The sequence below is a fragment of the Ranitomeya imitator genome, chromosome 2 (assembly GCF_032444005.1).
Source record: "Ranitomeya imitator isolate aRanImi1 chromosome 2, aRanImi1.pri, whole genome shotgun sequence".
Lineage (NCBI taxonomy): Eukaryota > Metazoa > Chordata > Amphibia > Anura > Dendrobatidae > Ranitomeya > Ranitomeya imitator.
The window spans coordinates 325002680-325146858 of record NC_091283.1 but is presented as its reverse complement, the minus strand read 5'-3'; the positions used below and the strand labels follow the sequence as shown (position 1 = coordinate 325146858).

Genomic DNA, 144179 nt, shown 5'->3' with positions numbered 1-144179 from the left:
CTGGAGAGCAGCCATCTGTCTCTTCACCACCTGCCAAATTGGCCAGGCAGTCAGAGAGCCCAGGACAGGAGCCGTCTCTACTTCTGTTCTCTGAATCTCTTGGCTTGGAAACAGGGGGCCAGCCAAGCAGCATTGGAGAAATGGAAGAAGAGGCAGTGTGCAGTGATGCCCAACAGCTTTGTCTCTCTGACTCTGAAGAGGCGGGTGGGCCAGTGCCTGCGGTGACCACAGCGCAGTACGCATCTGATGATGAAACTCAGGTGCCGCTTTCTGGTGCGTACTGTGCTGCCGAGACTACCCAGGAGGAGCAGTTGGTGGCAGAGGGTAGTGGAGATGATGAGGTCCTTGACCCATCGTGGCGTGAGGAACAGGAAGGTGGTGGGAGCAGCTCAGAGGAAGAGATTCCCCTTACGGGCCAAAGAGGGAGAGGGAGGGGGAAGACTGCGGAGCCTGTAGCCTCCATTTTTGCGCCCGTTAGGAGCCTGTCTCTTTCCAAAGCCAAAAAGGGCGCTCCCAAGACTTGCAGTGCCTGGTCCTTTTTTGACACAGTTGCAGATGACATTTGTTTTGTCAAATGCAAGCTGTGTCATCAGAAAGTCAAAAGAGGTAAAAGTGTCAGCAACCTCAATACCACAAATATGTGGAAACATGTGCGGACCAGGCACGCGGTGGAGTTACAGAAACACAGTGAAGACGTAGGCCAACCAACAGCGGCAGCTACCACCTCTTCAGCTCGTGTTGCCTCTTCCTCCACTGTTGTCCAGACACCTCGTGTAATTCCACCCACAGCACCACCTTCCCAGTCATCCTCACACTCCCAGTCTACTCTACAGCCATCGGTAGTACAGGCATGGGAGAAAAGGCGGGCATTCTCGGCCAACCACCCCCGAGCACAGGCTCTGAATGCAGGCATTGCCAAACTGTTGTCCCTGGAAATGCTCTCATTCAGGCTGGTGGAGACTGACAGCTTCCGTGACTTGATGGCATTGGCAGTCCCACAGTACAAGGTGCCCAGCCGCTTTTACTTCAGCAGGCAAGCTGTCCCTGCCCTGCACAGGCATGTTGAGGGAAACATAAAACATGCGCTACTGAACGCCGTCAGTAGCAAGGTCCACCTCACCACCGATGCGTGGACCAGTCAGCATGGACAGGGGCGATACGTTTCCCTCACTGCCCATTGGGTTAATGTTGTTGAGCCAGGTACAGATCGTGCGAGTGGCGCAGGACGTGTCCTGCCCACTCCAAGGATTGCAGGAATCCAGTCTGTACGCATTGACTCCTCCTCATACACAAGTTCCTCAGAATCATCTCTGCAGGAGCCGTCACAGTCCACCTCCCGTGAACGTTTACCTATGACCGACATGAGCACAGCCGTGGCCAAACGTCAGCAGGCCGTCTTGAAACTAGTTTCATTGGGGAATCGAAGCCACACAGCGCAGGAGCTCTGGAATGCCATCAAGAAGGAGAGCGATGTGTGGTTACTGCCAGCGAATCTCCAGCCAGGCATGGTAGTGTGTGACAATGGCCGAAATCTGGTGGCAGCTTTGGCCCTTGGCAACCTCACTCACATCCCATGTCTGGCACATGTGCTCAATTTGGTTGTGCAGAGTTTTCTGAGGGACTATCCGGATCTTGATGCACTGCTGCACAAGGTCCGCCTAGAGTGTGCTCACTTGCGGCGTTCCAGCTTGGCAAGATCCCGCATTGCTGCTCTGCAGCGCCGATTCTGCCTTCCGGAACACCGCATCATATGTGACCTACCTACCAGGTGGAATTCCACGTTACATATGTTGGAGCGGTTGTGTGAGCAGCAGCAAGCAGTTATGGAGTACCAGCTGCATCAGGCGCAAAAAAGTCGCAGTCAGCGCCGATCACACTTCACAACCACAGAGTGGGCCACTATGAAGGACGTCTGCCTGGTTTTGCGTCCTTTTGATTATTCCACGCGGATGGCAAGTGCAGATGATGCACTAGTCAGCATGACTGTCCCCCTTATCTGCCTGCTTCAGCAAACTTTGCAAGGGTTAGGGGATGATGTTGTGGAAGAGGTGGAGGATGAGGAGTCACCTTTTCCATCAGCTTCTGGACAGTCAGCGCCACGTGGTTCCTCACAAAGGGGTACGCAGGGGCCACTTTGTGAGGAGGATGAGGAGGAGTCAATGGAGGAGGAAGAGCTCCGTCCAGAGGAGGGAGCGACACAATTGTCCAGTGGTCAGTGTGTACAGCGAGGGTGGGGTGATGACGAGCGGACAGAGATCATGTCTCAAGCAGGGGACAGCGTTTCTGGGCCAGTTGGCAGTCTGCAGCACATGGTGGATTTCATGCTGCAGTGCCTGAGAAACGACCGCCGCATCGACCACATTCTCAACATGCCTGATTATTGGGTGTTCACCCTCCTCGATCCTCGCTACCGGGACAACGTCCAAAATCTCATCCCAGCGTTGACCCGGGAGCGTAAAATGGGGGAGTACCACGACACACTGGTGAATTCCATCATCTTCTCCAGTCCAACTGAGAGGAGTGCTGCTAGTGCTTTACAAAGCAGCTCAGTGCGTCGAGGCAGTGGGGGAGGCTCTGCCCAAAGAGGGAGCAGAAGCAGTGCCTCTGCCCAAGGCAAGCCCAGTATGGCACAACTGTGGCAAACTTCTGTGTGCCCGCCCCAAATGTCTACACCATCACCGGCGGCTCCAGTCAGCAGGAGGCAACGGTTCCGTCAGATGGTGACAGACTACATGGCTTGCCCTCTTACTGTACTCCCAGACGGCTCTTCCCCGTTCAAGTTTTGGGTCTCTAAGCTGGATACATGGCCAGAGCTAAGCCAGTATGCATTGGAGGTGCTGGCTTGCCCTGCGGCTAGTGTCTTATCGGAACGTGTCTTTAGTGCCGCAGGTGGTGTACTAACAGACTGTCGCATGCGACTATCCTCCGATAACGTTGACCGGCTTACTTTCCTGAAAATGAACCAGGCCTGGATCTCGCAGGAATTTGACACTCCTCTGCCTGATTAAGTAATTGGGTGTCATCCAGGTCTCCTGCTGTGTTCATCTTTCTACCACCTGAACTGCTATTCCTGGGCTCCAACACCGCCAGTTGCGGCTCAGAAGTGCAGGCTGCACAGTAAAAACATATGACCCAGTGTTATTGGGTTTCAGTAACGTCAGCTGATCCCCAGCTGTGTAGCCGGCAATGTGTCCTGCAACCGCCACGCTGGCACAACATCCTAAATGGAAAGGAACCTGTACCCCCCCCCCCCCCCCCCGTCATTTGTTACTGAAAGAGCCACCTTGTGCAGCAGTAATGCTGCACAAGGAAAAGGTAGCTCTTTTAGTTTAGCTCCTTGCACACGCAGAACTTAACACTTATAAAATGTGTTCACTGATACCGTTATACTGTCCCGGAGCTGGGACTTTCCTTCGTAATGTGACGCAGCACAGCCGTCATTCCTACCCCCTTGCTGCCATGTGCTGCCTCCTCAACGTTGTTTTAAGCTGTCACGGAGGCTGCACTGTTCTGTTATCCCTTGGCCATGCCCTATTTGCGCTGCCTGTCTTCTGACATAATTTGGTGTCAGGCTGGCTGCGCCTGTGTGGCTGCGCTGCCCGAGATCCCGCCTCGCAGTGTCTTCTGATTGAATCACACTGCGGGCCTGGGATCCATGGGCATGCGCAGTGCATATCTTCCCCTCGGGCTCTCGCTCATCTCCCTCCGCCTTCTTTAGACTGTGCGCTGTCAGCTGATCCCTAATAGCATGCCACGGCCGTGACACCGCACAGTCTGAAGAAGAGGGAAAGAGGGGAGTGAGAGTCGAGGATATGCACTGTGCATGCCCATGGATCCAAGGCCCGCAGTGGGATTACGTTAGATGACACTGCGAGGTGGGATCTGGAGCAGCGTGGACGCACAGGCACTGACAGCCTGACACCAAATTATGTCAGAAGACAGGCAGCGCTAATTGGGCATGGCCAAGGGATAACAGAACAGCGCAGGCTCCGTGACAGCTTAAAACAACGCTGAGGAGGCAGCGCACGGCACCAAGGGGATAGGAATCACAGCTGTGCTGCGCCCCATTACGAAGGAAATTCGCACCTCCGGGACGGTTTAACGGTATAAGGGGACACATTTTTAGTGTTTGCTTCTGTGTTTGCAAGGAGCATAATTAAAAGAGCAACCTTTTCCTTTTGCATCTTGCTGCACAAGATGGCTCTTTCAGCTACAAACGTCTTGGGGGGGGGGGTTAAAGGTTCCCTTTCAACTTGCTCCAATCAGGCTTCGGCCTACACTCTGTTCCTCTGCTCCTCCTGCTGTCCCTGGGCTCTAACACCGCCAGTTGGTGCCTGGAAGTGCTGTCTGCACAGTCAACAGTCGCTCCTCTGTTATTGGGGTTCAGTAACGTCAGCTGATCCCCAGCTGTGTGTGCAGCAATACCTCCAATCTGCTCCTCATGCTGTCCCTGGGCTCTAACACCGCCAGTTGGTGCCTGGAAGTGCTGTCTGCACAGTCAACAGTCCCTCCTCTGTTATTGGGGTTCAGTAACGTCAGCTGATCCCCAGCTGTGTGTGCGGCAATACCTCCAATCTGCTCCTCCTGCTGTCCCTGGGCTCTAACACCGCCAGTTGGTGCCTGGAAGTGCTGTCTGCACAGTCAACAGTCCCTCCTCTGTTATTGGGGTTCAGTAACGTCAGCTGATCCCCAGCTGTGTGTGCGGCAATACCTCCAATCTGCTCCTCCTGCTGTCCCTGGGCTCTAACACCGCCAGTTGGTGCCTGGAAGTGCTGTCTGCACAGTCAACAGTCGCTCCTCTGTTATTGGGGTTCAGTAACGTCAGCTGTTCCCCAGCTGTGTATCCGGCAACGTGTCATGCGACCGCCACGCTGGCACAACTAAAATGTAAGGGGACCTGTCCCCCCCCTTTCCTAGGCGTTTGTTACTGAAAGAGCCACCTTGTGCAGCACTAATACTGCACAAAGAAAAGGTCGCTCTTGAAAGTATGCTCCTTGCAAACGCTGAAGTACACACTCATGTAATGTGTCCCCTCACACCGTCCAACCGTCCTGGAGGTGGGACTTTCCTTTGTAATGTGACGCAGCACAGACGTCATTGCTACCCCCTTGGCACCGTGCGCTGGCTCCTTAGCGTTGTTTGATTCCGTCATGGACCCTGCGCTGTTATGTTATCCCTTGGCCATGCACAGTTTGCGCTGCCCGTCCTCTGACATCATTTGTTGTCGTCCTGGCTGCGCCTGTGCGTCCACGCTGCCCGAAATCCCACCTCGCAGTGTTGTCTAATGTGATCCCACAGTGGGCCTGGTATCCATGGCCATGCGCAGTGCATATACTAGCCTCTCACTCCCCTTCTTCACGCTTCTTCAGACTAGGCGGCGTCAGCTGATCCCTTATAGCATGCCACGGCCGTGACGCCGCACAGTCTGAAGAAGCAGGAAGGAGGTGAGTGAGAGGCGATGATATGCACTGCGCATGCCCATGGAACCCTGGCCCGCAGTGGGATTACATTAGATTACACTGCAAGGTTGGATCTCGGGCAGCTTGGACGCACAGGCACTGCCAGCCTGACACCTAAATGATGTCCGAAGATGGGCACCGCTAACTGTGCATGTCCAAGGGATAACATTACAGCGCGGGCTCCGTGACAGAACCAAACAACGTTGAGGAGGTGGCGCACGGCACCAAGGGGGTTGGAATGACGGCTGTGCTGTGTCACATTACAAAGGAAAGTCCCACTTCCGGGACGGTTTGACAGTATGAGGGGACACATTATATGAGTGTGTACTTCAGCGTTTGCAAGGAGCATAATTTTAGGAGCCACCATTTTCCATGTGCAGTATTACTGCTGTACAAGATGGCTCTTTCAGCAACAAATGCCTGGGGGGGGGTTAAAGGTTCCCTTTCAACTTGCTCCACTGCAGGCTTCGGCCTACACTCTGCTCCTCTTTGATTCCCTGGGTTTCAACACTGTCAGTTGCCACCTGGAAGTGTTGTCTACACAGAAAAAACACTAGCTGATGTGTCAGTGGGGTTCAGCACCGCCAGCTGTTCCCCTGCTGTGTAGTCGGCAACGTGTCCAGCACAAGCCACGCTGGCACAACAGACCAAAAGCTGCCACCAGTGCAGGCTTCGGCCTACACTCTGCTCCTCTCCTCCTCCTGCTGACCCTGGGCTATAACACCGCCAGTTGTAGCCTGGAAGTGCTAGCTGCACAGAGAAAGACAACCGCCAATGTGTCAGTGGGGTTCAGCACCGCCAGCTGTTCCCCTGCTGTGTAGCCGGCAACGTGACCTGCAAACGCCACGCAGGCACCTGAACTGAAATTGAAGGAAGCCTGCCCCCCACTCCCAGGTGTTTCTATGTATAACAGCCACCTTGTACAGCAGTACTGCTGCATTTGTACAAGGTGGCTGACTTTTTCTCCTTGCCCACGTGGAACTCAACACGTACAAAATGTGTCTCAGTAGAGACCATTACATTGTCCCTGAGGTGTGACTTTCCTTTTCAATGACACGCAGCACCCCCCTTGGTAGCGCTGCCCGTCTTCTGACATCATTGGTTGGCTGGCTGTGCCTGTGCGTACGCCCTGCCAAACACAACGCCCCTCGTTGTCTCATTTATTTTGACAGCGAGGGTGTGCTTGATGGGCATGTGCACTGCATATGTTCGCCTGTCTTAACTCATCTCCTTCCGCCTTCTTCAGACTGTGCGGCCTCATGGCCGCAGCATGCAACAAAGGGATCAGCTGAGGCCGCACAGTCTGAGGCAGGTGTAAGGACATGAGTGAGCGGCGAACATATTTACTGATATGCAAAAAAGAAAGAAAAGAAATAGACCATAGAAGGGGATCACCTCAGACATGAATCAAGTGAAAAATATGTAATTTTTATTCCATACAAATATGCAAAAATTAGACACAAAGAAACCACAGAACACAAACATTAAAAACAATTAAAATTGGTCATCCAAGTGACCTACAAACATTTCACTTAGGCCTATAATAGGGCCAAAACCCCCGAATACCCACTCCCCAGTAAATACAGTATCACATATAGAAAACATACACAACTGCATGTGTGATATAGCAGTAATAAATGTGATGTCTATGTGAACAGTACACTGCACCTAGAGAGAAAATAGGATAATTCCTAAGAAATCACAAAAAAGATAGCTGCACTAGTGAATCTGAGAGACCATGGAGTCATACATTAAGCATCCTAAAATAGTAAATAATCATGCCAACAAGCAAGGGCCGATGAGATGGTAAAGTGAAAACATATAACAATTTCAGTAGTAGGTAACTGAAGTAATGGGGCACGTGCCCTCAAAACCCCCTCACCCCAAGAAAGGGTATATGGTAATCCCCTATAGAACGCTTGCTGGCATCAAATAACACCTATTAATACAATATCATGGCCATCAGACCTCACTAGTCATGTAGAAAGCAGTGAACACATGGTAACAACCAAGGCTGCAGAGCGCACACAGAGCCACCTGGGGAGTGGGAGACAGGAGGTAAGCTGACCCGACGCGTGTCGCCACACACAGTGGCTTCGTCAGGGGTGTCTCCTGATGGTAACTAGCGTCCTTTTATATAAAGCAATTAAATGTAAAGAAGCCGCAGCTGGGCTGCTTACCGAAAGAGGCATGGAGGAAGTTGGCGCTGAGTTATCCTTCCTGGCGTCTGATGAAAACTGACAGCGCATGCGCATGGGGGCGTCCCCCCTGCGCTGCATCCTGGCCAGGTTACTATGGGTGTTTAGCAACACACCGCCCACTAAATGTCGTCATAGCTGACGCCGGGTTGTTATAGAAACACAGACGCTTATCTCGCCTGTATTGCCGCTCGCACACTAAAGTGCTGCGTCCTGGCTAAGTAGCCAGGGGCGTGTAGCAATACCCTACTTTGAATCGACCTTATCGGGGCCGAATTGTTATGGAAATGCAAGCACTAATCCAGTCTGCATTACCGTTCAGGTACAAAAATACACAGATACAAGCGCTCATAGGCGCACCATATTTTGAGCACACAAATCCGCGGCGTATTTCACATAAATATGTGCCTTCACTGAGTTACTAAGGTTCCAGACTGATGCTCTATCCACTACACCAAATGTCAGTGTTAAGCGGAGGGTTAATAAATGCAAAAGCGCGTGAGGGTATAACCACTGCGCTACGTCATAGCCAGATTGTAATGCATAGGCCACTCGCCATGATCATGGCTAGCGTAGGATTGTTGTGAACCCACCATATCTACGTTACCACCCACACATATAAACACTGAGTGTTCGCAAGCACATCATATTTTAAATACAAGGGCACTTCACATATATAAACATTCTCCCAGCGCACTTGCGAGCGCAGACGGGTCATCTACCCGCTAAAAAGAGTTAAACAGAATATCAGTAGGCACACAGTGGGCATACAGATCATTAAAAAGACAAGTCACGCCTCCACTACAGTTCAACTGTATACTGGGCTAAATTGTGTACGTCTTTCATTCTGCGTGTGCAATGAGCAAAATGTAAAGAGCAACCTTTCACTTGTGGAGCATTACTGTTGCACAAGATGTGGCTCTTCAACATTTAAACACCTGAGGGTGGGTTAAAGGTGACCTTTGAAATTGGTTCAATTAGGCTGCGGCCTACACTCTGCTCCTCTCCTCCTCCTGCTGACCCTGGGCTCTAACACCGCCAGTTGGGGCCCGGACGTGCTAGCTGCACAGAGAAAAACACCAGCCAATGTGTTAGTGGGGTTCAGCACCGCCAGCTGTTCCCCTGCTGTTCAGCCGGCATTGTGTCCAGCACAAGCCACGCTGGCACAACCGACTAAAAGCTGCCACCAGTGCAGGCTTCGGCCTACACTCTGCTCCTCTCCTCCTCCTCCTCATGCTGACCCTGGGCTCAAACACCGCTAGTTTTTGCCCGGAAGTGCTAGCTGCACAGAGAAAGACACCCGCCAATGTGTCAGTGGGGTTCAGCACCGCCAGCTGTTCCCCTGCTGTGCAGCGGGCATCGTGTCCAGCACAAGCCACGCTGGCACAACCGACCAAAAGCTGCCACCAGTGCAGGCTTCGGCCTACACTCTGCTCCTCTCCTCCTCCTCCTGCTGACCCTGGGCTCAAACACCGCTAGTTTTTGCCCGGAAGTGCTAGCTGCACAGAGAAAGACAACCGCCAATGTGTCAGTGGGGTTCAGCACCGCCAGCTGTTCCCCTGCTGTGTAGCCGGCAACGTGACCTGCAAACGCCACGCAGGCACCTGAACTGAAATTGAAGGAAGCTTGCCCCCCACCCCCAGGTGTTTCTATGTATAACAGCCACCTTGTACAGCAGTACTGCTGCATTTGTACAAGGTGGCTGACTTTTTCTCCATGCCCACGTGGAACTCAACACGTACAAAATGTGTCTCAGTAGAGACCATTACATTGTCCCTGAGGTGTGACTTTCCTTTTCAATGACACGCAGCACCCCCCTTGGTAGCGCTGCCCGTCTTCTGACATCATTGGTTGGCTGGCTGTGCCTGTGCGTACGCCCTGCCCAACACAACGCCCCTCGTTGTCTCATTTATTTTGACAGCGAGGGTGTGCTTGATGGGCACAAGCAGTGCATATATTCGCCTGTCTTCACTCCTCTCCTTCCGCCTTCTTCAGACTATGCGGCCTCATGGCCGCGGCATGCGATAAGGGATCAGCTGAGGCCGCACAGTCTGAGGCAGGTGTAAGGACATGAGTGAGCGGTGAACATATTTACTGCACAAGGCCATGAATTCTAGACCCGCAGTGTGAATTTTAGAAATCACACTGTGGCTCTGGGATTCATGGCCATCGCTAACCGCACCGGCCAACATGAAATGAGGTCAGAAGACGGGCAGCGCTCACAGGGCATTGCCAAGGGATAACACAAGAGCGCAGACTCCTGTACAGCAAATAACAACGCTCAGGAAGCAGCGCCCAGCACAAAGGCGTTATTTTTCGACACCTGTGCTGCGTGTCATTAAAAAGACCAGTCACGCCTCCACTACAGTTCAACTGTATACTGGGCTAAATTGTGTACGTCTTTCATTCTGCGTGTGCAATGAGCAAAATGTAAAGAGCAACCTTTCACTGGTGTAGCATTACTGTTGCACAAAATGTGGCTCTTCTACATTTAAACACCTGAGGGTGGGTTAAAGGTGACCTTTGAAATTGGTTCAATTAGGCTGCGGCCTACACTCTGCTCCTCTCCTCCTCCTGCTGACCCTGGGCTCTAACACCGCCAGTTGGGGCCCGGACGTGCTAGCTGCACAGAGAAAAACACCAGCCAATGTGTTAGTGGGGTTCAGCACCGCCAGCTGTTCCCCTGCTGTGCAGCCGGCATCGTGTCCAGCACAAGCCACGCTGGCACAACCGACCAAAAGCTGCCACCAGTGCAGGCTTCGGCCTACACTCTGCTCCTCTCCTCCTCCTGCTGACCCTGGGCTCTAACACCGCCAGTTTTTGCCCGGACATGCTAGCTGCGCAGAGAAAAACACCAGCCAATGTGTTAGTGGGGTTCAGCACCGCCAGCTGTTCCCCTGCTGTGTAGCCGGCAACGTGACCTGCAAACGCCACGCAGGCACCTGAACTGAAATTGAAGGAAGCCTGCCCCCCACCCCCAGGTGTTTCTATGTATAACAGCCACCTTGTACAGCAGTACTGCTGCATTTGTACAAGGTGGCTGACTTTTTCTCCTTGCCCACGTGGAACTCAACACGTACAAAATGTGTCTCAGTAGAGACCATTACATTGTCCCTGAGGTGTGACTTTCCTTTTCAATGACACGCAGCACCCCCCTTGGTAGCGCTGCCCGTCTTCTGACATCATTGGTTGGCTGGCTGTGCCTGTGCGTACGCCCTGCCCAACACAACGCCCCTCGTTGTCTCATTTATTTTGACAGCGAGGGTGTGCTTGATGGGCACAAGCAGTGCATATATTCGCCTGTCTTCACTCCCCTCCTTCCGCCTTCTTCAGACTATGCAGCCTCATGGCCGCGGCATGCGATAAGGGATCGGCTGAGGCCGCACAGTCTGAGGCAGGTGTAAGGACATGAGTGAGCGGCGAACATATTTACTGCACAAGGCCATGAATTCTAGACCCGCAGTGTGAATTTTAGAAATCACACTGTGGCTCTGGGATTCATGGCCATCGCTAACCGCACCGGCCAACATGAAATGAGGTCAGAAGACGGGCAGCGCTCACAGGGCATTGCCAAGGGATAACACAAGAGCGCAGACTCCTGTACAGCAAATAACAACGCTCAGGAAGCAGCGCCCAGCACAAAGGCGTTATTTTTCGACACCTGTGCTGCGTGTCATTAAAAAGACCAGTCACGCCTCCACTACAGTTCAACTGTATACTGGGCTAAATTGTGTACGTCTTTCATTCTGCGTGTGCAATGAGCAAAATGTAAAGAGCAACCTTTCACTTGTGGAGCATTACTGTTGCACAAGATGTGGCTCTTCTAAAGTTAAACACCTGAGGGTGGGTTAAAGGTGACCTTTGAAATTGGTTCAATTAGGCTGCGGCCTACACTCTGTTCCTCTCCTTCTCCTGCTGACCCTGGGCTCTAACACCGCCAGTTGGGGCCCGGACGTGCTAGCTGCACAGAGAAAAACACCAGCCAATGTGTCAGTGGGGTTCAGCTACGCCAGCTGTTCCCCCGCTGTGTAGCCAGCAACGTGTCCTGCAAACGCAACGCAGACACAAAGCTGCCTCCAGTGCAGGCTTCGGCCTACACTCTGCTCCCCCTGCTTACCCTTTGCTCCAGCACCGCTAGTTGTGGCTTTAGGAAGACAATCTTGAATAGGCAACGCATCCGGGTTCCAGCACCGTCTGCTGGTTCTCGCCAGTGTCTTTGTCACGGGTACTCCCTCCTGCCCAGCCTGGTTCCAGCACCGTCCGCTGTTTCTGGGTTGTGTCAAGCTCACTGAGACGCCTATGCGTTGCCCCGTCGTGGTGCGGTCGGGTTAGCCAACTCCAGGGTGCCTCCAGTTTAGGAGCTTCCTATGTGGGCTACGTGAACTGGTAGTCAAGGCTGGTTCTGTAGTGCCAGTAGGCCCAGCTCCCCCTGTAGGACTGTTGGGGTTCGGTAACTGCGGCTGCCTCGCGGCCTAGCTGTTCTCTCCTCTCCTGTGGGCCATGGGGTCCACCACCTGGTTCCAGCACCGTCAGCTGGTTCCGGGCCGAGCCTTTGGCTTAGGTGCCTCCTCCTGGGTATCCGAGTTCCGCCATCGCCAGGCGGTCCTTGGTAGTGCTTTTAAGCGCGGGCACCTACAGCTTAGTAACCGGGTTCCAGCACCGTCAGCTGGTCTTCGGTGCCATTGGCTCTTGCACACTGGGGCAGCGCATCTGGGTTCCAGCACCGCCAGCTGGTTCTCGGCAGTGTTCTTGTCACAGGTACTCCCTCGTGCCAAGCCTGGTTTCAGCACCGTCAGCTGTTTCCGGGTTGTGTCAAGCTCACTGAGACGCCTATGCGTTGCCCCGTCGTGGTGCGGTCGGGTTAGCCAACTCCAGGGTGCCTCCAGTTTAGGAGCTTCCTATGTGGGCTGCGTGAACTGGTAGTCAAGGCTGGTTCTGTAGTGCCAGTAGTCCCAGCTCCCCCTGTAGGACTGTTGGGGTTCGGTAACTGCGGCTGCCTCGCGGCCTAGCTGTTCTCTCCTCTCCTGTGGGCCATGGGGTCCACCACCTGGTTCCAGCACCGTCAGCTGGTTCCGGGCCGAGCCTTTGGCTTAGGTGCCTCCTCCTGGGTATCCGAGTTCCGCCATCGCCAGGCGGTCCTTGGTAGTGCTTTTAAGCGCGGGCACCTACAGCTTAGTAACCGGGTTCCAGCACCGTCAGCTGGTCTTCGGTGCCATTGGCTCTTGCACACTGGGGCAGCGCATCTGGGTTCCAGCACCGCCAGCTGGTTCTCGGCAGTGTTCTTGTCACAGGTACTCCCTCGTGCCAAGCCTGGTTTCAGCACCGTCAGCTGTTTCTGGGTTGTGTCAAGCTCACTGAGACGCCTATGCGTTGCCCCGTCGTGGTGCGGTCGGGTTAGCCAACTCCAGGGTGCCTCCAGTTTAGGAGCTTCCTATGTGGGCTGCGTGAACTGGTAGTCAAGGCTGGTTCTGTAGTGCCAGTAGGCCCAGCTCCCCCTGTAGGACTGTTGGGGTTCGGTAACTGCGGCTGCCTCGCGGCCTAGCTGTTCTCTCCTCTCCTGTGGGCCATGGGGTCCACCACCTGGTTCCAGCACCGTCAGCTGGTTCCGGGCCGAGCCTTTGGCTTAGGTGCCTCCTCCTGGGTATCCGAGTTCCGCCATCACCAGGCGGTCCTTGGTAGTGCTTTTAAGCGTGGGCACCTACAGCTAAGTAACCGGGTTCCAGCACCGTCAGCTGGTCTTCGGTGCCATTGGCTCTTGCACACTGGGGCAGCGCATCTGGGTTCCAGCACCGCCAGCTGGTTCTCGGCAGTGTTCTTGTCACAGGTACTCCCTCGTGCCAAGCCTGGTTTCAGCACCGTCAGCTGTTTCCGGGTTGTGTCAAGCTCACTGAGACGCCTATGCGTTGCCCGGTCGTGGTGCGGTCGGGTTAGCCAACTCCAGGGTGCCTCCAGTTTAGGAGCTTCCTATGTGGGATGCGTGAACTGGTAGTCAAGGCTGGTTCTGTAGTGCCAGTAGGCCCAGCTCCCCCTGTAGGACTGTTGGGGTTCGGTAACTGCGGCTGCCTCGCGGCCTAGCTGTTCTCTCCTCTCCTGTGGGCCATGGGGTCCACCACCTGGTTCCAGCACCGTCAGCTGGTTCCGGGCCGAGCCTTTGGCTTAGGTGCCTCCTCCTGGGTATCCGAGTTCCGCCATCGCCAGGCGGTCCTTGGTAGTGCTTTTAAGCGCGGGCACCTACAGCTTAGTAACCGGGTTCCAGCACCGTCAGCTGGTCTTCGGTGCCATTGGCTCTTGCACACTGGGGCAGCGCATCTGGGTTCCAGCACCGCCAGCTGGTTCTCGGCAGTGTTCTTGTCACAGGTACTCCCTCGTGCCAAGCCTGGTTTCAGCACCGTCAGCTGTTTCCGGGTTGTGTCAAGCTCACTGAGACGCCTATGCGTTGCCCGGTCGTGGTGCGGTCGGGTTAGCCAACTCCAGGGTGCCTCCAGTTTAGGAGCTTCCTATGTGGGATGCGTGAACTGGTAGTCAAGGCTGGTTCTGTAGTGCCAGTAGGCCCAGCTCCCCCTGTAGGACTGTTGGGGTTCGGTAACTGCGGCTGCCTCGCGGCCTAGCTGTTCTCTCCTCTCCTGTGGGCCATGGGGTCCACCACCTGGTTCCAGCACCGTCAGCTGGTTCCGGGCCGAGCCTTTGGCTTAGGTGCCTCCTCCTGGGTATCCGAGTTCCGCCATCGCCAGGCGGTCCTTGGTAGTGCTTTTAAGCGCGGGCACCTACAGCTTAGTAACCGGGTTCCAGCACCGTCAGCTGGTCCTCGGTCGTGCCATTGGCTCTTGCACACTGGGGCAACGCATCTGGGTTCCAGCACCGCCAGCTGGTTCTCGGCAGTGTTCTTGTCACAGGTACTCCCTCGTGCCAAGCCTGGTTTCAGCACCGTCAGCTGTTTCCGGGTTGTGTCAAGCTCACTGAGACGCCTATGCGTTGCCCCGTCGTGGTGCGGTCGGGTTAGCCAACTCCAGGGTGCCTCCAGTTTAGGAGCTTCCTATGTGGGCTGCGTGAACTGGTAGTCAAGGCTGGTTCTGTAGTGCCAGTAGGCCCAGCTCCCCCTGTAGGACTGTTGGGGTTCGGTAACTGCGGCTGCCTCGCGGCCTAGCTGTTCTCTCCTGTGGACCTTCGGGTCCACCACCTGGTTCCAGCACCGTCAGCTGGTTCTTGGCAGTGTCTTTTGCTCTTGTACCTTCTGCTCCCCATCCTGGTTCCAGTACCGTCAGCTGGTTCCGGGCAGAGCCTTTGGCTTAGGTGCCTCCTTCTGGGTATCCGAGTTCCACCAACGTCAGGTGGTCCTTGGTAGTGCTTTCAGGCACGGGTACCTCCTGCTTAGTAACCGGGTTCCAGTATCGTCAGCTGGACCTCGGTAGTTCCATTGGCTCTTGGACCTTCGGCTACCCATCCGGGTTCCAGTACCGTCAGCTGGTTCTCGGCAGTGTCTTTTGCTCTTGTACCTTCTGCTCCCCATCCTGGTTCCAGTAACGTCAGCTGGTTCCGGGCAGAGCCTTTGGCTTAGGTGCCTCCTTCTGGGTATCCGAGTTCCGCCAACGTCAGGCGGTCCTTGGTAATGCTTTTTAGCACGGGTACCTCCTGCTTAGTAACTGGGTTCCAGTAACGTCAGCTGGTCCTCAGTAGTTCCATTGGCTCTTGGACCTTCGGGTAGCCAGCCGAGTTCCAGTTCCATCAGCTGGTTCTCGGCATTTTCTCAGCCTTCTTGTACCTTCTGCTACGTTTTCACGTTGAAGACCCTAAAGACGACATCACGGAAGACCACCCCTAAGATGACGACGACGACCCTGGAGATGACGACCCTGAAGACCACCCCGATGACGACGACGGCGGAGACGACGACGGCGGAGACGACGACGGCGGAGACGACGACGACGGCGGAGACGACGACGGCGGAGATGACGACCCTGGAGACGACGACATGGAAGACCGAGAAGCAGAAGAACAAGAGGCTGCAGAACAAAGAGCAGAAGAACATTAAGCATAACACTTAATATCAGAGCAAAAGATATGTAAATTATATGCAGAAGAAGACTAAGCAGTGTATGGGGGTGAGTCCGTTCCTCCTCGTGGTGCCCCTGGATAAAGCCTGATGCTGCAGGCCAAACTGAACGCGGACAAATGTAACTTTTGTGACTGGCAGAACGGAAGGTGTAATCTTCAAACTTTTATAGATAACAACTACGGGAATGCCTGTCACAAATGTGTATATGATGTAAAAGTAAAATAGGAAGAATAATATTAGTTGGATAAAATGAATATGAAGAATGTAATTAAAAAAAAAGATTTAGAAGAAGATGAATAAGGTGAAGAAGTTGATGTCAAAGATGCTGATGATGATGAAGATGAAAGTGTGGGAAAATTTAAAAAAAAAAAAAAAGGGGAAGGGCGTGGAATAGTGAAACATCAATATTTAAAATAAAAATACATAGTCAATATCTTTGTCAATCCTAACATCTTTAAAAAAATAAAAAATCATGTTATTCTATTTGATTGGGCTACGCCTCTATGACTTTAATGTCTCCGCCACCTCCCCAAATACATCCTGCATTATTCTTAGTTGTTCACCTTCATGTAGAATAAACTTACAAGGAAAGAAAGGCTATATTTTAATTCCGATATTTTGGTCCCATTGACTTGCATTGGGATCGGATATCGGTATCGGCGATATCCGATATTTTTTGAATATCGGCCGATCCAATCCGATACCGATACTTTCCGATATCGGAAGGTATCGCTCAACACTAGTCGTAGGTATAATTTCTTTTTGAACACATAGATGTCAGTGTGTCTTTTATGTAACAAGTGCTGATATTTATTATTAAAACTTTATTAATTTATGTTCAGTAGACCAATAATATGTAAGTATGTATAGCCATGAACCAAAATAAGAATATATATGAATAAATGAATGAATGAGTGAAAGAATTGTTGTATTTAACTCAGGATTGAAACATTTCTTATATAATGAATCCATATGATCACTATATTTGATAAAGCAATATGCTTGTAGACATTACTTTATTAAATATTGATTTTTTTCTAGAGATGAAAAATAAAAATTAAGAATAAAAATTAAGAAAAAATTAAAAATGAAAAATTAAAATTAAAATAAAAATTAAAATAAGGCCTTTATATGTTGATGAAAAATGCTGAGGTTATGTCTCAGTAACACATTCCCTTAATACTTCCTCATGTAGATGTTGTCTTGACCTTGGATTACCAAAATATTGAAATTATGCAACTTTGCATATAATACCCTTCATTAGAGAAAAAAAACTGACATTTATAATATTTATTGTTATTGTACCCAATAATACCTTATTAATATTTCTTCTTTATTAAAATGTGTGAAGAAGAGGTATTGATGAAATGTGATGATGTGATCAGGATCAAAAACACATTTCCCCCTTAATATCAAAAAATATTATTTTATGAAAAAATTAATTTGTAAAAACCCAAGTGAAAAATCATTATTTTTATAACTGTCATATCAGCTTTATGACTTATATTTGTTTGAAGATGTGTACTCATCTATGTAACCATAAAAAAACACTGAATATCATAAAATTATCATTTGGGAAAATGTTCTAAATGTAGGTTTTCTAGAAAAATCATATTGATGTATTATTGTACTTATTAAATAATAATCACTCAAGAAATATATGTTGAATAATAATATTTAAATATATCTTAATATTCTAATAATTTAACTGAATCCTATTATTTTTTTAAACACACAGTTGTTGTTTTTTTTTTTTCAACATACCATGAATCATAAGGCCTCTGTCAAACTGTGCATACACATTCCACATTCCACATACCACGCTCTGGTCACTCTTACATTACACACTTAGCAGCTGCCCATACACTTCTGTCATCTGTCACATGTGACACACATATAGACGTTCAAACTACATATTTCACATACAAAGAATACACATATATTAACCCAAAATATTGTATCCTAATTATTAATCAATGCGCATTGTAATCTATTAAATTTAGTATTCTAATATTCCTTTGAATATTCCCCAAATATTATCTAACACTATGTTTTAACCTATAGAAAGGACTCCTCCATTTACAAGAAACCCGAGTTGAATGTTCCAACGCTATTTCGGTACAGGAATCCATTTGCATGTAAAGCTGAGGAAAATTCCTAAAACTAAAAAACAAGGCTATATGATATCCCTTAACTCACATATGTCACACCATGCAGTGGGAGGAAAAAAAAACACGTTTTAGATTATTACAGAAAGAAAATTTGCATGTAGTACACACATTTTTAGGTTATTAGATATATTATTTATTTTAAGTGTTAAATATATAAAAATCATGCAGTTAATATAACTTCCTGTGTGAATAAGACATAAATTCATGAAACAGGTATTTTTTTTCAATCCTTGCTTTGAAAGTGAAATTCTAAGGGAAAATGAAAGATAAAGGTTAATTTCATATTTATTTAAAAACAAAATAATTTAGATATCTTATACATATGTATATATTTAATAAATGTATTTAATTGTAATTCTAAATATTTTTTACTGGAGTAAATTTTAATTATTTCACTATATATATAAAAATGCAGTTAATATAATCTCTACTTATACAAATATGCTACAGTATTTACTGTATATTATATTAATATATTTAACTGCAGAATTATATTGAATAAAATAATTACATTAATAAATAATACATTGTATAACTCATCATATAATATAATTACATTTTTAGCCAATTCGTATCCCAAAATTTAGCTCATTGTCGATAATCTGTTGGAATGCTTTATTTAGTAAGGTCAGTTTTAACCCTATGGACTCTTTGAAGAGCTGCTGTGATAATGGAGTGTTCAGCTGAGCTCCCCCTGGGATACTCACCTGCTTCCATCTGTCAATTTCCGCCATCTTTACAGACAGATCGGAGCCTTCAGATTTTAAATCTTTCAGAGGAACTTTTTTGATAGACCCCTGAATCTTTTCATAGGGTTTATAGCAAATATGTAATTTTCTTCGTACTTCATAGATTTGATTTTGGATCAGTTTTGGAGATTTTGATTTTGGCTTTTGATAAGATTGAATTCTGCCTGGTTTCAAAAACTTAGCTTGATTTATTTTCCTTTCAAGATTCTCGTGTTTTCTAGAAAAATCAAGGGATTTTGCGCATTCGTATAAAGAATCTTTCTGTGAAGCAATTGCACGAGATACAGGATTTAAGAATTTAAACTTGTTTACAAAACAATTTATCATGGATTGTTGATTCAAATTCGTACAGACCAATTTATAAATCCTTTCAAAAATGGCCCTAAAAGTAAACGTACATTCTTCCCGGCCAATCTTCAATTTTAGAAGAATATCAAGATCTGGATAATTTTCTTTTAATCCACAGAAAATCAAAATTCTTAATCTTTCTACATCAGTAATCTCTTCATGGAACTCATCATTCTGCATTTCTAATGAAAATCTTCTCATAAAATTTCCCGGAATCCAAATTTCAAACAATTGATTTCTCTGCACATTAGTCAAATCAAACTTATCAGCAAAACTCTCAAATATCTCTGAATTTCTGCACACATGGATTTTGTCATCATATGCAGGAATGGTTTTGCATAATTTTAGCAAGATTTTTCTAGAATTAGGTTGGAGTTTTTGGGACTCTGAGTTGTCTTCTATTTTTAGTGGCCCTTGTACATCTGTCCCTCGTAGATCATCTTTGTCAATTGTCATGACTCCTACACTTCCTCCATCTTGTTTTTCATCCTTGTCACAAAGTCAATGTCACTTTGGGTGGTCATCGTCATCACAGATACGTGTGTCACATCTTCCTCACTCTTCCCATTACAGTCAATCTTGGGTACATCATTAGTTTCCTTAGAAATTCTTTCTACACTGTCTTTTTTGGACTTCTCTGTTACAAACTCATTAAATACATACACCATATGTAAAATATTTTTCAGTTGCTCTTTTTCTTTTTTCCTAGATATTAGCTTAGAATCTAATTTCAAATTCGCTATTCTGCATTCTGCAAATAAAGAGACCCAAAATATTTCTAAGCTAGATCCGTACAAACTTACAAATTTTATCTGACTTGATTTAGCATATGAATTAATCAAATCCATTTGTCTTACCTTGAAATCTCAGCTTGTAATCCCTTTGCTGTACAACGCTGGGCTCCGGACTTCAGCACGGCTATTTTTAGCACGTCTATCTTCAACACTACCAGTGCTTGCTGTCAATCCGTCTGACACCTGTTAAAGTCTCCGTAATTCGTAGGTTCTTGTATGAGTTCTTTGTGACTTGAAGTTTTGAAGTGGAATTCCTGAATACTTGCACAATCTAGCGGAACTCTTCTGTCTTCCCCCGTGTGCAAGAAGAAGGAAATTCACACAAAAATAGCACAAAAAATCAAAACTGGCTGGCTTGACCAATGTTAAAAATCGTTATTGCGCAAAAATATCTAATCAAGACTTAACCAGGTGCGTTAGTCTTAAAAGACAAATGTCATGATATCCTGATGAAAGAATAGTGGTTTATTGAATTATCCACCATTGCAGCAAAAACATAAAAAGTAGATTAAACAGTTACGAACAGAGTGTCCATGTGTAAACATCAGTGCTTGTCTTGTTACTCATCTTTCCCAAGGTCCTGAATGGTAAAAGTCATCTGTCTGTGTGAAGTTTGAAGATCATCATGGCATGGAGTAGCTAACAGCTGTTGTTCCTCGTGTCTTGTCTCATGTCCATGGAGAATGATGGTGAAGGCAGGGAGGTGACCGTCCCACGTGACAAAAAGCCCCCACACCCTCCTAAGAGACGTTTATATATGTTCAACACAGATCACGTGTCTTCTGTATATGGAGTTAACTTATACTCTGAGCTACATACACAGAAATAGCTTTTGATAGTGTCAGCAAGAAACCATGTGCTCGGTACAGAATAAAAATAAGAATAATTAATATTTAACACTGTTCCCCTGTGACGGGTGCTGAAGACGGCTCTCATCGTTCTCCCCTGCTCTGCCAGCGATCGTCAGGAGCAGAATAGAATGATGAGTTATATTAAAGTATCAACGATGACAGCAGGTGGGGGCTTTAGGGACTATTACTCCCATCATCCGACACTTGCTGCCGCTTGTAACGGGGTCTACCAAGCTAGGGTACCTCTTTCAGTACCACCCCGTGTTTCAGGAAGTCCACTCTGCTTTCAATGTAGATTCTGAATGAAGGACGCTGGCAGGAATTTCTTGATTACATGAGAGCATATAAAAGCTGACTGCTTCTCCACCTTTATTTACAGCACACAGAATATATAACACAGATACACAGGGCAGGCCAATAGGAACACAGCAGGCCAGACCTACATTACAATAGCTGCAGGGGGCCGGAGCCTGCCAATATTTACTGTGGGAATTACAAAGGTGGGGGGAGGTCAGAAAGAGAATATCTTGTCCAGGGGCGCAGCCTGTGGACTGATGCATTTCACATGGAACCTATTATACATACATATACTGCATAACATTCTTGTTGCTGGGGGGTTCTGTAACACGGCTCCCCTTTTCAGCGACGTGATCGGCATACACAGTCTGATCCTTAACGGATCGATTTGGGTATGACCGAAGTTTATGGGGTTGGTACGAGTTCCGTTTGTCGACTTAGTCCATCGGCATTACCGTTTTGTTTGCCGGGTCTGTAGTGGATGGTGAAGTCCAGAGGTTGTAGGGCTAAACTCCACCGCAGTAATCTGGCGTTGTCTCCGGAGACCCGACTAAGCCAGACTAGGGGATTATGGTCCATTAGGAGGGATAACTGTCGTCCATACAAATATGGTTGTAACTTTTTGATTGCCCATACTATTGCCAGGCACTCCTTCTCGATGGCCGCATAGCTCACTTCACGGGGCAGTAGTTTCCGACTCAGGTAAGCTACCGGGTGTTCTTGGCCGTCCGGCCCGACTTGGCTTAATACTGCCCCCAATGCAAACATAGAATCGTCTGTGTGAACAAGGAAACGTTTAGTTGGATCGGGTGCGGCCAATACAGGGGTATTGGTGAGGGCGTCCTTTAGCTGGTGGAAGGCTTCCTCACACACTGGGGTCCAGGTTACCTGGCGGGGTTGGTTCTTACGGGTCAGATCAGTGAGGGGCTTGGCCACGCTGCTGTAATTGGGAACGAATTTCCTGTAATACCCCGCTGTCTCTAGAAACGCCATGACCTGGGTTTTAGTGCGTGGGGTGGGCCATTTGGCTATGGCCTCAATCTTGGCTGGTTCTGGTCTCTGTTTCCCACTTCCCACCCAATGCCCTAAATACTGAACCTCTGCTTTGCCCACGTGACACTTGTTTGGGTTCAGGGTGATTCCAGCCTTATGGATCCTGTCTAATACTGTCTCTAGGTGATTTAGATGCTCTTCCCATGTCGCGCTGTAGATGGCGATGTCATCCAGTTAGGCACACGCATAGTCCTGGAGACCATCCAGAAGCCGGTCAGCCAGCCTCTGGAAGGTCACCGGGGCAGTCTTCATCCCGAATGGCATAACTCAAAACTGGAATAAGCCAAACGGGGTGACAAATGCCGACTTGGGAATAGCATCAGGACTAAGGGGAATCTGCCAGTAGCCTTTGCATAGATCGATGGTGGTCAAGTACTTTGCCCCTGCCAGCCAGTCTAACAAGTCATCCACACGCGGCATGGGATATGCATCCGTCACTGTTTTCTCATTGAGCTTACGATAGTCTACACAAAACCGTGTAGTCCCATCCTTCTTGGGCACTTACACTACGGGGATGCCCAGGGACTATCTGACTCTTCAATGACCCCTAAACGCAACATCTCTGGTATCTCTTGCCGCATCCATTCTCGTACAGACTCAGGGACGCGGAAGGGGGGTTGTCGCAGGGGGGTCTGATCCTGGGTCTCAACCTTGTGTTGTGCCAGGTGAGTGTACCCAGGTTTCCCAGAAAACATCCTCTGTCGCTGCCTCAACAACTCCTCTGCCTGCTGTCTCTCCCGGGGACCTAAGTCTTCACCCCAGTGTACCAGGTCCCATGTTTTAGACTGAGTCCTCTCCCCTAAGACATCAGGTAAGGGAAGTCCGGCTAAATCCTCTGCTTCAGGTGCACAGATGGCCACTATCTCTTCAGGGCGCTCCCGATAGGGCTTCAGCATATTCACGTGGAACATGCGGATAACCCGGGGGTCGTCACAATCGGCGACATTGTAGGTGGTGTCGGCTATTTTCCCCACTACCTGGTAGGGCCCCTGCCATGCAGGTTGGAACTTGTTCTGCCTAGTGGGCTCTAACACTAGGACCTTTTGTCCTATTTCCAAGGTGCGCTCTCTGGCCCTCCGATCGTACCATACGCGCTGGCGCCGCTGGGTCGCCTGCATGTTCTCACGTACAGCCTGGGTCAGCTCCTGTAGGTGGTCCCGGAATTCCAGCACATAGGGTACAATAGGTACCCCTTCTATGGTGCCCTCCCCTTACCAGTGTTCTAGCACTAAGTCTAGGGGTCCCCTTACCCGTCTCCCGTATACCAGTTCGAATGGGGAGAACCCCGTGGATTCTTGGGGTACCTCCCGATAGGCAAACAGGAGGTGAGGCAAGAATTTCTCCCAGTCCCTGTAGGTCCTGGTAAAAGTCCCAATGAGTTGTTTTAAGGTCCCGTTAAAGCGTTCACACAACTCATTGGTTTGCGGGTGGTACAGGGTGCTTCTAATGGACTTTACGCCGCACAGCTTCCACAGTTGGTTGGTCACCTCTGCTGTAAACTGGGTACCCTGGTCTGAGATAATCTCCCGGGGAAATCCAACCCGTGAGAAAACCTGGAGCAGGGCAGCCGCCACCATCTCTGCCAGTATGTTAGGTAACGCAACCGCCTCTGGATACCGTGTGGCATAATCTATCACTGTCAATATATACCTTTTCCCTGACGGACTGGGTTTGGCTAACGGCCCTATCAGATCGACCGCTACTCGGCTAAATGGTTCCTCCACAATGGGGAGGGGGCGTAATTTGGCCTTGCATCGATCTCTCCTCTTGCCAATGCGCTGGCAACTGTCACAGGTCTGGCAGTATTGACGAACATCATAGGTTACCCCCGGCCAAAAGAAGTTTTGTGTCAGCCGATGCCTGGTGCGACTGATGCCGAAGTGCCCGACCAAGGGTATGTCATGAGAGATTCGCAGTAACTCCTGCCTATACTTTTTGGGAACTACCAGCTGTCGTTTTATAGTGGGGCTCGTCCCTGTGTGGTGCTGCTCTGTGATCCGGTAGAGGAGTCCCTGCTTCCATATAAACTGTTCCCCTTCCAGTACCCCTCTCCCCTCCTGTGCCTTCCCACGATATCCCTCCAATGAAGGATCCTCAAGTAACTCCCTCTTAAATTCATCTGGGGTGGCCCAAGAAATGTGTCTGGCTATGGGAATATGTGTAGGGCTGGGATGTCTTACCTGGGCCTCCTCTGAGTGTGATTCCGCCTCCGCAGCTCGAGCTTGTCTCCGGGTGGTCACAGGATATGTCTCAGCCAGAGGGGCAACCGAGAAGGCAGACAACATGGGCCCCAAGTCATTTCCCAGCAAAACGTCTGCAGGCAAATCCTCCATCAAGCCGACCTCAACAAGGCCATCCCCAACTCCCCAGTTCAGGTGAATCCTGGCAGTGGGCAGTCGATGTATGGCTCCCCCTGCTACACGGACTGCCACTGTCCGGTCCGTCTTCTCTTGGTCCCGGACGAGATGAGGCTTCACAAGGGTCAAAGTTGCTCCGGAATCTCTTAGTCCCTGCATGCGTTTCCCATTAACCCACATGACCTGTCGATGCTGTTGTCGATTATCTGCCCGGGCTGCCTGCACGGGGTCTACTTCATGCAGCACTTCCTCCATGTCTTCCACCCCTTGGTTAGTTGTAGCCCCCAATGCCGGGTCAGCTTCGCCTTGGTAGCAGTGTACAGTGGCCCGGCGGAAGGTAGCTTTTCCCGCCTTTGACCACTGGGTATGCTGAGTCCAGTTGGGACATTGTCTTTCCAGGTGGCCCAGCTGACGGCAGGTGTGGCATCGCGCCCCAGGGGAACTGTGGTAGGCCGGGTTTCTAGCTGGTCCCCCTACAATCTTCGGTGGTCTGGGGCCCTCCAGGTCCATGGGCGGACCCCTAGTGACCATCTTTGATCCGGACAACTGAGGCCTCCTGGCGTCATGATGTTCATCGGCCTGACGAGCGGCTTCCTCAAGAGTCCTTGGCCGCCTGTCCCGAAGCCATTCCTGTGTCTCGGGGTTTAGTCCATTAAAGAATCGTTCTAACAAGAAGAGCTGGAGGACGTCCTCCTTAGTGGTTGCTTGGCTCCCTTGTACCCACTGTAGCAGTGACCGCCGTAATTTACAGGCCCATTCAGCGTGGGTATCGGTTACTCGTTTTATAAGTCCGCGGAACTTTTGGCGGTATGCCTCTGGTGTCAGTGCATACTTCTTTGATCTGCTCATAGTCCATACAGTCCTCATCGGGTACCGTGCGATAGGCGTCCGCTGCCCGGCCTGTCAGCTTGCTGGCCAGAATCTGAACCCGTTCCTCCGGCTTCACTTGATGAAGGGCACACTGCCGCTCAAAGTCCTGCAGAAAGCCATCAATGTCTTCCTCTGCCTCCCCCAACTGTCGGAAGGCATTATACTGGATCTTTTTGTGGCTTACTGTTAAAGGTACCTGGGCGGAGGCCAGAGCTCCTCTTGCTTGCTGACTCTCCTCTCTCCGCTCTGCCATCTCCATCTTGGCCAGCTCCACTTTGGTCCGCTCTGCCATCTCCATCTTGGTTAGCTCTATCAGTCTGTTCTTTACCTCCCTCTGGAATTCAGTGTCCTCCACGTTCACATTGGGGGCGCTGCACTGTCGTGTTCCATGATGGCTGCTATCAAATCCGCTTTTGTTTTGTTGCTAGCGATTAACCCTCGGGCTTCCACCAGATCTTTTAATGTAGTCCTCTTTAACTTCTGGTAGTTGTCTTCCATTCATTCCTTTCCTCCTGTAGAAGGGATATCACATCCCCCTTTCTGCCACCAGTGTAACGGGGTCTACCAAGCTGGGGTACCTCTTTCAGTACCACCCCATGTTTCAGGAAGTCCACTCTGCTTTTAGTGTAGATTCTGAATGAAGGACGCTGGCAGGAATTTCTTGATTACATGAGAGCATATAAAAGCTGACTGCTTCTCCACGTATTTCCAGTCTAAGAACAACTTTTATTTACAGCACACAGAATATATAACACAGATACACAGGGCAGGCCAATAGGAACACAGCAGGCCAGACCTACATTACAATAGCCGCAGGGGGCCGGAGCCTGCCAATATTTGCTGTTAGAATTACAAAGGTGGGGAGAGGTCAGAAAGAGAATATCTTGTCCAGGGGCGCAGCCTGTGGACTGATGCATTTCACATGGAAACTATTATACATACATATACTGCATAACATTCTTGGTGCTGGGGGGTTGTTGAAAACTAATTATCCCCCAGACATGGATTACGGCGTGGGACAGAACAATGTCCTACTACTATTTGCACTACTAAAGCAGGATGGCACCATTGAAGCTCTAAAAAAACTATAGGGAGAAAAATACTTTATCTAAAAAACTAATTAAAGCTGCCAAAAAGGAAACAGAGAAGCACATTGCTAAGGAGAGTAAAACTAATCCCAAACTGTTCTTCAACTATATCAATAGTAAAAGAATAAAAACTGAAAATGTAGGCCCCTTAAAAAATAGTGAGGAAAGAATGGTTGTAGATGACGAGGAAAAAGCTAACATATTAAACACCTTCTTCTCCACGGTATTCACGGTGGAAAATGAAATGCTAGGTGAAATCCCAAGAAACAATGAAAACCCTATATTAAGGGTCACCAATCTAACCCAAGAAGAGGTGCAAAACCGGCTAAATAAGATTAAAATAGATAAATCTCCGGGTCCGGATGGCATACACCTACGAGTACTAAGAGAACTAAGTAATGTAATAGATAAACCATTATTTCTTATTTTTAGGGACTCTATAGCGACAGGGTCTGTTCCGCAGGATTGGCGCATAGCAAATGTGGTGCCAATATTCAAAAAGGGCTCTAAAAGTGAACCTGGAAATTATAGGCCAGTAAGTCTAACCTCTATTGTTGGTAAAATATTTGAAGGGTTTCTGAGGGATGTTATTCTGGATTATCTCAATGAGAATAATTGTTTAACTCCATATCAGCATGGGTTTATGAGAAATCGCTCCTGTCAAACCAATCTAATCAGTTTTTATGAAGAGGTAAGCTATAGGCTGGACCACGGTGAGTCATTGGACGTGGTATATCTCGATTTTTCCAAAGCGTTTGATACCGTGCCGCACAAGAGGTTGGTACACAAAATGAGAATGCTTGGTCTGGGGGAAATTGTGTGTAAATGGGTTAGTAACTGGCTTAGTGATAGAAAGCAGAGGGTGGTTATAAATGGTATAGTCTCTAACTGGGTCGCTGTGACCAGTGGGGTACCGCAGGGGTCAGTATTGGGACCTGTTCTCTTCAACATATTCATTAATGATCTGGTAGAAGGTTTACACAGTAAAATATCGATATTTGCAGATGATACAAAACTATGTAAAGCAGTTAATACAAGAGAAGATAGTATTCTGCTACAGATGGATCTGGATAAGTTGGAAACTTGGGCTGAAAGGTGGCAGATGAGGTTTAACAATGATAAATGTAAGGTTATACACATGGGAAGAAGGAATCAATGTCACCATTACATTGCATATTCCAGGTGCCTTCTGGGAGAAGCGAAGTCTCCCTAAGCTAGAAGATCGTTGGCTACAGCCGGGACCAGCTGCTTCGAAAGCATCACCAAACCAGGGATTCAAGCTTCAGGAGGCTAATTTGCATATTCCAGGTGCCTTCTGGGAGAAGTGAAGTCTCCCTAAGCTAGAAGATCGTTGGGTACAGCCGGGACCAGCTGCTTCGAAAGCATCACCAAACCAGGGATTCAAGCTTCAGGAGGCTAATTTGCATATTCCAGGTGCCTTCTGGGAGAAGCGAAGTCTCCCTAAGCTAGAAGATCGTTGGCTACAGCCGGGACCAGCTGCTTCGAAAGCATCACCAAACCAGGGATTCAAGCTTCAGGAGGCTAATTTGCATATTCCAGGTGCCTTCTGGGAGAAGCGAAGTCTCCCTAAGCTAGAAGATCGTTGGGTACAGCCGGGACCAGCTGCTTCGAAAGCATCACCAAACCAGGGATTCAAGCTTCAGGAGGCTAATTTGCATATTCCAGGTGCCTTCTGGGAGAAGCGAAGTCTCCCTAAGCTAGAAGATCGTTGGCTACAGCCGGGACCAGCTGCTTCGAAAGCATCACCAAACCAGGGATTCAAGCTTCAGGAGGCTAATTTGCATATTCCAGGTGCCTTCTGGGAGAAGCGAAGTCTCCCTAAGCTAGAAGATCGTTGGCTACAGCCGGGACCAGCTGCTTCGAAAGCATCACCAAACCAGGGATTCAAGCTTCAGGAGGCTAATTTGCATATTCCAGGTGCCTTCTGGGAGAAGCGAAGTCTCCCTAAGCTAGAAGATCGTTGGGTACAGCCGGGACCAGCTGCTTCGAAAGCATCACCAAACCAGGGATTCAAGCTTCAGGAGGCTAATTTGCATATTCCAGGTGCCTTCTGGGAGAAGCGAAGTCTCCCTAAGCTAGAAGATCGTTGGGTACAGCCGGGACCAGCTGCTTCGAAAGCATCACCAAACCAGGGATTCAAGCTTCAGGAGGCTAATTTGCATATTCCAGGTGCCTTCTGGGAGAAGTGAAGTCTCCCTAAGCTAGAAGATCGTTGGGTACAGCCGGGACCAGCTGCTTCGAAAGCATCACCAAACCAGGGATTCAAGCTTCAGGAGGCTAATTTGCATATTCCAGGTGCCTTCTGGGAGAAGCGAAGTCTCCCTAAGCTAGAAGATCGTTGGGTACAGCCGGGACCAGCTGCTTCGAAAGCATCACCAAACCAGGGATTCAAGCTTCAGGAGGCTAATTTGCATATTCCAGGTGCCTTCTGGGAGAAGTGAAGTCTCCCTAAGCTAGAAGATCGTTGGGTACAGCCGGGACCAGCTGCTTCGAAAGCATCACCAAACCAGGGATTCAAGCTTCAGGAGGCTAATTTGCATATTCCAGGTGCCTTCTGGGAGAAGCGAAGTCTCCCTAAGCTAGAAGATCGTTGGGTACAGCCGGGACCAGCTGCTTCGAAAGCATCACCAAACCAGGGATTCAAGCTTCAGGAGGCTAATTTGCATATTCCAGGTGCCTTCTGGGAGAAGCGAAGTCTCCCTAAGCTAGAAGATCGTTGGGTACAGCCGGGACCAGCTGCTTCGAAAGCATCACCAAACCAGGGATTCAAGCTTCAGGAGGCTAATTTGCATATTCCAGGTGCCTTCTGGGAGAAGTGAAGTCTCCCTAAGCTAGAAGATCGTTGGGTACAGCCGGGACCAGCTGCTTCGAAAGCATCACCAAACCAGGGATTCAAGCTTCAGGAGGCTAATTTGCATATTCCAGGTGCCTTCTGGGAGAAGCGAAGTCTCCCTAAGCTAGAAGATCGTTGGGTACAGCCGGGACCAGCTGCTTCGAAAGCATCACCAAACCAGGGATTCAAGCTTCAGGAGGCTAATTTGCATATTCCAGGTGCCTTCTGGGAGAAGTGAAGTCTCCCTAAGCTAGAAGATCGTTGGGTACAGCCGGGACCAGCTGCTTCGAAAGCATCACCAAACCAGGGATTCAAGCTTCAGGAGGCTAATTTGCATATTCCAGGTGCCTTCTGGGAGAAGCGAAGTCTCCCTAAGCTAGAAGATCGTTGGGTACAGCCGGGACCAGCTGCTTCGAAAGCATCACCAAACCGCGCGCCTTACGGCGCGCGAATTTTTGCTTGTAGGACATTATTGCAAGAGAGCTTGGCTGAGTAGATTACACAAGAAGGAAAACACACAGCAAGTCAGCAGGATCTAGGAGCAACATGGCAGATGTGACAACCTACATGGTGAGCTGCAGCATGTGCTACATGTTCACAGATCGACCAGAAGAAGAATCCAATTTCACCTGTCAGAAGTGTAGACTAGTGGCCCTTTTAGAAGAAAAGGTGCGGGGTCTGGAAGAAAGAATAGCAACTTTGAAACTCATCAAAGAGAATGAAGACTTTCTAGACAGAACAGAAGCATCTCTACTGGTCACAGAAGGTGCAAAAAGTGTCAGAGAACCTCCAAAAGCAGATGAGTGGAAGCATGTGACCAAAAGAAGCAAGAAGACCATGGAGAAATCACCAACCACACAACTGAAGAACCAATATCAAATCTTTGTAGAGGATGAAGATGGCACACCTAAGAATGAAGCAATACCAGCAAGCAAAAAAGAAAAGGGCACACAGCAACAAGTGACAGCAAAAAGTACAGCCAAGAAGCAACGAAGAGTGGTGGTGGTGGGAGACTCACTACTGAGAGGCACAGAAGCAGCCATCTGCAGACCGGACATAACTGCAAGAGAAGTATGCTGCCTTCCAGGTGCGATGATCAAGGATGTGACCGATAGGATACCAAAGCTCTTCAACTCCAAGGACGTCCACCCATTTCTTCTGATACATGTTGGCACCAATGACACGGCAAGGAAGGACCTACCGACAATCTGCAAAGACTTTGAAGAGTTGGGGAAGAAAGTAAAGGAACTGGATGCACAGGTAGTTTTTTCTTCTATCCTTCCAGTAGACGGGCATGGCACCAGGAGATGGAACAGGATCCTTGATGCAAACAACTGGCTAAGACGATGGTGCAGACAACAAGGATTTGGATTCCTGGACCACGGTGTGAATTATTGGTATGATGGACTCCTCGCCAGAGACGGACTACACCTCAACAAACCTGGGAAACACACATTCGCCAGAAGACTCGCTACACTCATCAGGAGGGCGTTAAACTAGAAGAAGAGGGGACGGGAAGAAAAACATTAGACTCGAACAAAGACGACCCAGGAAAACATACTCAGAAGGGAGGTAAGAACATTTCTAAAATAATCCACAGTGAGGAGATTGGAACAAAACAAAATCCTCTAAACTGCATGCTCGCAAACGCCAGAAGCCTGACAAACAAGATGGAAGAACTAGAAGCAGAAATATCTACAGGTAACTTTGACATAGTGGGAATAACCGAGACATGGTTAGATGAAAGCTATGACTGGGCAGTTAACTTACAGGGTTACAGTCTGTTTAGAAAGGATCGTAAAAATCGGAGAGGAGGAGGGGTTTGTCTCTATGTAAAGTCTTGTCTAAAGTCCACTTTAAGGGAGGATATTAGCGAAGGAAATGAGGATGTCGAGTCCATATGGGTTGAAATTTATGGAGGGAAAAATGGTAACAAAATTCTCATTGGGGTCTGTTACAAACCCCCAAATATAACAGAAAGCATGGAAAGTCTACTTCTAAAGCAGATAGATGAAGCTGCAACCCATAATGAGGTCTTGGTTATGGGGGACTTTAACTACCCGGATATTAACTGGGAAACAGAAACCTGTGAAACCCATAAAGGCAACAGGTTTCTGCTAATAACCAAGAAAAATTATCTTTCACAATTGGTGCAGAATCCAACCAGAGGAGCAGCACTTTTAGACCTAATACTATCTAATAGACCTGACAGAATAACAAATCTGCAGGTGGTCGGGCATCTAGGAAATAGCGACCACAATATTGTGCAGTTTCACCTGTCTTTCACTAGGGGGACTTGTCAGGGAGTCACAAAAACACTGAACTTTAGGAAGGCAAAGTTTGACCAGCTTAGAGATGCCCTTAATCTGGTAGACTGGGACAATATCCTCAGAAATAAGAATACAGATAATAAATGGGAAATGTTTAAGAACATCCTAAATAGGCAGTGTAAGCGGTTTATACCTTGTGGGAATAAAAGGACTAGAAATAGGAAAAACCCAATGTGGCTAAACAAAGAAGTAAGACAGGCAATTAACAGTAAAAAGAAAGCATTTGCACTACTAAAGCAGGATGGCACCATTGAAGCTCTAAAAAACTATAGGGAGAAAAATACTTTATCTAAAAAACTAATTAAAGCTGCCAAAAAGGAAACAGAGAAGCACATTGCTAAGGAGAGTAAAACTAATCCCAAACTGTTCTTCAACTATATCAATAGTAAAAGAATAAAAACTGAAAATGTAGGCCCCTTAAAAAATAGTGAGGAAAGAATGGTTGTAGATGACGAGGAAAAAGCTAACATATTAAACACCTTCTTCTCCACGGTATTCACGGTGGAAAATGAAATGCTAGGTGAAATCCCAAGAAACAATGAAAACCCTATATTAAGGGTCACCAATCTAACCCAAGAAGAGGTGCGAAACCGGCTAAATAAGATTAAAATAGATAAATCTCCGGGTCCGGATGGCATACACCCACGAGTACTAAGAGAACTAAGTAATGTAATAGATAAACCATTATTTCTTATTTTTAGGGACTCTATAGCGACAGGGTCTGTTCCGCAGGATTGGCGCATAGCAAATGTGGTGCCAATATTCAAAAAGGGCTCTAAAAGTGAACCTGGAAATTATAGGCCAGTAAGTCTAACCTCTATTGTTGGTAAAATATTTGAAGGGTTTCTGAGGGATGTTATTCTGGATTATCTCAATGAGAATAACTGTTTAACTCCATATCAGCATGGGTTTATGAGAAATCGCTCCTGTCAAACCAATCTAATCAGTTTTTATGAAGAGGTAAGCTATAGACTGGACCACGGTGAGTCATTGGACGTGGTATATCTCGATTTTTCCAAAGCGTTTGATACCGTGCCGCACAAGAGGTTGGTACACAAAATGAGAATGCTTGGTCTGGGGGAAATTGTGTGTAAATGGGTTAGTAACTGGCTTAGTGATAGAAAGCAGAGGGTGGTTATAAATGGTATAGTCTCTAACTGGGTCGCTGTGACCAGTGGGGTACCGCAGGGGTCAGTATTGGGACCTGTTCTCTTCAACATATTCATTAATGATCTGGTAGAAGGTTTACACAGTAAAATATCGATATTTGCAGATGATACAAAACTATGTAAAGCAGTTAATACAAGAGAAGATAGTATTCTGCTACAGATGGATCTGGATAAGTTGGAAACTTGGGCTGAAAGGTGGCAGATGAGGTTTAACAATGATAAATGTAAGGTTATACACATGGGAAGAGGGAATCAATATCACCATTACACACTGAACGGGAAACCACTGGGTAAATCTGACAGGGAGAAGGACTTGGGGATCCTAGTTAATGATAAACTTACCTGGAGCAGCCAGTGCCAGGCAGCAGCTGCCAAGGCAAACAGGATCATGGGGTGCATTAAAAGAGGTCTGGATACACATGATGAGAGCATTATACTGCCTCTGTACAAATCCCTAGTTAGACCGCACATGGAGTACTGTGTCCAGTTTTGGGCACCGGTGCTCAGGAAGGATATAATGGAACTAGAGAGAGTACAAAGGAGGGCAACAAAATTAATAAAGGGGATGGGAGAACTACAATACCCAGATAGATTAGCGAAATTAGGATTATTTAGTCTAGAAAAAAGACGAATGAGGGGCGATCTAATAACCATGTATAAGTATATAAGGGGACAATACAAATATCTCGCTGAGGATCTGTTTATACCAAGGAAGGTGACGGGCACAAGGGGGCATTCTTTGCGTCTGGAGGAGAGAAGGTTTTTCCACCAACATAGAAGAGGATTCTTTACTGTTAGGGCAGTGAGAATCTGGAATTGCTTGCCTGAGGAGGTGGTGATGGCGAACTCAGTCGAGGGGTTCAAGAGAGGCCTGGATGTCTTCCTGGACCAGAACAATATTGTATCATACAATTATTAGGTTCTGTAAAAGGACGTAGATCTGGATATTTATTATGATGGAATATAGGCTGAACTGGATGGACAAATGTCTTTTTTCGGCCTTACTAACTATGTTACTATGTTACTATGTTACTATGTTACTATGTTACTATTACACACTGAATGGGAAACCACTGGGTAAATCTGACAGGGAGAAGGACTTGGGGATCCTAGTTAATGATAAACTTACCTGGAGCAGCCAGTGCCAGGCAGCAGCTGCCAAGGCAAACAGGATCATGGGGTGCATTAAAAGAGGTCTGGATACACATGATGAGAGCATTATACTGCCTCTGTACAAATCCCTAGTTAGACCGCACATGGAGTACTGTGTCCAGTTTTGGGCACCGGTGCTCAGGAAGGATATAATGGAACTAGAGAGAGTACAAAGGAGGGCAACAAAATTAATAAAGGGGATGGGAGAACTACAATACCCAGATAGATTAGCGAAATTAGGATTATTTAGTCTAGAAAAAAGACGACTGAGGGGCGATCTAATAACCATGTATAAGTATATAAGGGGACAATACAAATATCTCGCTGAGGATCTGTTTATACCAAGGAAGGTGACGGGCACAAGGGGGCATTCTTTGCGTCTGGAGGAGAGAAGGTTTTTCCACCAACATAGAAGAGGATTCTTTACTGTTAGGGCAGTGAGAATCTGGAATTGCTTGCCTGAGGAGGTGGTGATGGCGAACTCAGTCGAGGGGTTCAAGAGAGGCCTGGATGTCTTCCTGGAGCAGAACAATATTGTATCATACAATTAGGTTCTGTAGAAGGACGTAGATCTGGGGATTTATTATGATGGAATATAGGCTGAACTGGATGGACAAATGTCTTTTTTCGGCCTTACTAACTATGTTACTATGTTACTATGTACTGGTGAGGTGAGGGATATTGTTGTTTTATTATTTTTGGTTTATTACAGGAGATCGAGGGCTTCGGTGGAATTAGGCAAGGTCATAAGTATGGTTTAATTGAGAATATTAAATTGAGAATATTAAAGGAGTCTGTCATTTTTTTTCCCAATTAAAAGACTTAATTCTTTGCTGTGTCTTTAATTACCATATAACTATAGGATTAGTAATGGATACGTGTCTAACTCTCCATTAATGAGTCGTGGGCTTGATGTCACATGACAATACAAAAGATGAAATCAACCCCACAAATATTAACCCCTCTTGCCACCGCTACAGGGCAAGTGGGAAGAGGCGGGCAAAGCGCCAGAATTGGTGCATCTAATAAATGTGCCTATTCTGGGCAGCTGCAGGCTGCTGTTCTTAGGTTGGGGGGCAATATCCATGGCCCCTTACCAGCCTGAGAAAAAGGCTCGAGCCACCTGTTATACGAGTTAGTGTCCTACCTACAAGGGGGAAAGAGAGATCACGTGAGGACCTTGTGAGAACCTTAAGGCAGCAAGGGACTACACCACTGCGCTAGAAGGAAGGCTTCTAACTCCACCTGGTAAAAGGGAATCCCAACTCGCTTCCAAGCCAGCCGGATCCTACCTGTACCTGTGATTTGGTGCCATGAACTGTGGCTGCCTGAATTCATCAGTAAACCAGGTAAAGAGACTGCAAACTTGTGTCCTCCGTTTCCTTGCTACACCACGCACCGTCTTTATCTATACACCGGAAGCCCTGGGGACCCAGCTTCATCTGTGGGAAGCCATACCATCACTGCTGCCACAACATCTCCCCAGAGGACCCCTTTAAGCAGCGTCAGTCACCCTGACCGAATACCACAGGTGGCATCACGAGCACAAACTTTATTCAATGACCCTTTAAGGACATTCCCTTTGACTTAGGCGCCCAGGACCACGGACCGGGTTGCTGCCATTGTGACATCCCCTTTAAGTAGCAGATCCAGTACCGAGTACCCCACACAGAGGTAGGAAAAATAGGAACACTGTCTCTTTAAATCCTCATTGGTTTATTGTAAGGCAGCATAAACCAACTTGTGGGGAAAACAAACTTAGAATTTTTGGCTAAAACTGGAGCAAAATAACAAAAGAAAAAAAAACTGCAGCACAGTCCGTATGTTGCGGGTGGCACCCCGCTCTGGAGGAGCACAGTCCATATGTTGTGGGTGGCACCCCGCCCTGGAGCAGGACAGGTTCAGTCTGTGCATGACGAGCCACAAAGCCTCTGGAGTCCTCTCTCCAGGCTAGCTGAGCCCAGACTGTAGAGCTCTGTTATTTCAACCCAAGCCTGTAACTTCCCCATCATGTGATTGATCACATGATCATGTCCTCACGCAGGTCCTGGCGGGTCTAAAAGGGGAGATAAAGTGGACCTTCTCCCACCCGCTCTGTGAAGGTCCACATAAAACCAGCCCTGTTTATACAACTTAACCCTCACAACACGTAGTGTGCTGGAGAAAAAATGCTCTGGTTTCACACCACTGACGCCGTTAAGAGCAGTGACACATATCTCCCCTCTATCACCTTACCAGTGACTGTGTCACAACGTGTAGATGGCTGTGAACGTCTTGTGTTCAGTGTTCCTTTATCCACCAGTATTATATGTTTTATACTTGTGTAATGAGAACGGTGGAGATGGCAGGATTAGAGCTGATCATAGATGGGACTTCTCCATCTGTCGGTGACTTTTACAATATTTGTTTCAGGGTGAAGATCTGACCCATATTAATACTACAGAGACATATGTGAGGGAGGATGAGTGGTGTAAAGAGGAGATTCCCACATATGGCTACCCAGGTGAGTAGTAACCACTAAATGCAGAGAAGTCACAGATTCTTCTCATCACCGGCTGTGGCTGCTTTATCGGTGGTGTAGTCCAGGAGTATAACCATGATCACCATTTTGCCTCTAGACCACAACATTCTCCTCCACCCAAAACTGTTCTAATGACTTTAGGCATTGAAAGCCCTTTTCTATAGAACTTTCACCCTGGAAGATCCACCTCCCCCCTTAGATTAGAAGACTCTGACCGTTACCTGCCCAGATCTGTAAACTACAAAGCCAAATGACAGCGTACGTAGAATGTGCTGACAAGATAGATATATATTATGATGAGAAAACAGAGGGTAATGATGCTGTTGGCTTCCAAAATCCCTGATAAGAGAAGAAGGAAAAAATCAGGGCTTTGAAAAGCGCTGCCAAGTGCTGAGCCAGAAAGTTGGGTATCAAAACAAATGAACATAAAAAAAACAACAAACTTTTCATTTTAACATTCTACTCATTTCCGATGTGAACCAGCTCCTTCCTCAGGCATATACAAATGATACGTTTTGAGATCCTCTCACAGTGATCAAAATAAAAAAAATAGTAAGCAACCCCCCCCTTTATCACCCCCTTAGTTAGGAAAAAATGATAAAATAAAAAAGTATGTATTTCTATTTTCCAATTAGGGTTAGGGTTGGGGCTAAAGTTAGGGTTAGAGTTGGGATTAGGGTTTGGATTAGGGTTGGTATTAGGGATAAGGTTGGCATTAGGTTTACGTTTGGGATTAGGATTAGGTTTGAGGTTAGGGTTGAGATTATGATTAGGGGTGTGTTGGGTTTAGGGATTTGATTACGGTTAGGGTTGGGATTAGGGTTAGGGGTGTTTTGGGGTTAGGCGTTTGATTAGGGTTTTGGATTGGGTTGGGATTAGCGTTAGGGGTGTGTTGGGGTTATGGTTGGAGTTAGAATTGGGGGGTTTCCACTGTTTAGGTACATCAGGGGGTCTCCAAACGCGACAGTCAATTTTGCGTTCAAAAAGTGAATTGGTGCTCCCTCCCTTCTGAGCTCTGCCGTGTGCCCAAACAGTAGTTTACCCCCCATATGGTGTATCAGCGTACTCTGGAATGATTGGACAACAACTTTTGGGGTCCAGTTTCTCCTGTTACTCTTGCGAAAAAAAAAATATTGGGGGCTAAAACATCATTTTTGTGGGAAAAAAATGTTTTTTTATTTTCATGGCTCTGCGTCAAACTTCTGTTAAGCACTTGGGCATTCAAAATGATCACTACATATCTAGATAAGTTCCTTTGGGGGTCTAGTTTCCAAAATGGGTTCACTTGTGGGGGGATTCTACTGTTTAGGTACATCAGGGGCTCTGAAAATGCAATATGACACCCGCAGACCATTCCATCAAAGGCGACATAGTATCACTCTACACAGTAAAAGGACCACCCCCCCATTTAAAACAGTATCCTCAAAAAATAAAATAAATACATCACTGCAGTAATAATATCCTGTAATTCGCCCCTATGGTAATAATATCCCCCATCCTGGGCGCTGTGTGTCTCATTCCTGGCTTCAGCCATATGTTCTCCCATCCTGCCCTCATGAGTATCCATTCTGCCCCATATGATCTCCCCATCCTGCCCCATCTGTCTCCATCATATTCATCCTGCCCCATGATCCAATCCTGCCCCATGTCTTTCATTCTGCCCCGTGTCTCCAATCATGCCCCGTATCTCCATTCTTGCCCCACCTGCCTCCAGTCCTGCCCCCAGTGTGTCCAGCATTCTGCCCCCAGTGTGTCCAGCATTTTGCCCCAGTGTGACCAGCATTCTGCCCAAGTGTTTCCAGCATTCTGCCCCCAGTGTGTCCAGCATTCTGCCCCCAGTGTGTCCTGCATTCTGCCCCCATTGTGTCCAGCATTCTGCCCCAGTGTGTCCAGCATTCTGCCCCCAGTGTGTCCAGCATTCTGCCCCCAGTGTGTCCAGCATTCTGCCCCAGTGTGTCCAGCATTCTGCCCCCAGTGTGTCCAGAATTCTGCCCCCAGTGTGTCCAGCATTCTGCCCCCACTGTGTCCAGCATTCTGCCCCCAGTGTGTCCACCAGCATTCTGCCCCAGTGTGTCCACCAGCATTCTGCCCCAGTGTGTCCAGCATTCTGCCCCCAGTGTGTCCAGCATTCTGCCCCCAGTGTGTCCAGCATTCTGCCCCAGTGTGTCCAGCATTTTGCCCCAGTGAGTCCAGCATTCTGCCCCCAGTGTGTCCAGCACTCTGCCCCCAGTGTGTCAGCATTCTGCCCCCACTGTGTCCAGCATTCTGCCCCAGTGTGTCCAGCATTCTGCCCCAGTGTGTCCAGCATTCTGCCCCCAGTGTGTCTAGCATTCAGCCCCGGGCCCCCTGAATCGCTGCTCTCAATATAAAAAAAAAAAAGTTCTTACCTGACCGCGCTCCTGCGGCGAAAGGGAAGCTCCCTCCACTCAGCTGAAGCGCGAACTGACGTCAGCCGTCATTTTTTCCTTCCACATTGTTTCAGTTGCTGTGAAGCACGTCAAGGGTTAATAAACTTCTTGAATGTGGTTTTGAGCACGTTGGGGGGTGTAGCTTTTAGAATGGTGTCAAGTTTGCGTATTTTCAGCCATATAGACCCCTCAAAGTGACTTTAAATGTGGGATGGTCCCTAAAAAATTTTGTTGTAAAAATGAGAAATCGCTGGTGAACTTTTAACCCTTTTAACTTCCTAACCAAAAAAAAAAATTGTTTCCAAAATTGTGCTGCTGTAAAGTAGACATGTGGGAAATGTTATTTATTAACTATTTTTCGTGACATATCTGCAAAATTTTAAAAATTTTCGCCATATTTCCGTTTTTTTCATAAATAATCGCAAGTAATATCGAAGAAATGTTATGACTAACATGAAGTACAATATGTCACGAAAAAACAGTCTCAGAATCAGCGGGATTCGTTAAGGCGTTCCAGAATTATAACCTCATAAAGGGATAGTGGTCAGAATTTTAAAAATTGGCCCGGTCATTAAGTACCAAAGTGGCTCTGTCACTAAGGGGTTAAACTGGTGGGATCTCGTTCATATTCTAAAGCGAAATGCCTAAACAGACAGATTACACCTTTCCTAATATTATGTCTCTGGCTGTTCATCCTATTATGGATCGCTTGGGTCATTTTTAGATCCCTGATATCGGATGAATCTCCCTTCTCTCCCTTCTGTGCTGCTGAATGTGATCATATGGTCCCTACAAGACCAGGTCCCGTCTTTCTGGCCAAACTTCACTTTTATGATGGACAACATTAAATGTGCAGTGAGGCCAAGTGTGAATTTCTGGACAATAACAGCAGAGTTTCCCTTTATCCTGAACATCGCCTCTATGTAGCAGAGCCGATCGGGTTGTGGCAGCTTCTAGTCTCTTATGAAGACTGCATGCCAAATTATGATGCATGCCAAAAGTAAAACAAAAAAGTTTTTAAATATATAAAAATAAAAAATATAACAATTCAAATCACCCCCCTTTCGCCCCATTCAAAATAAAACAATAAAAATAAAATCAAACCTACACATATTTGATATCGCCGCATTGAGAATCGCCCGATCTATCAATAAAAAAAGAAGGATTAACCTGATTGCTAAACGGAATAGCGAGAAAAAAGTAAAATTGACAGAATTACTTGTTTTGGTCGCCGCAACATTGCATAAAAATGCAATAATGGGCGATCAAGAGATTGTATCTGCAGCAACATGATGTTATTAAAAAACGACAGCTCGGCGCACAAAAAATAAGCCCTCCCCCGACCCGATATCGCGAAAAATGAGACGCTACGGGTATCGGAAAATGGCGCAAATTTCCTTTTTTTTTTTTTTTTTTTTAACAAAGGTTTTTTGTTTTTTTTTCACCACACAGATGAAAAAGAACCTAGATATGTTTGGTGTCTATAAACTCATAATGACCCGGAGAATCAAAAAACAAGTGTGGGATTGCACTTTTTTTTTTAAATTTCACCACACTTGGAATTTTTCCCCATTTTCTAGTACACGACATGGTAAAATCAATGGTGTCATTCAAAAGTACAACTCGTCCCGCAAACAAGTCCTCACATGGCCATATTGGTGGAAAAATAAAAAAGTTATCTCTCTGAGAAGAAGGGGAGTGAAAAACGAAAACGCTAAACTGAAAAAGGCTTCACAGCTGAACACAGCTGGCCTCCAATGAAGGAATAGGACCATCTCAAGGAGGATCACAAGGAAATGGACAGCGTGTGACTTAAATATGAGTGTCTGAGCAAAGGGTCTGCATACTTATGACCATGTGATATTTCCGTTTTTCTTTTTTATTAAATTTGCTAAAATTTCTACGTTTCTGATTTTTTTCAGTCAAGATGGGGTGCAGCGTGTACATTTAATGAGAGAAAAATGAACTTTTTTAAATTTACCAAATGGCTGCAATGAAACAAAGAGTGAAAAATGTAAAGGGGTCTGAATACTTTCTGTACCCACCATACATTTATTCCCGCCTGCTGGAGATGTGTTGGCTCCAGCCCTGGTTTCATGGATTCACTCCACCTCATAAATTACATTGTTTTTCATCCTAAGAAATTCAGATTACTGCACAATCTCTCCTGTAATGTGGAGCAATATTATTTTCTGTAATCTTCGGGTCAGGATTCATAGTAGCTCCAATGGTCCACCATAAATGAGTGCAACACCGGATTAGGCCGGTTTCACACGTCAGTGGCTCCGGTACGTGAGGTGACAGTTTCCTCTGACAGTGACAGCCACTGACACACGTAGACACATTAAAATCAATGCATCTGTGCAGATGTCATTGATTTTTTGCGGACCGTGTCTGCGTGTGCCAAACACGGAGACATGTCAGTGTTCGTGGGAGCGCATGGATTACACGGACCCATTAAAGTCAATGGGTCCATGTAAAACACGTACCGCACACGGACGTTGTCCGTGTGCAGTCCGTGTGCCATGCAAGAGGCAGTGCTACAGTAAGCGCTGTCCCCCCCACTGGTGCTGAAGCCCCATTCATATCTTCCCTGCAGCAGCGTTTGCTGTAGAGAAGATATGAATAATCCTTTTTTTTTTTTGTTTCTCGTGTTTAAAATAAAACTCCATCTCCCCAACCCCCTCCCACCCCCTGTGCGCCCCCCGCTGTTCTTAAAATACTCACCCGGCTCGCTCCTTCGCTGGCGCTGCTTCCTGTCCTGGCACCACCTTCTACTGTATGAGCGGTCACGTGGGGCCGCCGATTACAGTCATGAATATGCGGCTCCAACCCCCCATAGGGGTGGAGCCGCATATTCATTACTGTAAATGAGCGGCCCCACGTGACCGCTCATACAGTAGAAGGTGTGGCCAGGACAGGAAGCAGCCCCAGCGAGGGAGCCGGGTGAGTATTTTAATAACAGTGGGCGGGCGCACAGGGGGTGGGAGGGGGGTGGGGACATGGATCTTTATTTTAAACACGAGAAACAAAAAAAAAGGATTATTTTTTTAGTTATTTGTTTATACTATTTTCTCACTTGCTTATCACGGTATATTTATATATATTGAAAATTTCTTTCACTTGTATATATTAAGTAATCTGGAATTTCTCCACTGCTCCATGACATATCCCATTATTTTTTCTCAAATCTAGTATAGTCTGCCATATGCTTGCTCCCATTTAATATAAAGTTTAGCACTGTCCCCTGCATCTGGTGCTGAAGCCACGATTCATATCTTCCCTGCAGCAGCGTTTGCTGTAGAGAAGATATGAATAATTGTGTTTAAAATAAATATCCATGTGCCAAACCCCCTCCCACCCCCTGTGCTCCCCCCCGCTGTTGTTAAAATACTCACCCGGCTCCCTCGCTGGCTGGCGCTGCTTCCTGTCCTGGCCGCACCTTCTACTGTATGAGCAGTCACGTGGGGCCACTCATTTACAGTAATGAATATGCGGCTCCACCCCTATGGGAGGTGGAGCCGCATATTCATGACTGTAATCGGCGGCCCGCTCATACAATAGAAGATATTTATTTTAAACACGATTATTCCCATCTTCTCTACAGCAAACGCTGCTGCAGGGAACATATGAATCGCGGCTTCAGCACCAGTGGGGGGACAGCACTTACAGTAGCGCTGTCTCCTGCACGGCACACGGACTGCACACGGACAACGTCCATGTGCGGTACGTGTTTTACATGGACCCATTAACTTTAATGGGTCCGTGTAATCCATGCGCTCCCACGAACACTGACATGTCTCCGTGTTTGGCACACGGAGACACGGTCCGCAAAAAATCAATGACATCTGCACAGATAAATTGATTTCACTGTGTGTACGTGTGTCAGTGGCTCGGTACGTGAGGAAACTGTCACCTCACGTACTGGAGCCACTGACATGTGAAACCGGCCTCAGGCAGACATATTGCATATGCTTTGGCATTGTCCCAGATTGTCCTCATTGGAGTGATGTATGGGTACGTTATCCCTAGGGATCCGTTGATATGTATATTAGGGTAAATATTAACTGACAATACGACTAAAATTGTAACTGCAAGATTATAGTTTGCTGCAAGGAAACTGATTGCAAAATATTGGGTTAGAGAGGCACCTCCGTCCAGACGTGAATTCATTGCTCAAACGAACCACATAACTGAGCTTGAGAAAAGCATTTACACCAGGAGGGACGAGCTAGATTTCTTCCATAAATTATGGCAGCCGTGGTTGGATAGGATTAATGTTCTACCAGTATATAGTATTATAGAGTACAACTTATGGTAAACTGGAACTCTGTTTGATATTGTCAACTATGGATGAATTATTGTTTGCTCCTGATAAGGCCTCCATGGGGGGTTAATTTACTGTAAAGCATAAAATGAGTATAAACATGTGAACTGATGTAAATCTTGTTATCGTTAATACACATTTATCTGATTAAAAAAATGGTGCTTTCCAAATGGCTAAAACAGGGAGCAGATTACTGCAGCTGATAGCACACACACCTATACTGCCATACTGGATGGTACTACAGATGCCAGGCACCCTAGTCTTAGTGGGTGGGAGGAGCCTGCACCGCCAAGAGCTTCTGGTTCCAACCCCACGTCTGTTACCAGCATTGCCTTCAGAATGAGTAAGCCGCGTCTGGTGTCCAAAGCAGACATTGCAGGAGCAGATACCAGAGGAGAGAGGGCACACCATTTGCAGAATTCCTAATATGACAAAATTGCAGAAAACCAGAGCAGATGAAATCCCTATAACCCCTTTCTGACCTCGGATGGGATAGTATATCCGAGGTTAGAACACCCGCTTTGATGTGGCCTCCGGCGGTGAGCCCGCATCAAAGCCTGTTCAAAACAGCTGACATGTGCTCGCAACAGCGGGGGGGGGGGGTGGATTCACGATCCACCCGGGGTGGATTCACGATCCACCCAACACTATTAACTAGTTAAATGCTACTGTCAAACGCTGACAGCAGCATTTAACTAGCGCTTCCGGCCATCAGGTCTAAAATGCGTGCATTGCTGACCCCCGTTACGTGATCGGGGGTCAGCGATGCATCGGCATGACAACCAGACGTCTATTGAAGACCTCTATGGCTGTTGATGCCTGATTGCTGTGAGCGCCACCCTGTGGTCAGCACTCATAGCAATGCAGTAAATCTACTACATAGGAGCAATCTGAGCATCGCTCCTATGTAGCAGAGCCGATCAGGCTATGCTAGCTTCTAGCCTCCCATGGAGACTATTGAAGCTTGGCAAAAGTAAAAAAAATGTTTTAAAAAATATGAAAAAAATATAGAAGTTTTAAATCACCCCCCTTTCGCCCCATTCAAAATAAAACAAACAAAAAAAATCAAATATACACATATTTCATATCGCCGCGCTCAGAATTGCCCGATCTTTCAATAAAAAAAATTAACCCGATTGCTAAACGGCGTAGCGAGAAAAAATTGAAACGTCAAAATTACAATTTTTTTGGGTCACCGCGACATTGCATTAAAATGCAATAACGGGTGATCAAAAGAATGTATCTGCACCAAAATGGTAGCATTAAAAATGTCAGCACAGCACACAAAAAATAAGCCATCACCCAACCCTAGATCACGAAAAATGGAGATGCTACAGGTATCGGAAAAGTGCGCAATTCTTTTTTTTAGCAAAGTTTGGAATTTTTTTTACCACTTAGATAAATAATAACCTAGACATGTTTGGTGTCTATGAACTCGTACTGACCTGAAAAATCATAATGGCAGGTCAGTTTTAGCATTTAGTGAACCTAGCAAAAAAGCCAAACAAAAAACAAGTGTGGGATTGCACTTTTTTGCAATTTCACCACACTTGGAATTTTTTTTCCCGTTTTCTAGTACACAACATGCCAAAACCAATAATGTCGTTCAAAAGTGCAACTCGTCCTGCAAAAGAATAAGCCCTCACATGGCCATATTGACGGTAAAATAAAAAAAGGTATGGCTCTGGGAAGGAGGAGAGCGAAAAACGAAAACGCAAACCCAAAAAAAGCTGGGGTCATGAAGGGGTTAAAATGACTCCATTTTGTAAATTATAACCCTCCATAAATTATAGGAATAGTGACTATTTTGACTCCACTTGCAGTTTCCAGATATTAGCACGCGCAGTGAATGTTGGAAAGTGAAAATTGCAAATATCCCAAGTTATTGCCCAACACATAGTGCCCAGATTGTGCTCCAGGAGATACACATGCCATACAATAAGCGATTTCTTCTCACTATAGTAATGCCAAAAGCATCGATGCTTAATGTGGTTTGAGCACAGTCTAGTAAACTGTAAATCGTCATTGTCTTGGTGAATAATTCAATAATTTTGCATAACTTGCCATTTTTACAGACCATTTAAGTAGAAATGGTCAAAAATATAGAATTCAAGGATATTTTATTCTAAAATAATAATTGGTTTTATTCTTGGCAGATGACCATACCAGAAGATCAGCAGGACAGCTGACATCTTCAATGTTTAAATCAGATAATCTTGAGATCCCACAGGATACAATTGAAGTGAATGCCATAACTCCAAATATACCATCATCCCTTCACAGCAAAGATCCATCATCTGATCCTGTGTAACAGATCCTGTCTTCTGATTCATTACCGACTACTAAGGAAAATCAAAGTCACAAAATAAGCATTAAAAAACGAACTGCTCCTAAAGCAATGAAGACATTTTCATTTTCAGAATATGAAAATAGTTTTCCCCTAGAAAAGTCCTTTCTCAAACAGCAAAACCTTCACAAAGCAGACAATAACATTTCTTGTTCCAAGTGTGGGAGATGTTTTAACCAGAAATCAGATTTTGTCAGTCACCAGTGAATTCACACAGAGAAGAAGCCCTTTTCATGTTCAGAATGTGGAAATTGTTTTATTCGGAAAGCGCAGCTTGTTACCCACCAAAGAACTCACACAGGAGAGAAGCCTTTTTCTTGTTCAGAATGTGGGAAATGTTTTACAGATAAAAAAGTTCTTATCAGACATCATATGTCTCACACAGGGGAGAAACCTTTTTCTTGTTCAGAATGTGGGAAATGTTTTAACCAGAAAGCGCATCTTGTTAGCCACCAGAAAACCCACACAGGAGAGAAGCCTTTTTCTTGTTCAGAATGTGGGAAATGTTTTACAGATAATAATGTTCTTATCAGACATCATAGATCTCACACAGGGGAGAAGCCTTTTTCCTGTTCAGAATGTGGAACACGTTTTAACCACAAAGCGAATCTTGTTATCCACCAGAAAACCAACACAGGGGAGAAGCCTTTTTCCTGCTCAGAATGTCGGAAATGTTTTAACCACAAATCGAGTCTTGTTAGCCACCAGAAAACCCACACAGGAGAGAAGCCTTTGTCCTGCTCAGAATGTGTGAAAGTTTTAACCACAAATCAAATCTTGTTAGCCACCAGAAAACCCACACAGGGGAGAAGCCTTTTTCATGTTCAGAATGTGGGAAATGTTTTAACCACAAATCGAGTCTTGTTAGCCACCAGAAAACCCACACAGGGGAGAAGCCGTTTTCATGTTCAGAATGTGGGAAATGTTTCAACAACAAAGCAAATCTTGCTAGCCACCAGAAAACCCACACAGGGGAGAAGCCTTTTTCCTGCTCAGAATGTGGGAAATGTTTTAACAGGAAGACGAATCTTGATAGCCACCAGAAAACCCACACAGGGGAGAAGCCTTTTTCATGTTCAGAATGTGGGAAATGTTTTAACAGGAAGACGAATCTTGATAGCCACCAGAAAACTCACACAGGGGAGAAGCCTTTTTCCAGCTCAGAATGTGGGAAATGTTTTAACCACAAATCAAGTCTTGTTAGCCACCAGAAAACCCACACAGGGGAGAAGCCTTTTTCATGTTCAGAATGTGGGAAATGTTTTAACAGGAAGACAAATCTTGATAGCCACCAGAAAACTCACACAGGGGAGAAGCCTTTTTCCTGTTCAGAATGTGGGAAATGTTTTAACCAGAAAACGCATCTTGTTACCCACCAAAAAACACACACAGGGGTGAAGCCATTTTCATGTTCATATTGTGGAAAATGTTTTGTGAAGAAACCATCTCTTTCTAGCCACCAAAGAATTCACACAGGGGAGAAGCTTTTTTTATGTTCTTAATTGTGTTTACATAGTCACATACAAGTGCTTCTCACTAAGTTAGAATATTATCAAAAAGTTAATTTATTCCAGTTCTTAAATGCAAAAAGTGAAACTCTTATATTATATAGAGTCATTATAGAGTGATATATCTCAAGTGTTTATTTCTGTTGATGACTAGATCCTACAGCCAATGAAACCCAAAAGTCATTATGTCAGTAAATTAGAATAAAAACACCTGGAACGGCTTCCTAAACATTTTAAAAAGGTCCCTTGGTCTGTTTCAGTAGGCTCCACAATCATGAGGAAGACTGCTCACTGGACAGATGTCTAGAAGGCAGTCATTGACACACTCCAGAAGGAGGGTAAGCCACTGTAAAATATTAGTATTTCAATAATAATTAAAAAATATAGTTTACTTAACATATGCAGGTTCTAACTAGCAAATAGATACTCTGGATAGTGAGGGACTGAGTTATTCTGAGGATTGTGGCCGATACATTTGTTCTCTGTTTGTCAGAACTATAGGGCTTTTGTCAGAACTGTGGCTATTTGGAGATAATAAATGGTTCTTAAAGGTCACAGGCTATATGCTTAAGCATTTCAAAATGAGGTAATGTACAAAAAAATGATATTCATATTCCGCAAGTTACTAGTGTTCTTCTAATATGGTAGAGGCTGTGAACATAGCGGCAGATCACCATATGTGGTTATGAGACAGGAAAATTAGATCCAATGTAAGTCTATGGGTCAAAATAGTATATAAGCTGACCTAACTCCTGTTCCTACTCCACACTGATGAGGGGCAAATACCCCGAAACAGCTGTCTGTGGATGGACACCATGTTTTGGCATAGGTGGTTTTCCTTTTTGGATGCTGCCCTTCCCGTGGTTGTTCCTTCCCAGTGAAAGACCTGGCTATTTATTGCTTGCGTTGAGAAACACGTGATGGTGTCTCCGTGGCTGTTCTACATGCACTAACTCCTGTTCAGACAGATCTCTCATACTTTGAGAATCTACAACCCAGACCACATCATACTTCAAAACCATATGTAAGAACCAATGAATGCTTGTTTTCTATAATCTAATACTTACTACGTGCTATGAACTTACTTTTCTTCATTTTTGTCATCACTTTTTGAATGAACGTTAAACAAGATTTGTTTTATCCACACAATTCAATATTGCTTTCCTTTCTATCTTCACTGTGCTCCTACTTAAAAAGTAAGAAACTGTTATTTTCTCTAAAATTTTCTCGAGGGCCCTGCCAAATCTGATTTTTGTGCTATTTTAGTGAAATCCTTTCCCTTGCACACGGAGGTGGAGAGCTCTGCTAAACACCTGTTGTTCAAGGCACAGGAATTCTGCTATTTCACGTCACAAGGATCAGACAGAGCCTACAGACAGTGAGGATTCGTGTCTCCAACCATAAAGAGCTGGATGTGTCCCATGACGGAGGTCTGAGGATTTCAGTAGAGACACAGAGGACCATCCATTGACGGTTGGATCAATCCAGGAGAGGAAAAGATATTCCACAGGTGAGAAAATGGATTTCATTCATGATTGTTTTAAGAAAAGTAATATAGAGTTTAAGTTTGTTCATAGCCATACAGATTCACAATTATGGTCTAGTTTTTATAGCCAATGTGAAGCAGAGAATCTTAAGATTGATCAGAGGTTTTTCAGTAAAAAAAAGTTACAGAGAAAGCTTCAAAATGTCATGTACATGGTCTGAGTGTACAATAATTTAGTCTTTGAGAAAACTGAAACACAAACACATAAAGCATGTACTATCACACAAGAGATTGGTCATACTGACACATAAGGTGACACACAAGAGTCTGACGGGGATTACTTTGATTGTCCAAATGGTTTTGTATTTGTCAGAACATAATGAAAAATTGGAAGATCAAATCGATGCTCGAACAGAATTATTGTCCAAATTGCACCAAGATATAAAAAAGGCTTCTGTTCTTACAAGATCAAACAAACATGAAGACAATGCCGCCACATCATTTGTACCAGACACACAAAATCCACATGTTTCAGTAGAAGATTTACAAGCAGATGAACTACAATGGAAGAAATTACATGACAGAGCAGCACAAATTGAAAATACACGATCAGTTAATGAAAATTGTAAAAGACATTCCAAACTACAATGACAAGATGGATGCCTTTTATAATGCGGGAAAGATATATATCTTGGTACTATGTTAGCCAGTATATAGAAAAATATTTAGAATTGAGAAGGGAAAATGGACTCATGCCAAAATCATCCACCAAACCTTCCGCACCTCCATGACATTCTTCTGCACTCACTCACACTGACAACAGACAAACGTAGTCACCGTATGCACCATTAATCAGACAGATCAGAGCGATGACAATGAAGGAAACTGAGTCCAGGAATAGAATTCCAAGTGTTTTTAAAAAGGACATTGGTCTGCTCCCATCTCCTCCATCTTTCTGACAATCACAGACAATTCCTACACCTCATCCATTGGAATTTGTGACTTGTTACATTGGATGACTGTGGAAGACCATTTGTCAAGGTAAATCTAGCAGGACAGAATGTTGTATTTCTTATTGATACAGGAGCCCAATTAAGTGTTAAAAATCTTGATTTGAAGCTACAACCAGATTCACCAGTTTGTACTATTGTTGGTTTTAGTGGACAAGGTGGAACTAAAGCAACCTTAGTTACCAATGTGACGTTGGAAACACCTATCAAAACAGGAATTGACATTTGGTATTGTCGTGATTCTGAAAATATACTTGGCACAGATTTTATGCAGAAATTTGGATGGGTAGTCAATCTAGGAAATCAAGTTATCTGGAAAGATTCTAATGGTTGTAGACCTGTAGTCATTGATCCTAGTGATTATAGCCATGTTGGAAGTATTTGCTTAAATGATGTGGTGTCAACAGATCATTTGTGGCCTGAAACTGGTGGTGATGAGATATTGACAGAAATTGTACAGCTTTTTCCTTCTCTTTGGGCTCAGTTCAGGAATGAAGTTGGTGCAATGAAGGATGTTGTTGTAAATGTGGAAGGGCGAGATCCTCCTCCTCAGCGTCAGTATAAATTGCCTCCAGAATCAATTGATTCTATGTCAAAGATCATACAGGAATTGTTAAATGAAGGCGTCATCTGAAAGGCTAATTCTGTAAGTAACAATCCTTTGTGGTGTGTCCTGAAATATGATGGTTCTTATCGAATGATATTGGATTTGCGGATGTTTAACAAACATACTCCCAATGTAGCACCCATTGTTGCATATACTCATGACATGATGGCAAGGCTGAATGCGAAGGCAAAATACTTGTCACGATTGGACTGGCGAGTAAACTGGGACCAGGGGCTAGTGTATAGCACAGCCCACGAAGTATATTGCGCAGCCCACGAAGTACATTGCGCAGCCCACGCAGTACATTGCGCAGCCCATGCAGTACATTGCGCAGCCCACGCAGTACATTGCGCAGCCCACGTAGTACATTGCGCAGCCTACGTAGTATATTGCGCAGCCCACGTTGTATATTGCGCAGCCCATGTAGTACATTGCGCAGCCCACGCAGTACATTACGCAGCCCATGTAGTACATTGCGCAGCCCACGTAGTACATTGGTACATTGCGCAGCCCACGTACTACATTGCGCAGCCCACGTAGTATATTGCGCAGCCCACGTTGTATATTGCGCAGCCCACGTTGTATATTGCGCAGCCCACGTAGTATATTGCACAGCCCACGTAGTATATTGCACAGCCCACGTTATATATCACGCTGCCCACGTAGTATATCGCGCAGCCCACGTTGTATATCGCGCAGCCCATGTTGTATATCGCGCAGCCCATGTTGTATATCACACAGCCCATGTTGTATATCGTGCAGCCCATGTTGTATATCGCGCAGGCCATGTTGTATATTGCGCAGCCCATGTAGTATATTGCGCAGCCCACGTTATATATTACGCAGCCCACGTAGTATATTGCGCAGCCCACGTTGTATATCGCACAGCCCACGTTGTATATCGCGCAGCCCACGTTGTATATCGCGCAGCCCACGTTGTATATTGCGCAGCCCACGTAGTATATTGCACAGCCCACGTAGTATATTGCACAGCCCGCGTTATATATCACGCTGCCCATGAAGTATATCGCACAGCCCACGTTGTATATCGCGCAGCCCACGTTGTATATTGTGCAGCCCACGTAGTATATTGCGCAGCCCACGTTGTATATTGCGCAGCCCACATATATAGCAATGTGGGCATGATATCCCTGTTAACAAAAAAAGAATTAAAATAAAAAATATTTATATACTCACCTTCTGTTGGCGCCTGGATCCAGGAAGCGGTTACCGAGCCTTGGGATCCACCGAAGCTCCGCTGAGCCGCTGGCGCCGGCCGCCTTCTTCCTTTCCCAGGATGCATTGCGAAATTACCCAGATGGTGGCCAGCGCGAGTGGCTCGGCGTTCTACAGAGGGTTTGTATAGCAGGTTTTTTGTTTTTTTATTATTTTTAACTTTACATTTTTTTACTATTGATGCCGCATAAGCTGCATCAATAGTAAAAAATTGGGGACACGCAGGGTTAATAGCAGTGGTTACGGAGTGCGTTACCCGCAGCATAACGTGGTCCATACCGCCGGCATTAACCCTGTGTGAGCGGTGACCGAACAGCGTATGCGGGCTCCGGGCAGTGAGTGCGGGGAGTAAGGAGCGGCCATTTTCTTCCGGACTGTGCGCGTCGCTGATTGGTCATGACAATGGTCGTGGGCATTTTGCCAAGACCAATCAGCGACTTGGATTCCATGACAGACAGAGGCCGCGACCAATGAATATCCGTGACAGAAAGAAAGACAGAAGGACAGACAGACGGAAGTGACCCTTAGACAATTATATAGTAGAGATATATATATACATACACATATAGAGGCCAGTGTTGGATGGCAGGTCAGTCCAGTGAATGGGAGAAATGGAGACACGAGCACTACGCGGTATCCACCGCAAGTAGAGTCATACCGCGTAGTGCTCGTGTCTCCCTTTCTCCCATTCACTGGACTGACCTGCCATCCAACACTGGCCTATATATATATATATATATATATATATATATATATATATATACAGCCCTTGCTTAACTCACTACAGTTTTGATGCAAATTAATTAATCTCTACTGGGGTTCCGTCATTTATACCATTTTCGCTACTTTTCTGGCACACTGACGAAGGTCCATTGCAGACCGAAACGTTTGTGACTATTGTATGTATATTAAACAAACCCCCCTTTGGATCACAACTATTGGAGTGTGCTGGTTAATATTTCACGTATTAAGGTTTGGGAACCTATCTCTATGCACCTCCCCCCGTGAGGCTGTGCTGAACATTTTCTATGAGACATGTGCAAGACACCTGGTAGGTGTATACTTTGCAGTCAAAGCAACTGAACACATTGTTGGGTTCAACAAAATCACTTTGCAAACTCCTCATTCTAGACTAACACTTCTCTTTGAGAATAATATCCCAGGCGTGTCACATCAGAGATTTGCTCATGGGTTATTGTCATTGTCTCCCAAACAAATTAAGGTAGATTATAAGGCCAAATATGTTCTTCCTCAGTTGATGCAATATGAAGGACAGTCTTTTCAGGATCCTAGTCTATCGCTTTTCAGAAGGAAGGCAGAGGCAACAGATGAACCAATTTTTGTAGATGGTTCCAGATTTTATGCAGATGGACATTACTATTCAGGATATGCCATTTTTTTATCCTAAAAAAGGACAGGTTGTAAAACACAAATTACCAAGTCATTTTTCAGCTCAAAGGGCAGAGCTAGAAGCAGTAAAAATGGCACTACAGCTGAACGAAGCTGATGATCAGTGTCCCATTGTAATCTACAGTGATAGCTCCTATGTTGTTATATCACTGACAGATTATTTGCCAGTTTGGGGAAAAGAGGCTATGTAGATTCTTCTAATAAGACTCTTGTACATAGTGACACACTGAAAACAATTTTTAAAATAGCATCAAAAAACCCTAATTGTTTTGCTATTGTCAAAGTCCCTGCCCATAAAAAATCTGATGATGAATTATCTGTTGGAAATGCCACAGCAGATAGGTCAGCCAAAGAGGCAGCCCTGACAGGAGAAGAAGTGTTTCAATCCGAACCTCTCGAGGTTAGAGCAGTTCAAAGAACAGACCTGCATATCCCTTCTTTTGCGGAAGAACAAGAAAAAGACACATCTCTTGTTGCTTCCCGGGTTGATCCAAAACCTCCCTTTGTTTGTTAAAACGGGGTTTTGTGTCATGACTTAAACGGGGAGTTACGTCCTGTTGTACCAAAACATCTACAGGCCGAGTTCACAAAATGTAATCATGAAAGTTTGGGTCATTTGGGCCAACAGAAATTGTTAGACATTCTCAGAGAGAAAATGTACTGGGAAAAGATGGAAGAGACAGTACAAGGTGTTGTCCAATCATGTCTCATTTGTGCCCAAATTAATCCAAGACCAAAAGGACAGAAACAGCCACTACTTCGAACCGCACCTGCAGATGGTCCATGGTCTACATCACAAATCGACTACATTGGTCCGTTACCATCAGGTAAAAATGGTCTCAGGTATGCATTGGTGGTAGTAGATGTTTTTTCTAAATGGGTTGAAATTTTACCTGTCAGGAAAGATAACCCCAATAAAGGCCTAAGTAAGAGGCACTTCCATATGTGCATAATACATCAGAGAAGAACAACGGAAGCTTTTTGCCAATAAAAACCAATTACATTTTATTAATCACAAAAAGATAAAAGCTAGTAACAGTCAGTGTAGATACATATGACAGAATATACTGTCTGCATAAGGAAATACACCACAAAAATCCTATGAATAATCAAATGATCCAAAAATGCCTAAATAAGCTCAGAAAATATATATAGCAATGTATCTGTAAATCACTTACATGATGTTAAATCGCATATCAAATAGAGCCCAACCTAATGAGATATATAGTGCACACTCAAAATATGCATCCACAGTGGACAGTAAAGGAGTATATGTTATAAGAAAAGAACTATGGTATCTAAAGACAAGGGGGCAATAGATTATTAATGTGCCTAGAGTATGATATAAGCAGCAATATATATGAGCTGTAACCCAAAGTGAAAAAGGTCCAAATAATAATAAAGTATATGGCAAAAAATGCCTAAGGTACTCAGTAAGATCCTAATAATCCTATGGGCAACAGCTCACACACTGCCCAGCACCTAGAAGGTGCATATAAAGCAGAGCATAAGGAGAGGCATGGGTGTATTTACCTAAGAATGCAGACCAGTAGAAGGACCCCAACGCGCGTTTCGCGTGATGCTTCGTCCAGGAGGATAGTCACAACAAACAGTGGCTATGAGATAGTTTACATAGTGGATGTATACAGTGGTGGCAACGGTTTGTAATGGCGCTCACTTCAACACGCCGGCTCAGACGTCACTGCCGGAGAGCGTCACATGAATCCAACCATCCAACACAAGAGACGCTCTCACAAGTCACATAACCATCTGCTCACTCTTTCTATCCTCCTCCTAGTCACTGGAAACATCTCTCCCAACCCCGGCCCCCCATGTTATAGCCAGTCAAACCTCCCAACTGCTACACTCAGAAACCCCTCTAACCTTATTAATATTCCATGCATGCCTTCTGTCTTTTTCAATTGTGCCCTTTGGAATTCTCGCTCTGTGTGTAATAAACTCTCTTTCATCCATGACTTCTTCCTTTCTAATTCTCTTAATCTCCTAGCTCTTACTGAAACCTGGATCCAGCAAGCAGACACCACCGCTGCTGCTGCTCTTTCATATGGTAGACTACACTTCTCATAGCCCATGATCGGACAACAGAGCAGGCGGAGGCATTAGTCTGCTCCTTTCACCCAAATGTACCTTCCAAGTTATCCCCCAAGTGCCCTCACTTGTCTTCCCTTCCTTTGAGGTCCATGCCATCAGACTCTATATCCCCTTATCCATGCGAGTGGCAGTGGTGTATCGTCCTCCCGGCCCCTCTCATCAGTTCCTGGATCACTTTGCCACCTGGCTTCCATACTTTCTCTCCTGTGAAACCCCCACCCTCATCATGGGTGATTTCAACATCCACATTGCTTTTCCCCTCTCCCCATCTGCTTCTCATCTTTTATCTCTAACCTCCTCTTTCGGCCTCTCGCAGCATACTAACTCTCCAACGCATGAAGATGGAAACTCCCTCGACTTAGTCTTCTCCCGGCTTTGCTCAGTGGATGATTTCACAAACTCCCCTCTCCCACTCTCTGACCACAACCTTCTTTCATTCTCTATCAAGAACTGCCATCCCGCTCAGGTCACCCCCACTTTCCACACTTATAGAAACATGCAGGCCATTAACACCCAGAAACTTATGAAGAACTTGCAGTCACCATTGGCCCCTATCTCCGCCATCTCATGTCCTGATTCTGCTCTCAAGCATTACAATGAAACCCTGCAAAGTGCCCTAGATGAAGCTGCACCTCCTATACATAAAACAACTCAGCACAGACGGCGACAACCATGGCACACGCTGCAAACACGTTTCCTACAGCGGTGTTCCAGGTGCGCCGAACGTCTGTGGAGAAAATCTAATCTACCCGAAGATTTCATCCATTATAAGTTCATGCTAAAAACATACAACTCTGCCCTTCACCTCTCCAAACAAACCTATTTCAACACCCTCATCACCTCACTGTGAAATAACTCTAAACGTCACTTTGACACTTTCCAGTCCCTACTCAACCCAAGAGTGCAGGCCCCAACCACGGATCTCCGCACTAACAATCTGGCCAATTACTTCAAAGAAAAAATTGACCACATTCGACAGGAAATCATCTCCCAATCTCTTCATACCATGCACTGTCCTCCCTCCCCCACTGCATCTAGTTCACTCTCTGACTTTGAACCAGTTACAGAAGAAGTAATCAGTCTCCTTGCATCTTCTCGCCCAACCACTTGCACCAGTGACCCCATTCCATCACATCTCCTCCAGTCGCTTTCCCCGGCTGTCACCTCTCACCTAACAAAAATATTCAACCTTTCTCTCACTTCCGGTATTTTTTGTTCCTCATTAAAGCATGCCATCATACATCCATTACTTAAAAAACCGTGCCGCTAATTATAGACCTGTCTCTAATCTTCCCTTCATCTCTAAACTCCTCGAACGCCTGGTCCACTCCCGTCTTACCCGCTATCTCTCAGATAACTCTCTTCTCGACCCTCTTCAATCTGGTTTCCGCTCTTTACACTCTACTGAAACTGCCCTCACTAAAGTCTCTAATGACCTACTAACAGCTAAATCTAATGGTCACTACTCCATGCTAATTCTCTTGGATCTCTCCGCAGCATTCGACACGGTGGATCATCAGCTCCTCCTCACTATGCTCCGCTCCATCGGCCTCAAGAACACCGTTCTCTCCTGGTTCTCCTCCTATCTCTCTAACTGCTCCTTCACTGTATCTTTTGCTGGTTCCTCCTCCTCTCACCTTCCCCTTACTGTTGGGGTTCCTCAAGGATCAGTCCGAGGCCCCCTCCTTTTCTCTGCTGGTTGTCCTCATATGAACTCGAGCCTGGGAGCTTTCCAGGAAAGCTCCCACGCTCGAGGGACATCCAGCAGAGGGCGCATCACCGCGACTGAAGTTAACTACAGGTCATTGACCTACATTACCTTAATTCCCCGGGGTTTTGCAGGCAGGAGCACAGCTGCATTATAGCAGAGCTCCTGCCTGTAAAATATTTTAACCCCTTAAGATGGATTTACATCGTGGGACGTTACAGATCAACGGAAGGTATGTATATTGTTGGTTTATTATTTTTCCTTTGTTACAGAGCGAGGGTCTTCAGGTGGATTGAGAGAACAATAAAATATTAAAACAACCTGTGTGTTTATTTCATTAAAATAATTTTTAATAATGTGTGTGTTTCTTTTAACCATTTCATGCTATTGGATTAACCCCTTTATCCCCAAGGGTGGTTTGCACGTTAATGACCGGGCCAATTTTTACAATTCTGACCACTGTCCCTTTATGAGGTTATAACTCTGGAACGCTTCAACGGATCCCAGTGATTCTGACATTGTTTTCTCATGACATATTGTACTTTATGATAGTGGTAAAAATTCTTTGATAGTACCTGCGTTTATTTGTGAAAAAAATGGAAATTTGGCGAAAATTATGAAAATTTCGCAATTTTCCACCTTTGAATTTTTATGCAATTAAATCACAGAGATATGTCACACAAAATACTTAATAAGTAACATTTCCCACATGTTTACTTTACATCAGCACAATTTTGGAACCCAAATTTTTTTTGTTAGGGAGTTATAAGAGTTAAAAGTTGACCAGCAATTTCTCATTTTTACAACACCATTTTTTTTAGGGACCACTGTTGTGAATTCTGTTGTTGAACTCCCTCCTGTGGTCGTGAATGGTACTTCGGCGAGTTCTGTCCATGGACTCCCTCTGGTGGCTGTGAGTGAAGCTGTTGCTTCTGAGGTTCCTTACACAGGTGACGTGGTTTATCCTTTGGTTGGCTGCTCTATTTAACTCCACTCAGATCGTTACTCCAGGCCAGCTGTCAATGTTCCTGTGCTGGTTCAGTTTGCTCTTGGATCTTCTGGAGACCTGTCTCTTCCTGCAAGAAGCTAAGTCCCCGTTTGTTATTTTCTGTTCATGGTTTTCTAGTCCAGCTTGCTTTCATGACTTTGTCTTGCTAGCTGGAAGCTCTGGGATGCAGGGTGGCGCCTCCTCACCGTGAGTTGGTGCGGGGGTCTTTTTGCACACTCTGCGTGGTCTTTTGTAGTTTTGTGCTGACCGCAAAGATACCTTTCCTATCCTCTGTCTATTTAGTTAGTCTGGCCTCCATTTGCTAAACCTGTTTAATTTCTGTGTTTGTGACTTTCATCTTAACTCACAGTTAATATTTGTGGGGGGCTGCCTTTTCCTTTGGGGAAATTTCTCTGAGGCAAGGTAGGCTTTATTTTCGATCTCTAGGGCTAGCTAGTTCTTAGGCTGTGTCCGAGGCGTCTAGGCCTGTTAGGTACGCTCCACGGCTATTTCTAGTGTGTGTGATAGGATTAGGTATTGCGGTCAGCAAAGTTCCCACTTCCCAGAGCTTGTCCTGTGAGTTTAACCATCAGGTCATTCCTGGTGCTCCTAACCACCAGGTCATAACAGTACAGCTGGCCCAAAGTATTAATGCATCTCAATAGAGGGATAAGAGAAGCTCTCAGACCATTTTTTTTTTCTTTGCACTGTGTTTTGTCTTTCTTTTCCCCTAGAATTTTGGGTGGTTCAGGACACAGGTGTAGAGATGGACATTCAAGGTCTGTCCTCTTGTGTGGATCATCTCACTGCAAGGGTACAAAACATTCAAGATTTTGTGGTTCAGAATCCTATGTTAGATCCTAGAATTCCTATTCCTGATTTATTTTCTGGGAATAGATCTAAGTTTCTGAATTTCAAAAATAATTGTAAACTGTTTCTAGCTTTGAAACCCCGCTCCTCTGGTGACCCCGTTCAACAAGTAAAAATCATTATTTCTTTCTTGCGTGGTGACCCTCAAGACTGGGCATTTTCCCTTGCGCCAGGAGATCCTGCATTGCGTGATGTTGATGCATTTTTTCTGGTGCTTGGATTGCTTTATGATGAACCAAATTCAGTGGATCAGGCAGAGAAAATCTTGCTGGCTTTGTGTCAGGGTCAGGATGAAGCGGAGGTGTACTGTCAGAGGTTTAGAAAGTGGTCTGTGCATACTCAGTGGAATGAGTGTGCCCTGGCGGCAATTTTCAGAAAGGGTCTTTCTGAAGCCCTTAAGGATGTCATGGTGGGATTTCCCACGCCTGCTGGTCTGAATGAGTCTATGTCCTTGGCCATTCAGATCGATCGGCGCTTGCGTGAGCACAAAGCTGTGCACCATCTGGCGGTATTCTCTGAGCATAGGCCTGAGCCTATGCAGTGTGATAGGACTTTGACCAGAGCTGAACGGCAAGAACACAGACGTCGGAATGGGCTGTGTTTTTACTGTGGTGAATCCACTCATGCTATCTCCGATTGTCCTAAGCGCACTAAGCGGTTCGCTAGGTCTGCCACCATTGGTACTGTACAGTCTAAATTTCTTTTGTCCGTTACTCTGATTTGCTCTCTGTCGTCCTATTCTGTTATGGCATTTGTGGATTCAGGCGCTGCCCTGAACTTGATGGACTTGGAGTTTGCCAGGCGCTGTGGTTTTCTCTTGGAGCCCTTGCAGTATCCTATTCCATTGAGAGGAATTGATGCTACGCCTTTGGCCAAGAATAAGCCTCAGTACTGGACTCATTTGACCATGTGCATGGCTCCTGCACATCAGGAGGATATTCGCTTTTTGGTGTTGCATAATCTGCATGATGTGGTCGTTTTGGGGTTACCATGGCTACAGGTCCACAACCCAGTATTGGATTGGAAATCAATGTCTGTGTCCAGCTGGGGTTGTCAAGGGGTACATGGTGATGTTCCATTGCTGTCAATTTCGTCTTCCACTCCTTCTGAAGTCCCTGAGTTTTTGTCGGATTACCGGGATGTATTTGATGAGCCCAAATCCGGTGCCCTACCTCCTCATAGGGATTGTGATTGTGCTATTGATTTGATTCCTGGTAGTAAGTTTCCTAAGGGTCGACTATTCAATTTATCAGTGCCAGAACACGCCGCTATGCGAGTTATATAAAGGAGTCCTTGGAGAAGGGTCATATTCGCCCATCGTCTTCACCATTGGGAGCAGGGTTCTTTTTTGTGGCCAAGAAGGATGGCTCTTTGAGACCTTGTATTGATTACCGCCTTCTTAATAAGATCACAGTCAAATTTCAGTATCCTTTGCCGCTGCTTACTGATTTGTTTGCTCGGATTAAGGGGGCTAGTTGGTTCACCAAGATAGATCTTCGAGGGGCGTATAATCTTGTGCGAATTAAACAGGGCGATGAATGGAAAACAGCATTTAATACGCCCGAGGGCCATTTTGAGAACCTGGTTATGCCATTCGGGCTTTCTAATGCTCCATCTGTGTTTCAGTCCTTTATGCATGACATCTTTCGAGAGTACCTGGATAGATTCATGATTGTATATTTGGATGACATTTTGGTCTTTTCGGATGATTGGGAGTCTCATGTGAAGCAGGTCAGAATGGTGTTCCAGGTCCTTTGTGCGAATTCCTTGTTTGTGAAGGGGTCAAAGTGTCTCTTTGGAGTTCAGAAGGTTTCATTTTTGGGTTTCATTTTTCCCCTTCTACTATCGAGATGGACCCTGGTAAAGTTCAGGCCATTTATGATTGGACTCAGCCGACATCTGTGAAGAGCCTGCAGAAGTTCCTAGGCTTTGCTAATTTTTACCGTCGCTTCATCGCTAATTTTTCTAGTATTGCTAAACCGTTGACTGATTTGACCAAGAAAGGTGCTGATGTGGTCAATTGGTCCTCTGCGGCTGTAGAGGCTTTTCAGGAGTTCAAGCGTCGTTTTTTCTCTGCCCCTGTGTTGTGCCAGCCAGATGTTTCTCTCCCGTTTCAGGTCGAGGTTGATGCTTCTGAGATTGGAGCAGGGGCTGTTTTGTCGCAAAGAAGTTCTGATGGCTCGGTGATGAAACCATGTGCCTTCTTTTCTAGAAAATTCTCGTCTGCTGAGCGCAATTATGATGTTGGCAATCGAGAGTTGTTGGCCATGAAGTGGGCATTTGAGGAGTGGCGACATTGGCTTGAAGGAGCTAAACATCGCGTGGTGGTCTTGACGGATCACAAGAATTTGATTTATCTCAAGTCTGCCAAACGGTTGAATCCTAGACAGGCTCGATGGTCGCTCTTTTTCTCCCGTTTTGATTTTGTGGTTTCATACCTTCCGGGATCTAAGAATGTGAAGGCTGATGCCCTGTCAAGGAGTTTTGTGCCTGACTCTCTGGGTGTTCCGGAGCCGGCGGGTATTCTTAAAGAGGGGGTAATTTTGTCTGCCATCTCCCCTGATTTGCGGCGCGTGCTGCAGAAGTTTCAGGCTGATAGACCTGACCGTTGTCCAGCGGAGAGACTGTTTGTCCCTGATAGATGGACTAGTAGAGTTATCTCTGAGGTTCATTGTTCGGTGTTGGCTGGTCAACCTGGAATCTTTGGTACCAGAGATTTGGTGGCTAGATCCTTTTGGTGGCCTTCTTTGTCACGGGATGTGCATTCTTTTGTGCAGTCCTGTGGGACTTGTGCTCGGGCTAAGCCCTGCTGTTCTCGGGCCAGTGGGTTGCTTTTGCCCTTGCCGCTCCCGAAGAGGCCCTGGACGCATATTTCCATGGATTTTATTTCTGATCTCCCTGTTTCTCAAAGGATGTCGGTCATTTGGGTGGTTTGTGATCGCTTCTCTAAGATGGTCCATTTGGTACCCTTGTCTAAATTGCCTTCCTCCTCTGATTTGGTGCCACTGTTTTTCCAGCATGTGGTTCGTTTGCATAGCATTCCGGAGAACATCGTCTCGGACAGAGGTTCCCAGTTTGTTTCGAGGTTTTGGCGGTCCTTTTGTGCTAAGATGGGCATTGATTTGTCTTTTTCTTCGGTTTTCCATCCTCAGACTAATGGCCAAACCGAACGAACTAATCAGACTTTGGAAACATATCTGAGATGCTTTGTTTCTGCTGATCAGGATGATTGGGTGTCCTTCTTGCCTTTGGCTGAGTTCGCCCTTAATAATCGGGCCAGCTCGGCTACTTTAGTTTCTCCTTTTTTCTGTAATTCTGGTTTCCATCCTCGTTTCTCTTCAGGGCAGGTTGAGCCTTCGGACTGTCCTCGTGTGGATACGGTGGTGGACAGGTTGCAGCAGATTTGGACTCATGTGGTGGACAATTTGACATTGTCCCAGGAGAAGGCTCAACGTTTTGCTAACCGCCGGCGCTGTGTTGGACCCCGACTTCGTGTTGGGGATTTGGTTTGGTTGTCATCTCGTCATGTTCCTATGAAGGTTTCCTCTCCTAAGTTTAAGCCTCGTTTTATTGGGCCATATAAGATTTCTGAAGTTCTTAATCCTGTGTCATTTCGTTTGGACCTTCCAGCTTCTTTTGCCATCCATAATGTGTTCCATAGGTCGTTGTTGCGGAGATACGTGGCACCTATGGTTCCCTCCGTTGATCCTCCTGCGCCGGTGTTGGTCGAGGGGGAGTTGGAGTATGTGGTGGAGAAGATTTTGGATTCTCGTGTTTCGAGACGGAAACTCCAGTACCTGATCAAGTGGAAGGGTTATGGTCAGGAAGATAATTCCTGGGTTTTTGCCTCTGATGTTCATGCTGCCGATCTGGTTCGTGCCTTTCATTTGGCTCATCCTGATTGGCCTGGGGGCTCTGGTGAGGGTTCGGTGACCCCTCCTCAAGGGGGAGGTACTGTTGTGAATTCTGTTGTTGAACTCCCTCCTGTGGTCGTGAATGGTACTTCGGCGAGTTCTGTCCATGGACTCCCTCTGGTGGCTGTGAGTGAAGCTGCTGCTTCTGAGGTTCCTTACACAGGTGACGTGGTTTATCCTTTGGTTGGCTGCTCTATTTAACTCCACTCAGATCGTCACTCCAGGCCAGCTGTCAATGTTCCTGTGCTGGTTCAGTTTGCACTTGGATCTTCTGGAGACCTGTCTCTTCCTGCAAGAAGCTAAGTCCCCGTTTGTTATTTTCTGTTCATGGTTTTCTAGTCCAGCTTGCTTTCATGATTTTGTCTTGCTAGCTGGAAGCTCTGGGATGCAGGGTGGCGCCTCCGCACCGTGAGTCGGTGCGGGGGTCTTTTTGCACACTCTGCGTGGTCTTTTGTAGTTTTGTGCTGACCGCAAAGATTCCTTTCCTCTGTCTATTTAGTTAGTCTGGCCTCCATTTGCTAAACCTGTTTCATTTCTGTGTTTGTGACTTTCATCTTAACTCACAGTTAATATTTGTGGGGGGCTGCCTTTTCCTTTGGGGAAATTTCTCTGAGGCAAGGTAGGCTTTATTTTCGATCTCTAGGGCTAGCTAGTTCTTAGGCTGTGTCCGAGGCATCTAGGCCTGTTAGGTACGCTCCACGGCTATTTCTAGTGTGTGTGATTAGGGATTGCGGTCAGCAAAGTTCCCACTTCCCAGAGCTTGTCCTGTGAGTTTAACCATCAGGTCATTCCTGGTGCTCCTAACCACCAGGTCATAACAGACCACATCTCATTTGAAGTCATTTTGAGGGGTCTATATGATAGAAAATACCCAAGTGTGCCATCATTCTAAAAACTGCACCCCTCAAGGTGCTCAAAACCATATTCAAGAAGTTTATTAACCCTTCTGGTGCTTCACAGGAATTTTTGGAATGTTTAAATAAAAATGAACATTTAACTTTTTTTCACAAAAAATTTACTTCAGCTCCAATTTGTTTTATTTTACCAAGCATAACAGGAGAAAATGGACCCCAAAAGTTGTTGTACAATTTGTCCTGAGTACACCGATACCCCATATGTGGGGGTAAACCACTGTTTGGGCGCATGACAGCTCGGAAGCGAAGGAGCTCCATTTGACTTTTCAATGCAAAATTGACTGGAATCGAGATGGGACACCACGTTGCGTTTGGAGAGCCCCTGATGTGCCTAAACATTGAAACCCCCCACAAGTGACACCATTTTGGAAAGTAGACCCCCTAAGGAACTTATCTAGAGGTGTGGTGAGCACTTTGACCCACCAAGTGCTTCACAGAAGTTTATAATGCAGAACCGTAAAAATAAAAAATCATATTTTTTCACAAAAATTATCTTTTCGCCCTCAATTTTTGATTTTCCCAAGGGTAAGAGAAGAAATTGGACCCCAAAAGTTGTTGTACAATTTGTCCTGAGTACGCTGATACTCCATATGTGGGGGTAAACCACTGTTTGGGCGCATGGGAGAGCTCGGAAGGGAAGGAGCGCCGTTTGACTTTTCAATGCAAAATTGGCAGGAATTGAGATGGGACGCCATGTTGCGTTTGGAGAGCCACTGATGTGCCTATACATTGAAACCCCCCACAAGTGACACCATTTTGGAAAGTAGACCCCCTAAGGAACTTATCTAGAGGTGTTTTGAGCTCTTTGACCCACCAAGGGCTTCACAGAAGTTTATAATGCAGAGCTGTAAAAATAAAATAAAAATTTCCCACAAAAATTATTTTTTAGCCCCCAGTTTTGTATTTTCCCGAGGGTAACAGGAGAAATTGGACCCCAAAATTAGTTGCCCAATTTGTCCTGAGTGCGATGTTATACCACATGTGGGGGGAACCACTGTTTGGGCGCATGGGAGAACTCGGAAGGGAAGGAGCGCCATTTGGAATGCAGACTTAGATGGAATGGTCTGCAGGTGTCATATTGCGTTTGCAGAGCCCCTAATGTACCTAAACAGTAGAAACCACCCACAATTGACACCATTTTGGAAAGTAGACCCCCTAAAGAACTTATCTAGATGTGTGGTGAGCGCTTTGACCCACCAACGGCTTCACAGAAGTTTATAATGCAGAGCCGTAAAAATAAAACAAAAATTTTTTGCCACAAAAATTATTTTTTAGCCCCCAGTTTTGTATTTTCCCGAGGGTAACAGGAGAAATTGGACCCCAAAATTTGTTGTCCAATTTGTCCTGAGTGCGCTGATACCCCATATGTGGGGGGGGAACCACTGTTTGGGCGCATGGGAGGGCTCGGAAGGGAAGGAGCTCCATTTGGAATGCAGACTTAGATGGAATGGTCTGCAGGTGTCACATTGCGTTTGCAGAGCTCCTAATGTACCTAAACAGTAGAAACCCCCCACAAGTGACACCATTTTGGAAACTAGACCCCCTAAGGAACTCATCTAGATGTGTTGTGAGAGCTTTGAACCCCCAAGTGTTTTACTACAGTTTGTAACGCAGAGCCATGAAAATAATAAAAAAAAAATCCCTAAAAAATTATTTTTTAGCCCCCAGTTTTGTATTTTCCCGAGGGTAAGAAGAGAAATTCGACCTCAAAAGTTGTTGTCCAATTTGTCCTGAGTACGCTGATACCCCATATGTGGGGGGTAACCACCGTTTGGGCGCATGGGAGGGCTCGGAAGGGAAGGAGTGCCATTTGGAATGCAGACTTAGATGGAATGGTCTGCAGGCGTCACATTGCGTTTGCAGAGCCCCTAATGTACCTAAACAGTAGAAACCCCCCACAAGTGACCCCATATTGGAAAGTAGACCCCCCAGGGAACTCATCTAGATGTGTTGTGAGAACTTTGAACCCCCAAGTGCTTCACTACAGTTTATAACGCAGAGCCGTGAAAATAAAAAATCTTTTTTTTTCCCACAAAAAATATTTTTTAGCTCCCAGTTTTGTATTTTCCCAAGGGTAACAGGAGAAATTGGACCTAAAAGTTGTTGTCCTATTTATCCTGAGTACGCTGATACCCAATATGTTGGGGTAAACCCCTGTTTGGGCACACGGGAGAGCTCGGAAGGGAAGGAGCACTGTTTTACTTTTTCAACGCAGAATTGGCTGGAATTGAGATCGGACGCCATGTCGCGTTTGGAGAGCCCCTGATGTGCCTAAACAGTGGAAACCCCCCAATTATAACTGAAACCCTAATCCAAACACACCCCTAACCCTAATCCCAACAGTAACCCTAACCACACCTCTAACCCTGACACACCACTAACCCTAATCCCCTAACCCTAGCTCTAACCCTAACCCTAGCCCTAATGGGAAAATGGAAATAAATACATTTTTTTAATTTTTCCCTAACTAAGGGGGTGATGAAGGGGGGTTTGATTTACTTTTATAGCGTTTTTTTTAGTGAATTTTTATGATTGGCAGCCGTCACACACTAAAAGACACTTTTTATTGCAAAAAATATTTTTTGCGTTACCACATTTTGAGAGCTATAATTTTCCATATTTTGGTCCACAGAGACATGTGAGGTCTTGTTTTTTGTGGGATGAGTTGACGTTTTTATTGGTAACATTTTCGGGCACGTGACATTTTTTGATCGCTTTTTATTCCGATTTTTGTGAGGCAGAATGACCAAAAACCAGCTATTCATGAATTTCTTTTGGGGAGGCGTTTATACCGTTCCGCATTTGGTAAAATTGATAAAGCACTTTTATTCTTCGGGTCAGTATGATTACAGCGATACCTCATTTATATCATTTTTTTATGTTTTGGCGCTTTTATACGATAAAAACTACTTTATAGAAAAAATAATTATTTTGTTATCGCTTTATTCTCAGGACTATAACTTTTTTATTTTTTTGCTGATGATGCTGTATTGTGGCTCGTTTTTTGCGGGACAAGATGACGCTTTCAGCGGTACCATGGTTATTTATATCTGTCTTTTTGATCGCGTGTTACTCCACTTTTTGTTCGGCGGTATGATAATAAAGCGTTGTTTTTTCCCTCGTTTTTTTTTTTCTTACGGTGTTTACTGAAGGGGTTAACTAGTGGACCAGTTTTATAGGTGGGGTCGTTACGGACGCGGCGATACTAAATATGTGTACTTTAATTTTTTTTTTATTATTTAGATAAAGAAATGTATTTATGGGAATAATATTTTTTTATTATTATTATTTAGGAATATTTTTTTAAAATTTTTTTTACACAGCACTCTGTCAGATCACCGATCTGTCTCAGAGCACTGCAGGCTTCACAGTGCCTGCTCTGAGCAGGCTCTGTGAAGCCACCTCCCTCCCTGCAGGACCCGGATGCCGCGGCCATCTTGGATCCGGGCCTGGAGCAGGGAGGGAGGTAGGGAGACCCTCGCAGCAACGCGATCACATCGCGTTGCTGTGAGGGGGCTCAGGGAAGCCCGCAGGGAGCCCCCTCCCTGCGCGATGCTTCCCTGTACCGCCGGCACATTGCGATCATGTTTGATCGCGGTGTGCCGGGGGTTAATGTGCCGGGGGCGGTCCGTGACCGCTCCTGGCACATAGTGCCGGATGTCAGCTGCGATAGGCAGCTGACAGCCGGCCGCGATCGGCAGCACTCCCCCCGTGAGCGCTGCCTATCGCATATGACGTACTATCCCGTCGGTGGTCATAGGGGCCCACCCCACCTCGACGAGATAGTACGTCTAATGTCAGAAAGGGGTTAATAATGGATAGATGTCAGAATTGACACATCTTCATTATTAATCTGGCTTAATGTCACCTTACAATAGCAAGGTGACATTAACCCTTCATTACCCCATATCCCACCGCTACACGGGAATGGAAAGAGAGTGGCCAAGTGCCAGAATAGGCGCATCTTCCAGATGTGTGCCTTTTCTGGGGTGGCTGGGGGCAGATGTTTTTAGCCGGGGGGGGGGCAATAACCGTGGACCCTCTCCAGACTCTTAATATCTGCCCTCAGTCACTGGCTTTACTACTCTGGTGGAGAAAATTGCGCTGGAGCCCACGCCAATTTTTTCCGCCATTTAACCCTTTAATTTAATAGCTAGAGTGCCCAAAGTTTTTGCACATACACACTACTAACATTAGCAGTGTGGAATATGCAAAAAAAATGGGGATATGAGATGGTTTACTGTATGTAAACCAACCCACACTCTGCACTCCCCTCTATCCATGTGCATTATTCCTATCCTCCTATGCTCCCTTGCAATCCACATTCACCGCCCAATCCCCCCTCCATCACGACTCATATACATCAGCTCCTCTCTCCTTCCCTCTCCCATGTACAGCTCCCATGCACTTCTCACCTTCCTGAAAAACCTCAGTCCATCTTACCCAAACAGACTGCATAAAAAAACCTCTTACAATCCCAAAAGCTACTTGCTTTTTATCTTCCTACTCCTGCTGATATCAGGAGACATCTCCCCAAACCCCGGTCCACCATCCACCAACCTCAACCCATACCCTACCTCACATCGAAACCTTAATAATCTTACTAATATTAATTGCACTCCTTCATCCCCTCCTTCTTTTAATTGTGCCCTTTGGAATCCACGGTCTGTATGTAACAAGCTTCCTTTCCTACACAATTACTTTCTGAAAAACTCTCTGAATCTGCTGGCCCTCACGGAAACCTGGATTCAGGATTCTGACACTGTCTCTCCTGCTGCCATTACCCATGGTGGCTTACAATTCTCACATTCCCCGAGACCCACAAACAGACCTGGTGGTGGAGTTGGCATACTCCTGTCCCCACAATGCACTTTCCAGGTCATCCCCTCAGTTCCATCACTCTCATTCCCTTCCTTTGAGGTCCACACCATCAGGCTCTTTCGCCCCCTCTCCCTCAGAGTAGCGGTCATATACCGGCCCCCAGGCTCACCCACCCGCTTCCTGGACCATTTCTCTGCCTGGCTGCCGCACTTCATGTCCTCAGAACTACCAACCCTTATCCTGGGAGACTTCAACATCCCCATTAACAGCCCCACTTCCACATCTGCATCCCAGCTTCTGTCACTAACCACTTCTCTCGGCCTCTCACAGCTCTCAACCTCTGAGACACACAAGGACGGTAACACCCTGGACCTGGTTTTTGCCCGGCTCTGCTCAATCTCCTTCCTAGATAACTCACCGCTTCCCCTCTCTGACCACAACATTCTCTCCTTCACACTCACATATCCTCGCTCACCCCAGCACCCTCCTACACACCATTCAGTCAGAAATCTACAAGCCATTAACCCTCTTACACTTTCAGACTCCCTACGCTCATCATTGTCCACAATATCTTCCTTTTCCTGTCCTGATCTGGCGGTACATCACTTCAATGACACTCTTAGAAGCACCCTTGACCAAGTAGCTCCCCTCACCCTCAGGACCTCCAAACACAGAATAAAACAGCCCTGGCTCACATCGCAAACCCGATTTCTCCAGCGATCCTCTAGGTGTACTGAACGCTTATGGAGGAAAACACGCACACCAGAAGACTTCATACACTTCAAATTTATGTTAAGGACCTATAACTTTGCCCTTCACTTCGCTAAACAGACCTACTTTACTACTCTGATCTCCTCACTATCCAACAATCCCAAGAAACTTTTTGACACCTTTCACTCCCTCCTCAGGCCAAAAGCACAAGCCCCTATCACAGATATTTGTGCTGGTGACCTGGCCTCCCACTTTATAGAGAAAATAGACAATATCCGTCAGGAAATCCGCTCCCAACAACTAAGTTCAGTGACTCCCATCCCTCCCCTCATTGCCCCTGGCTCACTCTCCACATTTGATCCCATCACAGAAGAAGAAGTCTCCAGGCTCCTCTCCTCTTCTCGTCCGACTACATGCACTACCGACCCCATTCCCTCACATCTCCTCCAGTCTCTCTCTCCAGTTGTCACAAGTCACCTAACTACAATCTTTAATCTCTCCCTCTCCTCTGGCATTTTCCCCTCCTCATTCAAACACTCAATCATTACTCCATTACTAAAGAAACCCACCCTCGACCCATCCTGCACAAACAACTACAGACTGGTCTCCAATCTCCCCTTCATCTCTAAACTCTTGGAGCGCCTGATATACTCCCGCCTTACCCGTTACCTCTCCACTCAGTCCCTGCTAGACCCTTCACAGTCCGGTTTCCGCCCCCTACATTCGACAGAAACTGCACTCATCAAAGTGACCAATGACCTTCTGACAGCAAAACGTAATGGTGACCACTCTCTGCTCATTCTTCTCGACCTTTCTGCAGCTTTTGACACTGTTGACCACCCTCTCCTGCTCTCTAGGCTCCAGTCACTAGGCATTAAGGACACTGCTCTCTCCTGGTTCTCCTCCTATCTTTCTGACCGCTCCTTCAGTGTTCTGTTCTCTGGCTCCACTTCATCTCCTCTTCCTCTCACTGTTGGGGTACCTCAGGGCTCAGTCCTTGGCCCCCTTCTTCTCTCTCTACACGGCCCCAATTGGACAGACCATCAGCAGATTTGGCTTTCAGTACCATCTTTATGCCGACGACACACAACTATATACGTCATCCCCTGACCTTACCCCCGCTGTACTACAGAACGCCACTGACTGTCTGTCCGCAGTCTCCAACATCATGTCCGCTCTCTATCTGAAACTCAACCTCTCCAAAACTGAACTTCTTCTGCTCCCACCATCTACTAACCTCCCTAAATCTGACATTTCCCTCTCCGTGGGTGGCACCATAATAACACCCCGGCAGCAGGCGCGCTGTCTGGGTGTTATGTTTGACTCCGATCTCTCCTTCACCTCCCATATACAATCTCTTGCCCGCTCGTGCCGCTTACACCTAAAGAACATCTCTAGAATCCGTCCTTTTCTCACCATGGAGACAGCTAAAACCCTCACGGTCGCCCTGATCCACTCTCGCCTGGACTACTGTAACGCTCTATTAATTGGCCTCCCCCTCACTCGACTTTCCCCTCTCCAGTCCATCCTTAATGCAGCAGCCAGGGTCGTCCATCTGGCTAATCGTTACTCGGACGCGTCCACTCTTCGCCAGTCGTTACACTGGCTGCCCATTCATTACAGGATACAATTCAAAGTACTTGTTCTCACCCACAAAGCTCTCCACAGTGTGGCACCCCCTTACATCTCCTCCCTCATTTCTGTCTATCAGCCTAACAGACCACTGCGCTCTGCAAATGACTTTCGGCTAACCTCTGCACTAATCCGTACCTCCCACTCCCGACTCCAAGACTTCTCCCGTGCTGCGCCAATCCTCTGGAATGCTCTACCCCAAGATATTAGGACCATCCATAATTTGCATAGTTTTAGGCGCTCGCTCAAAACACATTTGTTCAGAGCGGCCTATCACGTTCACTAATCAAAGTTATGTTATGTTTGTGTGTGTGTGTAGCCCATTCACTATCCCCATCTATTCCCCAACCCCTGAAGATGGCTGGACCATGATTGTAAATACATCATTGTAAATACACACCTGTACTTTGTATCTCCCCCACCTCATTGTAGATTGTAAGCTCTCACGAGCAGGGTCGTCTTATTTTGCTCTAATTATTGTATTGTTAACGTTGTTACTTATGACTTTTGTGTTTGAAACTGTTAAACTGTAAAGCGCTGCGGAATATATTGGCGCTATATAAATAAAGATTATTATTATTATTATGTCTCATATCATGGCGGGTTTAGGAAGGAGATAGTAAAAGCCGGCAATTGAATTACCGGCTTTAAAGCTATCTAGCGCTGGATGAAATATTAATATATATACATGTATGTGTCTCAATGACATCTATAATAAAACGCTGGGAGCGTCACTCTGTCCGAAGCCTTTATAGACTGCGCAAGCACCGGCGCAGTCTGGACCCCACAGAGTGACGCTCTCAGGAGATCGCGGTATGCGTAAACACTGAACGCACACCGCGATCTCCAATGGAGAGGCAGGGACCGCCAGGAGGGTAAGTACCGGTATATTCACCTGTCCCCCGTTCCAGCGCTGCGTGCGGCTCTCTTCCGGGTCCTCTGCCTGTGACGTTCACAGTTCAGAGGGCGCGATGACGCGCTTAATGCGCGCCGCCCCCTGACTGAACAGTCAGAGCCAGAGGACCCGGAAGAAGCGGCAAGCAGCGCTGGATCACGGCCAGGTGAATATAGCAAGTGTCGGGGGCCTGAACTAGTGGCGACTCCAGCACCTGACCCCCACAGCGCGACGGTGTCCCCGCCTGCTCAGGCCCTCCAGCACTCGGCGCCCAGCGACGATAGGTGAGTATGGTATTTTTTTTTTTTATATATTATTATTATTATTATTTATTGTTATAGCGCCATTTATTCCATGGCGCTTTACATGTGGGAGGGGTATACATAATAAAAACAAGTACAATAATCTTAAACAATACAAGTCACAACTGGTACAGGAGGAATGAGGACCCTGCCCGCGAAGGCTCACAATCTACAAGATCGCAGCAGCATACGGGGCATATACAATGGAGCATCTTATGGGGGCCATAAACCATAATGGAGCATCTTATGGGGGCCATAAACCATAATGGAGCCGTGTACGGGGGCATATACCATGGAGCATCTTATGGGGGCCATAAACCTTTATGGAACAGCGTACGGGGCATATACTATGGAGCATCTTATGGGGGCCATACACCATAATGGAGCAGTGTACGGGGCATATACTATGGAGCATCTTATGGGGGCCATAAACCATAATGGAGCAGTGTATGGGGGCATATACCATGGAGCATCTTATGGGGGCCATAAACCATAATGGAGCAGTGTACGGGGCATATACTATGGAGCATCTTATGGGGGCCATAAACCTTTATGGAACAGCGTACGGGGCATATACTATGGAGCATCTTATGGGGGCCATAAACCATAATGGAGCAGTGTACGGGGCATATACTATGGAGCATCTTGTGGGGGCCATAAACCATAATGGAGCAGTGTACGGGGGCATATACCATGGAGCATCTTATGTGGGCCATAAACCTTTATGGAACAGCGTACGGGGCATACACTATGGAGCATCTTATGGGGGCCATAAACCTTTATGGAGCAGTGTACGGGGGAATATACTATGGAGCATCTTATGGGGGCCATAAACCTTTATGGAGCAGTGTACGGGGGCATATACTATGGAGCATCTTATGGGGGCCATAAACCTTTATGGAGCAGCATATGGGGCATATGGATGGGAGCACCAAATTAAAGAACAGTGGCGCAGGATGGGAGCAGCATATGACAGAACGGGGGCGCAGGATGGGAGCAGCACATGACAGAATAGGGCAGCACATGACAGAATGGGGGCGCAGGATGGGAGCAGCACATGACAGAACGGGGGCGCAGGATGGGAGCAGCACATGACAGAACGGGGGCGCAGGATGGCAGCAGCACATGACAGAACGGGGCGCAGGATGGGAGCAGCACATGACAGGATGGGGGCGCAGGATGAGAGCAGCAAATGACAGAATGGAGGCGCAGGATGGGTGCAGCACATGTCAGAATGGAGGCGCAGGATGGGTGCAGCACATGTCAGAATGGAGGCACAGGATGGGTGGAGCACGTGTCAGAATGGGGGCGCAGGATGGGAGCAGCACATGTCAGAATGGGGGCGCAGGATGGGAGCAGCACATGACAGGATGGGGACGCAGGATGGGAGCAGCACATGACAGGATGGGGACGCAGGATGGGTGCAGCACATGTCAGAATGGAGGCGCCCGATGGGAGCAGCACATGTCAGAATGGGGGCACAGGATGGGGGCAGCACATGTCAGAATGGGGGTGAAGGATGGGAGCAGCACATGACAGGATGGGGACGCAGGATGGGAGCAGCACATGACAGGATGGGGACGCAGGATATAGCAGCACATGACAGGATGGGGACGCAGGATGGAGCAGCACATACCAGGATGGAGACCATATACCAATATAAATGCTCGTCATATATATATACCTATTCTATTGTAAGCTGTCAGTGTGATTTTACTGTACACTGCGCTGAATTGCCGGCTTTTCTCTCTAACACCGCTGCGTATTTCTCGCAAGTCACACTGCTGGTCCGTGTGTAATCCGTATTTTTCTGGCCCCCATAGACTTTCATTGGCGGATTCTTTGCGCAATACGGTGACAAACGCAGCATGCTGCGATTTTCTACGACCGTAGAAGACCGTATAATACGGATCAGTAAAATACGGCTGATAGGAGCTGGGCCATAGAGAAGCATTCTACCGTATGCAATCCGTATTTTCTAGACCTCTCTTACGTCCGTAAAACTCGCTAGTGTGACGCCGGCCTAAGTCTGTAAAACCATTTATCTCCGGTAATTGGCTAAACAGGTCAGGTGTAAGGGGTAAAGGATAGGGAAGGTGAGCTGTGATTTTATTACACCCTCCATCCTATTAACAAAACCCCCACAGCGACTGGAGAGGGGCATGGCCGTATATGACCCTTAGGCCGGGGTCACACTAGACCGTAATACGGACGAGTGCAATGCGATAAAAAATCGCATAGCACTCGTCCCACTGTTAATCTATGGGGCAGCTCCCATCATCCGATATTTTCTCGGCCGTATTCAGGATCCGAGTGGAATCGCAGCATGCTGCAATTGCCAGCGTATCTCGGCCGAGAATCGCCAATGCAAGTCTATGGGTGCGAGAAAAATACGGATTACACACGGACCAGCAGTGTGACTTGCGAGAAATATGCAGCGGTGTTAGAGAGAAAAGCCGGCAATTCAGTGCAGTGTACAGTAAAATCACACTGACAGGTTACAGTAGAATAGGTAGAATAAATGTGTGCACATAGAATAGGTATATATATACAGTGGGGCAAAAAAGTATTTAGTCAGTCAGCAATAATGCAAGTTCCACCACTTAAAAAGATGAGAGGGGTCTGTAATTTACATCATAGGTATACCTCAACTATGGGAGACAAACTGAGAAAAAAAAAATCCAGAAAATCACATTGTCTGTTTTTTTAACATTTTATTTGCATATTATGGTGGAAAATAAGTATTTGGTCAGAAACAAAATTTCATCTCAATACTTTGTAATATATCCTTTGTTGGCAATGACAGAGGTCAAACGTTTTCTGTAAGTCTTCACAAGGTTGCCACACACTGTTGTTGGTATGTTGGCCCATTCCTCCATGCAGATCTCCTCTAGAGCAGTGATGTTTTTGGCTTTTCGCTTGGCAACACGGACTTTCAACTCCCTCCAAAGGACCTCTCCAGGACCTTGAAATGCTTCTTACGAAGCCACTCCTTCGTTGCCCTGGCGGTGTGCTTTGGATCATTGTCATGTTGAAAGACCCAGCCACGTTTCATCTTCAATGCCCTTGCTGATGGAAGGAAGTTTGCACTCAAAATCTCACGATACATGGCCCCATTCATTCTTTCATGTACCCGGATCAGTCGTCCTGGCCCCTTTGCAGAGAAACAGCCCCAAAGCATGATGTTTCCACCACCATGCTTTACAGTAGGTATGGTGTTTGATGGATGCAACTCAGTATTCTTTTTCCTCCAAACACGACAAGTTGTGTTTCTACCAAACAATTCCAGTTTGGTTTCATCAGACCATAGGACATTCTCCCAAAACTCCTCTGGATCATCCAAATGCTCTCTAGCAAACTTCAGACGGGCCCGGACGTGTACTGGTTTAAGCAGTGGGACACGTCTGGCACTGCAGGATCTGAGTCCATGGTGGCATAGTGTGTTACTTATGGTAGGCCTTGTTACATTGGTCCCAGCTCTCTGCAGTTCATTCACTAGGTCTCCCCACATGGTTCTGGGATCTTTGCTCACCGTTCTTGTGATCATTCTAACCCCACGGGTGGGATTTTGCGTGGAGCCCCAGATCGAGGGAGATTATCAGTGGTCTTGTATGTCTTCCATTTTCTAATTATTGCTCCCACTGTTGATTTCTTCACTCCAAGCTGGTTGGCTATTGCAGATTCAGTCTTCCCAGCCTGGTGCAGGGCTACAATTTTGTTTCTGGTGTCCTTTGACAGCTCTTTGGTCTTCACAATAGTGGAGTTTGGAGTCAGACTGTTTGAGGGTGTGCACAGGTGTCTTTTTATACTGATAACAAGTTTAAACAGGTGCCATTACTACAGGTAATGAGTGGAGGAAAAAAGAGACTCTTAAAGAAGAAGTTACAGGTCTGTGAGAGCCAGAAATCTTGATTGTTTGTTTCTGACCAAATACTTATTTTCCACCATAATATGCAAAAAAAATGATAAAAAAACAGACAATGTGATTTTCTGGATTTTTTTTTCTCAGTTTGTCTCCCATAGTTGAGGTCTACCTATGATGTAAATTACAGACGCCTCTCATCTTTTTAAGTGGTGGAACTTGCACTATTGCTGACTGACTAAATACTTTTTTGCCCCACTGTATATGTCAGTAGACACATATATGTATATATATTAATATTTCATCCAGCGCGAGATAGTTTTAAAGCCGGTAATTCAATTGCCGACTTTTGCTATCTTTTTCCTAAACCCGACATGATATGAGACATGATTACATACAGTAAACCATCTCATATCCCCATTTTTTTAGCATATTCCACACTACTAATGTTAGTAGTGTGTATGTGCAAAATTTGGGCGCTTTAGCTATTAAATTAAAGGGTTAAATGGTGGAAAAAATTGGTGTGGGCTCCCGTGCAATTTTCTCCGCCAGAGTAGTAAAGCCAGTGACTGAGGGCAGATATTAATAGCCTGGAGAGGGTCCATGGTTATTGGCCCCCCCTGGCTAAAAACATTTGCCCCCAGCCACCCCAGAAAAGGCACATCTGGAAGATGCGCCTATTCTGGCACTTGGCCACTCTCTTCCCATTCCCGTGTAGCGGTGGGATATGGGGTAATGAAGGGTTAATGTCACCTTGCTATTGTAAGGTGACATTAAGCCAGATTAATAATGGAGAGGCGTCAATTATGACACCTATCCATTATTAATCCAATTGTATGAAAGGGTTAAAAATTACACACACACATTATTAAAAAGTTTTTTAATGAAATAAATACACAGGTTGTTGTAATATTTTATTACACTGCCAATCCACCTGAAGACCCTCGCCCTGTAACAAAGAAAACATAATAAACCAACAATATACATTCCTTCCGATGATCTGTAACGTCCCACGATGTAAATCCATCTGAAGGGGTTAAAATATTTTACAGGCAGGAGCTCTGCTAATGCAGCGGTGCTCATGGCTGTAAAACACCGGGGAATGAAGGTAATGTAGGTCAATGACCTATATTTACCTTCATTCGCGGTGATGCGCCCTCTGCTGGTTGTCCCTCGAACGTGGGAACTTTCCTGGAAAGCTCCCAGGCTCGAGTTCATATGAGGACAACCAGCAGAGGGCGCATCACCGCGAATGAAGGTAAATATAGGTCATTGACCTACATTACCTTCATTCGCTGGGGTTTTACAGGCAAGAGCACAGCTGCATTATAGCAGAGCTCCTGCCTGTAAAATATTTTAACCCCTTCAGATGGATTTACATCGTGGGACGTTACAGATCTTTGGAAGGTATGTACATTGTTGGTTTATTATGTTTTCTTTGTTACAGGGCAAGGGTCTTCAGGTGGATTGGCAGTGTAATAAAATATTAAAACAACCTGTGTATTTATTTCATTAAAATACTTTTTAATAATGAGTGTGTAATTTTTAACAATTGGATTAATAATGGATTAATAATGGATAGGTGTCATAATTGACGCCTCTCCATTATTAATCTGGCTTAATGTCACCTTACAATAGCAAGGTGACATTAACCCTTCATTACCCCATATCCCACCGCTACACGGGAGTGGGAAGAGAGTGGCCAAGTGCCAGAATAGGCGCATCTTCCAGATGTGCCTTTTCTGGGGTGGCTGGGGGCAGATGTTTTTAGCCAGGGGGGGGGCCAATAACCATGGACCCTCTCCAGGCTATTACTATCTGCCCTCAGTCACTGGCTTTACTACTCTGGCGGAGAAAATTGCGCGGGAGCCCACGCCAATTTTTTCCACCATTTAACCCTTTAATTTAATAGCTACAGAGCCCAAATTTTGCACATACACACTACTAACATTAGTAGTGTGGAATATGCTAAAAAAAATGGGGATATGAGATAGTTTACTGTATGTAACCATGTCTCATATCATGTCGGGTTTTAGGAAGGAGATAGCAAAAGCCGGTAATTGAATTAACGGCTTTAAAGCTATCTCGCGCTGGATGAAATATTAATATATATACATATATGTGTCTACTGATATATATATATATACATATATATATATATAGACAGTATATATGTTTTTATGATTTTTTGAGCCCATGGATCCATTGTAAATTCGTATGTTGGTTTTACATACGGAGGATGCCATGCGCAAAATACGCAGACACACCCTGCCTACGAAGGACTTTTCTGCGTATTACGGCCGTAATTTACGGACCCTATTTTTATACGTTGTGTGTGTCCCCGGCCTTAGCCGGACACTGGAAGGGGGTAAATAAGCGAGATTTCAGCATTTTAGCTCCTGGTGTGGAGGCGATAGCACAATCATATGCCGCCATATACTAGACGTCCGGTAACCGGTAATAATTCCCTCATGTGTGGGGTCTATTTGTCTCCAGAGAAATCACACGTTACAGTCCACACAGAACATTGTGTAGAAAAGGCGGCGCGAGATAATTGTGCCAGTAGTGAGGGCGAATAATGGCGGAAATGTCACTGACTGAGGAGAAGTCTCCATGTAGCGTCTTCACTGCGGATCACGTGACCCCTGACTCCTCCCTCCTGTGACCTCATCACAGGTCCTGTGCGCACAGAGCAGCCATATATGTGGAGTGCGGCTCTGCAGGTGGAGGTATGTGGAGATTCCCCATTACTGAGCGCGGGGACACTAACCCCTTCTGCACTGAGACTCTTTTGGGGTTGTTGTCACTTTATAAGAATCATAACGTTGTTCTGTTTCCTGTAATAGATACATACGAGCCAACTATGGAGGACAGGAAGTGAGGGAGCGGATTGTTCTCCTAGTACAGGGCCCCTTTCTTGGCCCCCGCACAGTGTGATGCCCCTATTATGCCCCTGTAAGCAGGGTTCTGCCCCACAACCAGCTGCCTCGGGCACTTTACCATGAGCTGGTACCTCAGATTCTTCCCCGCACCCCTTTCCTTTGCTTGGCGCCAAATCTGTTCTGCCTTTGGGGCTCTGGCCTTTATAATATCAGTAACTGCGTCATCAAGGTCTCCTGACCAGGTGTATCATCTAGACTCTTCCCTCCGGAAACCCTCCCTCTTCCCATTGATGTCACATGGTCCCGTCTGGACGGCAGATAGCAGTCTTTTTATACAAATGCAGCACAGCCCTGAGGGGTCTTTTCTATGACCCTCCTTTTTACACCCCTTATGTAATATATATGACGCCGCTCACACACTATAATGTTTCCACAGTACTGGCATCTCTCGTAAAAAAGGTATTTTCGCACTACCGCCATACCCCCACACAGTATAATGTTCCTACAGTACCGCCATAATAATAATAATAATAATAATTATTATGGCGGTACTGTAGGAACATACCCCCATACCGCCATACCCCCACACACAGTATAATGTTCTCATAGTACCGCCATACCCCCATACACAGTATAATGTTCTCATAGTACCGCCATACCCCCCACATAGTATAATGTTCTCATAGTACCGCCATACCCCCACACACAGTATAATGTTCCTACAGTACCGCCATACCCCCACACACAGTATAATGTTCTTATAGTACCGCCATACCCCCACACACAGTATAATGTTCTCATAGTACCGCCATACCCCCACACACAGTATAATGCTCCTACAGTACCGCCATACCCCCACACACAGTATAATGCTCTCATAGTACCGCCATACCCCCACACACACAGTATAATGTTCTTACAGTACTGCCATACCCCCACACACAGTATAATATTCTCATATTACAGCCATACCCCCACACACAGTATAATGTTCCTACAGTACCGCCGTACCCCCACACACAGTATAATGTTCTCATAGTACCGCCATACCCCCACACGCAGTATAATGTTCTCATAGTACCCCTATACCCCCACACACAGTATAATGTTCTCACAGTACCTCCATCCCACCACACACAGTATTTTGTTCCCACATTAGTGGCTTCCCACAGACACAGGATAATGTTTCCACAGTACTGCCATCCCCCCACTTTCTAATGTTCCCACAGTACTGCCCCCTACATGCACAATATGGTACCATCCACCTCACTGACTACCTCCAACCACCGATAGTTAATTAATAAATACTCACTTAGCCTCATTCTTGGCGCAAATACTATGAGATATTTCCCATACAATAGTTGGATAGGCAGGAGTGTATCATCCATAAAGGTAGCCCACTCGGTTGCCATGATGCCTATGAATTGACGGGGCTCGGTGGGGTGTGGTATTGGTCACCCTCTCCTTCCCATCATCACAATGTCAGCGATATCCACATTCCCATGATGGTGATACCGCTGAATAGATTAGTGAATCAGGGAGTGGAAAGCTCCTGATCCTCCATTCAGCCTTCACTTCTGAGTCTGAGACTCCGTGCACTGCAGGCACAATGACGTCACTACATCACACCTGTAGTACGGAGCCTCAGTACTCACACCGCACAGACCAGAGCAGCGCTCCTCAGGAACCGGGTTGGGTGAGTAGTGTGTGTTTTTTTTCAAATATCAGGAATTGTGGGGGCATCATATTAAGAGAAGAGCTGTTGGGACTCTCATACTGAATGTGTGGCTGGTAGGGGCCATTATACTGGGGTTCTGGTGGACTGTAAATGCCTCCATACTGAGTCGGGTGTTTATGGAGCAGGTTGTGGTGGCCATAATTAGAGATGAGCAAATATGTTTGGAAAACGATCACCAAGCAAATTCTGCATGAATATGGTACATTCGGATTCATGATCGGTAACACGAGCATTTTTCTTAACATCTGAAAAAGTCGGTAACATTCGTTAAAGACCTAATAGGAGCCTACAATACATGTGCCACATTTAGTAAAATCACAGCCACCAGTGTGGGAGACTGGGGTTCAAATCCTGGCTCTGCCATGTTGGACATAATGTACCAGTAGTGGTCCGTAACACTATGGTGTCTACCTCAATAAACATGAGAGTGTCACGAGCAAAGAAAGTCATGCTGGCTCAGACGTCACCTGGATTAACAAGGTCCACATCAGATGTCGAGGAATCAGGACAATCTGATGATAAATGGGCTACTGGACTAAACCATACATGGACAAGGCAAGAGAACCTGGATCTGATGAAATGCTACTATAACAGCAGACCAAATGAGAGAGGATATATGAAGCGTATGAGGAAACTCTGGATGGATACAAGACCTGATTGTCCACTAACTGAGAAACGACTAGTCACCCAACATTTCAATATCATAAAGAGAAAGCTATTATCACAGCTTGAGATGGATCAACTGCACTGCAGATCCACCCCACATGAAGACCTGGAAGAGCAACATGTGCAACCCCCTGAAGATCCTGATCCAACCCTGCAACTAGAGAGAACTGCAGCTGGTCTGAAACAGAAGATCTTAGATAAACTGAATACCATCAATACCAGAGATCGACTGCCAAGTCTCAGCAAAAAAACACCACCAGACAGTATGCAAGAGGATGCCAATAGAGCAGCACTTGCATCAATACCTACCACCACCATGAAGGACCCTCACAAAGGAACTGTTCCATCCAACTACCGCCCAATAACCTGCCTTACAGCAACATGGAAACTTCTGTCAGGCATCATAGCCACCAAGCTACAGAACCATATGAACCAGTGCATGAATCCAGCTCAGAAAGGCATTGGGACTGACACCAGAGGCTCTAAGCACCAGCTCCTAGTAGATAGAGCAGTCGCTTAAGACTCAAGATCCAGACAGACCAATCTCCGCACAGCCTGGATTGACTACAGGAAAGCCTATGACTCAATGCACACACATGGATCTGTGAATGCTTGGCTCTGAACAATATCAACAGGAAATTAAGAACTTTTCTCAGAAACTCACTGGGGCTATGGAGAACAACATCAGGAGTCAACTCAAGACAACTAGCACGAGTGCCCATCAAATGCGGCATATACCAAGGTGATGCACTGTCCCCATTGCTGTTCTGCATAGGCTTGAATCCCCTCAGTCAGATAATTACAGAGTCTGGCTATGGATACAAGTTCAAGCGTGGAAGCACCATCAGCCACCTCCTCTACATGGATGACATCAAGCTGTATGCGAAAAACTAACAAGACATCACTGATCCACCTGACAAGGATCTACAGTGAAGAAATCGGGATGTCCTTCGAACTTGAGAAGTGCGGCCAGTTGGTAATAAATAGAGGCAAGGTAGTCAAGACTGATGGAGTGGAATTACCAGCTGTGCACATAGCAGATGTACAGTCATGCTACAAGTACCTCGGCATCCCACAGGGATACAGTAACTATGATGAGGAGGCAAGGAAAGCAGCAACATCCAAATACCATCAAAGGGTAAGGCAGGTCCTGAAGAGCCAGCTCAATGGGAAGAATAAAATCTGCGCCATCAATATATATATGCTCTGCCAGTTATCAGATACCCTGCTGGCATAGTGTGCTGGCCAAAATAAGAGATGGAAGCTGCAGATGCGAATACACGAAAGCTCCTCACAATGCATGGAGGTCTGCACCCTAAGTCTAAGGCTAGGTTCACATTGCGTTAGTGCAGTCCGTTCAATGCATACGTTAAACGGACTGTGCTGACGCAAGTGCTGACTTTGCAGAGCGCTAGCACAGATGGAGCATCTGCTAGCTCCATCTGCGCTAGCGGTGACGGACCCGGAAACGCTGCAGCCTGCGTCTCGGGTCCGTCACTCAATGTCCATTGTGTGCAATGTCCATTGTGGGCGTGCGCTAGCAATGCGTCCGAATTTGCATTCAAATGCACCATTAGCGGACTACGTTACACCGCATTATGCTGCCCAGCAACCAGGGACCTGTGTACCAGGATCACCAAGCTCCCCAAGTCCAAGAGAGCGTCTGTCTGGTAAACATTAACAAGAACCTTGCACAGCTGAGTTTCGGTACCAGCAGAGTCAGTAGTAGCAATGCAGACTGGCTGGGTATACATAAATACACGGCGGGTATATCCGCAATCCATGGGTTCTGTTAAGGGGCAATTGGCAACCACATGTCCAGGCTCTTGGCATCGCCAACACTTAATGACTGTGGTACGAGGTAACCTTGGGGCCGAATTAGGGGATACAGGTCGGTTGTTACTCTCCTTCCGAGAAATCCCCTCAGTACAGGCATGATCCCTATTGACCCCGGTGGAGGGCTGTGGACTTTTCCCTGACTCCTGGGTCGGCGGGGCCTTACGTGACAGCCAAAGTGGAGCAGTGTCCCGTATAAAGTCCTAAGTGGCTGTATGCCTCTCTATCGGTCCTACCACCTGGTCCAGAATGCCCTGGTCCACTTGCCACACCCAATGCTGTAAGGCTGCTGGCAGGACCCTCACTGTCCGGTCGACCACCACCCTCTCTACCATCTAGAACGGGGAAGTCTCAGGCTGGAGCCATTTTTAACCACTCAAACAAATGTATAGAAACAAACAAAGTCCTCCAACACAAATTCTCCAAATAAATAAAGAATTTTATTGATTTGCATAGTTTTAGAAACAGTAAAAAATTGGAAATGCAAGCTATCCATACAGTTGATGGTGGGGGGGGGGGGGAGGGAAGCAAACACTGGACATAAAAAAAAATAGTAGATCTGTGCCCTGACTAGGGTGGCACAGAGTATACCACATCCTGAAGTAATTTTACAACCAATCTGGAGATAGATGGAAACAAGATCAATACACATAACATAAAGTGCATAGTGCAGAAATGGTTGAATTATGTACAAGGATGTGAGGTATATAGAAAAATGGTCATGCACAATTAAGGGTAGATCTATTTGCATAATATTGTATTAATTGTGTCAGATTTCACCTGGTGGCAAGGAGTATCAATAAAGATAATATAATGAAATCATGTAAAGTATACAGCCTCCAGGGGAAAACAGAGACAATAATGTGCACGCCATAACTGAAGGTAGCTAAATGGAGGCAAGGAGTATCAATAAAGATAATATAATGGAATCATGTAAAGTATACAGCCTCCAGGGAAAACAGAGACAATAACGTGCGCACCATAACTGAAGGTAGCTAAATGGAAGAAAGGAGTATCAATAAAGATAATATAATGGAATCATTTAAAGTATACAGCCTCCAGGGAAAACAGAGACAATAATGTGCCCACCATAACTGAAGGTAGCTAAATGGAGGCAAGGAGTATCAATAAAGATAATATAATGAAATCATGTAAAGTATACAGCCTCCAGGGAAAACAGAGACAATAATGTGCCCACCATAACTGAAGGTAGCTAAATGGAGGCAAGGAGTATCAATAAAGATAATATAATGGAATCATGTAAAGTATACAGCCTCCGGGGAAAACAGAGACAATAATGCGCACACCATAACTGAAGGTAGCTAAATGGAGGCAAGGAGTATCAATAAAGATAATATAATGGAATCATGTAAAGTATACAGCCTCCAGGGAAAACAGAGACAATAATGTGCACACCATAACTGAAGGTAGCTAAATACAGCAATAACCATAAACCGTATAGATTCCCTGTGTGTGGTCACGTCCAGCTGTTTATTGCTGTATTTAGCTACCATGAGTGCACATTATTGTCTCTGTTTTCTGGTATTTATTTTGAGAATTTGTGTTGGAGGACTTTGTTTCTATACAGTCCTCCGTGTGTATTTCAGGGCTACTCATTTGCAGCTTACCAAGAAATAATCCCCTAATAAAATATAACCTTTAATATTAAACCTTTGATACACATAAGCAAAAAATCCAAAAATAGGTCCCCCTTGCTAAAAATGCCTCAATAAACCGGGCTGAGCGATAATAGGGAGAAAAAAAAACAATAAATCTACTATACTCTCTAGCTAGCTAGTAAATAATGATATTAAGATACTAGAAAACGACCTCCATCAGTAATCTATAATATAACGCTGGGAGCGTCACTCTGTCCGAAGCCTTTATAGACTGCGCAGGCGCAAGCGCTGGCGCAGTCTGGCCCCCACAGAGTAACGCTCCCAGGAGATCGCGGTATGCGTAAACACTGAACGCACACCGCGATCTCCACCGGAGAGTTAGGGACCGCCAGGAGGGTGAGTATATTCACCTGTCTGTCCCGTTCCAGCGCTGCGTGCGGCTCCGTCTCCAGTCTCCTCTGCTGTGACGTTCACAGTTCAGAGGGCGCAATGACGCGCTTAATGCGCGCCGGCGCCGCCCTCTGACTGAACAGTCACAGCCAGAGGAGCCAGGAAGATGGCGGCGCACAGCGCTGGAACGGGACAGACAGGTGAGTATAGCAAGTGCTGGGGGCCTGAGCTGGCGGTGACTCCGGCACCTGACCCCCACAGCGCGCCGGTGTCCCCGCCTGCTCAGGCCCCCAGCACTCGGCGCCCAGCGACGATAGGTGAGTATGGTATTTTTTTTTTTATATGGCAGCAGCATACAGGGGCATACACACTGGAGCGTCTTATGGGGGGCATATAATACAATGGTGGCGCAGGATGGGAGCAGCACATGACAGAACGGGGGCAGGATGGCAGCAGCACATGACAGAACGGGCGCAGGATGGAAGCAGCACATGACAGAACGGGCGCAGGATGGCAGCAGCACATGACAGAACGGGCGCAGGATGGCAGCAGCACATGACAGAATGGGCGCAGGATGGGAGCAGCACATGACAGAACACAGGAGCAGGATGGGAGCAGCACATGACAGAACGGGCGCAGGATGGCAGCAGCACATGACAGAACGGGCGCAGGATGGCAGCAGCACATGACAGAACGGGCGCAGGATGGCAGCAGCACATGACAGAACGGGCGCAGGATGGCAGCAGCACATGCCAGAACGGGCGCAGGATGGCAGCAGCACATGACAGAACGGGGGCGCAGGATGGGAGCAGCACATGAAGGAACGGGGGCACAGGATGGGGGCAGCACATGACAGAACGGGCGCAGGATGGCAGCAGCACATGACAGAACGGGCGCAGGATGGCAGCAGCACATGACAGAATGGGCGCAGGATGGCAGCAGCACATGACAGAACGGGCGCAGGATGGCAGCAGCACATGACAGAACGGGCGCAGGATGGCAGCAGCACATGACAGAACGGGCGCAGGATGGCAGCAGCACATGACAGAACGGTCGCAGGATGGCAGCAGCACATGACAGAACGGGTGCAGGATGGCAGCAGCACATGACAGAACAGGCGCAGGATGGGAGCAGCACATGAAAGAACAGGGGCACAGGATGGGAGCAGCACATGACAGGATGGGAGCAGCAAATGACAGAATGGAGGTGCAGAACATGTCAGAATGGAGGTGCAGGATGGGAGCAGCACATGTCAGAATGGGGGCGCAGGATGGGAGCAGCACATGTCACAATGGGGGCGCAGGATGGGTGCAACACATGACAGAATGGGGGCGCAAGATGGGTGCAGCACGTCAGGATGGGTACGCAGGATGGAGCAGCTCATGACAGGATGGGGACGCAGGATGGAGCAGCACATACCAGGATGGAGACCATATACCAATATAGATGCTCGCCACCCGGGCGTAGAACGGGTTCAATAGCTAGTCTATAATATAACGGTGGGAGCGTCACTCTGTCCGAAGCCTTTATAGACTACGCAAGCGCGACGCACCGTGCCTGCGCAGTCTGGACCAGAGTGACGCAGCCGTACTTACTTATCCCCCCCACCAATATACCGGCCATGGGGGCTCCACACACCCGTGTATCCCCCATAATATAGCGGCCATGGGGGCTCCATGCTCTGCAGCTGCGGTCAGGGTAGATGTAGAGCCCAGCAGAGCTCGAGGACCTTTGATGATGTCACCAGCATGTGACCAGTGACACAAGTGGGCAGAGTCAGCCCTCGCTGTGCTGGCTGCAGGGGTGCTGTATCCATTATAGCCAGCACCGCACTCAGGCAGTAAGTACAGCCACTCTCATGCAGTACAGCCACACTCACATAGTACAGCCACACTCACCCGCACTCACACAGTACAGCCACACTCAGCCGCACTCACACAGTACAGCCACACTCAGCTGCACTCACACAGTACAGCCACACTCACCCGCACTCACACAGTACAGCCACACTCACACAGTACAGCCACACTCACACAGTACAGCCACACTCAGTCACACACAGTACAGCCACACTCAGCCGCACTCACACAGTACAGCCACACTCACACAGTACAGCCACACTCACACAGTACAGCCACACTCAGCCACACGCAGTACAGCCACACTCAGCTGCACTCACACAGTACAGCCACACTTGCACAGTAGAGCCACACACAGCCACACTCGCACAGTAGAGCCACACTCAGCCACACTCGCACAGTAGAGCCACACTCGCACAGTAGAGCCACACTCAGCCACACTCGCACAGTACAGCCACACTCAGCCGCACTCACACAGTAAATGAAAACACAAAAGCACACAGAGAGGTCAAAAAATACTCTGTTGCAAAAAAGTCACAGTAAATAAGCAAGTGCTAGTCAAAAAATGAAAAAATACAGGGTATTTAGTTAATACGTTTTTTTTGCAAAAAAAAAGTATGTTAAGCTGCTCCACCAATCGCCAAGGTACACCCATAATAGAGCAATCCTGTCTAATGTATATAATCCCTATCTGATGTATTTAAAAACCTGATCATCTGTATAGTACCTGTTTGAGCAGGGTTCAGAGAGAAAATATCAATGTAGAACATGCAGGATGGAACAGCTACAATGCAAATGACCCACAGAGGAGTGGTGGACTCCCCAGTCTTGTAGAAACAAGAGAACAATTATAAAACCAGAAACACATGGGATACTTGCACAGTGAACAAGTCTGTAGAAACTTGTTCACACCACCAAAGAACTTGAAAACACAAAAGCGCACAGACTCACACAGTACAGCCGCACTCACGCATTACAGCCGCACTCACGCAGTACAGCCACGCTCAGTATAGCCGCACTCAGACAGTACAGCCACGCTCAGTATAGTTGAACTCATGCAGTACAGCCACGCTCAGTATAGCCACACTCAGGCAGTACAGCCACACTCAACCGCACTCAGGCAGTATAGCCGTGCTCAGTATAGCCGCACTCAGGCAGTACAGCCACGCTCAGTATAGCCGCACTCAGACAGTACAGCCGCGCTCAGTATAGTCGAACTCATGCAGTACAGCCACGCTCAGTATAGCCACACTCAGGCAGTAGAGTCACACTCAACCACACTCAGGCAGTACAGCCTCCCTCAGTATAGCCGCACTCAGGCAGTACAGCCACGCTCAGTATACCTGCACTCAGGCAGTACAGCCGCGCTCAGTATAGCCGCATTCAGGCACTACAACCACTCACAGTATAGCCGCACTCGGGCACTACAGCCGCGCTCAGTATAGCCGCACTCATGTAGTACAGCCGCGCTCAGTATAGCCGCACTCATGCAGTACAGCCACGCTCAGTATAGCCGCACTCAGGCAGTACAGCCGCGCCCAGTATAGCTGCACTCAGGCAGTACAGCCGCGCTCAGTATAGCCGCACTCAGGCAGTACAGCCATGCTCAGTATAGCCGCACTCAGGCAGTACAGGCGCACTCAGTATAGCCGCACTCATGCAGTACAGGCACGCTCAGTATAGCCGCACTCAGGCAGTACAGGCGCACTCAGTACAGCCACACTCAGGCAGTACAGCCGCGCTCAGTATAGCTGCACTCAGGCAGTACAGCCGCGCTCAGTATAGCCGCACTCAGGCAGTACAGCCGTGCTCAGTATAGCCGCACTCAGGCAGTACAGGCGCACTCAGTATAGCCGCACTCAGGCAGTACAGGCGCGCTCAGTATAGCCGCACTCAGGCAGTAAAGCCGCGCTCAGGCAGTTCAACTGCACTAAGTATAGCCGCGCTCAGGCAGTATAGCAACGCTCAGGCAGGATAGCCGCACTCAGACAGTACAGCCGCACTCAGTATAGCCACACTCAAGCTTTAAAGCCGTACTCAGGCAGTTCAACTGCACTCAGTATAGCCGCACTCAGGCAGTATAGCCGCATTCAGGCAGTATAGCCGTACTCAGGCAGTATAGCCACACTCTGCACAGTCGCACTCTGCACAGTCGCGCTCTGCACAGTCGCGCTCTGCACAGTCGCGATCTGCACAGTCGCACTCTGCACAGTCGCACTCGGGCAGTAGAGCCGGAAAAAGATGGGAGCAACATATGACAGAATGGAAACAGGAACAGGCAGAATGGGTGCAGCACATTACAACAGAATGGGGGCACAGAATGGGAGCAGCACATGACAAAATGGTTGCGCAGGATGGGAGCACCACATGACAAAATGGGGGCACAGGATGGGAACAGCACATGACAGAATGGTTGCGCACGATGGGAGCACCACATGACAGGATGGGGGCAGGATGGGAGCAGCACATGACAAGACGGGGCACAGGATGGGTGCAGCACATGACAGGATGGGGACGCAGGATGGAGCAGCACATGACAGGATGGGGACGCAGGATGGAGCAGCACATGACAGGATGGGGACGCAGGTTGGAGCAGCACATGAAAGGATGGGGACGCAGGTTGGAGCAGCACATGACAGGATGGGGACGCAGGTTGGAGCAGCACATGACAGGATGGGGGAGCAAGATGGGAGCAGCACATACCAGGATGGAGACCATATACCAATATAAATGCTCGCCAACCGGGCGTAGAACGGGTTCAATATCTAGTGTGTGTATATATATATATATATATATATATATATATATATATATACAGAGGTATGCCCAGTGTTATACCTCATTAAACAAAACTAACAGCACCAAAATTGTTAATGACTAAATAGTGGTGATATAAAAGTGCTACTATGTCACAACAACCTCACTCAGCCGATGTGTAGAAATGAGTGACCTAGCCCTAGATACCCCCAATCGGAGCGCCTACGTGGGTGCAGAGGTTGGCACCCTAAGGAATACGAGATTGGCGTCCCCGCTCGTGCGATGGCTGTCCCTTACCTCCTATTTAACCCTATAAGACTGGAAGTCAGAAACAGAGGGCCAGATGGCCTGTATTACCTGTATAATATACTGCTGAGATTATACAAGTATACAATATGTATATTAGAACTAGCGAGAGGTAAGATACATGTATGTAAGCAAAAGAGACAGTCCACTCAACCTTAGCCGCTCAGAACGGATACAGGGTTTATCTAGGTACCATGGCAGCACTTAACTTTACACTAGTAATCCCCACCTACTATACTGACCAAGGATTAAATAGGTGCTGACGCACAATGACTCTCCTAGATATTCCAGCAGATATATAGAATAACAAACTGCATGACACTGATAAATAACTGTTACCACACATGTGATTGCCACCACAGTACTGCAAAATGTTAGATATACACTAGGGGCACAGGAGGAATAAGTCCCCAAAATAAGCTGTACTTGTCTGCTACAATGTGGCAGTGCATGCAGGCAGGCTTCCTCAGTGCTGACCGGACTTTGTACCTGGCCTCCGACTGATGCGGGGTCGCTGGGGAGGGTGCCTCTCGCATTGCCGCTAGTAGTGTAGCATCGGGTGGTTTCGTCAAACTCAATCTGACAGGTGCCCCTCCCCTATCAAAGTGTGTAACCCCTCCCAGCCCCTGTCAGCCAGTTGTCCCTGTGTCTGGCTGATTTCCCCTTTTGATGTAGTTTGATATAGTTAATTTGATCCTGTGATTATTATCCCAGTATTTGTTTTTTATATTAGATTTTCATATGTATTTGTTGTGAGATTGCATATTGCATTCCTGGCTGATTTCCCCTTTTGATATAGTTTGATATTGTTAATTTGATCCAGTGATTATTATCCCAGTATTTGTTTTTATATTAGATTTTTATATGTCGTTGTTGTGAGATTGCACATTGCATTCTGTAGTCAGGGCAGTGTGTTTTATTACCAATGAGCACATATAGTGCATAGATTTTCATATTATTTGTAGCTGTTTGTGAAGTTGCTTCTGTAAGCTGCATTTTTTCTGCCGACAGTCCATAATGCTCCGCTTATATTATCTCATCTAAACAGAGTGCAATGCTTAATAGTTTGTGATAGTATAATTCTCAATATTATGAAAAAATTACAGTCATTGTATGCGTTTTAAAAGACTTTATTAAAGTGTGTATCAGACACAATACATTGTATGTGGATTACAGCATGATATACAATAACATACAGCAGGGGCTGAGCGTAATGAAAATACGATCCTGAATAATTAAATTGCTATCCCAATGGCTGTTACAGGGGCTGCTCAGGGCGCTGACACTGGTGTGTCAGCATAAATTTCCAGCGTGTCCAGGGGCTGTGTTAGTTGTGATAGCCAACTACGTGCCCTGTGTGGTTAACAGATAAAATAGCCACAAGTACAGAGATGCATCGGCCTGTACAGATAATGAGCAGTGCTAGAGTTATGCAGCAATGCGGTCAGCTAACCACAGGCACACTTTGCAATGCTCGCTAAACCTCAATATTGTACAGAAATCTAAAAAAAAAAAAAAAAATCGAGTGTTTTTTTATAATCGCTAGTATTCATATTAATAATTACTTTTAACTATCCTTTTAGAGTGTCTAGTGGTTTTATATTCTTTGTCTGATATATTTCTACACAAAGCTTCAAAACTTTTTTGTAATTTATAATGTATCACAGTATGAAGTTACATCTTAGGCACTGTTCAGACTATTGTAATATCTGCAGCTTAAAATAGAGCCAAATAGCTACTTTCTAATCCGGACATACACCATTGATTTTAATGGGGTCTAAGGGGTTCTATCAAGGTTTCCCACATAATAGTTATGGAAAGAATAATGCTACAGAATTGGCAGTTCCAGTTATAAAACAAAAATGATGAAAATTATCCTTGATGATAATGTGAAAAAGGCTTATGCAACGGGTTTATGGATCTCTACAATAAACACCATGTGTAGAAATTTGGTTCTAGAACTTGTTGGATTAGTGAATATAATAACGTTTGTCATATTTTATAACATACAGCTAATGATTCTTGCTTTTAACTTGTATGTAACTGGCTAATGTTACTAATACCCTCTAACATGGGGTCATGGTTCTACATTTCTGAAGAGTTGAGCTTCATCATCACAGTTAGCACCATGTAACTGTATGCATCTCCAATAACGGCTATAGATGTCAACTTTTAACCTACTGATTGATTTACAAAATGTCAGGCTGGCATTTACGTTTATGATGATTATTGCGCAGCTCCATGTAACATCCAATATACACTATTTCTCAGTTTTCCGTTAAAAATATGAATATTATTGAATATAATGTTTTACTTATGTTATAGTATTTTATTTTCCCGGTGTTACTTTTGCTCATGTATTACTGGTTTCTTCTTCAGTTGTGATTCTTACCTTTTCTATATAAATATGGGTAAATGAATTCTCTATTATAGAACCATTTTGAATCCATGTTTTGGTGACCTTAAACATTTTGTATAACAGATGTGTTTCTCCTGATTTTTCTTGGTTAAGGGATCACTGATGTTTTAATAAACTTTGAATAAATAACTGGTCATACGTAAGAAACCTTGCAATATATCTTTATAGAAATAATACTTCTGCACTCATGGCCACTTCTCCTCCACCTTTGCCTCCTGAACTCATCATTCACTGTGAAATAATGCAAAAACCCATCTTTGTGTGTGTTGTATGTGTTGTGTGTGTTCTGTATGTTGTGTGTATGTTTGTTGTGTGTGTTGTGTGTGTTCTGTATGTTGTGTGTGTATGTTTGTTGTGTGTGTCTGCCTCCATCTCCTTTCTGCAATTCTCATCTCTCTTTACAGAACCATAAACTTATAATGGCAAAATGTTGATGCATCCATCCGCACAAAGATGGGTTTTTGCATTATTTCACAGTGAATGATGAGTTCAGGAGGCAAAGGTGGAGGAGAAGTGGCCATGAGTGCAGAAGTATTATTTCTATAAAGATATATTGCAAGGTTTCTTATGTATGACCAATTATTTATTCAAAGTTTATTAAAACATCAGTGATCCCTTAACCCCTTCCTGACCCAGCCTATTTTGACCTTAATGACCTGGCCGTTTTTTGCAATTCTGACCAGTGTCCCTTTATGAGGTAATGCTTCAACGGATCCTAGCGGTTCTGAGACGGTTTTTTCGTGACATATTGGGCTTTATGTTAGTGGTAAATTTAGGTCAATAAATTCTGCGTTTATTTGTGATAAAAACGGAAATTTGGCGAAAATTTTAAAAATTTCACAATTTTCACATTTTGAATTTTTATTCTGTTAAACCAGAGAGTTATGTGACACAAAATAGTTAATAAATAACATTACCCACATGTCTACTTTACATCAGCACAATTTTGGAAACAAATTTTTTTTTTGCTAGGAAGTTATAAGGGTTAAAATTTGACCAGCGATTTCTCATTTTTACAATGAAATTTACAAAACCATTTTTTTTAGGGACCACCTCACATTTGAAGTCAGTTTGAGGGGTCTATATGGCTGAAAATACCCAAAAGTGACACCATTCTAAAAACTGCACCCCTCATGGTGCACAAAACGACATTCAAGAAGTTTGTTAACCCTTCAGGTGCTTCACAGCAGCAGAAGCAACATGGAAGGAAAAAATGAACATTTAACTTTTTAGTCACAAAAATGATCTTTTAGCAACAATTTTTTTATTTTCCCAATGGTAAAAGGAGAAACTGAATCACGAAAGTTGTTGTCCAATTTGTCCTGAGTACGCTGATACCTCATATGTGGGGGTAAACCACTGTTTGGGCGCACGGCAGGGCTTGGAAGGGAAGGAGCGCCATTTGACTTTTTGAATGAAAAATTGGCTGCACTCTTTAGCGGACACCATGTCACGTTTGGATAGCCCCTGTGTGCCTAAACATTGGAGCTCCCCCACAAGTGACCCCATTTTGGAAACTGGACCCCCCAAGGAACTTATCTAGATGCATAGTGAGCACTTTAAACCCTCAGGTACTTCACAAATTGATCCGTAAAAATGAAAAAGTACTTTTTTTTCACAAAAAAAATTTTTTCGCCTCAATTTTTTCATTTTCACATGGGAAATAGGATAAAATGGATCATAAAATTTGTTGGGCAATTTCTCCCGAGTACACTGATACCTCATATGTGGGGGTAAACCACTGTTTGGGCGCACGGCAGAGCTCAGAAGGGAAGGAGCACCATTTGACTTTTTGAATGAAAAATTAGCTCCAATCTTTAGTGGACACCATGTCGCGTTTGGAGAGCCCCTGTGTGCCTAAACATTGGAGCTCCCCCACAAGTGACCCCATGTTGGAAACTAGACCCCCAAAGAACTTATCTAGATGCATATTGAGCACTTTAAACCCCCAGGTGCTTCACAGAAGACGCAGAGCCATGAAAATAAAAAATAATTTTTCTTTCCTCAAAAATTATTTTTTAGCCTGGAATTTCCTATTTTGCCAAAGGTAATAGGAGAAATTGGACCCCAAATGTTGTTGTCCAGTTTGTCCTGAGTACGCTGATACCCCATATGTGGGGGTAAACCACTGTTTTGGTGCACGGCAGGGCTCGGAAGGGAAGGCATGCCATTTGGCTTTTTAAATGGAAAATTAGCTCCAATCATTAGCGGACACCATGTCGCGTTTGGAGAGCCCCTGTGTGCCTAAACATTGCAGATCCCCCACAAATAACCCCATTTTGGAAACTAGACCCCCAAAGGAACTAATCTAGATGTGTGGTGAGCAGTTTGAACCCCCAAGTGCTTCACAGAAGTTTATAACGCAGAACCATGAAAATAAAATAAAAAATTCTTTTCTCAAAAATGATTTTTTAGCCCGCAATTTTTTATTTTCCAAAGGGTAACAGGAGAAATTTGACCCCAAAAGTTGTTGTCCAGTTTCCCCTGAGTACGCTGATACCCCATATGTGGGGGTAAACCACTGTTTGGGCACACGTCGGGGTTTGGAAGGGAAGTAGTGATGTTTTGAAATGCAGACTTTGATGGAATGCTCTGCGGGCGTCACGTTGCGTTTGCAGAGCCCCTGATGTGGCTAAACAGTAGAAACCCCCCACAAGTGACCCCATTTTGGAAACTAGACCCCCAAAGGAACTTATCTAGATGTGTGGTGAGCACTTTGAACCCCCAAGTGCTTCACAGAAGTTTATAACGCAGAGCCGTGAAAATAATAAATACGTTTTCTTTCCTCAAAAATAATTTTTTAGCCCAGAATTTTTTATTTTCCCAAGGGTTACAGGAGAAATTGGACCACAAAAGTTGTTTTCCAGTTTCTCCTGAGTACGCTGATACCCCATGTGTGGGGGTAAACCACTGCTTGGGCACACGTCAGGGCTCAGAAGGGAAGTAGTGACTTTTGAAATGCAGACTTTGATGGAATGGTCTGCGGGCGTCACGTTGCGTTTGCAGAGCCCCTGGTGTGCCTAAACAGTAGAAACCCCCCCACAAGTGACCCCATTTTGTAAACTAGACCCCCCAAGGAACTTATCTAGATATGTGGTGAGCACTTTGAACCCCCAAGTGCTTCACAGACGTTTACAACGCAGAGCCGTGAAAATAAAAAATCAATTTTCTTTCCTCAAAAATGATGTTTTAGCAAGCAATTTTTTATTTTCACAAGGGTAACAGGAGAAATTGGACCCCAATAATTGTTGCGCAGTTTATCCTGAGTATGCTGGTACCCCATATGTGGGGGTAAACCACTGTTTGGGCACACGTCGGGGCTCGGAAGTGAGGGAGCACCATTTGACTTTTTGAATACAAGATTGGCTGGAATCAATGGTGGCGCCATGTTGCGTTTGGAGACCTCTGATGTGCCTAAACAGTGGAAACCCCTCAATTCTACCTCCAACACTAACCCCCCCACACCCCTAACCCTAATCCCAACTGTAGCCATAACCCTAATCACAACCCTAACCACAACCCTAATTCCAACCCTAACCCTAAGGCTATGTGCCCACGTTGCGGATTCGTGTGAGATTTTTCAGCACCATTTTTGAAAAATCCGTGGGTAAAAGGCACTGCGTTTTACCTGTGGATTTACCACGGATTTCCAGTGTTTTTTGTGCGGATTTCACCTGCGGATTCCTATTGAGGAACAGGTGTAAAACGCTGCGGAATCCACACAAAGAATTGTCATGCTGCGGAAAATACAACGCAGCGTTTCCGCGCTGTATTTTCCACACCATGGGCACAGCGGATTTGGTTTTCCATAGGTTTACTTGGTACTGTAAACCTGATGGAACTCTGCTGCAAATCCGCAGCTGCCAATCCGCTGCGGATCCGCAGCCAAATCCGCACCGTGTGCACATAGCCTAATTCTAAAGGTATGTGCACACGCTGCGGAAAACGCTGCGGATCCGCAGCAGTTTCCCATGAGTTTACAGTTCAATGTAAACCTATGGGAAACAAAAATCGCTGTACACATGCTGCAGAAAAACTGCACGGAAACGCAGCGGTTTACATTCCGCAGCATGTCACTTCTTTCTGCGGATTCCACAGCGGTTTTACAACTGCTCCAATAGTAAACCGCAGTTGTAAAACCGCAGTGAAATGTGCAGAAAAACCACGGTAAATCCGCGATAAATCCGTAGCGGTTTAGCACTGCGGATTTATCAAATCTGCTGCGGAAAAATCCGCAGAGGACCAGAATACGTGTGCACATACCGAAACCCTAACCCTAACCCTAGTTCTAATCCCAACCTTAGTGGAAGAAAAAAAAATTTATTTATTTTATTATTGTCCCTACCTATGGGGGTGACAAAGGGGGGGGTCATTTAGTATTTTTTTTATTTTGATCACTGTGAGGTTTTATCACAGTGATCAAAATGCACTTGAAACGAATCTGCCGGCCGGCAGATTCGGCGGGCGCACTATGCATGCGCCCGCCATTTTGGAAGATGGCGGCGCCCAGGAAAGAAGACGGACGGACCCCGGGAGGCTCGGTAAGTATGATGGGCTGGGGGGGAGCACGGGGAGGTGGATCGGAGCATGGGGGGTGGATTGCAGTGCGGGGGGTGGATTGCAGTGCGGGGGGGTGGATTGCAGTGCGGGGGGGTGGATAGCAGTGCGGGGGGTGGATAGCAGTGCAGGGGGGTGAGATTGGAGCACAGGTGGAGCGACAGGGAGGATGGGGGTGCGGAGCACAGGACGGAGGGGGGCGGACCACAGATCGGAGGGCTGGGGGGCGATCGGTGGGGTGGGGGCACATCAGTGTTTCCAGCCATGGCCGATGATATTGCAGCATCGGCCATGGCTGGATTGTAATATTTCACCAGTTTTTTAGGTGAAATATTACAAATCGCTCTGATTGGCAGCTTCACTTTCAACAGCCAATCAGAGCGATCGTAGCCATGGGGGGGGGGGTGAAGCCACCCCTTCCGGGCTAAAGTACAACTCCTCCTGTCCCTGCAGGCCGGGTGAAATTACAGTTAACCCTTTGACCCGGCCTGCAGGAGCCAAATCCGGCCATGACGCATATGCTGCGTCACAGGTCGGAATGGCACAGGTTTTCATGACGCATACGGTGCGTCAAAGGTCGGGGAGGGGTTAAAGGTCGGGAAGGGGTTAACCAAGAAAAATCAGGAGAAACACATCTGTTATACAAAATGTTTAAGGTCACCAAAACATGGATTCAAAATGGTTCTATAATAGAGAATTCATTTACCCATATTTATATAGAAAAGGTAAGAATCACAACTGAAGAAGAAACCAGTAATACATGAGCAAAAGTAACACCGGGAAAATAAAATACTATAACATAAGTAAAACATTATATTCAATAATATTCATATTTTTAAAGGAAAACTGAGAAATAGTGTATATTGGATGTTACATGGAGCTGCGCAATAATCATCATAAACGTAAATGCCAGCCTGACATTTTGTAAATCAATCAGTAGGTTAAAAGTTGACATCTATAGCCGTTATTGGAGATGCATACAGTTACATGGTGCTAACTGTGATGATGAAGCTTAACTCTTCAGAAATGCAGAACCATGACCCCATGTTAGAGGGTATTAGTAACATTAGCCAGTTACATACAAGTTAAAAGCAAGAATCATTAGCTGTATGTTATAAAATATGACAAACGTTATTATATTCACTAATCCAACAAGTTCTAGAACCAAATTTCTACACATGGTATTTATTGTAGAGATCCATAAACCCGTTGCATAAGCTTTTTTCACATTATCATCAAGGATAATTTTCATCATTTTTGTTTTATAACTGGAACGGCCAATTCTGTAGCATTATTCTTTCCATAACTATTATGTGGGAAACCTTGATAGAACACCCCTTAGACCCCATTAAAATCAATGGTGTATGTCCGGATTAGAAAGTAGCTATTTGGCTCTATTTTAAGCTGCAGATATTACAATGGTCTGAACAGTGCCTAAGATGTAACTTCATATGAAACTACTGTGATACATTATAAATTACAAAATAGTTTTGAAGCTTTGTGTAGAAATATATCAGACAAAGAATATAAAACTACTAGACACTCTAAAAGGATAGTTAAAAGTAACTATTAATATGAATACTAGTGATTATAAAAAAAGCACTCAATTTTTTTTTTAGATTTCTGGCTAACATTTAAATTTATTCTTACACATGCGTACCGGTACACATATATAGAGTATATAAAGAGTATTATAAATAGGGCAAGTGTTTACATTTAATATATAGTTAAGAAAAAGTTCTACTTACTTGTTTAAATCTTTCTCATGCACACTGAAAAAAAATGTGGAATATCGCAGGTCAAATGAAATGGAAAAAGGATTCTATTTGTAGGATGTCTCTTACTCATAAAGCTAAATAAGAATGACTGTGATCAAATCATATATTTGCTGCTTCGGTGGGCATAGACAGCTACTCTGTTTAGATGAGATAACATAACATAATACAAGACCACATGGATAGAAATGTAACAATGCTTTAAAAGTATACATAAGTTAGATGTCTTTGAATAAAAATAATTTGTCTTATATTATTCACTGAAAGGAAGCAAAATTTACGGTATACATAGAACGGCAAAGAGCTGAAACAAACTATAACTAAAAAGTCAAATTATAAAGAAATTAAGATTTATTATCTGCAAAAAGTGACTGTAACATAGGTAAAACATTATATTCAATAATATTCATATTTTTAAAGGAAAACTGTCCATGGGTGAGAATAGTGTACATTCAGAAGCAGCAGAGAGAAATGAGTACAGTGGTAACGCTCAGCGAGCTGCGGGAATGCTCACATCTTGTGCCGTACTACCTTATATGTTTTGTATGCGACAGTTCAGAGAAACCAAAAACCACATCATGTTTGGCGTACTATATTAAATCACTACAAGATTACATGTATTTATGTTACACAGCATGGTGTAGACTGGATAGAAATGTAACAAAGCTTTAAAAGTATACATAAGTTAGATGTCTTTGAATAAAAATAATTTGTCTTATATTATTCACTGAAAGGAAGCAAAATTTACGGTATACATAGAACGACAAAGAGCTGAAACAACAATTCTGTAGCATTATTCTTTCCATAACTATTATGTGGGAAGCCTTAATAGAACCCCCTTAGACCCCATTAAAATCACGGGTGTTTGTCCGGATTTGAAAGTAGCTATTTGGCTCTATTTTAAGCTGCAGATATTACAATAGTCTGAACAGTGCCTAAGATGTAACTTCATATGAAACTACTGTGATACATTATAAATTACAAAATAGTTTTGAAGCTTCGTGTAGAAATATATCAGACAAAGAATATAAAACTACTAGACACTCTAAAAGAATAGTTAAAAGTAACTATTAATATGAATTCTAGTGATTATAAAAAACACTCAATTTTTTTAGATTTCTGTACAATATTGAGGTTTAGCGAGCATTGCAAAGTGTGCCTGTGGTTAGCTGACCGCATTGCTGCATAACTCTAGCACTGGTCATTATCTGTACAGGCCGATGCGTCTCTGTACTTGTGGCTATTTTATCTGTTAACCACACAGGGCACGTAGTTGGCTATCACAACTAACACAGCCCCTGGACACGCTGGAAAATTATGCTGACACACCAGTGTCAGCGCCCTGAGCAGCCCCTGTAACAGCCATTGGGATAGCAATTTAATTATTAAGGATCGTATTTTCATTACGCTCAGCCCCTGCTGTATGTTATTGTATATCATGCTGTAATCCACATACAATGTATTGTGTCTGATACATACTTTAATAAAGTCTTTTAAAACGCATACAATGACTGTCATTTTTTCATAATATTGAGAATTATACTATCACAAACTATTAAGCATTGCACTCTGTTTAGATGAGATAATATAAGCGGAGCATTATGGACTGTCGGCAGAAAAAATACAGCTTACAGAAGCAACTTCACAAACAGCTACAAATAATATGAAAATCTATGCACTATATGTGCTCATTGGTAATAAAACACACTGCCCTGATTACAGAATGCAATGTGCAATCTCACAACAACGACATATAAAAATCTAATATAAAAACAAATACTGGGATAATAATCACTGGATCAAATTAACAATATCAAACTATATCAAAAGGGGAAATCAGCCAGGAATGCAATATGCAATCTCACAACAAATACATATGAAAATCTAATATAAAAAACAAATACTGGGATAATAATCACAGGATCAAATTAACAATATCAAACTATATCAAAAGGGGAAATCAGCCAGACACAGGGACAACTGGCTGACAGGGGCTGGGAGGGGTTACACACTTTGATACACTTTGATAGGGGCGGGACACCTGTCAGATTGAGTTTGACGAAACCACCCGATGCTACACTACTGCCGCTATCTGCTGCAGAATCCGCTCATTAGTCTTTTGCTGCTGCTGATACAATTTCTGATGATGATTGTGCTGCTCCTGCCATTGCTGGCTGAGGACCAACTGCTTCAAAAGTTCCTCCATTTTGTCAGTCGGCTTGAGCTGAAGCATTGCCGGCTTAATCATAGACACGCAGCAATCTTTGTGGCATGCCTCAGTTCACACTGCCCGTATTCTCCAACCATATGTGGTGCAGCGGTGTCCTTGCTGTGCAGTGAGAGGCAGTGACTAGTGTTGAGCGATACCTTCCGATATCCAGAAAAAATATTGGATATCACCGATACCGATACCCGATACCAATGCAAGTCAATGGGACACAAATATCGGAACGTAAATAAGCCCTTTCTGTCCTTCTATATGCTGTTCCGGAGGGGGGGTAGAGTGTGGGCGGACACTGTGAGTGTCTGTCTGTGCGGGCGGCATCTGTGCGGGCCTGCTGGGATTTGTACGTGCCTGCCGGGGCTCTGTGCGGGCCTACCAGGGCTCTATGTGGCCTGCCGGGGCTGTATGCGGGCCTGCCGGAGCTCTCTGGGGTCTGTGCGGCGTGCTGGGGCTCTGCAGGCATCGTCCGATGGGACTACAAGTCCCATCGGACGATGCCTGCTACACTAACCGTGATTGACACATTAGCCAATGATGGGACAGTAGTAGTCCCATCATCCGGCTAATGTGTTGAATGAAGAAAAAAAAACAAACACATACATACTCCATACATACTACATACATACTCCATACATACTCCATACATACATACATACTACATACAATACATTCATACATGACATACAATACATACAGTGGGGCAAAAAAGTATTTAGTCAGTCAGCAATAGTGCAAGTTCCACCACTTAAAAAGATGAGAGGCGTCTGTAATTTACATCATAGGTAGACCTCAACTATGGGAGACAAACTGAGAAAAAAATATCCAGAAAATCACATTGTCTGTTTTTTTAACATTTTATTTGCATATTATGGTGGAAAATAAGTATTTGGTCAGAAACAAACAATCAAAATTTCTGGCTCTCACAGACCTGTAACTTCTTCTTTAAGAGTCTCCTCTTTCCTCCACTCATTACCTGTAGTAATGGCACCTGTTTAAACTTGATATCAGTATAAAAAGACACCAGTGCACACCCTCAAACAGTCTGACTCCAAACTCCACTATGGTGAAGACCAAAGAGCTGTCAAAGGACACCAGAAACAAAATTGTAGCCCTGCACCAGGCTGGGAAGACTGAATCTGCAATAGCCAACCAGCTTGGAGTGAAGAAATCAACAGTGGGAGCAATAATTAGAAAATGGAAGACATACAAGACCACTGATAATCTCCCTCGATCTGGGGCTCCACGCAAAATCCCACCCTGTGGGGTCAGAATGATCACAAGAATGGTGAGCAAAAATCCCAGAACCACGCGAGGGGACCTAGTGAATGAACTGCAGAGAGCTGGGACCAATGTAACAAGGCCTACCATAAGTAACACACTACGCCACCATGGACTCAGATCCTGCAGTGCCAGACGTGACCCACTGCTTAAGCCAGTACATGTCCGGGCCCGTCTGAAGTTTGCTAGAGAGCATTTGGATGATCCAGAGGAGTTTGGGGAGAATGTCCTATGGTCTGATGAAACCAAACTGGAACTGTTTGGTGGAAACACAACTTGTCGTGTTTGGAGGAAAAAGAATACTGAGTTGCATCCATCAAACACCATACCTACTGTAAAGCATGGTGGTGGAAACATCATGCTTTGGGGCTGTTTCTCTGCAAAGGGGCCAGGACGACTGTTCCGGGTACATGAAAGAATGAATGGGGCCATGTATCGTGAGATTTTGAGTGCAAACCTCCTTCCATCAGCAAGGGCATTGAAGATGAAACGTGGCTGGGTCTTTCAACATGACAATGATCCAAAGCACACCGCCAGGGCAACGAAGGAGTGGCTTCGTAAGAAGCATTTCAAGGTCCTGGAGTGGCCTAGCCAGTCTCCAGATCTCAACCCTATAGAAAACCTTTGGAGGGAGTTGAAAGTCCGTGTTGCCAAGCGAAAAGCCAAAAACATCACTGCTCTAGAGGAGATCTGCATGGAGGAATGGGCCAACAGTGTGTGGCAACCTTGTGAAGACTTACAGAAAACGTCTGACCTCTGTCATTGCCAACAAAGGATATATTACAACGTATTGAGATGAAATTTTGTTTCTGACCAAATACTTATTTTCCACCATAATATGCAAATAAAATGTTAAAAAAACAGACAATGTGATTTTCTGGATTTTTTTTTCTCAGTTTGTCTCCCATAGTTGAGGTCTACCTATGATGTAAATTACAGACGCCTCTCATCTTTTTAAGTGGTGGAATTTGCACTATTGCTGACTGACTAAATACTTTTTTGCCCCACTGTACATATGGACATACAGCACATTAAACAGAGTTCATACTCACCTTTACTTGTCACTTTGTTCCCCGAAGCCAGTGTCAACCTGTAAAAAAGATTAAAATAACAAACAACCAATATAATCACTGTCCGCAGAACTCCACGAGTGTCCCAGGACGATCTCCCGTGGAGAGCAGCAGCATCAGCAGATGCGACCGCTCTCTAGGGGCTCCAGGAACACAATGACGGGAGGAAGGTATCCTTCCACACTGTATTCCTCTGCCGCTGTAAACAAAAATTGTCCCTAGTCTCACTTTTGGCATTGCTGTGTGAGAAATTTTCCCATGCAGCAATTGCCATAAAGTGACACTTTGAACTATAGTAATCTCAGTGATGCACTGCAGGAGCCATTGTCACCTGTGAGTGTGTCACTGAGGGTCCTATAGAGCAGTGACATCACCCGATGTCACTGTTCTATAGGGGAGATCGTCGTGGGACACTCGTTATTAATTGGACTTCGGCGGACAGGTAGTATACGGTTTATTATTTTACGTTTTTTGCAGGCGCTGAAGTATGGTAAGCATGGTTAAATGAAGAATGTTAAAATACTTTTTTCCGAATGTGTGCTTGTTTTATTAACCCTTTATTACTATAGGATTAATAATGATTAGGTGTCTTACTGACGCCTCTCCGTTATTAACCCGGCTTAATGTCACCTTACAATAGCAAGGTGATATTAACCCCCTTATAACCCCATATCCCACAGCTACATGGGAGTGGGAAGAGAGGGTCTAAGTGCCGGAATTGGCGCATTTTACAGATGCGCCATTTCTGGGGCGGCTGCGGACTGGTATTTGTAGCGAAGGGGGGGGGCAATATCCATGGCCCCTCTCTAGGCTATGAATATCAGCCCACAGCTATCTGTGTAGCCTTTCTGGCTATTAAATATAGGGGGCGGACATGACGGACAAAAAAACGTGCACTTGAACATTTTTTTCGTGCCGACGGCCCGCCAAAACACGACGGATCCGTTGCACGACGGACACGACGTGTGGCCATCCGTCACGAGCCGTCTATAATACAAGTCTATGGGTAAAAAACACATCCTGCGAGCACATTTGCAGGATCAGTTTTTTTCCCAAAACGACGGATTGCTAAAAACGCAAGTGTGAAAGTAGCCTTAGAAACATCGGCCTTTCTGTTATATATCTATGGATATATCTATCTACAGATATATTTATAGATAGATATATCTATAGATACATAGATGTATCTATTCATATACCTGGCTGCTTTCACACATCAGGTTTTTGCCGTCAGGCACAATCCGGCGAGTTTTGAAAACAACGGATCCTTTTTTTCCCCCGGATCCGTTTTTTTTTTGCCGCCGGATCCGTTTTTTTCCACTGGATCCATCTTTTCCAACGGATCCATTTTTTCCACCGGATCTGTTTTTTTCTGCCAGACCCGTTTTTTTCTTATAGAGTTGTATAAGTGCCGGATTGCGTCTGATGGCCACACGTTTCATCCGTCTTTTGCAGGATCCGTCAAAAAAGCTGTTTTCGCCAGACAGAAAACACGTACAGAGGAACGATTTTTCTATCCAGCGAAAAAACGCACAGCGACGGATCCAGCAAAAAACGGATGAAACTGAGATGTGAAATGATGAATTCGGTCTCCGAATCCATTTTTTCATGCATGTTTCCATTGAAATCATGCACATTTTCCATTTATTTATTTCCAAAAACTGCATCAAAACTGCACCAAAAACTGCACCAAAAAATGCATCAAAAACAGCATTAAAAATCGCACCAAAAACTGCACCAAAAAGTGCATCAAAAACAGCATCAAAAACCGCACCAAAAACCAGCATCAAAACCTGCACCAAAAACTGCATCAAAAACAGCATCAAAAGCCGCACCAAAAACTGCATCAAAAACTGCATCAAAACAGCACCAAAAACCGCATCAAAACCTGCGGATTTTGATGCAGTTTTGGTGCAGTTTTTACTGCAGGTTTTTGATGCTGTTTTTGATGCTGTTTTTGGTGCAGGTTTTGATGCTGGTTTTTGGTGCGGTTTTTGATGCAGTTTTTAGTGCAGTTTTTGATGCAGTTTTCGTTCCGTTTTTTGCGCGGCTTTGATGCAGTTTTTGGAAATAAATAAACGGAAAATGTGCATGATTTGAATGAAATTATGCATGAAAAAACGGATTCGGAGGCCGGATTCATCATTTCACATCTGTTTCATCCGTTTTTTGCTGGATCCGTCGCTGTGCGTTTTTTCGCCAGACAGAAAAACCGTTCATCTGTATGTGTTTTCCGGAAAAAACACACGCAATTTTCTGCGTCAGAGGGGGAAAGCCGACGGCCGAGGGCCAATATTTGTAGCCTGCTATGAATATCAGCCCGCAGCTGTCTGCATAGTCTGTTGTGAATTCTGTGGCAGAGCTCCCTCCTGTGGTCACAAGTGGTACTTCGGCTGATTCTCTCTATGTGCTTCCGTTGGTGGAGGAAAGTGGTACTGCGGCTTCTGAGTTTCCTTCCTCAGGTGATGTGGTGAAGTTGTTAGGTGCTGCTCTATTTAACTCCACCTAGTGCTTTGATCCTGGCCTCCAGTCAATGTTCTAGTATAGGACTTGCTTCCTCCTGGATCGTTCCTGTGGCCTGCTGCTCTGCATAGCTAAGTTCCGCTTTTGTTATTTTGTTTGCTGTTTTTTTCTGTCCAGCTTGTTTATTTGGTTTTTCTTGCTTGCTGGAAGCTCTGGGACGCAGAGGGTGTACCTCCGTGCCGTTAGTCGGTACGGAGGGTCTTTTTGCCCCCTTTGCGTGGTTGTTTGTAGGGTTTTGTGTTGACCGCAAAGTTACCTTTCCTATCCTCGCTCTGTTCAGAAAGTCGGGCCTCACTTTGCTAAATCTATTTCATCTCTACGTTTGTCTTTTCATCTTAACTCACAGTCATTATATGTGGGGGCTGCCTTTTCCTTTGGGGTATTTCTCTGAGGCAAGGTAGGCTTATTTTCTATCTTCAGGCTAGCTAGTTTCTCAGGCTGTGCCGAGTTGCATAGGGAGCGTTAGGCGCAATCCACGGCTGCCTCTAGTGTTGTTGGAGAGGATTAGGGATTGCGGTCAGCAGAGTTTCCACGTCTCAGAGCTCGTTCTATGTTTTTGGGTTTTGTCAGGTCACTGTATGTGCTCTGACTTCTATGTCCATTGTGGTACTGAATTACCAAATCACAACAATAGTCTTTACTGGCTATTAAAATAGGGGGACCCCACAAAAAATGACATGGGGTCCCCCTATATTTTATAACCTGAAAGGCTACGCAGACAGCTGCGGGCTGATATTAATAGCCTAGAGAGGGGCCATGGATATTGCCCCCCCCCGGCTACAAATACCAGTCTGCAGCCGCCCCAGAAATGGCGCATCTGTAACATGCGCCAATTCCGGCACTTAGCCCCTCTCTTCCCACTCCCGTGTAGCGGTGGGATATGGGGTAATAAGGGGTTAATGTCACCTTGCTATTGTAAGGTGACATTAAGCCGGGTTAATAACGGAGCGGCGTCAATAAGACGCCTATCCATTATTAATCCTATAGTAAGTAAGGGTTAATAAAACAAGCACACATTACGAAAAAGTATTTTAATATTCTTCATTTCACCATACTTTAGCACCTGCAAAAAACGTAAAATAATAAACCGTATACTACCTGTCCACCGTAGTCCAATTAATAACGAGTGTCCCACGACGATCTCCCCTATAGAACAGTGACATCGGGTGATGTCACTGCTCTATAGGACCCTCAGTGACACAGTGACAGGAGACAATGGCTCCTGCAGTGCATCACTGAGGTTACTAAAGTTCAAAGTGTCATTTTATGGCAATTGCTGCGTGGGAAAATTTCTCACCCAGCAATGCCATAAGTGAGACTAGGGACTATTTTTTTTTTACAGCGGCGGAGGAATACAGTGCGGAATGATACCTTCCTCCCATCATTGTGTTTCTGGAGCCCCTGGAGAGCGGTCGCATCAGCTGATGCTGCTGCTCTCCACGGGAGATCGTCGTGGGATACTCGTGGATTTCTGCGGACAGTGAGTATATTGGTTGTTTGTTATTTTAATCTTTTTTACAGGTTGACACTGGCTTCGAGGAACAAAGTGACAAGAGATGGTGAGTATGTACTCTATGTTTAATGTACTGTATGTCCATATGTATGTATTGTATGTAATGTACTGTATGTGGTATGTATGTAGTATGTATGTAGTATGTATGTATGTAGTATGCATGTAGTATGTATATAGTATGTATGTAGTATGTATGTATGTAGTATGGAGTATGTATGGAGTATTTTTTTTTTTTCATTCAACACATTAGCCGGATGATGGGACTACTACTGTCCTATCATTGGCTAATGTTTCAATCACTGTCAGTGTAGCAGGCATCATCCGATGGGACTTGTAGTTCCATTGGACGATGCCTGCACACACGCACAGAGCCCCAGCACACACGCACAGAGCCCCACGGTCACGCACAGACACCGCCTGCAAACACACGCAGTCTCCACCCACGCACCGCCCACACTTCATTATAGTGCATAATTGCACTATAGGAACTTCCGATTCCGATATCACAAAAGTATCGGAACTCGGTATTGGAATTCCGATACAGCAAATATCGGCCGATGCACGATACTTACATTATCGGATTGCTCAACACTAGCAGTGACCCAATGAAGTTCAAAACAAAAACGTGTTTAATGTCCAAAAAGAAAACTCACACAATGCACAGCAGGCTGTATCCTCCAGATCGCAGCCGGGAAAACAAAAGACAGTCAGGGTTCGGATGCCGTGAGCGACCACACGACTCTGCATGCAGGTGCCAGACCTTTTGGCTCCGTTTGGCCCTGTGTTGTCTCACACAGAGAAGGCTCTGCAGACCGACTGCTCTGTCTGCCAGCAAGCTCAACACTGACACACCCAAACTCTCCTGCAGGGTTTTATTCTTTCCTACAGACTCTGTGGCCATGGACCACTTATAAGTTCTGGGCTGGAGGAAACGGATCGGCCCCACTGCAGTCCGTTTAAAAAATAAAAGCCCATACATGGTTTTCCTGAATAATTTCTTGGTCAAATAACTTGACCAAGTTCACACTCACTTTTATTCTGTCTTGTGACTCACAGGCAACCTGCTGTGAGCACAGGGCACTCCAGCAGATCTAATACTCTTCTGAGCACATCCTGGTAAGACTGGCGTCACACTTAGCGTATGAAAATAAATTCTATTTTTTACAGACCAAATAAAAAAAAAGTGTAGGTTAAGTGTTTTTGAATATCCATATTGAATCAGGAGCCCCCTATAATGCTCCATACAGTTCATGATGGCCCCATAAGATGCTCCATATTATAATATGCCCCATATAATGCTGCATAAAGGTTAATAATGGTCCCATAAGATGCTCCATAGACACATTTGCCCAATATAATGCTGCACATATGTTGACTATGGCCCCATAAGATGCTCCATAAAGATATTTACCCCTATGGGAGGTGGAGCCGCATATTCATTACTGTAATGAGCGGTACCATGTGACCGCTCAGTACAGCAAGAAGCTGGGGCGCCGGTGAGCCAGGGATCTGCAGGTACCACGCCAGGAGCAGTTGAGTATAATTAGACAGCCGCCGCTCCCCCTCCCCTGACGACCCCTGGGTATGACTCGAGTATAAGCCGATAGGGGGACTTTCAGCCCCCAAAAATGGGCTTAAAATCTCGGCTTATACTTGAGTATATGCAGTATACAGTCACATATATATATTTCAGAGCTAGATAGCAGAAAAGACGGTAATTCAATTGCCGGCTTTTGCTATCTCCTTGTCAAACCCGACAGGATATGAGACATGGTTACATAGAGTAAACCATTTCAGATCCTTTATTTTTTTACATATTCCTTACTACTAATGTTAGAAGTGTCTGTGTGTAAAATTTGATGGCTCTAGGTGTTAAAATAAAGTGTTAAATCACGTAAAAAACTGGCGTGGGCTCCCGCGCAATTTTCTCCACCAGCGTGGAAAAGCCAGTGACTGAGGGCAGATATTAATAGCCTAGAGAGGGACCATGGTTATTGGCTCCCCTTGGCTAAAAACATCTGCCCCCAGCCACCCCAGAAAAGGCACATCTGGAAGATGCGCCTATTCTGGCACTTAGCTTCTCTCTTCCCACTCCCCTGTAGCGGTGGGATATGGGGTAATAAAGGGTTAATGTCGCCTTGCTATTGTAAGGTGACATTAAGCCTGGTTAATAATGGAGAGATGTCAATAAGACACCTATCCATTATTAATCTAATAGTAGTAAAGGGTTAATAATACACACACAAATTATGAATAAAGTATTTTAATGAAATAAATACGCACATGGGGTTTAAAAATCTTTATTATACGCGTAATCCACCTGAAGACCCTCGTTCTGTAAAAAAAATAAAATAAAAAAGCAACAATATACATACCTCTCCGGCGTACAGTCATGTCCCACGCTGTAAATCCATCTGAAGGGGTTAAATACAATTACAACCAGAGCCTGCTAATGCAGCTGTTGTTCCTGGTTGTAAAAACTGGGGAATGAATGGAATGCAGGGGAATGTAGCATATGAACTCTACCATGGGAAAATATTCTGAAAAATTCACGTTTTGTTTCCCATAGACTTGTATTAGCGCCGCATTGCATCGGATAGACTTCCGTTTCATCCGTTTTTCACCGGATCCGACAAAAATTGACGGTCCAGCGGCCGGACACAACGTACAGAGGAACGTTTTTTTGTTCCAGTGAAAAACCTGACGGCGCCGGAATGGGCGCCGTCCAGCTTTTCTTACAATGGGCACCAGATATGTCACATGACGGTATCCGGAGTCGGGCTTCCGCCCTGTTCTCTCTCTCTCTCTCTCTCGTTCTCTCTCTCTTTTTACTATTGATGCTGCCTATGCAGCATCAATAGTAGAAAGATATAATGTTAAAAATAATTTATAAAAAATTGTGATATTCTCACCTTCCGGCAACCTTCGCGCTTCTCGCGATGCTCCTAGCAGCTCCCATTCCTAGTGATGCTTTGCGACAATAACCCCGGATGACGTAGCATCTCGCGAATCCGCTACGCCATCACAGGTCATTGTCGCAAAGCATCACTGGGAACAGGAGCATCATGACGATCGGGAAGGCTGCGGGGGCCGCCGGAAGGTGAGTATCTGGATCCGACAGAAAAATTGATCCGTGGCATCAGTTTTTCCACTACTTTCGCCTGATCCAGGAATCTGTTCTGCCGCCGGATTATACCTGACGGAGTGGAATGGATGTGTGAAAGTAGCCGAAGACGGGAAACTTTCATATAGACGGCCAGTGGTGATGGAGTCAGTGACCGACTCTGGCCAAATCTGTTTCTAGAGCCGTAGTAGAAGATGAAGATGTCGTCTTCATCATGAAGTAGTTATTTCTCATGATGCGTGTAATGAATATCTCCTGCAGTATTGCTAATGCCGATTCCAGGGTCGGTAAATGAGACGAGAATTAGCGTTATGGAAGATGAGTCTATGAGAAACGTATTCAGCTGCCGACTCTGAGGAGGAAACTGCTTGTTGTCTGTGGCCTAAATATATAGGATTTATTAGTAGATGTAAAGAAGGAAACTAAACACTGTAAAGTAATAAATCTCCTCATATGTTTCCCTCATTATCTCCAGTAATTGTATTATTACACAGGATTCTTATGATGTTACATCGGCTCATCTTCTCATTCAGGTCTCTACAATATCGGATCCTCTCAGTGAAGCTCTTCTACAAAAGAACATTTTTCTGATTTACCCATCAAAGATGGATATGGACAGAGACAAGATGGCGGAGAGGATATTACACCTCACCCTAGAGATCCTCTTCCGGGTACTGGAGAGGTGAGAGATTCTGATGACGCCACATTACATCATTCTTATCTATGGGAATAACAGATGGACAGAACTGGAGAGGTGAGGACTATGGAAATGTCTGTAGTGAGATTTATTAATGTGTCTCTCCATTACCAGGATTACACAGTGGTGAAGAAGACCTCTAGTGATCGCTGTCAGGACCCTGTGTCTGAGGGATGGGGAAGACCACTGAGCCCAATCACGGGGCCTCCACCTCACCCCCTGATCCATGAGGACATCAATGACCAGAAGATCCTAGAACTCACCTACAAGATGATTGAGCTGCTGACTGGAGAGGTGACACTGCTGGGAATGCTTGGACATTATACAGTAACACTATGAAGGGATCGGGGGATGACGGTATCATTATATGTGTCAGGTTCCTATAAGGTGTCAGGATGTCGCTGTCTATGTCTCCATGGAGGAGTGGGAGTATTTAGAAGGACACAGAGATCTGTACAAGAACATCATAATGGAGGTTCCCCAGCCCCTCACATCTCCAGGTAATAGACAGGACTAAATACATACAGCCTATAATTATCTGTATGTAAAGAATGAATTCAGTCCCTGTATGTGTTTCCTCCAGTTCTGTCCAGTAAGAGGACAACACCAGAGAGATGTCCCAGTCCTCTTCCTCCACAGGACTGTAACCAAGAAGATCTCAATGTTCCTCAGGATCATCAGGTAGATGGAGAGAAGGTGTCAGGAGATCTCTATGATGTGTAGATACGGCGCCCCAGGGTCCTGGTCGTCACAGTAATGTCGCATTCCTATCGGGGAGAGTGATATTACGTTTGGAGGCAAAGAAGGATAACTGCATCCAGGTATCACAACCATGCAACACCATTCACACTCCAGGCCACCAGGGTGGGCTTTTGCTCTATTTATTAGGCCACTCCCCACATATAGATATGTAACTAGTAGACTGGAGGGAAAGTTAGACAGTTTCAGACAGTGGTTTGAGGAGAACAGAAGGTCCACGGAGCTGTGCATGCCCTTAGAGTTGCAGCTCCCAGAAGGAGACACTTTGAAGGAGGACTTTATTGTAGCGAGTGTGAAGGAAGTCAGAGCAAATGAGTGGATACCAGAAGGGGACCAGCCCTGCACAGGCTGCCTCCTTCTGAGGCGCAGAATCCCGGTAGCCGGAATACCGAGGGAGTACGGACCTCTATGCTTTACTCCAGAGACAGGCAGGACAACTAATTCCACATTACTTGTCCGACCCACACCCATGAGGCATGGTGGTACCCCTCAGAGGCCAGGGCATGCTAGAGTCCCTGTAAAATGCATCAAGCCACCAGTCATACAGGTTTTAGCCTATCCAACCACGGGGGAAAGAGAGAGAGACATTACATCTGTGAGGACCTTATTTGAAGCTAATGCAGTAAGGGACTACACCATTACAGCGCAAGGGAAGGCTACTGATTTCCACCTGGATAAGGGGACTCTGGACTTGCCTCCAAACCGGCCGGACTCTGCCTGCCCTGTGATCTGGTGCTCTAGACTGCGGACCCCTGAAGTCTTCAGTAAACCAGGTAAGAGACTGCAAACCTGTGTCCTCGCTCTTTAATGCACCATTCACCATCTTCCAACCACATACTGGGAAGCACTGGGGAAACACTTCACCTGTGGGAAGGTATACCATCTAGCCGCCATAACATCACCCCAGCGGACCCCTTATAGCAGCGTTGGTCACCCTGACCGAATACCACAGGTGGCGTTATGAACATAAACTCTTTTCCACTTTAAAGACCTTTCCCCATTTATACGGACACCTCTGGGCCACGGACCAGGTCGCCACCGTGACATTCCCCCTGCGAACTGACAGACCTGGTACCGAGTACCCCTTTTGCCCCGTGTGGGTGATCTATAGATGCCGGTGAAGGTCTTGTGCTCAGTCTTGTTTTATCCACCAGTATTATATGTTTTATACTTGTGTAATAAGAACGGTGGAGATGGCAGGAATAGAGCTGATCATAGATTGGACTTCTCCATCTGTCGGTGATTTTTACAATATTTGTTTCAGGGTGAAGATCTGACCCATATTAATACTACAGAGACATATGTGAGGGGGGATGAGCGGTGTGAAGAGGAGATTCCTACATATGGCTACCCAGGTGAGTAGTAATATACGGGCTCTTAGTATTTTTTAATTCATTCTTAGTTTTACACTGTGTCCCACTATAGGACAATCATTTTGTGCATGCTGATCACTTCTATACACTGATCTGAGAGACTTCTTGATCATCACTGCGCATGACAGGAAGCCTCTCAGGTCTGGAGACCCGGATGTTGTCATGACTACATCGGGTCTCTATGGCAGCGATCGGGACCCTGCATCATGCCACATGGTCTCCTATCCAAAGGCAGAGGGGCTGTCAGCCCCTGTAGTGAGGGATCAGTGACCTGTCATAAGCCAATACAGATGAATATGTAATCAGAGCACCACATAGAGCCCCGCCCACAGCCCCGCCACGAAGCACGCGAATCTCATTAGCTGAAAACTACAAATACAGATTAAACAACAACCACAAGACGGATTTCATCACCAGGTATCAGTGTAATCAGTATAACGGCACCGACCTGACAGTGTCTGTAGTCACTGAGCACAATCCTGCTGACAGGTTCCCTTTAAGACATCTCCGCTCTGCACTATTATATGCAGTTCTCTTTAAATGTGTAATATTTCTTCTTGAAACTCATCTGACAGAAAATATTGGAGCTTCCGATAGTTTAGATTGTGAAGTCACCGAGCCCCGTGCTCTAATTACCCCAGAGAGGTTTCACCACTAGCTGCTCATTTATTACTGATGGAGACTGTTCAGGTTGAGCATTTCAGTAGATGTTATTGTCTATAGTCAGTTTTTGATTACAGTAGTGTCCAGAATCCTCTGATTTAACCTCTTCCAGTTTTGTGTTCTTAATCAGGCCCCATTTTTACAATCTATTTCAAAAACCTGACCGTCACATCCAAACATAGACTAAGTGTGAACAGGTGCTGAACCTAGAGTTGCCAACTCGTATACAGTCAAGTAAATAAGGCAGCACACTGCAGCGCTAAAACATGCAAACAAGAAACATGAAAATTGAACTGCATTACTGCACTAGAAATATGAAAATGAGAGCATTTAGCGCATAAAAATGGCCAATTTTATGTGTACCTGGTAGCCACTTTACGGCATCTCTCTTATACCAGGTCCTACACTTGCCTTTCCTCGATGAGAATAAACGTCTCCATCTGTATGGGTACCTGTGAAACCTCTTCTTAGACTAAAATTCTCTCTCTCTGTGGAGGTGTATTGGACCTGCTGTAATTAAAACACCTGTGGCTAGGAGGCGGAGTGCTCGATCAGAAGGCTAAAGAATACATTTCAAAAACCTGACGTCACATCCAAACATAGACTAAGTGTGAACAGGTGCTGAACCTAGAGTTGCCAACTCGTATACAGTCAAGTAAATAAGGCAGCACACTGCAGCGCTAAAACATGCAAACAAGAAACACGAAAATTGAACTGCATTACTGCACTAGAAATATGAAAATGAGAGCGTTTAGCGCATAAAAATGGCCAATTTTCTGTGTACCTGGTAGCCACTTTACGGCATCTCTCTTATACCAGGTCCTACACTTGGCCATTTTTATGCGCTAAACGCTCTTATTTTCATATTTCTAGTGCAGTAATGCAGTTCAATTTTCGTGTTTCTTGTTTGCATGTTTTAGCGCTGCAGTGTGCTGCCTTATTTACTTGACTGTATACGAGTTGGCAACTCTAGGTTCAGCACCTGTTCACACTTAGTCTATGTTTGGATGTGACGGTCAGGTTTTTGAAATGTATTCTTTAGCCTTCTGATCGAGCACTCCGCCTCCTAGCCACAGGTGTTTTAATTACAGCAGGTCCAATACCCCTCCACAGAGAGAGAGAATTTCAGTCTAAGAAGAGGTTTCACAGGTACCCATTCAGATGGAGACGTTTATTCTCATCGAGGAAAGGCAAGTGTAGGACCTGGTATAAGAGAGATGCCGTAAAGTGGCTACCAGGCAGACATTAAATTGGCCATTTTTATGCGCTAAACGCTCTCATTTTCATATTTCTAGTGCAGTAATGCAGTTCAATTTTCGTGTTTCTTGTTTGCATGTTTTAGCGCTGCAGTGTGCTGCCTTATTTACTTGACTGTATACGAGTTGGCAACTCTAGGTTCAGCACCTGTTCACACTTAGTCTATGTTTGGATGTGACGGTCAGGTTTTTGAAATGTATTATTTAGCCTTCTGATCGAGCACTCCGCCTCCTAGCCACAGGTGTTTTAATTACAGCAGGTCCAATACCCCTCCACAGAGAGAGAGAATTTTAGTCTAAGAAGAGGTTTCACAGGTACCCATTCAGATGGAGACGTTTATTCTCATCGAGGAAAGGCAAGTGTAGGACCTGGTATAAGAGAGATGCCGTAAAGTGGCTACCAGGCACACATAAAATTGGCCATTTTTATGCGCTAAACGCTCTCATTTTCATATTTCTAGTGCAATAATGCAGTTCAATTTTCGTGTTTCTTGTTTGCATGTTTTAGCGCTGCAGTGTGCTGCCTTATTTACTTGACCATTTTTACAATCTGACGTGTGTCACTTTATGTGGTGACAACTTTGGAATTATTCACAAAGGATAATAGAAAACAAATGGATCTTACAAATTGTTTTCCAGCTTCTCACAATACCCTACATACGATTGTACACTACTCTCTGGGCACATGGCCGTGTTCAGAAGGGAAGGAGCGCCATTTACCTGTTTGACTGCAGATCTAGCTGGAATAGTTTGCAGACACAATGTATTGGGAGCACTGTTCGTGGTCAACTGGCAGCTCAAAAGATCTCCACCATGAACATGCTTGGCACTATCTTCTCTGCTTTCCATATCCCAAGGATCGCCTTGCTCATCGCCCTTTAACACCATTACATGGATCTGGACTTACACTGGGACCCCTAGGCTTGGACCATGGTGTTACCTGCTATTCTGTGGTATTAGATGGCAAGAACAATAGTCAGGTAGCTGGGTCACAACCAGAAGGACAGAATACAGAATCAGAAGACACACGAGTAGTCAGTAAACGGGCCACGGTCACAACAGGAAACAAATACACAAGCCGCAAGTTGAGCACAGAGGACTGAACCAGAGGAGAACAACGCTGATTCTGGCAGATTCTGGCCATGTGCTTTGAGCTTTAGTAGGGTGTGGTACTTTCCAATTGGCTGAAGTAGGGAGCAGATTACTCCAGCTGGACAGCAGGAACAGATCCCAGATGAGATTGGACACACCATATGCAGAAGCCCTAATATGACTAAGGCTGGGGTCACATTGCGTTTTGGTCAGAGCGCTAACGGACAGCGTTGCACGGCGAAATTAACGCCATGCAACGCGTCCGTTAGCGCTCCCATTGCCCGCAATGTACCAGCGCATTGCTAGCGCGTGTCATTTTCGGCACGCGCTAGCGACGCGCCGGTCTTTTGTAGCGCGCCTCGGACGCTGCTTGCAGCGTCCGCGGCGCGCCCGAGGTCCGTTCCCCGCTCTCGCAGATCGGGGATCTGCGAGAGCGGGGACGTTAACGCGACCCCGAAACGCGACCCTTTAAAAACATTGCGTTAGTGCAATCCGCTAGCGCTAGCGCTAAACGGATTGCACTAACGCAATGTGACCCTAGCCTTAATGACACAAAACTAGAATAGTCAAAATCCCCATAAAGTGATTCCATTTTATAAATTAATTCACTGAGGGTTATCATCTGTACATATGTGGTCAAAATTGTTGGTACACCTCGTTTAATGACAGAAAAACCCACAATGGTCACAGAAATAACTTGAATCTGACAAAAGTAATAATGCATAAAAAATCTATGAAAATGAACAAATGAAAGTCAGACATTGCATTTCAGCCATGCTTCCACAGAATTAAAAAAAAATAAATAAAACTCATGAAATAGGCCTAGACAGAAATGATGGTACCCCTGAAAATAATGTGACAAAAGGGACATGTTAAATCGGGGTGTGTCCACTAACTTGCATCAGAGAGGTTTACAGTCTTAGAATCAGTGAGTGGCCGGTATATAGGGCTACAGATACTCACTGTGCTGTTTGGTGACATGGTGTGTATCACACTCAACATGGACCAGAGGAAGCGAAGGAAAGGGTTGTCTCAGGAGATGAGGTCTAGCGTATGTTCGTCTGTGTGGGTGGCTGTGGAGGACCACTGAGTGAGTCCAAAGGATGAAGTAAGGGCCAGGAGGGATATTAGGAAGTTATAAGGGTTGAAAGTTGACCAGCGATTTTTTTCATTTTTACAATAAAATTTACAAAACCATTTTTTTAGGGAGCACATCACATTTGAAGTGAGTTTGGGGGGGGGGGGTCAAACTGACGGAAAATACCCAGAAGAGACACAATTCTAAAAACTGCACCCCTCAAGGTGCTCAAAACCACATTCAAAAAGTGTATTAACCCTTCAGGTGCTTCACAGCAATGAATGGAATGTGTAAGGAAAAAATAAACATTTACTTTTCTTTCACAAAAATTTTCCTTCAGACGTAATTTTTTTTACTTTCTCACAGGGAACAGGAGAAAGTGGACCATACATTTTGTTCTGCAATTTCTCCTGAACATGCCGATACTCCATATGTGGGGGAAATCTACTGTTTGGTGCACGGCAAGGCTCAGAATAGAAGGCGTGCCATTAGACTTTTTGAATGTAAAATATGTTGGAATAATTAGCGGTTGACATGTCGCGTCTTGAGAGCCCCTGATGTGCCTAAACAGTGGAAACACCCCACAAGTGACACCATTTTGGAAATTAACCCCTTAGGGACCTTATCCAGATTTGTATTGAGCACCTTGAACCCGAACCCACAGGTGCTTCACAGAAGTTAATAACGTAGAGTTGTGGAAATAAAAAAAAACAAAACATTTTTCACTAATCTTTTTAGCTCTATGTTTTGCATTTTCATAAGGGTAACAAAAGAAATTGTTCCATACAATTTGTTGTGAAATTTCTCCTGAGCACACCGATACCCCATATGGGGGGGAATACTACTGTTTGGGCGCATGGCAGAGTTTGGAAGGGAAGGAGCGCCATATTGGAGAGCAGATTTTTCTGGAATTGTTTGTGGGTGACATGTCACAATATCAGAGACCCTGACATGTCTAAACAGTGGAAATCCCCAACAAGTGACCGCATTTTGGAAACTAGACCCCCCAAGGAACTTACCTAGATGTGTGTTGGGCACTTTGAACCTCCAAGTGCTTCACAGAAGTTAATTACGTAGAGCCGTGAAAATAAAATATATTTTTTCCACAAAAAATTATGTTTTTGCCCTCATTTTTTTCCAAAGGGTAACAGGAGAACGTTGTTGAGCAATTTGTCCCGACTATGCTGACACCCCATATAGTAACATAGTGTGGTTTGGATAGTAACATAGTTAGTAAGGCCGAAAAAAGACATTTGTCCATCCAGTCCAGCCTATATTCCATCATAATAAATCCCCAGATCTACGTCCTTCTACAGAACCTAATAATTGTATGATACAATATTGTTCTGCTCCAGGAAGACATCCAGGCCTCTCTTGAACCCCTCGACTGAGTTCGCCATCACCACCTCCTCAGGCAAGCAATTCCAGATTCTCACTGCCCTAACAGTAAAGAATCCTCTTCTATGTTGGTGGAAAAACCTTCTCTCCTCCAAACGCAAAGAATGCCCCCTTGTGCCCGTCACCTTCCTTGGTATAAACAGATCCTCAGCGAGATATTTGTATTGTCCCCTTATATACTTATACATGGTTATTAGATCGCCCCTCAGTCGTCTTTTTTCTAGACTAAATAATCCTAATTTCGCTAATCTATCTGGGTATTGTAGTTCTCCCATCCCCTTTATTAATTTTGTTGCCCTCCATTGTACTCTCTCTAGTTCCATTATATCCTTCCTGAGCACCAGGGGTAAACCACTGTTTAGGCGCATGGCAGAGCTCGGAAGGGAAGGAGCGCCATATTGGAGAGCAGATTTTGCTGGAATTGTTTATGGGTGACATGTGACATTGTCAGAGCTCCTGAGGTACCAGAACATCATAAGCCCCAAAAGTGACTGCATTTTACTAAATACTTCCCTGAATGAATTCTTCTAGTGGTGCAGTGAGCATACTGACACCACAGCTGTTCCATAGAAAAATATACCATTGGGAAGTGAATACAAAATAATTACATTTTTACCACTAAAATGTCTTAATCCCAGATTTTACATTGGAAAATAGGTAGATGGGTAAATGGTCACTACACCCATAGATGAATTCGCAGAGGGGTGTCATTTCCAATTCCCAGAAGGGTGTCATTTCCAAAATGGGGTCACTTCAGGGGGATTCTGCTGGTAAGGCATTTTGGAGATTCGCTACGTGCCAGAACAACAGAATCTCCCATTTTGGAAATGACACCCCACTGGGAATTCATCTATGGATGTAGTGACCTTTTACACTACATGGATGATTTTCAGAAACATATAGTGCCCCCGGAAATTGTTAAGCCGGCTCTACTCAAATGTGTCTGTCACTAAATAAACCAAATGCTTGAATGTCAAAACAGATTAAAAACGTGGTTCTTTGTGGAAGATTATAAATCAGTCATGGAGGCATAAGGCCGGCAATGATGGGCATTGTGGGCAATAATAGCGGGTATCATGCCTCATTCCTCTCTTGGAACATACACGACATCTTCTCTGGGGGATCTTTCTTGTTTCAGTTGCTGGAATGAGTGCAATAAAATGTCCTTCAGTGAGTCTTTTGACATCCTCACATTCTAAAGGATTGGCGGGGACAAAATTTTCAAAAACAAGATTTTCAATGACATTTTCCTGATAATCAAGGAAAGTATCTGCATTTCCAGCTTTTTTGCATAGCATAAAATAATTATATGTGGCCACCTGAAACAAATAAATGACTAACTTTTTATACCAGGTATATGATTTTCTTGATACCTGGTATGGCTGTAGAACACGGTCCACACACCCCTCGTTGCTCGGGTTTTCCTGAGCACGCTCTGGTGGTTTAGTTTTCATCGCAGCAGCTGAATAATTTACAGCTAGTAGCCAGCCTGAGTACATGTGGGGGTTGGCTGGTTGCTAGGGAATCCCCACATGTAATCAAGCTGTCTAGTAGCTGTAAATCATTCAGCTGCAGCAATGAAAACTAAATCTCCGAACACTAACAAATTCTCGGAGACCACCCGAGTGTGCTCTGGAAAACACGAGCAACGAGTATATTCGATCATCATTAGTTGACAGACACAGGTTTTGGAGTAGTGAATCGCTGTTGATCTGCAGTGGCCCTCGTGGCATCTGTGTGGATTGAGCTCAGGATAAAAATATATTTTTTATCCGTAAACTTAAGGGCAAGCAGCTCTCCATTACGTAAAGCCCCTGACTGCCCCTTTCAGACTATTTCATTGACCAATGATTGTGGAAACCCCTGACCGTTTTTGTGAATAGTCACACAAGCTCCCATGTTCTGTTCAACCAATCTTTTAAATAGGGGTATGCTGGTTTAGAAGTTGTCAACATACAGATAGTAGCCTTTTTTTTTTATAAAAAATGGAGTTAAAAATGGTTTTTCCAGATGTCCCCAGATAAGTAGGGCATCCTGGTGGGTTTACTTGACTATCTTTCCCCTCATAAATGCGAAAAGCTGTTGTGTATCCGGTTGAACTCTCGCACATGTTATAGAGCTTTATTCCGAACCTTGCCCTGTTAGAAGGAATAAATTGCTTGGGGTGCAGTCTTCCTTCGAATTTTACAAGGGACTCATCAATGGAAATGTTTTCTGTTGGGGTGTAGAGCTTTAAGAACTTTCTGTCAAGTCTTCGATGATGGGTCTGATTTTGAATAGTCTGTTATGTTCTGGGGTATTTCTGGGCAGGTATTGACTGTTGTCGTTCAAATGCCAAAATCACATGAGCATTTCATAACGGGTCCTAGGAAGAACAGCAGAAAACATTGGGGTGGCTTGGACAGGGCGGTTGGACCAATAGGACCGAATGCTCGTTTTTTTAACAAGCCCCATAGCGAATGTAAGTCCTAAAAAAGTTTTCATTTCTAGGACATTAGTTGGTGTCCATAAATTTGACCTAGCAAAATAGAATCGTGGATTCTGGCTGATGAATTGGGACATATATGAATTTGTTTCTAGGACAATATGCTCTAGCAAGGTAATAGAAAACTCTGACGTGATGTGACTGACATGACCAAATTATTGTCGAGTCAACTGAGAAAAGCCTTATTTCATTAGCCTAACCCTATCAGTAACCCTAACTTTAGCCCCAACACTAACCCTTACTATAGCACTAACCCTAACCTGTCTTATCTGTTTTTTTTTTTTACTTTATAATAAGATCACTGACTGACACAGCTGTTGCTAGCAGCTCTTGTAACACTGTTTCTCCTCTAATCTCTCGCTGACAGGAGATCTGAGGAGAAACAGCGTTTTTATGAGGCAGGTCGCCCGGGGAAGTTCGTTGTTACAACAAACTTTCCTAGTGATTTGTCTCATTGGCTGGTGTGATGCTGACATCATCAGGACCTGAACCAATCAGATCTCGATGAGGTCGGGGGTCACAGTAAGCTTTGTGCTCTGGAGTCGTTATAAGGTACGTGGGGTTCCCAATGAGCACAAAACTGCCGACCGTAGACAAACGGTAGATAAACGTCGGCGCTAGCAGGGCTTTGTGCAGCGCCGATGTTTATCTACCGTTGACGGTCACGAAGCGGTTAAGTTAAGGGTACCATCATTTCTGTCCAGGCCTATTTCATGAGTTTTATTTTTTTTTTAATTCTGTGGAAACATGGTTGAAAAGCAATGTCTGACTTTCATTTGTTCATTTTCATAGATTTTTGGTTTATTATTACTAATAAATAGTGTTGAGCGATACCGTCCGATATTTGAAAGTATCGGTATCGGATGGTATCGGCCGATATCCGAAAAATATCGGATATCGCCGATACCGATATCCGATACCAATACAAGTCAATGGGACACAAATATCGTAAGGTATCCTGTAATGGTTCCCAGGGTCTGAAGGAGAGGAAACTCTCCTTCAGGCCCTGGGATCCATATTCATGTGTAAAATAAAGAATAAAAATAAAAAATATTGCTATACTCACCCTCGGACACGCCCTGGTTGTAACCGGGAGCCTTTCTTCCTAAGAATGAGTGCTTGAAGGACCTTTCGATGATGTCGCGGCTTGTGATTGGTCGCGGTAGCGTCATGTGACCGCTCACGCGACCAATCACAAGCCGCAACGTCATCGAAGGTCCTTAACGCGCTCATTCTTAGGAATGAGCGCGTTAATGACTTTTGATGACGTCGCGGCTTGTGATTGGTCGCGTGAGCGGTCACATGACGCTACCGCGACCAATCACAAGCCGCAACGTCATCGAAAGGTCCTTCAAGCGCTCATTCTACCAAGGAAAGCATGGCGGTTGCAGCGGTGACAACCAGGGCGCGTCAGAGGGTAAGTATTTCAATATTTTTTATTTTTATTCTTTATTTTACACATAAATCTTACTCCCGATACCGATTCCCGATATCACAAAAATATCGGAACTCGGTATCGGAATTCCGATACCGCAAATATCGGCCGATACCCGATACTTGCGGTATCGGAATGCTCAACACTACTAATAAAAGTAGTAAAAATAATCCCAAAATATTCTTTAACTACGTAAATAGTAAGAAACTAAAAAATGATAGTGTTGGCCCCCTTAAAAATAGTCTGGGTGAAATGATCGATGAGGATGAGGAAAAAGCCAATATGCTAAATGACTTTTTTTCATCAGTATTTACACAAGAAAATCCCATGGCAGACAAAATGACTAGTGATAAAAATTCCCCATTAAATGTCACCTGCTTAACCCAGCAGGAAGTGCGGCGGCGGCTAAAAATCACTAAAATTGACAAATCTCCGGGCCCGGATGGGATCCACCCCCGAGTATTGCAGGAATTAAGTACAGTCATTGATAGACCATTATCTGTAATCTTTAAAGACTCCATAATAACAGGGTCTGTACCACAGGACTGGCGTATAGCAAAGGTGGTGCCAATATTCAAAAAGGGGACAAAAACTGAACTCGGAAATTATAGGCCAGTAAGCTTAACCTCTACTGTGGGTAAAATCCTGGAGGGCATTCTAAGGGATGCTATACTGGAGTGTCTGAAGAGGAATAACCTCATGGCCCAGTATCACCATGGGTTTACTAGGGACCGTTCATGTCAGACTAATCTGATCAATTTCTATGAAGAGGTAAGTTCCGGACTGGACCAAGGGAACCCAGTGGATGTAGTGTATATGGACTTTTCAAAAGCTTTTGATACGGTGCCACACAAAAGGATGATACATAAAGTGAGAATAATGGGGATAGGGGTAGATATGTGTAAGTGGGTTAAGATCTGGCTCAGTGATAGGAAACAAAGGGTGGTTATTAATGTTCACCAAACACAATGAGTTTGTAATGAAAGCCTTGAATTTTTGTCTTACAAGAAACGTTTTCTCCTTTGATAACAAAATCTACCACCAGCTCAGGGGCACTGCGATGGGCAGCCCTTGTGCGCCCTCGTATGCAAATTTGCTCCTGGGCTGGTGGGAGGAGACAATTGTGTTTGCTGATTCTTCCTCATACCCAGATGACAGAATTGTTCTATGGCTTAGATACATAGACGACATTCTGGTCATCTGGAAGGGTAACATCATTGACTTTGGCCAATTTGTTGACAGTCTAAACCAAAATTGCATTGGTCTGCACTTCACTTTTGAAGCCAATCCCTCTAAATTGGCCTTTCTGGACATATCTATTGCTAAAGACACCAATGGAGCCATCATGACTAGCACACATAGGAAGAGTACAGCAACCAACTCCCTCTTGAGATGGGAAAGTAACCATCCTGTCCCACTCAAGAGGGGTATACCCAAAGGTCAATACTTGAGAATGAGGAGGAATTGCTCAAGTGTGTCCTCCTTCCAAGAACAGGCAAACGATCTACGCACCAGATTTCTAGAAAGGGGGTATCCGGAACATGTCCTGAATAAAGCATATAAAGAATCAATCAGGAGAGAGAGAAGGGATTTGTTAACCCCAAAACCGAAAGAGGAAGATGACCCCACTATTCGTTTCATCACTAGATTTTCAAACGGTGCCAGAGATGTCAGGAACATTCTCCAGAGACACTGGCCCATACTCATGATGGACAATGACATTAAAGATCAGCTTTCCTCTTCTCCTCAAATTACATTCAGGAGGGGTAGGTCGTTGGGTGATAGGCTGGTTCACAGCCATTATCAGGCGGCTCCAAAAACTCACTTTTTGTCAAGTCAGACTAAGGGTTGCTATAAGTGTGGTAGGTGTAAGGCCTGCAAATCTGTACAGCCTGGAATTTCTTTCTCTGGTACTATTACGGGGATTACATACCCCATTCGACATTTTATAAACTGCAGCACCAGAGGGATTGTTTACAAGGCCACATGTGAATGTGGTATGGAATATGTGGGCAAAACGAAAAGGGAATTCCGAAAGCGAATTGGTGAACATGTCCGTGACATAGTCAACAAAAGGGACAGACCAGTCGCCAATCATTTGAACCTACATCACCAGGGGGAACCTGACAAGATCAAATTCATGGGCATAGATAAGATTTTACCACCAACAAGGGGAGGTGATTGGGATAAACTAATACTGCAGAAAGAGAGCAGATGGATTTTCACTTTGAAAACAGTACGGCCAGATGGTTTAAATGAACAATTGTCATACAGCTGCTTTTTGTGAACCCATTCTATACATAACCCCCATCACCCTTCGGATATCTTTCCAACCTATCCACTCTTCCCATTCTCTCTTTAGGGTCAGTTTTGAGGGACAGCCACCGTTGAGTGGGGGCGCCTCTTGCGCAGGATCTCTTAGGGTGCCAACCTCCACGATAGGTAGGATTCACAGAGGGACACGTATACTATCTTACTCGTATACCTTTTTAGTGGTGTGTACCCTACCTTACCCCTCATCTCTGGTTACACTAGTTGTTCCACCTCTTACATAATTTCTGTATCTAATGTAGGGTCCCATAGGGTCAGATATATAGGGACAGCCGCCGTTGAGTGGGGGCGCCATTTGCGCAGGTCTTTAGGGTGCCAACCTCCGCGTTAGGTAGTATCTTATTAGTCCAGGATGTACTAGGGGGCAGTGTAGTCTCTCTCTCTTTTTTGAGGCGGTGGTATCTCTCACAGTTTTTTCGTTTTATTTTTGTAATTTCTCGCACTTGTTTGTTTTACATTTGCAACCAAGTGCTTTTTCTTTTGTGTTCCATGTCTCTTTTTTTGAACCCAATATTTGCCTTTTTTGATCCTATAATTAATCTTTTGATATCCAAAATGCATTTTCTGGCTTATATAGTCTATGTCTTTTGGTTTTTGTTTTTTGTCTTTTCTATTCAGTATCCACTCTTTTTGCATCTTCGTAAAGAAGCAGAGCCTGAATCATGCCGTCAGGAGTCTATGGAAATTTTGGTTGTTTACGTTCACCAACATTTTTTCCCCTATCCCCTTGTCTGTATGTATTTTTTCTAGAATCATATGGGTTATGGTTTAATTTTATAACTACAGGGTAGACCACAGGTTATGCCCCTTTATCTATCTCCATGGGGACTTTTCTGTGGTCTCAAGTAAAATATACAGACAGGGGATTAGTCCTATAGATTTGCTTTGTTAGAGTTTTTTTCTTAGGGACTACTTATAAATGGGCGACATTCCATATTCTCACCTGTACATCGTTAGGACAGGAGTGTGGTGTGTTGTTTATTTGCTCAGCCCGGTATGTCATACATAGCCGCATTATTGGCGCTCTGGTATATGCGCTATACAAAGGCGGCTATGCATTCTGGGCACGATGAATGGGTCGGCGGTCAGCTGATCTTCTGTGCCTGCTGACCTGTCAACTTTACACGCAGGCGCACTATCGTGCGCTCCACATATGCGTTCCAGCTGAAGAGGCGCGCAGGCGCCAGCTGGTTTCAGCGTCTGACGTACTTCCGGTTTGCGGACTATTTGTAAAAGACACAGTTGGGGACCAGGTAACGCAGCTCTTGCCACCGCTTACACTCCCCTGATGAATCCATGAAGATAGGATGAAACGCGTCGGGAGACGCTATAGAAGCTCACCACCCGCTCCCTTATTTCTGAAAGCGCTTTGAACCTTGCTTGGATATGGTACAGCCTTTCCGGGAACTGGGTGAGATCTACCCATATCACCGCTCTATATTGCGAGTAACGCTGCTGATGTTTAACCCCTGGCTGCTGGTATAGGCTACACAGGGGGCGCGTTGTCTCTCATTGCAGGTGAAAGTATGTGGCTGTATACTTTGTCGGTTTAGGTTTTCCTTGGTCAAATGAGGCAAGTGATAGGCTGTGAGCCTGCCATCATATAGGTACCTAGGCACGTTATTCGCCACTATGAGCTTTCTATATACCTTTTGCTGCTATTTCATACACTGATGTCAACAGGCTGTCTTATGTCATTTCTGCTACTATTTCAGCATAGCATAACATATGATAGAACTATTGCACACTGCTGGTCTAATTAAGTATCTGATGGGTTATACTCCATCTACTTTGTATAGCATGCGGTGTTAGTGTTCAATATCTATCAATATCTCTCACATACCCCGTTGTACTAGTTTGGGGGGGGGGGTTTGCTTATACCTCCTTCTATATGCTGACATGGTTTAATTACAGCATCTGTGACCATTATCTGGCTTGCATTACTAGAATTTACATCTAGTTTAGTGTGGTGATTCGTTTTTTACATTTGCATCGAGTTTTGTATTACTCGTATAAAATTACGTTCACACACTCTTTGGGATAGCTCCTACGAGAGCATTCTTTGTATTGGCATCAGTAGTTTTTTATCTTCCCTTTTTTCCCCTTTATTTGTGTCTTGTAGCGTCATGTTCGTTTTTTTCACTTAGGTGTTTTTTGTGGGCACTTTATATGTTTCTCATTTGGAGATAATAAAAGTTAAGTTTTAGTCCATTGCTATTATATATTTTCATTTTTTGTGGATTTTTTCCTGCTACGGTATATGGTTATTAATGGAGCACACTCAGACTGGGTAGCGATTAGCAGTGGGGTACCACAGGGGTCAGTATTGGACCCTCTTTTTAACATATTTATTAATGATCTTGTAGGGGGCATACAGAGTGGAGTTTCAATATTTGCAGATGACAATAAACTCTGCAGGGTAATCAATAGAGAGGAGGACAATTTTATATTACAGGATGATTTATATAAACTGGAAGCTTGGGCTGATAAATGGCAAATGAGCTTTAATGGGGATAAATGTAAGGTCATGCACTTGGGTAGAAGTAATAAGATGTATAATTATGTGCTTAATTCTAAAACTCTGGGCAAAACCGTCAATGAAAAAGACCTGGGTGTATGGGTGGATGACAAACGCATATTCCGTGGCCAGTGTCAGGCAGCTGCTACAAAGGCAAATAAAATAATGGGATGCATTAAAAGAGGCATAGATGCTCATGAGGAGAACATAATTTTACCTCTATACAAGTCACTAGTGCGACCACACTTAGAATACTGTGCACAGTTCTGGTCTCCGGTGTATAAGAAAGACATAGCTGAACTAGAGCGGGTGCAGAGAAGAGCGACCAAGGTTATTAGAGGACTGGGGGGTCTGCAATACCAAGATAGGTTATTACACTTGGGGCTATTTAGTTTGGAAAAACGAAGGCTAAGGGGTGATCTTATGTTAATGTATAAATATATGAGGGGACAGTACAAAGACCTTTCTGATGATCTTTTTAATTATAGACCTGAGACGGGGACAAGGGGGCATCCTCTACGTCTGGAGGAAAGCAGGATTAAGCATAATCACAGACGTGGATTCTTTACTGTAAGAGCAGTGAGACTATAGAACTCTCTGCCGTATGATGTTGTAATGAGTGATTCATTACTTAAATTTAAGAGGGGACTGGATACCTTTCTTGAAAAGTATAATGTTACAGGGTATATATACTAGATTCCTTGTTAGGGTGTTGATCCAGGGAACTAGTCTGATTGCCGTATGTGGAGTCAGGAAGGAATTTTTTTCCCCAGTGTGGAGCTTACTTTTTGCCACATGGGGTTTTTTTTTTGCCCTCCTCTGGATCAACATGTTAGGGCATGTTAGGTTAGGCTATGGGTTCAACTAGATGGACTTAAAGTCTTCCTTCAACCTTAATAACTATGTTACTATGTTAATATATTTTGTCAGATTTTGCTCCAGGAGACACACATCGCAAATTAAGTGGATTCTTCTCACTATAATATTGCTAAATACAGAGATCCTAAGTGTTGTTTGAGCACACTGCAAAACTCAGAAGTGAGAGTGGATTTTGCTGGACTGGTTTATAGAAACTCTGTTACTGTTCAACAGCCTTTGAGCCACTAATAGTGTGGGAACCTCTGTTTTTCCATTGACAGATGATGGACCTGAGTGGGGACTTGTTTTTTGTGAGATGAGAATTGGTATTATTTGTGCCTACATAACATTGATTGGTTTCTTTTTATTCGATGTTTGGGAGGTAGAATGAACAAACAGTTGAACACCACACACTACTGGTTCATCCAACAAGGTTTTCTATTAGACTGTGAACTGTCATTTTCTTGGTAAATAATTTTTTTTGCATAGCTTGCCATTTTTAATTTTACAGTTTAAGTAGAAATGTTCAATAATATAAAACTCAAGGATATTTTATTAAAAAAAATGTTTTTTATCTTAGCAGATGACTGTACCAGGAGATCAGACGGACAGTTAACATCTTCAGTTTTTAAATCAGATGATCTTGAGATCCTACAACATGCAACTGAGGGGATTGCTGTAACTTCAGATCTATCATCATCCATTCACAGCAACGATCTGTCATCTTATCCTATGAAACAGTTCCCATCTTCTGATTCATTACTGACTACTAAGGAAAATCAAATTCACAAAAGAGGCATTAAAACACAAACTGCTCCTAAAGCAAAGAAGTCATTTTCATGTTCAGAATGTGGGAAATGTTTTAACAAGAAATCCAATTTGGTTAATCACCATTTAACTCACACAGGGGAGAAGCCTTTTTCCTGTTCAGAATGTGGGAAATGTTTTAACCATAAATGGCATCTTGTTAGTCACCAGAGAACTCACACAGGGGAGAAGCCTTTTTCATGTTCAGAATGTGGGAAATGTTTTGCACGTAAGTCACTTTTTGTTAACCACCAGAGAGATCACATAGGGGAGAAGCCTTTTTCCTGTTCAGAATGTGGGAAATGTTTTAACCAAAAATCAGATTTGATTAATCACCAGAGAACTCACACAGGGGAGAAGCCTTTTTTTTGTTCAGAATGTGGGAAATGTTTTGCACGTAAGTCAATTTTTGTTAACCACCAGAGAGCACACATAGGGGAGAAGCCTTTTTCCTGTTCAGAATGTGGGAAATATTTTATCCAGAAATGGCACCTTGTTAGTCACCAGAGAACTCACACAGGGGAGAAGCCTTTTTCCTGTTCAGAATGTGGGAAATGTTTTAACCACAAATGGCATCTTGTTAGTCACCAGAGAACTCACACAGGGGAGAAGCCTTTTTTGTGTTCAGATTGTGGGAAAAGTTTTAACCAGAAAGTGAATCTTGTTAGTCACCAGAGAACTCACACAGAGGAGAAATCTTTTTCCTGTTCAGAATGTGGGAAATGTTTTATCCAGAAATGGCATCTTGTTAGTCACCAGAGAACTCACACAGGGGAGAAGCCTTTTTCCTGTTCAGAATGTGGGAAATATTTTAACCAGAAAAGGCGTCTTGTTAGTCACCAGAGAACTCACACAGGGGAGAAACCTTTTTCCTGTTGAAATTGTGGGAAATATTTTAAGTAGAAAGCTCTTCTTGTTAGACATCAGAGCAATCACACAGAGGAGAAGCCTTCTTTATTTTCTTAATGTGTGAAATATTTTATTTGGAAATCAGCTGTTAACCCCTTTCTGACATTAGACGTACTATCCCGTCGAGGTGGGGTGGGCCCCTATGACCACCGATGGGATAGTACGTCATACGCGATCGGCCGCGCTCACGGGGGAGCGCCGTCGATCACGGCCAGCTGTCAGCTGCCTATCGCAGCTGACATCCGGCACTATGTACCAGGAGCGGTCACGGACCGCCCTGGCACATTAACCTCCGGCACACCGCGATGCCGGCGGTACAGGGAAGCATCGCGCAGGGAGGGGGCTCCCTGCGTGCTTCCCTGAGCCCCCCGCAGCAACGCGATGTGATCGCGTTGCTGCAAGGGTCTCCCTACCTCCCTGCCAGCTCCAGGCCCGGATCCAAGATGGTCGTGGATCCGGGTCCTGCAGGGAGGGAGGTGGCTTCGCAAAAAACAAAACCTCACATGACTCTGTGGACCAAAATATGGAAAAATTATAGCTCTCAAAATGTGGTAACGCAAAAAATATTTTTTGCAATAAAAAGCGTCTTTCAGGTGTGTGACGGCTGCCAATCATAAAAATCCGCTAAAAAACCCGCTATAAAAGTAAATCAAACCCCCCTTCATCACCCTCTTAGTTAGGGAAAAATTAAAAAAATGTATTTATTTCCATTTTCCCATTAGGGTTAGGGCTAAGGCTAGGGTTAGGGCTAGGGTTAGGGTTGGGGCTAGGTTTAGGGTTAGGGTTAGGGTTATGGCTAGGGTTAGGGCTAGGGTTAGGGTTGGGGCTACAGTTAGGGTTGGGGCTAAAGTTAAAGTTGGGGCTAAAGTTACGGTTAGGGTTTAGATTACATTTACAGTTGGGAATAGGGTTGGGATTAGGGTTAGGGGTGTGTCTGGGTTAGAGGTGTGGTTAGGTTTACCGTTGGAATTAGGGTTAGGGGTGTGTTTGGATTAGGGTTTCAGTTATAATTGGGGGGTTTCCACTGTTTAGGCACATCAGGGGCTCTCCAAACACGACATGGCGTCCGATCTCAATTCCAGCCAATTCTGAGTTGAAAAAGTAAAACAGTGCTCCTTCCCTTCCGAGCTCTCCTGTGTGCCCAAACGGGTTTACCCCAACATATGGGGTATCAGCGTACTCAGGACAAATAGGACAACAACTTTTGGGGTCCAGTTTCTCCTGTTACCCTAGGGAAAATACAAAACTGGGGGCTAAAAAATAATTTTTGGGGGAAAGTTTTTTATTTTATTTTCACGGCTCTGCGTTACAAACTGTAGTGAAACACTTAGGGGTTCAAAGCTCTCACAACACATCTAGATGAGTTCCTTAGGGTGTCTAGTTTCCAAAATGGTGTCACTTGTGGGGGGTTTCTACTGTTTAGGTACATTAGGGGCTCTGCAAACGCAATGTGACACCTGCAGACCATTCCATCTACTGTAAGTCTGCATTCCAAATGGAGCTCCTTCCCTTCCGAGCCCTCCCATGCGCCCAAACAGTGGTTCCCCCCCACTTATGGGGTATCAGCGCACTCAGGACAAATTGGACAACAAATTTTGGGGTCCAATTTCTCCTGTTACCCTCGGGAAAATACAAAACTGGGGGCTAAAAAATAATTTTTGTGGGAAAAAATTTTTGTTTTATTTTTACGGCTCTGCATTATAAACTTCTGTGAAGCCCTTGGTGGGTCAAAGCGCTCAAAACACATCTAGATGAGTTCCTTAGGGTGTCTAGTTTCCAAAATGGTGTCACTTGTGGGGGGTTTCTACTGTTTAGGTACATTAGGGGCTCTGCAAATGCAATGTGACACCTGCAGACCATTCCATCTAAGTCTGCATTCCAAATGGTGCTCCTTCCCTTCCGAGCCCTCCCATGCACCCAAACAGTGGTTCCCCCCACATATTGTGTATCATCGCCCTCAGGACAAATTGGGCAACAAATATTGGGGTCCAATTTCATCTGTTGCCCTCGGGAAAATACAAAACTGGGGGCTAAAAAAATTATTTTTGTGGGAAAAAATTTTTGTTTTATTTTTACGGCTCTGCATTATAAACTTCTGTGAAGCCCTTGGTGGGTCAAAGCGCTCAAAACACATCTAGATAAGTTCCTTAGGGGGTCTACTTTCCAAATTGGTGTCACTTGTGGGGAGTTTCAATGTTTAGGCACATCAGTGGCTCTCTAAACGCAACATGGCGTCCCATCTCAATTCCTGTCAATTTTGCATTGAAAAGTCAAACGGCGCTCCTTCCCTTCCGAGCTCTCCCATGCGCCAAAACAGTGGTTTACCCCCATATATGGGGTATCAGCGTACTTAGGACAAATTGTACAACAACTTTTGGGGTCCAATTTCTTCTCTTACCCTTGGGAAAATAAAACATTGGGGGCGAAAAGATAACTTTTGTGAAAAAATATGATTTTTTATTTTTACGGTTCTGCATTATAAACTTCTGTGAAGGACTTGGTGGGTCAAAGTGCTCACCACACCTCTAGATAAGTTTCTTAGGGGGTCTAATTTCCAAAATGGTGTCACTTGTGGGGGGTTTCAATGCACATCAGGGGCTCTCCAAACGCAACATGGTGTCCCATCTCGATTCCAGTCAATTTTGCATTGAAAAGTCAAATAGCGCTCCTTTGCTTCCGAGCTCTGTCATGCGCCCAAACAGTGGTTTAACCCCACATATGGGGTATCAGTGTACTCAGGACAAATTGTACAACAAAATTTGGGGTCCATTTTTTCCTGTTACCCTTGGTAAAATAAAACAAATTGGAGCTGAAGTAAATTTTTTGTGAAAAAAAGTTAAATGTTCATTTTTATTTAAATATTCCAAAAATTCCTGTGAAGCACCAGAAGGGTTAATAAACTTTTTGAATATGGTTTTGAGGACCTTGAGGGGTGCAGTTTTTAGAATGGTGTCAAACTTGGGTATTTTGTATCATATAGACCCCTCAAAATTACTTCAAATAAGACGTGGTCCCTAAAAAAAAATGGTGTTGTAAAAATGAGAAATTGCTGGTCAACTTTTAACCCTTATAACTCCCTAACAAAAAAAAATTTTGGTTCCAAAATTGTGCTGATGTAAAGTAGGCATGTGAGAAATGTTACTTATTAAGTATTTTGTGTGACATATCTCTGTGATTTAATTGCATAAAAATTCAAAGTTGGAAAATTGCGAAATTTTCATAATTTTCGCCAAATTTCCATTTTTTTCACAAATAAATGCAGGTACTATCAAAGACTTTTTACCACTATCATGAAGTACAATATGTCACGAGAAAACATTGTCAGAATCACTGGGATCCGTTGAAGCGTTCCAGAGTTATAACCTCATAAAGGGACAGTGGTCAGAATTGTAAAAATTGGCCCGGTCATTAACGTGCAAACCACCCTTGGGGATAAAGGGGTTAATAAACATCAGAGGTCACATAGGGGAGAAGCCTTTTTATGGTCATAATGTTGGAATAGTTTTAACCAAAATTGAATCTTCTTAAATGAATTGTCTCTTGTCATTCCTCATGTTTGCTGACAAAAGGATAAAACTAAACTTTATTAATTCCAAATGTAAAACTATACCCATAATTCACTCCCTGAAGGTTAGTCAGTAGGTGACTAATAGAAAAACATGTACCCCACAGTTCAGTATATAGGGTGAGGTGACGTATACACACTCACTCTCCAAGCCTCTAATTTCTACGGGTTTCATCGTCCTCACCAAAGGCGACTCATCAGGAGACTATTTAATATTGACCTACATTCAAGCGAGACTAGACAAAAAAACTAAAATCAGGTATCATGTTATCCGAAACAGTCAGAAAACTAGCCACATATTGGCAGATCCCAGACCTCAAACTATATACTTCGTAAGTTTATATGCCACTCCAGTGTCAGGAATAGATAGTATGTGAAAATACAGTATAATTCTTGTGTTTTTCTCCTATAGGGACTGCCCTAGTTTGGTATTGTAACAGCTGTTAATTAGTAGTGCAGACAAATTGTCCTAGACTAAACTCCGTTTTCGGACGGCCCAGTATGTACCACTCAGGGAAAACTTACCTGCTGCAAAGATCAATAGCAGCTTCTAACTAATGGCCATGCTGCGGTCTGTCAAGGAATGAGTGCAATATCGTTATAAAGACTAGGGATGTGTGCAATCATAATGTCTGGAAGATCTGTGCCATTATTTAGTATGAATATGGAGATTATCTCTGGAAGTTAAGTGTTCCCTGAGCGGTATATACTGTATTGTCACATACTATCTATTCCTGACACTGGAGTGGCGTATAAACTTACAAAGTATATAGTTTGAGGTCAGGGATCTGCCAATATGTGGCTGGTTTTCTGACTGTTTCAGATGACATGATACATGATTTTATGGTTTTCTTCATCTAGTCCCGCTTGAATATAGTTCAATATTAAATAGTCTCCTGATGATTGAATCCAATGAATATTCATTTCTCTTAAGTAGCTGCACACGTAACCTCCGGCAGCAGCAGGAAGCCGGTGGCTGACACTGCGCACTACTGGAGGGCAATGAATACTCACCGCTCTCTGTGCGCACAGTCCCGGCAAGTACTCCGGCAGCTGTGCTCTGCTTGTGACGTCTGTTATGATCTGGTGGCATAGGAGCAGCATGAGACGGACTCTGGAGAAGGTGGTCCCTGTACTGACCGCAAACCCTGAACCTAGCAGCGCAACTAGAAGTAGCCGTGGGGGGTACCTAACACTCCCTAGACCCCCTCGGCACAGCCTAAGATCTAACTTCCCCTAAAGACAGAAACAGGAAACCTATCTTGCCTCAGAGAAAATCCCCAAAGGATAGATAGCCCCCCACAAATATTGACGCTGAGAGGAGAGGGAAATAACATATGCAGATATGAAATCAGAATTTAGCATAGGAGGTCATACTAGCTAAGGTCATACTAGCCTTACGGCGCGCAAATTTTTGCCTGTAGGACATTATTGCAAGAGAGCTTGGCTGAGTAGATTACACAAGAAGGAAAACACACAGCAAGTCAGCAGGATCTAGGAGCAACATGGCAGATGTGACAACCTACATGGTGAGCTGCAGCATGTGCTACATGTTCACAGATCGACCAGAAGAAGAATCCAATTTCACCTGTCAGAAGTGTAGACTAGTGGCCCTTTTAGAAGAAAAGGTGCGGGGTCTGGAAGAAAGAATAGCAACTTTGAAACTCATCAAAGAGAATGAAGACTTTCTAGACAGAACAGAAGCATCTCTACTGGTCACAGAAGGTGAAAAAAGTGTCAGAGAACCTCCAAAAGCAGATGAGTGGAAGCATGTGACCAAAAGAAGCAAGAAGACCATGGAGAAATCACCAACCACACAACTGAAGAACCGATATCAAATCTTTGTAGAGGATGAAGATGGCACACCTAAGAATGAAGCAATACCAGCAAGCAAAAAAGAAAAGGGCACACAGCAACAAGTGACAGCAAAAAGTACAGCCAAGAAGTAACGAAGAGTGGTGGTGGTGGGAGACTCACTACTGAGAGGCACAGAAGCAGCCATCTGCAGACCGGACATAACTGCAAGAGAAGTATGCTGCCTTCCAGGTGCGATGATCAAGGATGTGACCGATAGGATACCAAAGCTCTTCAGCTCCAAGGACGTCCACCCATTTCTTCTGATACATGTTGGCACCAATGACACGGCAAGGAAGGACCTACCGACAATCTGCAAGGACTTTGAAGAGTTGGGGAAGAAAGTAAAGGAACTGGATGCACAGGTAGTTTTTTCTTCTATCCTTCCAGTAGACGGGCATGGCACCAGGAGATTGGACAGGATCCTTGATGCAAACAACTGGCTAAGACGATGGTGCAGACAACAAGGATTTGGATTCCTGGACCACGGTGTGAATTACTGGTATGATGGACTCCTCGCCAGAGACGGACTACACCTCAACAAACCTGGGAAACACACATTCGCCAGAAGACTCGCTACACTCATCAGGAGGGCGTTAAACTAGAAGAAGAGGGGACGGGAAGAAAAACATTAGACTCGAACAAAGACGACCCAGGAAAACATACTCAGAAAGGAGGTAAGAACATTTCTAAAACAATCCACAGTGAGGAGATTGGAACAAAACAAAATCCTCTAAACTGCATGCTCGCAAACGCCAGAAGCCTGACAAACAAGATGGAAGAACTAGAAGCAGAAATATCTACAGGTAACTTTGACATAGTGGGAATAACCGAGACATGGTTAGATGAAAGCTATGACTGGGCAGTTAACTTACAGGGTTACAGTCTGTTTAGAAAGGATCGTAAAAATCGGAGAGGAGGAGGGGTTTGTCTCTATGTAAAGTCTTGTCTAAAGTCCACTTTAAGGGAGGATATTAGCGAAGGGAATGAGGATGTCGAGTCCATATGGGTTGAAATTCATGGAGGGAAAAATGGTAACAAAATTCTCATTGGGGTCTGTTACAAACCCCCAAATATAACAGAAAGCATGGAAAGTCTACTTCTAAAGCAGATAGATGAAGCTGCAACCCATAATGAGGTCCTGGTTATGGGGGACTTTAACTACCCGGATATTAACTGGGAAACAGAAACCTGTGAAACCCATAAAGGCAACAGGTTTCTGCTAATAACCAAGAAAAATTATCTTTCACAATTGGTGCAGAATCCAACCAGAGGAGCAGCACTTTTAGACCTAATACTATCTAATAGACCTGACAGAATAACAAATCTGCAGGTGGTTGGGCATTTAGGAAATAGCGACCACAATATTGTGCAGTTTCACCTGTCTTTCACTAGGGGGACTTGTCAGGGAGTCACAAAAACACTGAACTTTAGGAAGGCAAAGTTTGACCAGCTTAGAGATGCCCTTAATCTGGTAGACTGGGACAATATCCTCAGAAATAAGAATACAGATAATAAATGGAAAATGTTTAAGAACATCCTAAATAGGCAGTGTAAGCGGTTTATACCTTGTGGGAATAAAAGGACTAGAAATAGGAAAAACCCAATGTGGCTAAACAAAGAAGTAAGACAGGCAATTAACAGTAAAAAGAAAGCATTTGCACTACTAAAGCAGGATGGCACCATTGAAGCTCTAAAAAACTATAGGGAGAAAAATACTTTATCTAAAAAACTAATTAAAGCTGCCAAAAAGGAAACAGAGAAGCACATTGCTAAGGAGAGTAAAACTAATCCCAAACTGTTCTTCAACTATATCAATAGTAAAAGAATAAAAACTGAAAATGTAGGCCCCTTAAAAAATAGTGAGGAAAGAATGGTTGTAGATGACGAGGAAAAAGCTAACATATTAAACACCTTCTTCTCCACGGTATTCACGGTGGAAAATGAAATGCTAGGTGAAATCCCAAGAAACAATGAAAACCCTATATTAAGGGTCACCAATCTAACCCAAGAAGAGGTGCGAAACCGGCTAAATAAGATTAAAATAGATAAATCTCCGGGTCCGGATGGCATACACCCACGAGTACTAAGAGAACTAAGTAATGTAATAGATAAACCATTATTTCTTATTTTTAGTGACTCTATAGCGACAGGGTCTGTTCCGCAGGACTGGCGCATAGCAAATGTGGTGCCAATATTCAAAAAGGGCTCTAAAAGTGAACCTGGAAATTATAGGCCAGTAAGTCTAACCTCTATTGTTGGTAAAATATTTGAAGGGTTTCTGAGGGATGTTATTCTGGATTATCTCAATGAGAATAACTGTTTAACTCCATATCAGCATGGGTTTATGAGAAATCGCTCCTGTCAAACCAATCTAATCAGTTTTTATGAAGAGGTAAGCTATAGGCTGGACCACGGTGAGTCATTGGACGTGGTATATCTCGATTTTTCCAAAGCGTTTGATACCGTGCCGCACAAGAGGTTGGTACACAAAATGAGAATGCTTGGTCTGGGGGAAAATGTGTGTAAATGGGTTAGTAACTGGCTAAGTGATAGAAAGCAGAGGGTGGTTATAAATGGTATAGCCTCTAACTGGGTCGCTGTGACCAGTGGGGTACCGCAGGGGTCAGTATTGGGACCTGTTCTCTTCAACATATTCATTAATGATCTGGTAGAAGGTTTACACAGTAAAATATCGATATTTGCAGATGATACAAAACTATGTAAAGCAGTTAATACAAGAGAAGATAGTATTCTGCTACAGATGGATCTGGATAAGTTGGAAACTTGGGCTGAAAGGTGGCACTGGCAGATGAGGTTTAACAATGATAAATGTAAGGTTATACACATGGGAAGAGGGAATCAATATCACCATTAAACACTGAACGGGAAACCACTGGGTAAATCTGACAGGGAGAAGGACTTGGGGATCCTAGTTAATGATAAACTTACCTGGAGCAGCCAGTGCCAGGCAGCAGCTGCCAAGGCAAACAGGATCATGGGGTGCATTAAAAGAGGTCTGGATACACATGATGAGAGCATTATACTGCCTCTGTACAAATCCCTAGTTAGACCGCACATGGAGTACTGTGTCCAGTTTTGGGCACCGGTGCTCAGGAAGGATATAATGGAACTAGAGAGAGTACAAAGGAGGGCAACAAAATTAATAAAGGGGATGGGAGAACTACAATACCCAGATAGATTAGCGAAATTAGGATTATTTAGTCTAGAAAAAAGACGACTGAGGGGCGATCTAATAACCATGTATAAGTATATAAGGGGACAATACAAATATCTCGCTGAGGATCTGTTTATACCAAGGAAGGTGACGGGCACAAGGGGGCATTCTTTGCGTCTGGAGGAGAGAAGGTTTTTCCACCAACATAGAAGAGGATTCTTTACTGTAAGGGCAGTGAGAATCTGGAATTGCTTGCCTGAGGAGGTGGTGATGGCAAACTCAGTCGAGGGGTTCAAGAGAGGCCTGGATGTCTTCCTGGAGCAGAACAATATTGTATCATACAATTATTAGGTTCTGTAGAAGGACGTAGATCTGGGTATTTATTATGATGGAATAATGGCCTTACTAACTATGTTACTATGTTACTATGTAAAGAATAGAACAGAGTACTACGCGGTCAGTATAAAAACACTAGAAAATATCCACCACGGAAAATACGAATCCCCACATCTGACTAAACACATGGGGGTATATCTGCATCTCCAGAGACACAGCTTGGCTGCAAAAAATCCTTCACAGACAAGCTGGACAAGACAAAAACATGAATATGCACAGAACTATAAGGTCCACAGCAGGTGGACAGCAAAAACAAAGCCAGGACTTATCTTTGTAGAAAAGCACAGCGAACTGGAGAGACCAGCAGGGAAGTGAATCCTCCAAAAACAATGGACAACTGGCAGGGACTAAAGAGTCCTGCAAGGCTATATACCCTGGTCAGTTTTGCAATTAGTAGATACACCTGTCCAATCCTGCAGTCCAGGCACAACTGCATTACCCTCTACAACTACCGGAGGGAGCCCAAAAGCTGAATTCACAACAGTACCCCCCCCTTGAGGAGGGGTCACCAAACCCTCACCAGAGCCCCCAGGCCGATCAGGATGAGCCCGATGAAGGGTACGAACCAAATCAGCGGCATGGACATCAGAGGCAGAAACCCAAGAATTATCATCCTGGCCATAACCCTTCCATTTGACAAGGTACTGAAGCTTCCGCCTCGAAAAACGAGAATCCAAAATCTTCTCAACCACATATTCCAACTCCCCATCGACCAACACAGGGGCCGGAGGATCAACAGAGGGAACAACGGGCTCCACATATTTCCGCAACAAAGATCTATGGAAGACATGAATAGCAAAAGAGGCCGGAAGCGCCAGGCGAAAGGACACCGGATTAATAATCTCAGAAATCCTATAAGGACCAATAAATCGAGGCTTAAACTTAGGGGAAGAAACCTTCATAGGAACATGACGGGAAGATAACCAAACCAGATCCCCAACCCGAAGCCGGGAACCAACACACCGACGACGGTTAGCAAAACGATGAGCCTCCTGAGACAACACCAAATTGGCCATCACATGAGCCCAAGTCTGCTGCAACCTGTCAACCACAGAATCCACACCAGGAAGGTCAGAATGCTCAACCTGCCCAGAAGAAAAACGAGGATGAAAACCAAAATTACAAAAAAAAGGCGAAACCAAAGTAGCCGAACTAGCCCGATTATTAAGGGCAAACTCGGCCAATGGCAAAAAAGCCACCCTATCATCCCGATCATCAGATACAAAGCATCTCAAATAGGTCTCCAAGGTCTGATTAGTTTGCTCAGTCTGGCCATTTGTCTGAGGATGAAATGCAGAAGAAAAAGACAAATCAATGCCCAGCTTGGCACAAAAGGCCCGCCAAAACCTAGAAACAAACTGGGAACCTCTGTCGGACACAATATTCTCCGGAATACCATGCAAACGTATCACATGCTGAAAAAACAACGGAACCAAATCAGAAGAAGAAGGCAATTTAGGCAAAGGCACTAAATGAACCATCTTAGAAAATCGGTCACAGACAACCCAGATAACCGACATTCTTTGGGAAACAGGAAGATCGGAAATAAAATCCATAGAAATATGTGTCCAGGGCCTCTAGGGGACCGGTAATGGCAAAAGCAACCCACTAGCGCGGGAACAGCAAGGCTTAGCCCGCGCACAAATCCCACAGGACTGCACAAAAGAAAGCACATCCCACAACAAAGAAGGCCACCAAAAGGACCTACTAACCAAATCTCTGGTACCAAAAATCCCAGGATGGCCAGCCAACACAGAACAATGAACCTCAGAAATCACTTTACTAGTCCATCTATCAGGAACAAACAGTTTCCCCACAGGACAGCGGTCAGGTTTATTAGCCTGAAATTCCTGAAGAACCTGTCACAAATCAGGGGAGATGGCAGAAAGAATCACCCCTTCCTTCAAAACGCCGACCAGCTCAAGAACCCCAGGGGAATCAGGCAAATAACTCCTAGAGAGGGCATCCGCCTTAACATTCTTAGTATCAGGAAGGTACGAGACCACAAAATCAAAACGGGAGAAAAACAGGGACCATCGAGCCTGTCTAGGATTCAGCCGTTTGGCAGACTCGAGGTAAATCAGATTCTTATGATCGGTCAGGACCACAATACGGTGCTTGGCCCCCTCAAGCCAATGTCGCCACTCCTCAAATGCCCACTTCATAGCCAAACACTCCCGATTGCCGACATCATAATTGCGTTCCGCAGGTGAAAACTTCTGAGAAAAGAAGGCACACGGTTTCATCAAGGAACCATCAGAATTCCTCTGAGACAAAACGGCCCCTGCCCCAATCTCAGACGCGTCGACCTCAACCTGAAATGGAAGAAAAACATCTGGCTGACGCAACACAGGGGCAGAAGTAAATCGGCGTTTAAGCTCCTGAAAGGCAGAAACAGCCGCGGAGGACCAAATTGTCACATCAGCGCCTTTCTTGGTCAAATCGGTCAGAGGTTTAACCACACTGGAGAAGTTGGCAATGAAACGACGATAAAAATTAGCAAAGCCCAAGAATTTCTGAAGGCTCTTCACAGATGTGGGCTGAACCTTAACCGGATCCATTTCTATAGATGAGGGAGAAAAAATGAAACCCCCCAAAAAAAACCTTCTGCACCCCAAAGAGGCACTTTGACCCCTTCACAAATAAAGCATTATTACAAAGGATCTGAAATACCATCCTGACCTGTTTCACATGAGACTCCCTATCATTGGAAAAAATCAAAATATCATCCAAATATACAACCATGAATTTATCAAGATAACTCCAAAAGATATCATGCATGAAGAATTGGAACACAGATGGGGCATTAGAGAGTCCTAATGGCATCACAAGGTATTCAAAATGGCCTTCGGGCGTATTAAATGCAGTTTTCCATTCGTCACCCTGCTTAATACGAATAAGATTATATGCCCCTCGAATGTCAATCTTAGTAAACCAGCTAGCCCCCTTAATCCTAGCAAACAAATCAGTAAGCAAAGGCAAGGGGTATTGAAATTTGACCGTGATCTTATTCAAGAGGCGATAATCAATACAGGGTCTCAAGGAGCCATCCTTCTTGGCAACAAAAAAGAACCCCGCTCCCAATGGTGAGGAAGATGGCCGAATATGCCCTTTCTCCAAAGACTCCTTAATATAGCTCCGCATGGCGGTATGTTCAGGCACAGACAGGTTGAAAAGTCGGCCCTTAGGGAACTTACAACCTGGAATCAAGTCAATAGCACAATCACAGTCCCTATGCGGTGGAAGGGAACTGGATTTGGGCTCATCGAATACATCATGGAATTCTGACAAAAACTGAGGAATTTCAGAAAAGGGGGAAGAGGAAATTGACATCAAAGGAACCTGATCATGAACCCCCTGACAACCCCAACTAGTCACAGACATGGATTTCCAATCTAACACTGGATTATGTAGCTGCAACCATGGAAAACCCAGCACAATATCATCATGCAAATTATGCAACACCAGAAAACGACAATCTTCCTGATGGGCTGGCGTCATGCGCATGGTCAGCTGTGTCCAAAACTGAGGTTTATTTTTAGCCAACGGTGTAGCATCAATGCCCCTCAAAGGAATAGGGTTCTGCAAAGGCTGTAAGGGAAAACCACAACGTCTGGCAAATTCTAAGTCCATTAAGTTCAGAGCGGCGCCTGAATCCACAAATGCCATGACAGAAAATGATGATAATGAGCAGATCAAGGTCACAGATAACAGAAATTTAGGTTGTATAGTACTGATGGCAACAGAACTAGCGATTCTCTTTGTACGCTTAGGGCAATCAGAAATAACATGAGCAGAATCGCTGCAGTAAAAACACAACCTATTCTGACGCCTGAATGTTTGACGTTCAGCTCTAGACAAAATCCTATCACACTGCATAGGCTCAGGGCTCCGCTCAGAGGACAACGCCACAGTGTGCACAACTCTGCGCTCGCGCAAGCGCCGATCAATCTGAATGGCCAGAGACATAGAATCACTCAGACCAGCAGGCGTGGGGAATCCCACCATAACATCTTTAACGGATTCAGAAAGACCCTTTCTGAAAATTGCCGCCAAGGCATCCTCATTCCATTTAGTCAGTACAGACCATTTTCTAAATTTCTGGCAATACGATTCTGCCGCTTCTTGACCTTGACACAGGGCCAACAAGATTTTCTCAGCCTGATCCACATAATTAGGCTCATCATACAACAACCCCAATGCCTGAAAGAACGAATCAACATTAAGCAAAGCAGGATTGCCAGTTTCCAGGGAACCAGGGAAAATGCCCAATCCTGTGGGTCACCACGCAGCAGAGATATGATGATTTTAACCTGCTGAATAGGATCACCAGAAGACCGGGGTCTTAATGCAAAAAACAGTTTACAGTTATTTTTGAAACTCAAAAATTTGGATCTGTCACCAAAGAATAAATCAGGAGTGGGAATCTTAGGTTCTAAGGCAGGAGTCTGAACAATAAAATCTGAAATACCCTGTACCCTAGCAGCAAGCTGATCCACCCGAGAAACTAACTCCTGAACATTCATGTTAATACTAGATTCCAAAGCCACCCAGAGATAAAGAGGGAGGAAAATACCAAACAGGCTAAGGAAAAAAAATGGCTCAAAAGCTTCCCTCCCTTCTTCTGAGATGCAATTAACTCATTGTTGGCCAGTTGTACTGTTATGATCTGGTGGCCTAGGAGCAGCATGAGACAGACTCTGGAGAAGGTGGTCCCTGTACTGACCGCAAACCCTGAACCTAGCAGCGCAACTAGAAGTAGCCGTGGGGGGTACCTAACACTCCCTAGACCCCTCGGCACAGCCTAAGATCTAGCTTCCCCTAAAGACAGAAACAGGAAACCTATCTTGCCTCAGAGAAAATCCCCAAAGGATAGATAGCCCCCCACAAATATTGACGGTGAGAGGAGAGGGAAATAACATACGCAGATATGAAATCAGATTTTAGCATAGGAGGCCATACTAGCTAAAAAGAAAGAATAGAACAGAGTACTATGCGGTCAATATAAAAACACTAGAAAATATCCACCACAGAAAAATACGAATCCCCACATCTGACTAAAGACATGGGGGGTATATCTGCATCTCCAGAGACACAGCTTGGCTGCAAAAAATCCTTCACAGACAAGCTGGACAAGACAAAAACATGAATATGCACAGAACTATAAGGTCCACAGCAGGTGGACAGCAAAAACAAAGCCAGGACTTATCTTTGTAGAAAAGCACAGCAAACTGGAGAGACCAGCAGGGAAGTGAATCCTCCAAAAACAATGGACAACTGGCAGGGACTAAAGAGTCCTGCAAGGCTATATACCCCAGTCAGTTTTGCAATTAGTAGATACACCTGTCCAATCCTGCAGTCCAGGCACAACTGCATTACCCTCTACAACCACCGGAGGGAGCCCAAAAGCTGAATTCACAACAGACGTCCCTGCCATGTGCTGCTTACAAGCATGAACCAGTTGCTGGCATTGGAGCAGGAAGCTGCGAGGGAGTGCCAAGTAGGTAAGTGTAATGTTTTTTTTTAAATGTTTTCTGAAGGGACAATGCATACCAGGACCGAAATGGGGGCCAATCATACCAGAATAGGGATGGGGCCCTGCATACTAG

At 45.1% G+C, this 144179-nt stretch overlaps 1 protein-coding gene across 2 annotated transcripts; it reads left to right on the top strand.

Annotated features, from left to right (window-relative positions):
* Positions 1–78054: 78054 nt before the first annotated feature.
* LOC138663523 (oocyte zinc finger protein XlCOF22-like) lies at positions 78055–133088 on the top strand. Of its 2 annotated transcripts, none has more exons than XM_069749764.1 (7): positions 78055–78111; positions 110452–110600; positions 110730–110909; positions 110992–111115; positions 111199–111296; positions 112639–112729; positions 128445–133088. In XM_069749764.1, the coding sequence occupies exons 3-7, from the start codon at positions 110886–110888 to the stop codon at positions 129545–129547; spliced, it is 1440 nt and encodes a 479-aa protein (XP_069605865.1). In that variant the 5' UTR covers positions 78055–78111; positions 110452–110600; positions 110730–110885; the 3' UTR covers positions 129548–133088. The 2 variants fall into 2 exon arrangements, with proteins under 2 accessions (XP_069605865.1, XP_069605863.1); XM_069749762.1 differs by having other exon boundaries at positions 128442–133088.
* Positions 133089–144179: the final 11091 nt, after the last annotated feature.

Excerpts from the sequence above, each read along its gene's own strand:
- LOC138663523 (XM_069749762.1), top strand. The coding sequence starts at position 110,886 with ATGATTGAGCTGCTGACTGGAGAG. Across the intron at positions 110,910-110,991 it reads TTGAGCTGCTGACTGGAGAG|GTTCCTATAAGGTGTCAGGA; the intron begins GTGACACTGCTG and ends TATATGTGTCAG. Across the intron at positions 111,297-112,638 it reads ATGTTCCTCAGGATCATCAG|GGTGAAGATCTGACCCATAT; the intron begins GTAGATGGAGAG and ends TATTTGTTTCAG.